The 144179-nt window shown below is 38.0% G+C and overlaps 3 protein-coding genes and 1 pseudogene across 5 annotated transcripts; 3 read left to right on the top strand and 1 right to left on the bottom strand.

Annotated features, from left to right (window-relative positions):
* Positions 1-13852: 13852 nt before the first annotated feature.
* On the top strand, positions 13853-14303 carry LOC100967231 (histone H2A type 1-like; annotated as a pseudogene).
* A 7749-nt stretch (positions 14304-22052) lies between these two features.
* Positions 22053-51594, top strand: SLC17A3 (solute carrier family 17 member 3). Of its 3 annotated transcripts, XM_003804556.6 has the most exons (13): positions 22053-22129; positions 27890-28013; positions 33966-34177; positions 34381-34614; positions 34699-34786; positions 41207-41293; positions 45575-45693; positions 45832-45993; positions 46275-46404; positions 46500-46647; positions 46988-47078; positions 50937-51073; positions 51155-51594. In XM_003804556.6, the coding sequence occupies exons 2-12, from the start codon at positions 27923-27925 to the stop codon at positions 51069-51071; spliced, it is 1497 nt and encodes a 498-aa protein (XP_003804604.1). In that variant the 5' UTR covers positions 22053-22129; positions 27890-27922; the 3' UTR covers positions 51072-51073; positions 51155-51594. The 3 variants fall into 3 exon arrangements, with proteins under 3 accessions (XP_003804604.1, XP_057158430.1, XP_054969220.1); XM_057302447.2 differs by lacking the exon at positions 34381-34614; XM_055113245.1 differs by lacking the exons at positions 22053-22129; positions 34381-34614; positions 51155-51594 and having other exon boundaries at positions 27848-28013; positions 50937-51071.
* A 14287-nt stretch (positions 51595-65881) lies between these two features.
* Positions 65882-113499, top strand: SLC17A1 (solute carrier family 17 member 1). Its single transcript, XM_014345234.4, has 12 exons — positions 65882-65915; positions 69810-69982; positions 76547-76780; positions 76864-76951; positions 77308-77394; positions 83274-83392; positions 83495-83656; positions 84717-84849; positions 84942-85089; positions 95496-95586; positions 97568-97704; positions 113284-113499. Exons 1-11 carry the CDS (start codon positions 65882-65884, stop codon positions 97700-97702), a joined length of 1404 nt encoding a protein of 467 aa, XP_014200720.2. The 3' UTR covers positions 97703-97704; positions 113284-113499.
* Positions 113500-115309: 1810 nt separating this feature from the next.
* Positions 115310-134557, bottom strand: SLC17A4 (solute carrier family 17 member 4). The gene is made up of 11 exons (XM_055113244.3): positions 134431-134557; positions 127308-127513; positions 126193-126426; positions 126022-126109; positions 125481-125567; positions 123101-123219; positions 122820-122981; positions 119739-119871; positions 119507-119654; positions 118470-118560; positions 115310-117432 (listed from the first exon to the last, which is right to left on the bottom strand). Exons 1-11 carry the CDS (start codon positions 134519-134521, stop codon positions 117298-117300), a joined length of 1494 nt encoding a protein of 497 aa, XP_054969219.1. The 5' UTR covers positions 134522-134557; the 3' UTR covers positions 115310-117297.
* Positions 134558-144179: the final 9622 nt, after the last annotated feature.

Below are 144179 nucleotides of genomic sequence, written 5' to 3'. Positions count from 1 at the left end.
CAACATAATTGAAGTTAAGCATGGTTCAGATTAAAGAGTAAGCTCATGAGTTTGTTAAACCATTACTTGCGAATGCAGGAAATGAACAAGACATGCAGTCTATGTATTCCAGTTGGTTGTTGGTTTGATAAGCAATTCACAGGCAGCAGATCAACAGGCAGGAAAATATAATGGTTAATATGACTGCAACACTTATTTTGGAAACTTAGATGGCTCTTTGAAAATCTTCTTTTCCAACTAAAATTACTGATATTCATATTATTCAAAAATGACAACCTCTGTGCCATCTGAGATTTGTTGATTCAGCATTTCTAAAAATAGTTCTTAGAATAAAATAGAGTACTTAGCTTGACACAGCTATTGACAGTGCCCGGATAGCCTACTTAAATGTATGCTTTCAGAACACTGCTAAACACCTTGCTTTCAACACCCCATTCACTTTCAACACCTCATTCCTCACCCATGACCCCACCTGCTCTCATTTCTGCAAGAAAACAATAGAAATTAGAGCAGTTGGGGTCATGAGTGAGGATATCACTCACTTCTAATGATCATTTAGTTGTTAGGGGTTAAAAATGCCTCTACTATTGCCCTAGAGATGTCCTCCAAATCACTGACACCTACTCTACAAGCTTTGAGCCTGGTGCTTTAGATTTTTTGTCAATAGACAGTGTGAATATATCAAGACTGCCACTAGACAAAGGAAGTTCTAAAATGCTATCAGTTTTGTCCATGGATTTCAACAATCCATGGGCAAAAATGTGATACAATACGTGACTTAGAATCAATTAAATATTGGTATTTTAGGACATCCTCTTAAGTGCATGCCAGAATTTCACACAAATTGCACTACAGGGGAGAAACATGCCTGTTCATGGATATTTCAAATAAACAAATAAAAAAAAAACCTTTGAGACATTTTTATGATTTAGACTGTGTATTATCTTTGCAGTCATATCAAACTAAAGTTCTTGAAGCTGAATTTCTCAGAGAACAGGTGGAAGTCATTGATGAGAAAAACATATTATTAATATTATTTCTCCATTCTTTGACCACAGAATAAGTTGAGGAAGATGATAGAATAAAGGAAGTAGAAGTGGGCCTATAGACAAGTCAGTTTTGTAAGAATAAAAGGAAAATAAGGTTCAAATCTAAAGAATCGATGGAGAAACTAGTATACATATTTATTAAATCAATGCATATAAGAGAAGCAAAGAGATTAAATGATTGAGCAATCATTTGATAATGTGAGCTTTTTAAAAGACTAAATGAAAGAAATACCACCTTTTTCTGTTGAGAATAAATCACAAGTGTGTTAAATGTGAGATTATTAACATAAATAAAATGTATAAAATACGTGCAGCAGAGAAAGTTTTTAGAAACTTTTCTGACAATGTTACCCAATAAGAAATATAGTATTATCATGCAACTCAGGACATACTCAGAAACACAAACACATATAAATAAAATAGAATACTTACAAAACAGTTCCCTTTATTTCAGAGTGAAATACACTCTGAAATTTTTAATTTTATTGAATAAGGCCTTGATTTATCCTATTATATATCTCATTTAAAAAACATATTGTTCATATCAATTCAAATTGATTTCACTAGTGAGACATAATTAGTGCTTTGGAAAACTCTTGTTTTATGGTCTTAGAGCCCTCCAAGTTACCAAAGGTTCCTACAAGCTTGGCCAATGGGAGAACTCTACCTCCATCAGCTGGGACGATATGTTCAAGAATTAGGGAAGTGACCAGAGTTAAGCCAATAAAAGTCCTTCAGGAGATTCTCTGATCTGGAGGCTGAACCCAAATACCTCTTCTTCTCTTATAGTAAAGATATAAGGATGACACTCCAGACTGCCAGGCAAAGGGCTTTTCTCTCTTAGAAAAGACTAACTGAAGGAACGTGATGGGCAAGAAAACAGCAGAAATTAGAGCCGTTTGGGGTCATGAGTGAGGAAAGAGTAGAGAAAGAAAAAGGAAAGGAGAGAGAATGAGAGGGAGAAAAAGAAGGGGAAAAAAGAAGGGAGAGGAAGGAAAGGGGGAGGAAGAGAATGAGATTAAAATCTTGAATTCTAGACCATGAGATGTCTGGAGCTGTTCTTGCTACATCCATTGTTCTTTCTGTTTGGTGAGCTCCCTAACCCAGTTGCTTTCTTTCCTGAAGTTGGTTCAATGTGGCTTTCTGCCTGAGGCATCATATATGCCTGACATATGTAAGACACAACCTTTAACTTGATACAATGAAAACCCCAATCCCAGCATGATAGCCAATAAAATAAACTTGGCCCTTCGTCCTGACCCATCATCACTCTTCACTTTATGAAGACGTGAACCTTGTTCTTAATCTTAGTTTGTCATCAGAAAACATATGAAGAATAAGGGCTAGGTAAAGAGGAAGCTTGAAATCCAGTAAAAGAATGGATTTTTGGCTGGGCGCGGTGGCTCGTGCCTGTAATTCCAACACTTTGGGAGGCCGAGGCGGGCGGATCACCTGAGGTCAGGAGTTCGAGACCAGCCTGACCAACATGGAGAAACCCCGTCTCTACTAAAAACAGAAACTTAACCAGGTGTGGTGGCCCTTGCCTGTAATCCCAGCTACTCGGGAGGCTGAGGCAGGAGAATCGCTTGAACCCGGGAGGCGGAGGTTGCGGTGAACTGAGATCGGGCCATTGCACTCCAGCCTGGGCAAAAAGAGTGAAACTCTGTCTCAAAAAATAAATAAATAAAATTTTAAAAAAAGAATGGATTTTTGCTCTTTGTCCAAAAAACAAAAACAATTAAAAACAAGCTTATGGTTGCTTTAGTTTGAATGATGGTGTTCCCTTCAAAATTCACGTTAAACTTAATCCTTATGGTGGTGGTATTGAGAAGTGGGACGTTTTGGGAAATGATTAGGTAATGAGGGCTCCACCCACATAAATAGGATTAGGTGTCCTTACCAAAGGGTTTGAGGGAGTGAGTTTGGCCCTCTTGCCCTTCCACGTAAGGACAGTGTTTTTTCCCTTTGGAGAATGCAGCAACAAAGCACTATCTTGGAAGCAGAGACCTGGCCTTCACCAGACACCAATCCTGCCAGCACATTCATCTTGGACTTCCAGCCTCCAGAACTGTGATAAATAAATTTCTTTTATTCATAAATTATACAGTCTGTGATATTTTGTTATAGCAACATGAAAAGGACTAAGACAATGGTTAAAAATAGGCATGGCTAGTCTTACTGAAGAGGAGATTGGAGGCACATCAAAGCATTCCTGACTTCATCTTCATAGGCCCACTTCTCCTATATTTGCCTTTGCTGCTATGAATCTATTTGAGGGCAGAAAGATGGCTTCTTTCCCTTCAAGTCTTTTTTATTATTATCTTATAATTTTTCTAAAATTGGTCATGACTGCTACTTCCAAGGTCATCCTACACAATAGAAATAGAGGTAACTGACTATTATATTTCCTATCCTGAATTACATTCAGCTACATTGTCAAGTCAAAACCAACTCTTATCACACAATGTCCATCATGTATCAGCCTACTTTAAAAAACATCATGCCAACAACTCAAGAGAATAAAACATATTTTTTTCTAGTTACATGTGCCAATCTAATGTCCTTCTTTATTTGACATTACAGTTAAAATTTCCTCAATGAATCTCTTTTCCCCCTTGTCACTCTGCATAAAGCCAGGATGCACAAAAGGCCATAGCTGCAGTGGCAGGTAAACTAGAAAACATATGTTTATTGGGACTGGGAGACAAGATAGGTTTTCTCTGTTAGCCCATGTTGAGAGTGCATAAATACCAGTTTGTACTTGCTTTGTTTTAGGATTCAAATGTACAATATGTACATGACCTGGAAAGCCATGAAATGAACACAAAAATAGTTAGTTTGGTGATACTTAGCAGAAACAAACAGAAATCATCTCAAAAGTGTTAATCGCTAAATTCCTAGCCATTAGAGCACCCTCAAATAAATTTCCATTTACTATGTTCTCACCATCAGAAATTATAAAGCAAATGTGGAAACAATCTACCATGAGTTAAGGAAATTCAAATAGCCATCCTCATATTTTCAGATAAGTGAACACAAGAAGAAATAATAGAAATGATGACTATAATAGCAAAAAGAGTGAATAGGAATAGACCAAACAGTTATGCATGAGATATGTAAAGAAACTAGATAATTACTGTCACTGAAGAAAACCAAGACCTTAACATGTGAGTTAAGTAGTAAATTAGAATAGCTGAACTCATGAACTGGAAACACTGGTTTAGACAGCTCAAAAGTAAGGCAGTGATATAATGATGACAACAAGGATCGAAGCTCGCTCTACTTTTTGATCCACCAATGATTTGTACACAGATATTTTCTTCCCCTCTCTTGAGGAAGGATTATATTTCCCTTCTTCATTAATATCAAAATTGTTTATGTGGTTTAATTTGACTACTGTAATTTGAGCCAAAATGATGTGTCATTTCCAGTCAAAAACTTTTTCAATGCTCTCTCTTTTCTGTCATGAGATTTATTATGTTCTAGATGGAAGCTGTCCTATCAATCCAGTGCTATTGTGAAGATGATGTGGAACAGAGCAACAGCTGTCCATTGCATATGGAGAATGAAGGAGGTTCTTGTAAGCTATTGAGATTTGGGGGATTATTTGCTACTGCAGCATAACCTACCCTGTTCTGACTGGTTTAAAAAAAATTAGTACTGGAAGTCAAATGCTACCACAAGAGAAACAAACAAATGAACAAACAAAAGTCCAAAATGCGTGTAGTGTTGGTTTCAGGACTTACCAGGAGGCAAAGGAAAAAAAATTTTGGAGGCTAGAAGCATAACCTTTGAAATACATTAAACTTTTGCCTAAAGCAACTTGGAAAGCTGATAATACATCTAATGAGCTTCTTGCTTTGGGTGAAGTGGTTGAGATATTGGCTGTTAGTAGTGTGCCTTTGTTACTATTGGTTGCATTTGACAACGTTCTCCAAAAATATAGGAAGACCAAAAATAATTGGCCAGTTTCAGAATAGCTAGACTTTTAGGTTTGGAAGAAAAAAACTTCATCTCAATTGAGAAATGACTTAAGAAACAAAAAACTTGTTAAAAGTCATTCTCATGACAAGAACTAAAGTCAAAACAATGAGGGAACCATGCTCAACCATGTTCATGTTTGTTGTTCAAACCTCTGAATTAAGATAGTATCTAGTAAATACTTTTGATTCAATAAAATGGCTCAGAAAAATGAGACAAAGAACATGGCTTTCCCATGGGAATCTGATAGGCTTGAAGTGCCCAAAATTAAGTCGAGAGAAAGATTTGAAGAGAGAAGAGCACATCTTCAAATTAATTGGGAAGGGAGGGGTGGCAAGTAAAGTTAGCATGCAAAGTTGGTTGTAAGCAAGGCAATGTAAAGGGCCTTGAGAGTTGTACAAATCAGTCTGGACTAAAGGAGACCATAACTTCAGGACTCAAAAAATATATTGGTTTACCCTGGTATACCAATTTTTAAATTTTATTTATTTTCAGTTTTTTTGGCAGAAGATGGACAGTGAAAGATGCTCAGTTCCTAAGGAGGGGCATATCCAATGTCCTCTTCAAATGTGGCCAAAAGGAATAATGGAAAAGAAAAGATTCCCCAGAAGGTGGAGCCAAAGGCCATGGAAAACAACGAGCTGTTCTGAGGGTGAAGAACTATGGACTAAGCAATGAATCAGTCAGTACACATCCAGTGTAGAAAAACATTACAATATCTGCCCTGGATGATTTCATAATTTCCTCCAACAAGTGAGTATTTTCTGTTCCTATTTTTGTAGCTATCCTATTCCTGTTCCACTGTTGTACATGCGGTTGTGCGGTAGAGTAGAGGTGGGGCAGACTTGTCATTTTATTGGTTTCAGAACAAAAGGACCCAAATCCAGACTTATGCAGAGATTATCATGAGATCCTGCACTTCAGTGCTGATGCTGTGACTGGATAAGACTTTTGGGTTTTCTTTCTTGGAGTGGGAGAGGGGCACCCATTGAATATATTTTGTGTGTGGAAAGGAGCATGAACTGAATATTTGTGATCAGAAGTTTGGATTGTGATGAATTGTATTTTTAATTACAAATATCTCTGCCCTTCCTTCTGGGATGGTGATACTTTCCTAGGCAATTGGCATCAGGCATATCTATATGACTTACTTTGGTCAATAAAATGTGAATAGAAGTCACATGAGTCACATCCACAATAAACTTTTACCATCAGTTCATGGCTCACCAAATTATTTATTTTCTCTCCATAATGCAACCACCCATCTTCCACATAGAATCCACCTTACTGACCTAGATCTTGACAGGAAGATGACATGGAGAAGGGCTACAGCCAGTCTCAATGAATGTAGTGTGAACAAGATATACACTTTTATTTTTGTAAGCTACTGAGATTTTCAGTTTATCTGTCACCTCTAGGCTAATACACCTATGCCAAGTCTTTTGACTTCCCTCCTCATTTTTTTGTTTCATAATCATTGGGTGCATATCCAGAGTTCACATCAACTCTCAAATCAGAAAATCCTTATGTGTTCCTGGCCAGAAATGTGCATCAAGACCACATTAGTCGCAAGGAGGCTTGAAAACTGAGTTTTTTGCTTTTAGAGCTCTTTTTAAAGTACATACAGGTGAATAAAGAAGTAGGGATCTTAAAATGGAGTTTGGCCCAGACAACAAAGAAGTGAAACATGCCATATTACCCTTGAAAACTAATTGGCTGTTACTTGTCTGCATCCAGTTTGTGCCCCATCCTCACTGAAATACAGTTCATACTGCATTATCTTCACTGCCCCCATGATTTTTTCATGGAGCAATGACAGGAGAATTATTTTAGTTTTTTGTTAAGGCAGTACTCCACCTCTGGTACCAACTTCTGAATGAGTCAGAGTAAGCTAGACTTTACAGTGTTAACAAGTAAACTGTACAAAATCTCAGTGGTTTAAGAAAGCAAATGTTTATTTCCTACTGGCATCACCATCTAATGCAGGCTGTTCAGTGGAGGCACACAAGGTGATTTCAAAGGATGATGGGAATGAGCAGTCCAGTAGCTCAGGAAAAGAAAAATGGGTTTGTCAACATATAAGACTGTCTTTTCCACAAGAGGTAAAAGACACATAACAGTGCCTGCCACGTTATTTAACAGCTTTGCTCCTCAGTTTCCTCATCTGTCATGTGGGATGATAATTGCTCTGGCCTCAGAGGATTGTTGGGAGAGTTAATAAATGAGTTAACATATGTAAAGCACTCTTAACAGGGTGTTCACCATATTAAATGCTATATGTTTTATATTATTGATTTCTTTCTTTGCTATTAACAATGTAGCAATGAATATTCTTGCATATACTTCAGCCCACACCAGTGCAAGTGTAACTACAGGTGAAAATCTCTTGGTTGAATTTGCGGGTCAAAAGTATCTGTGTTTAAATATTAATGGACACTTCTAAATTGCTCTTCACAGACGGCTGCAACAAATTACACATCTATCAATAATTTATTTCATTGCTCATTTCCTTATGTTCTAACAGTGTGTTATAAAACTTTTAGATTTCTGAAATCCAAATGGTGAAAATATTTTCTTTTACTATACATTAACTTAAGTGTCTTTCTGTGAGCTGTAAAATTTTTCAGTCTTTGTCTATATGTCTTTATTTTACTCTCATCCTATAGTTGTAGTTTAGCAGTGCCTAGAATTCTAGATTGAAAAATGTTTTGCCACAGCATTTTCAGGATATTTTTCCATTATTATGGCTTCTATTGTTGCTAATGATAAAAACTATAAATGGAATTCATGACACAAATTAAAGGAGAAAAGAACCATATGCATCTACTAGTTGCTAAATGGGTAGATGCTAATATTTTATACTTATTTTTAATTAAAGCCTGTTGGTAACATGGCAGAAATATATATCAAAGAAAAGTGTGTATTATATCTGAGAAATTCAAGTCTACTATTATCACTATTTTAAATCATCACTTCAGACTATTATATAATGTATTTAGAGAAGAGGTTTAATTACTGAAACAAACAGAGTAAAATAATCATATGATTTGTGGAGGACAGTGGCTCTTCTATGGCACCCTGGCAACTTTGCAGATCTGCACATAGGCCACACAGGCAAGACTCAGTTGCACTCTGATCCATTATGGTAGAATGCCCTGTGATCCTCCCAGAATCCCCTGTATGGCAGAATTCCCTGTAATATATCATATTATAATTATAATTATATTATATTTATATGTGAAGAGGCAGTTTTGTGAGGAATTGTCACAAGGCCACTTATCATCAGCCTCCCCAACTAGATGGAAGTTACTTATATTGTGGGAAGCTGCTGTGAGGTAGTTTCTCATCTATCACTTCTCTGGTTCCAGTGAGGCATAGGACTTTCTACATCTGCCCTTTGGGTAGATGCAGGCTATAAAATTGCATGGCTGTAGTGTGGAGTTGGCTCCTCAATGACAGAACAGCCCACCTCTTGAGTCATGTGTCATTTGGCCCTTCCAGTTTCATGTCTTCTTTTGGAACTAGGCAAACAGGGATGTAACATCATGTTGATTTTGTTTTTGCTATTTGCAAAAAAACTGTTTTTGCTATTATGCAAAACAGTTTTGCATAAACTGTGCTACGGACTGAATGTTTGTTCTCTCCTAATTCAGATATTGAAACCTCAACCTCAATTGTGATAGAATTAGGAGGTGAGGCTTTTGGGAGGTAAATAGGCCATGATAATGGAGAGCTCATGAATGGGATTAGCATCCTTATAAAACAAGAGAGAGCTTGCTTTCTCTCTCTTTTTCTGTTCTCTGCCATGTGGGGATACAGGGAGAAGAGGGCCATTTGCAAGTCAGGAGGTGGGTCCTCAGCAGACAGTGGATCTCCTGGTGCCTTGATCTTGGATTTCTCAGCCTCTGGAACTGTGAGAAATAAATTTCTATTTTTTAAGCCTATAGTAATTTTTCATGGCAGCCCAAACTGATCAAGACAAACTGTCTAACATTTGGATTCATTGTCTCCTTCCTGGCTAAATATGTAAAAATGTGGCAAGCTAGCCTAGCAGCTGCCCCTGTGCTGCTGCTTAGAAACTACTTACCTGCTTGACAGATTACTGTCTACCTGGAAAATCCTAGAGGAAAACCTGGAAAACTGAAATGATAAAATTTAGCAAAGCAGCCAAATACAGTATTATAACACAAATATCAATAGCATTCATTCATAGAAAAGCAGTTAAAAATATAATGTAACAGTCTTGCATTATATTTATACACAGATATGTTAATAAGCAAGAAAAATAACTTAAAATAAGCTCCATGAAATGTGTAAAGCCCCATGAAGAACACCATAAAGCTTTAAAGAAGTACAAAAAGAGTTTTCATACCTCAAAGCATCTAGCTTCTTAAATGGCAAATCACAAGTCTATACAAATGTCTGTCATCTATATTAATCTAAAAATTCAATGCAATTCTGATAGAACTGTCTTCAGAAGTTGAAAAAAAAACATTTGTACAGTTCAATTGGAATCAAAGATGATTCCAATACTTTCAAAGGGCAGTTCCCCTACTGTGGCCAAAAATATGTTAAAACTAAGACACAAGATGATGGCAATTGAAACCAGAAAAAAAAATAAATCCAACAATTATACAACATGTGTCTAACCTCAATAATTAGATAAATTAATTCAGGCTATTCACATTAAAAGCAATGGGGCTGATAAGGTTTGGCTGTGTCCCCACCCAAATCTCACCTTGAATTGTAATAATCCCCATGTGTCAAAGGTGGGGCCAGGTGGAGATTATTGAATCATGGGGACAGTTTCCCCCATACTGTTTTCATGGCAGTGAAGAAGTGCCATGAGATTTGATGTTTTTGTAAGTGGGAATTCCCCTGCACAAGCTCTCTTTTGCCTGCTGCCATGTAAGACATGCCTTTGCTTCTCGTTTGCCTCCTGCCTGCCATGACTGTGAGGCCCCCCCAGCCATGCTGACTCCATGAATTATTAACACCACCAATAAATTATTAGCTAAAACACATTAACTAGAACTAACTAGAACTCTAATTTTAAAAACCAAGGTAGTTCTGAAACTCTCTTTGTGAAACACTGTGAGTCCGTTAAACATCCTTCCTTTATAAATTACCCAGTCTCAGGTATGTCTTTATTAACAGCATGAGAACAGACTAATACAGGGGCCTTCACTAAATCATGTGGTGAACTGAGACCATTTTTGGCCACATAGTATGTTTTTTGAAACACAAACATACAAGCATGTGCGATCCCTCATTAGGAAAAATCATAAACAAAATAGACCTACTTTTTAATATTTAAGGTAGAAAGGAGAAAAGTTTTACTAAGTCAATTATATAGGATCCTGAACAATTCACAAAGAGGTAATACAAAGGGCTATCCATCAGAAATATGAATACATTAAGAGGTAGCTATTAACAGAAAATGTTGATGGCTGTGAACAGAGCCTTTGTCTTATGTTCTTTGAATCCTCAACAGCAGCTTATTTGGATAGAATTGGTGTAGTTAATAATGGCCTTGATGTCCTCAGATATAGCATGCCTAATCAATTCCCTGGGTAGGAGCAGGTGCACAGATCATTAGCTCTCTCTGGAGGCGATAGTGCAGTATCTGTTACAATGGGCCTAGAGAGAGTCTTGTCCTACTGTGTGCTTGACGATATCCTTGATAAAATAGTTCTCAAAACATGTTGCCTTGTATGAAATGCCCATGTTGGAGCACACTTGTTTCAAGACCTTGTTAAAGCAGATGGAGTAGTTCTCTGTAGGGCATCTCTCATGCTAATCTTCTGAGTTTTGGTAAAAGTTTCTTTGAGTTGTTTTTGGAGATGGCAAACCAATGTTCTTAAAGTCAATTATGGCAATAGCAAACTGCTTAAAGGAAGACCCAGGCATAGTAGATTCAGCCTCACACTACTTAGAGATAAAAAGACTGGCAGCCAGTACCAAGTAGGAATTATTTATAGTTGTCATATTCAAAGAAAGCATAGGGACAACCCAATCTCTCAGTGGACGAAAACTAAATAATGCATGTAAATGAGCTGATCAAATTCCACTCTGATTTAATAGTGTTCATATTTGGCATGAACCACTCAGAAAGCAACACCAGACAGCCTAGTACCAGAGTGTGGCCTGTACCAAGAGTACTTTGAAAAGATTCTTCCTACAGCGCCTAAATTTTGTAGGTTTCAGCTTCAACTACTTGAGAGAAACTAACCTTCTCAACCTAAGTCTATGAGAAATGACACTGGTCAAGTTTGGGTCATAAATCCAGCCACCTACAATCAACTGCTGTCAGAAGCTGCATTTTTGAGTGAACCCTAGCTTGAGCAGGAATTATCTGACCTGGAAAAGAAAAGTGATCCTGGAAAACATGGCACTTAGATTTAGGGACCAGTGTCTCCAGGACTGATTCAAAATCTTAGTAAATTGGAAAAATTATTTTAAAAATTATGGAGAAGGAGTTGGACTAGCAAATTAGGAAACAGATTAAACTAAGATACCATAAGAGGTTGAGAACATTATGAAGATGATATTTAAACTTCAAACAGAGCACAAAATGATATTTAAAGACTTTAATGAAAAAGCAAAGGAACAGAGGCTGTCACTTCATAAGTGGTACATTAGAGCACATGCACACAGTACTCTATAATCTTAAAAACAAACCACTAAAGAAAGCAAACCACATAAGAAAACATGTTAAAGTTGAGAGAAATTTAAAATTTCTCCCCCACCTCCTGCTGTGTTAATGTACTACTTGATTGGGTGATTCACAATCCATGAATTATTAATTACTAGCACAACCAATAGATTATTAGCAAAAACATTAACTAGAACTCTAATTTTAAAAACCAAGGTAGTTCTGAAACTGTCTTTGGTATATGATGTTCAAGTCTGATAAAAGGAACTCACTGGCAGCTAGTGTACTTGGTATTGGCCAATAGTGTTCTTGGCCAGCACCCCAGGCAGTAGGAAGCATTTGGCCTTTTGAACTGCCTGGAGGTATGGTCAATCATCTGTTACAACGGGCCAGATGGGAGGCCTTACCAGTGATCCACTCAAGGTTGCCATTGCAAAAGGAATTTATGATTCACATGGCCTTGGGTCAGATGCCAGTGTATCTGTTTCAACATCCTACAAGATTACTAGTTGTTCACTTAGAGTCTCTGAGCAGCAGAACTTCTATTTCTCTCGTCTTTCTTGATCTTAACCCTGGCATCCTGTTGGAAAATATTCTGATGCAATGGAGCTTCCAAGTTTGCTATAAGGAGGCAGGCCACCTATGGAACAGAAAATCTCACAGGCCAAATAAAGATGATAGATATGCATGGTTGGTTAAATAAATTTAAAATCCACTGCAAGAAGCAAGGGAAAAAGATAGCATAATTTTACATACTTAGAATAGGGAGCAAGCAAGATGGTAGGACCATAGTGCTGACCTGGGAGTACAGAATGTGCCAACATCCTGTCTTTCTCTGCCACATTAACTTTCCCAGCTAATGGTATGATTACAAGGACTAGCACTGAGATTCCAGCAAGGGAGCCCACAGACAGGAAGTGCCGTAGGAGAGGATAATGACACACACTTTCTCTATGAGAAAGACATGCTAAACAGCCATGGGTTTTATTTATTTCTTTTTTTAAATTGACAAATAAATCTTGTATATATATATATATTTATGTTGTACAACATGATGTTTTGATATATGTATACACTGTAGAACAGCTAAATCAAGATAATTATCCATTACCTCACATACGTTTCTTTTTGTAGTGAGAACGTTTAAAATCTACTCTCATAGCAATTTTCAAGTACACAATACATTGTATTAATTACAGTCACCATGTTTTACAATAGATCTCCTGAACTGAACTTACTCCTCCTGTCTAACTAAAATTTTGTGTGCTTTGACCAACATTTCCCCAACCCGTAACGTTTGGTAACCTCTGTTCTCCTCTCTGCTTCTATAAGTTTGATATACTTAGATTCCATATACAAGTGAGATGATGTAGTGTTTGCATTTCTGTGCCTGTTTTTTTTGTTTTGTTTTGTTTTGTTTTTTGCTTACCCTAATGTTCCTTGGGTTCACCCATGTTTTCACAAACAGCATGACTTCCTTATTGTTAAAGGCTGAATAGTAGTGTGTTTCTTGAACAGAGAACACATGGTGACAGAATGGGTGTCCCCAGTAGGTGGCTGAATCAAGGCCTTGAAAATACTGGGTGCTTGTATAACTTTCAGTGTACCCTGGATATCTAGTGTTAGCTGTATATTTAGTATATCATAAGTATCTTGTGCCCAGGTGTCTTGTTTATTTCAGGCCTCATGAATATAGTTATCTCTTTGTCCTCCCATTTCTTAACCTATGTATGATATACTTATTAATTTCCATGAATACGTAACACATGACTTTCATACATCCACTTCCCATTCATTTTATTGCCCTCTATAGAGGAAATAAATATTCTCAAATTATACAAAAAATGCATATTACATATGGCTTTCTTGGAGCCCTTTCTAGAGATTGTAGAACGCTTCAAAACTTTAGGCATATCAAAATCTGTTTCTAGCTTCCTTGAAAAGAGAAAAAGTGTCTACAGGTGACAAGGAAAATCCTGCAGATACTTGTATTCAAAGGAAGTCTGAAAAAGTCTGATTGGATAAAAAATAACGGAAAAAGACATGTAAAAGTATCTTCAGTTCTGCTTTGCTTGGATGAGGCACCTTCCAGAGAAGTTAGCCGTTAAGGGGTGTGTGTGTGTGTGTGTGTGTGTGTGTGTGTGTGTGTGTAAGGGATATAGTCCTTATGACCTCTGCTTTTGGTTTGGCATTAGAGGGCGCTACTTCGCAGGAGACATCTGGTTGTGGGAAGCAGGGTGGCGAGGCTGGCGCTGAAGTCCCAGACTTGGTCTTCCCTGGCCGGGCTCCAGCGCCGTCTGCTCCGCAAAGGCATCTATGCCGAGCGTTTCGGGGCCAGAGCGCAGGTGTACCTGGCGGCCGTGCTGGAGCACCTGACCGCCGAGATCCTGGAGCTGGCTGGCAACCCGGCCCGCGACAAGAAGACCCGCATCATCCTGGGCCACCTGTAGCTGGCCATTCGCAACGGCGAGGAGCTTAACAAGCTGCTGGGCGAAGTCACCATCGCGCAGGGCGGTGTCCTGCCCAACATTCAGGGCGTGCTTCTGCCCCAGAAGACCAAGAGCCACCACAAGGCCAAGGGCAAGTCCCCAGATAATAAAGCCCAGCAGAGCAGATGACCTACTTTTCGAGGGGAAAGAAAAAGTAAAACCAAAAGCCAGCCACGAGTTCAAGTAAAAGCATAGGCAGATAATGCCCAAGAGTATTTCAATAAAGTCTCTCCATTCCTTTCATTCATTACCCTGATACTCTCCACTTTGTTTTCTTTACCAATATTATGTCACATTGGTTTCCTGAAAGCTGAGTTTAGCACTGGATTTCAATGCAAGCTGTATTAGGTTGGTGCAAAAGTAATCGCGGTTTTTGCCATTATTTTAACGCGTGTGTGTGTGTGTGTGTGTGTGTGTAAGGGATATAGTCTTTATGACCTCTGCTTTTGGTTTGGCATTAGAGGGCACTACTTTGCATGGGACATCTGGTTGTGGGAAGCCATTACTTTTAATGGCAAAAACCGCGATTACTTTTGCATTAACCTAATAATTTTGTGAAAGAGATTTTTATGTGGTATCCAGAAAAGCACTTATAAAACAGTTTTGTTCATGTGGGCTGTTTTATTTGCCATCAAGTTATAATGAATTTGTCAACTGATGATTAATTTCTTCAAGCCTAAGGGACATGCTTTAGTGCTTTTTATTTGGCATGTTTAAGATTGTATTTAGCCTTTAGATATTTTACTATAGGGAGGTATGTATGTGCCAACTGGTTGAAGGTTTCACTCTGTGGGCTGTCAGCTTTCCCAAGAGGTCTCATTCCAGGGTGGTCAGCCAGGCTGATGTAAAAGAGGGTTACAGGCCAAAGGACCCTCCTGTAATGGCCTCTATCAGCCACATTTCTGCCAAAGCTGGACTCTGCAGAGTCCAGATCTGGAGAGTTCAGTAAGGTCTGTAACCTGTAGTTTTATGGAGGATACCCTAGGCTTCATTTCTAGATAAGCTTGTGTCCAAAGCATTGGTTTAGATTGATTCCCTTTTGCCTGATACTGACTCTAAGGGTAACAAAATCCTGTCTCTGGAATGGTGTTGCATCTGCTAGGAATGAACATTTGGTGCAATCTGATGGTTAGATGATTTCATAAATATCTGTACATATGGCAGATGTTAGTCTAAAATTTACTTTTATTAAACCTAACTTTAGATCACCTTAAGTTTCTTTGATGGCTACCATTGTCTAACAACTAGAAGCTTACGTCAGTTCCCAGACTGGACTGTGGAATAGAGTTCAACCTAGAGTAAAGAAAGAAGCATGCGTACAAAACACAACCTTTGACTTTGGAGTCCAGAGGAGAAATAGATGTAGCTGCCCCATAAACCCACAGGGTAATGAAAAGTGAAGCAATTACATGGTTGAACAATTATCTTCTAGGCCATCCTTTTTGAAAGTCCAACCAAAAGCATTATGTCTGGGAATCAGAGGCATTATCAATAGAAATAAAATACATAAAACGTGCAGTAAAGAGAAGAATTTTAACCCTTTTGGAGTATGACTGACCTAGAGTAAAAAATATACATTTTTAAAGTGTGCTGCAATACTAATATATAGGCTTATTATGTAAACATACGTGTTGCAGCATCGAAAGTTTCACAAAATAATCCTGACTCTTACTAAGTGGGATGCACTATGATCTGTTCCATTCTATTTGGGCCTCATCCATCTTGTTTAAAAAACCATAGTGGCTAAATTGATAAGAGGTGCTAAATTGATAAGAGTAATGACCTGTAGGTTGAAAATCATTGGGATGATGGGAGTGACCAATCAGACAACTTGGCACTGCACCCACAAGGCTGCAGCAATTGGTTCAAATGGTAATAAAGTACTCTGGCCTGGGCCAATAAGAGCCTCTCCTAGGTTTTGAACACAGCTGCTTTTTCTTCGCTTTCATGGATGTGATGAATGAGACTCCAAAACTGCCAACAGACTTGTCTGTTGCCTCTTGGAGTAGATTTAAGAGAAGGGAGAAGGTGCAAAAGAACAGCTGAAATAAGAGTTCCAAAGGTCTTCATTTATTTTGGGGCAGAGATTTAATTCCAGTCTCTGGTCCCTGGAACTGTGCTTGTTACAGCTGCTCATTCTTATATTCTGTGACCTACCTAAGTCTCCATATTTTCTTTTTCTCTTTCTTTCTCTTCCAAAGCCATTTCAGTTGGACTTCTATCACTTGTAAGCACAGGTGTCTGACAAATAGAAGCCACAACTGAGTACAATAAAAACTAAACTTTACAATACAAAGGCCAATAAATAGGTTTGGCCCTTAATCCTCTCTTGTAACAACATTGACATGATCTTGCTCCTCATCCTGGTTTAGCACCAAGAGAAAAATAAGAGTCTGAGTGGGAGAGGGAGGAATCAAAAGGAACTGAGCCAAATTAAGAGCTTTTGGTGTAAATGTTGGAAGCTGAGAAAAGCCATGTCAAGCCGCAGCAAACTCCCCTTCATAAAGGAGGCAGAGGGAAAAAATAAAATAAAAAAGAGGAGAATAAGAGAGAAATTACCCTTTTCATTTTTCTCCAAGCTAAGACTTGCAATCTAGCTACACTTTAAGTGATTGATGTGGTCACTAGGGGCTAAGAAATAAAAATGTTTCAGATAAGAACATGGAGCTCCCAGATTCAAAATGCCAGCACCTCATACACCCATCCCGGCAGCACAACCAACATTCACCCTCATCTGCTAAGACAAGTTCTCAGAATCAGAAAGTTCATTAACCTGAACTTCAGTAGTAAATAACATTTAAGTTTTGGAAATGTATTCTTCTATTTGGCAATTCAACACCATCACTTGTAACAAAAACCAATAGACAAGTACAACTCAACATCCTCAAGACAGAGCACCAAAATTAACAGAAAAACTAGAACCCCTCTCCAAACTAGAAGAATGTTAGTATAAATATTTAACATAAATAAATGAATAATATCAGAAATATATGCTGACATACTTAAAACAAAAATTAGATGTGTGAAAAAGAAGGTTTTCTTAGAAATGACAAATATCCTTAGAATTAGGGAAGAAGGAAAGAAATAAGAAAGGAAGGGAAAGAGGAAGGAAAGAATAAGAAAAAAATGAAGCAGGGAAGAAGGAAGGAAAGGAGAGAAGGAGGGAAGGAGGGAGGAAGGAAGAAGGAAAGAAGGAAGGAAGGAAGGGAAGGAAGGTAGGCAGGTGATCTCAGGAATTTGGAAGAAAATTGATACAGGTGAAATTCACAGTAATGCCAAGATACAAAAGGAAGAATAATGAGAGGGAAATTTTATAGGAAACTGATGTTGAAAGTTGGTTTCAATGTTTGCCTAACAGATGAAATAGTCTGGAGGGTAAGAGAATGGACACAACAGTCAGACTTTCTGGGTGGTTGGATTCCTGACTCCATAGCTTACTAGCAAGTTACTTAACCTCTCTGTAAACTGGCATAATAATAGTACCTACCATAGAAGTTTGCTATGAGAAGTAAAAGTGTTATTGTATGTAAAGTGCTTAGAATAGTGCTCAGCACATATTTAGTGTTAAATAGGCCTTATTATAAGGAGTCTCTGAAAAGGGGGTGAGGGGCAGAGTAGAAGAATGATTACAAAGAAAGAGATAACCACCGTCTTTATTTGAGGATATATTTAGTAAATTAAATTATATGGAAAATTATTTTGGAATATTGGTTGGAATGGCATATGGATTAGTCTGGAGAGACGAGATTTTTACATTTTTCAATGTTCCTGTTCATAAAAATGTTATGTCTCTTTATTTAGTTTGACTTCAATACCTTACAATAAAGCTTTACAATTTTCTGCATAACGATCTTCTACATCTTTTATTAGATTTATTCCTAGGTTTTATATCCTTTTGTGGCTGTTACATTCTTTTATTGCCATTGTGAATTGTATCTCTTTTTATAATATCTTTTTTTTTGTTTTGGGCTGGTAATTAAAATGCAGTCGGTCTTTGAATATCACTTTTCCATCTGTCAAATTTGCCAAACTCACATTAGTTAAGTAATTTATGTACAGATTTTTTTTGTTTTCTTATGTAGACAATCATATCATCTGTTAATAATCATAGTTTTACTTGTTTTCTAATTGCTTCACATTTCTTTCTTGTGTTATTGTGCTAGTTAGGCCTTCCAGTGAATAGATGTAGCAAACACCTCTTTTATGTATCTGATTGTAACAGGAAGATTCACCTTCGGAATGTTTGTTGTAGGTTTTACAGATGCTGTTTATTAAATACATGGAATTTTATTTTATTCATTGTTTGTAGGGAATCCTTTCCCTTTACATTTCTTTTTGGAATGCATACAGTAACAATATTTTTTGACTGATGGCTGACTGCCTCCAACTTTTTAATTAAATTATATTTGATTATTTTGAATGAATTTGATTTTTAATTGCTTTATTTCAATCATGAATATTAATCATGACATCTCAGAGGTGGTCATAGAAATAATAATGATAATGATAATTATGACACATGACCTTCATTGATTGATTTTCTGTTATATGCAAAGTATGGTGGATGGTTTCATTTTGTTTCATGATTTATTCCTAATTTTTTTCAATGATCTCCAAGTGACACTCAACAAAGTAAAATACATTTACTCTAAGTCCCAGGTAGTAGGTGAAGTTGTCTTGATATGAATTCAGCATGGTATAATTTTGTAACTTGTGCTGGTTAAAGAATGCAACACTTTCTCACTTGATAATTATGACATCTTTTATGCACTACAGATATCAATTTTGTTTACTATTCTATCTGAAAGCATATAACACCTCAGCCCATAAGCACTCCTGATTTTTTTTTGTGTATTCTCCTAGAGATTATACTTGTCACAATTGTTCTTTCTTCTTTTCCATAGCCATTGTCCTCAATATATGATTTTGCAGTTTTAGCTGGGCATTCCTGGTAAAATAGTTGCTGAAAGAAATGGCATCGAAACTGGAAAGTAGACTAGAAAGCAGACATGTGTAAGGAAAAAAGTAAGACATGTTTTCAGTATGGCAATCTAGGACATAAGTTAATGCATTGTGTAGATAACAAAAAATGCACCATTTTGCTCAGCTGATAGAAGACAAAATAATAGAGATGGAGTGTTCCACTAGTGTTCTAGATGGACTGCCAAGCCCATGACCAGATGATGTCAGCCTGATAACTACAGTGACCAGATTGACCCCATTTGTCATAGAGATGGTAAGGCAAAACAGGAGTCTGACTTGAACTTGGAGAAAAAAGGATTTGCCAGAACCATGAAGATGTAAGGTTCTGAGCAGATATAACATCACATATGGGTTCATTGTTTAGACCAGAGTGTGTGTGAAAAACCAGCCAAGCTCCAGTGAATGACCACTGCCATTTAGTCAAGTCTTCTGTTTTAAGACTTAGGCTCATTCAGTGTGTTTGCTTGACAGCTACCCCTGATTCATCAGAATCCCTGCTGGACATCGTGAGCTTTGAGGGAGGGTCTGACTCTTAAAGGGGCTTCCTCTCCCTGGACCCATCCTGGGCTTCCTCTAGGAAGACTAGAGACAGGTTTCCTATGATCACAACAGGATTGTGCACTGGAGTCCTCTGAAATGTAACCCAGAATCAGAGCCTGCATCCTGCTGAGCTGTCATGTGACTGATTATTAACAACAATGTTCACAGTCTTATGAAACAAGTCTGAAGATAGCTTTTTTTTTTTTTTTTTGGTTGTTGTTTTGTTTTAGAGAGAGTCTTGCTGTGTCATCTAGGCTGGAGTTCACTGGCATGATCATAGCTCACTGTAACCTTGAACTCCTAGGCTCAAGGAATCCTCCTCATCAGCCTCCTGAGTAGTTAGGACTACAAATGCGTCCTCCATCTCCAGCCAATTTTCTAAAAAAAATTTGTAGAGAGGAGGTCTCACTGTTGCCCATGCTTGTCTCAAACTCCTGGCCTCAAGTAATCCTCTGGCCTTGGCCACCCAAAGCACTGGGATTACAGGCGTGAAGCACCACGCCTGGCTAAAGATAACTGTTAAAGGAGAAATGTGTACTCTATCTTTTCTGATGATCCCCATGGCTAAAACAAAGCAGTTTAAAAATAAATCTTATTCAAAAGGGAAATGTAAAATTCTTTTTAAAAAAGAGATGGATATTACAACCTAAGTCAAGGAAATATCTCAATTCATATTCAAGTGTTTAATCATAGAGGTGAAGAAAAGCTGAATTGTTATTCTTTCTACACAGAGATAATTTGGGTCTATTTCTACCAAGTCAAACCAAGTAGCATGTAAAGAACTCAGGAGCACTTTAAATAAAGTTAAACATTAAATTGCAAAACCAAGTAATATTTTCTGACTTGGATAATTCAGGGTCAGAAACATTTCCTGTGATATGTGAATCCCAAAGTTGATCATTATTTATCCCAGGGTCCAGAGTCCTTCAGAAATGACTCAGGGAAAAATCTTTTACCTAGAAAGGTGAAATTGACACTACCCCCACACGATAATGGGCTTAAATTTTCCATACTTAAATTCTTAAAGTGCAGATGGAAGAAATCTGTTTTTTTCTTTTATGTTATAAAGAATATAATAAAACTTACCTGAAAGCATTGTGAGGATGACATGTAATAAATGCGCAGTAAATGGTAGCTCTGACTCCCCAGGACCCGGGTTCCTCCTTCTGAATTCTTGATCTGTGATATATCCTGCCAAGCTCCCACTTCTCAGCCAGGGTGTTGAGAGGTAGTTTACTCACTCTCCTCTCACAATACAGTCCAAATAGGTATAAAAAGTCAAACTTAGAATCTAAAGGAGATCTCCTCAGGGCCATAAAGTAAGAAGGGATTTAAAGTCACAGTGATGAGTATGAGCTAAGGCCAGGAAAGCCATTAAAGCACAGAACAAGGTGTAAATTTCCATGGCTGACTCTAATGCTCATATAAAGAAAGGAGTCTGGATTATGAACCCAAGGCATTCAGAGAGCTGGAAATAAACTACAGAAAGCTAGGAGTCTGAAGGCTTTGCCTCATCTATGAGACAAGGACAAGCAGAACTATACACATTCTTGGAAAGCAGTGACAGTGCTTTTGACTTCCTGGGTGTTAGCGCAAGAGTTAACCACAAGAAATTGAAAGAGTTTGGCCTTCACTGTGCACATGTAGGTATGCCAAATTTATGCCACTTATTTTCCAAAGTGGTTATAGAATGACCCATAAATGCTACATGATAGCATGTGTGCAAATTAGAAATAATACAAAGCATTATTACATATAGTTTGTGAATACTCATATAAATAGTAAGAATAGAAAAAAAATGGAGAAATCATATTATATTTATGTCAGGCTTGTTTTGTTTGGTTTGGTTTGGTTTGCTGAGAAAAGGACAAGGACCCAGGGAAAGAGAAAGCAACAGAGTGAATGAAGTTCAAGTTTACCCATAATATTACAATTCACATATTTCAAAGAAGAAAAAAATTAACAAAATTTCAATTAAGGGGGGAAAATCAAAAGTAGCAAAGGAAAAAACACAAAAATACTGAACTCCTTAATTATAATTTATCTCTTTTTAACCTTTTCAAAAAAGACTAAAGACATTGAAGGCACCACAAAGCAAAGCAAAATAGCTATATGCAAGTGTCTGAACCAGAGGACACCTATGAGGTCCCGAGGAGACACTCACAAGGGGAAGGTGGAGAAGCTTACATCAGCCAAAAAGCAGAAAGAACTGCAGAGGGGATTGGGCTGGATTTCCAAATGCTTCTTCAAAGCCTATTTGGCAAGAAGCCCTTCTGAGTCAACTTTGTAGTTTCATGACTTTTATTAATGATTAGCAACTTAAGCCCTAGGGTGGCAAAGAATCCTCATCTCTCTGCTCCAAAAAGTCCAAGGGAGCAAGCTTGGAGGAAACGCTGGGTTCAACTTGAAGCCCTTCCACAGACATTAAGTCGGTAAGTCACTTCTCTTGGTATTGAGATGAAGACCTCCAAAACTCTTTTCTGTATAGCAATGGACAATTTTTATATACTCCCCAACCCCAAGTTTCCTCATATGATAAAAATGAAAAATGTAAAAATCCATATTAACAAGACTGACAAAAGTGAGGGAGAAGTGGCAGGAAGCTGAAGCTTTGTATCTGATCATCCATATGCTTTGAAACTAGCTAGTGGAGACAGTAGCAGCTATGGAAGATAATTCCAAGAAATAGGCACTCTTGTGAGGTGTTTAAAAGCAAAATTTTGCAGGTCAAACTGGCTTCTGAACAAATATCATCTCTTTCATTTACCAACTGGGTGACCTGGAGGAAGAGGGTCAGTAATATCTCCATCTGGGATTGATGTAGACTGGCTGGTGCAGTAATTTATAAGAGTGGCAATAATAATTATTTCTATTATACCAATGACTAGGGTGGCTCTGGTCCAAGAAAGCATCTGGAGAAATGCTGCATCAAGATCCGGTGAGTTGGTGTGAAATTTAACCAAACTAAAATGGCTAGGGATAGAAGAGGAAATGGAGAGATGAGGCAATGGGACAGTCACCAGAGTCAGCAGAAGATGGTAGGTGGGCTGAGGGCAGTGGGAAGGAGGGAATCAGGGAGTCCTCAAGGCCAGAATGGAGAGGGTACAACTTTTTGTGGCAGCTGCAACTTCACAGATGTGTGGGAAGATGCTGTTAGAACACTCCCTGCCTTTAAACTAACCATCTCTACTGAAAGCTGATCCTCAATGTGGTTCTCTATGAACACTGCTTTGGACCAGAAACTTCTCAGAGTGCAATATATAGTTTCTGACCCAGATAACCAGCATAGTTTTTTAGTGGACAATAAAGAGAGCTGTTAAAACAAAAGGGATTTACTTGAGTAAAGCCAAGGTGTAGACAGGCTATAAGACTGATTGGAAGGGCACATTTAAGAGAAGATAATGAGAGTGCATTTTCTATGTTGTGCTACTTGAGCCTGTTCTTGGCTCACCTGTGGGTGCCTTGGGATTTCCCTCTAGATTACTTCTCTTTCCTCTAGTTATAGCCCCAGGGTGTGGGAAGGGTCAGCAGAGCTTGAATCCAGCTTTTTAAGTCAGTGAAATGTTTTGAGGTTACCATGGCAGTAGGTGTCTGTCATGGTGAGGTGGGTAGACCAGACCTGCTGGCAGGAGAAGATGTGACATCCTGGTTCTCTTAGAGATAGGGTGTTGGTACAAGCTGTGTGCAGGTGGTAGACTGTCATGTGAAACCTTAGATAGCTTTAAAAAGTATTAATATTTTCAAAAGTCAGGAGACAAATGGGAAGATCGGTATGGAATCAGGGGACGTTGACCTGTCTGTGGAGACTGGAGATGATACTGATGAATAGAGGCAGTGGCAATGCAGATGCAAGGCTGGGTATGAAGGATGTCATCTCAGCAAGAGTACCAATGCTTTGCAGAAGAGGTCACATCATTGCAAAGGAAATCAGTGGGAAGTGAAGTCTGACTCATGTTTCAGGGTTTTCATGCCTGAAAAGCATTCATTATATATATAAATATATATATGTATAAAAAATATATATGTATAAAATATACATATATATAGTAATGAATGTAGTATGCATACTACATATCTATTTCTATATGTTTATGTAAGTGTGTGTCTTTGTGTCTTTGTGGATATAGATATGTAGTGTGTATACATACAAACACACCCACACACACAGACACACACACTTAGATGAACATTGTTTGATAAATTTCTTAAGCCCAAGAAGTCCATAAAACAATAAATTAAGCCCAAATTTGTAGCCTTTGCCTTTTTTTTTTTTTTTTTTTTTGGTGTTAAAGCTCGTATTATGGCCAATTCCAAGCTACCATCATGACATTACTGAATTCAGAGTTGGGGAGAGATGTGCAATAGCACATCTTTATACAGTATTCCCACCATATAGATACAAGAGATGTAAAAAGCCTCAAGAGTGAAGCTTACAGTAAAACACCATGAAATAATTATGAAGTCATAAAGTTAAAATAATACCTTTTAAAAATATAATTAATTGAACTCTAAATTCATATCATTTAATGGATAATGGCTATGTTCAACAACTAGCTTGAAAAATTTCTAAAAACATTAATAATGAGCTCTTTTGGCCCCAAGTGAGTTGGTTCCAGTACATCATTGCCCTACTGTGCACTATTCTTTCTGAGAATAGTTTTAATTCCCTGCCTTAATTCAGGTTCTTCCATGCCTTTATCTATTTACATAATTTTTCCCTCTGATATAACTTACCATACTTGGATATGTCTGTTTGGTTGTTTCATTTCTCTTTTTAGGATCTTCATTTAACCTTAGAAACAAAAAGCCAACCATCCTTCCCATCAAGAAGTTATTGAATTTCTTGGATTGAGACAACAGTCAGATGCCACGTAGCCCTCATCTAAGTTATCTAAGGAAGGGGAAACTAAGAACTTGTTCCAACATCAATAATTCAGAGAACCCAGAGTCTTTTTTTATTTTTTAATTTTTTTATTACACTTTAAGTTTTAGGGTACATGTGCACAATGTGCAGGTTTGTTACATATGTATACATGTGCCATGTTGGTGTGCTGCACCCATTAACTCGTCATTTAACATTAAGTATATCTCCTAATGCTATCCCTCCCCTGCCCCCACCCCACAACAGGCCCTGGTGTGTGATGTTCCCCTTCCTGTGTCCATGTGTTCTCATTGTTCAATTCCCACCAATGAGTGAGAACATGCGGTGTTTGGTTTTTGGTCCTTGCGATATTTTGCTGAGAATGATGGTTTCCAGCTTCATCCATGTCCCTACAAAGGACATGAACTCATCATTTTTTATGGCTGCATATAGTATTCCATGGTGTATGTGTGCCACATTTTCTTAATCCAGTCTGTCATTATTGGACATTTGGGTTGGTTCCAAGTCTTTGCTATTGTGAATAGTGCCGCAATAAACATACGTGTGCATGTGTCTTTATAGAAGCATGTTTTATAATCCTTTGGGTATATCCCCAGTAACGGGATGGCTGGGTCAAATGGTATTTCTAGTTCTAGATCCCTGAGGAATTGCCACACTGACTTCCACAATGGTTGAACTAGTTTACAGTCCCACCAACAGTGTAAAAGTGGAGAACCCAGAGTCTTAAGCCACCATTCTTGGCTGCTAACATGGGGTGTATTCAAACATGTGGACATCATTTCTGAACTCAGACCCAATTGTTAAGAGACAACATTTTGATCTTCAAGTTTTACCTTCATTTTCCCTTCTGGATTACATCTATGGTATCAGTTTTTCATGCTATGTGTCAGTTGAAAGCAGCTTCACAAACACAACTACCTGTTACTAAAATAAGAGGGTATAACTTTAACCAAACAGATCCTGTTTATGACAGAAATACAGTTCATTTCAGGCAGTCATGAGTCCATGTTGTAGGGGCCTCCACCAACTATCAGGTTCTCACTAAGCACTTCTTCCTTGCCAGTGGTTGATGATGCAGCACCCAGTCTTTCTGTCATATAACCAAGTTCAAGAATGCAGAGGCTGATGTGCTGTGAAGAGGCCATAGATCTGGGCAACTCCCATTGCTGCTTAATTCAGGATAATCTTGGAGTGGCTTCAGAATGGAAACCTGACATTTTAGAATGTTCCAATCCAAGCAGAGCCCCTAGTAGGGGGTATAAAGTCTCACAGCAATAGAGTCACATTAAATTCACCTCATAAAGGAGCAGGGGAGTGAGAATAAGTATCATTCAAGGGAGAAAAATTGCTAATGGAAACATCATATTCTTGTTTAGCATTGCCATGTAGCACAAAACAATGCAGGTTGACCCAGCTTTGTCATTTGGTAAAATATCTCCCAGGCAATCTTTGAATATAGAACCAGGGCAATTTCCCTAGAAACAGAAGACCTATTTTTAAAATGTCCTGGCCACACCATGGAATTAGAATGCCCAATGCCAAGATCTGAAGAGACATTAATACTACACTTATCATACGATCCAGGTATTCCACTTCTAAGTGTTTATCTGAGAGAAATGAAAGCACATGTCTATACAAAGACCTGTACATTAATGTTCACAGCAGCTTTATTTGTAATGTCAAAAAACTGCAAACAATGCAGTTTTTCATCAAAAGGTAAATAAATGGATAAACAAATTGTGATATAGCCATGGGGTGGAATATTACTCAGTAATTAGAAGGAATGAACTATTAATATGTACAACAACATGGATGGATTTTAGAATAATTATACTGAGTGAAATAAACCAGGAGAAAAGTGAGTACATACTTTGTAATTCCTGATATGGTTTGGATGTGTCCCCACCCAGATCTCATCTTGAATTGTGGTCCACATAATACCCAAGTGTCAAAGGTGGGGCCAGGTGGAGATAATTGAATCATGGGGGCAGTTTCCCCCATACTGTTCTCATGGTAGTGAAGAAGTCTTATGAGTTCTGATAGTTTTATAAATGGGAGTTCCCCTGCACAAGCTCTCTTGCTTGCTGCCATGTAAGATGTATCTTTGCTCCTTCTTTGCCTTTTGCCATGAGTGTGAGGCCTCCGCAGCCGTGTGAAACTGTGAGTCCATTAAACCTCTTTTTCTTTATAAATTACCCAGCCTTGGGTATGTCCTTATGTCACTCCTGTCTTGGTGAAAACATACCTCTGAGTAATAAAACTTTTATTATAAAGAGATACTAAGAAGTTATTCCTTAGTTTGCAACAATGATATCAGGGCAGTTGTGGTTAAGTACTAGTGCTTAGACGTTTAAGAGGATTTAATTTATTAAGCTAACAAGTTTGGTTTATTACTGGTAGAAGCAGTTATATATTTTGAGACTTTTTCTTTAAGAGAATCATAAATTTAATAATATGAGCACTAAACATAGCACAAATATTACAATTCTACACATAGTAACACATAAAAATCTCCTTGGGCATTGAAGATCCTAGTATTGTAATGTAGTAATGGTTCTTTTTAGTTCTCTTATACGCAAAAAGGTCACAACCTCCATGTTAGTTATTTCTAGAACTCTACAGACACATCATCAATCTATGGACAATAATAATATGAGATTTGAATGTTATCTTCTCACTATGCAAATTTGGTCCCCAATTATGAGTGACACACATATCAGCGATACCTACAGTGAGTCAAATGAGGAAGCAGTATGGGAGTTGTCAGGGGTAGTAGAAGCCAGGTTCTCAGGTGCAGGTAGAGGATTCCAGAGGAGCATAGCTCTGAGGTGACCCACTGCTATGGTAGCTCCAGTGATGATGACAATCAACTGTATTATACAGCTTTTACTTATTGGGTGTCTGGCAGTGTTCTAGGCATGTGCAATCTGTTTAAGCCAACAGCAACTTTTTGATGAAGATGTTATTGTTATTAACAACAGATGAGGAAACTGAAACACACAAATGTGCTCCTAGTGGCACTTGGCACAGTAAATCATGAACCTGAGTTTGAACTTGGGAATGCCTAACTCCAAAGCCATTGCTCATAAACTGGCACACCGAGAGCACTCTAGATCCTAATAAATAAACAATTCCAAACCTTAGGTGCAGTATGCTTGTTGTGTTGAGCCAAGAGGGGATAATGAGCCTCCCTGTCTCCAACCAGATGGAATGGGCCACCTTTTTTTTCCTTGGTGCCCTTGTTTAAATATTTCAACGGGGAGTCCCTTTCTCTCAACTGATGCATGTGAATTACATATCTCCCTGATAGGTGAAAACCATTCACTAGGAGAGGAGAAACACAATGGCCACCAAGACAGAGTTGAGTCCCACAGCAAGGGAGAGCAAGAACGCACAAGATGTGCAAGTGGATGAGACACTGATCCCCAGGAAAGGTAAATTTGACCTCAACTGCTTGGTTTTAGGATTTTACAGTGAATTCTTTTTGTCAACGTATTACTATAAAAATGAATTTGTGATTTTTAAGTTCTTTAATTCTTTTTACAAATCCAGTGAAATTAACATATTTTGCAAATATGAAGGAAATAAAAATTACTAAAAAGAAGTGTTTTATTTTTGACAGTTATCTTTCAATCTGTATCTATCCAATCTTTACATTCTTGATAATTGCTACTGAATTGTCTACACATAGTATTGTGTGTCCTGCTTGTGATTTCATGTAATATTTTAAACGTAACTGTATTGCTTAATTTAAAAAAGTAAAAAAAAACTAATTATAGATACTTCAAAAAACAAGAAATAAAAAGATTGTCATAAGCTTAATTCAATGACTATAATTTAATTTTATTGCCTTTTTTTGTATGCATATTTTGAATAGTTCTATAGTTTATGTATTGTGTTGTATATTTTCTAACTTGACAGCATATAGTTTTCTATATTGCTTTATTAGATTCACAAAGTGTGAATATCTTTGTGAATCTTATAAAGCAATATGGATTCTTAAAGGATACACATTATATTCCAACATATCCAATAGATGAAGTATTTCTTAGCTGAAAAATCTTCTTGTGACTGGATATTTAATTTGTAGGGTTTTCTTTTGTTACTCGGCTATTAGATCTATATATGAACTATATATGTTACTTAGGTTATTAGATGTTTATGAACTATGTATGTAAGTTATGATATATGATGATAAATGAATATTATTTAACATGACACTAGTCCACATTGGAATTATTTCTTCAGGGTTTATTCCTAAGAAATGAAAATTGTGAGGCAAAGAGTTTACGTATTTCATTTCCTTTGTTCACTACAGAGACGTTAGTTTTTAATCCAAACAAAAATAAAAACACAGGGAGGATTTTGAGCAGAAGAGGAGGTGATTTTATTTATGGTATGGTGAGAATACTCCAACTGCTGTATTGAGAATAGATTAGAAGCAAGGAACCAAGCTGAAGGTTACTGCAGAAATTCAGGCAGGAGATATTGGTAACTAGAACCACATGGAATTAGCTCTTAGCCAAAAAATAACAGTGGCCCTTGTGAGAAGTTGGTGGATTCTATACACATTTTGAATATGAAGACCATAGTACATTCCAGATCAAGGATTGCAAAGTGTTTGGAAGAATGAGATTTCTATCAACTGAGCTGGGAAAGACTCTGGGTAGAAGTTTTGAGGTGGTAGGGCTCAAGAGTTTGGTTTTGGACCTATTCAGTTTGATCTGTTAATCAGTTGATCAATTGAGTTTTAGTGGAACAAAAATAATGATGTATCAATGGTGTCTTCAGTTTGACAAAATGCAGTATTATTGTATTATATCTATGCTTTATTTTAATTTAAAACATGCTATTGCACCAATAGTATTTTCCACTTATGTAACCAATTATCTTAGCAGTACTAATTACATGATCTAGTTTTCTTCCATTAATTGCCACACCATTTACACACTGCATGATTCTTTTGGATGTTTTTCTATTGTTCCTTAGATTTTTCTGAGTATTCTTATTCTTCAATACAATAATGTCTTAACATTTTAGTCTCATGATAAATTTTGTAATGCAAATATTTTTCAATACTTACCTCCCAAAATTCTTGTATAGTCATTCAACTAGGCTTTATTATTTTTTGCCAACTGTACTCATTTTCTATTTCTGCATGCATATTACCATAAACATAGTAGTCTGAAGCAACATACATTTATTATCTTACAGTTTCTGTGGCTCAGAGCTCCAGGCACAGTTTGGCTTAACTGGTTCTTCTTCTCTGGGTCTCACAAGGCTACAATTGATTGGTTGATTAAGTTGCATTCTCATCTGCAGTATAGACTAGGGAAGAGCCCACTTCCAGGCTTATTCAGGTTGTTGGAAAAATTCATTTTCTTATAGCTGTATGACTGAGGGCTCTGGCTGTTTGCTAGATTTTGGCTGAAGGCCATTCTCAGGTCTTAGAGGATGTTTGTGGTTCCTTATCATGTTAGGTTCTCCAACTTCCTGCTTACTTCATCAAGCCCACATGAAGAGTGTTTATCTTTAGTCTGCTAAGATGGAGTCTTATATAACATAATGTAATCATGGGAGTGACGTCCCATCACCTTTGCCATATTCTGTTGGATACAAGCAAGTGAAAGGTCCTGGCCCCATACAAGGGAAGGGAATTAGATAAAAGTGAGGATACCATGAGGTGGTAATCACTGGCGCCACCTTAAGGTCTGTCTGTCACATCAAATTAAGAAATAAGCTTCCTGGATTCTGAGTACAGTAGTACTGAATTCATTAATATAACCTCTCACATTCAAAAACCTATGATTTCATGGTGTCAGTGCCCTCTTCCAGTAGTTAAATAGAATACCCTCAGGTGCTTCTTAATTTACACTTTCTCACATGCATACAGACCCACACATTCTTGTATAGCTAGGGGTGATCACAAAAAATTTAACAGACAGCACATCACTGGCACCAATCTATTAGAGTAGGCACAACTGGTATAGTTCATTCAGAATGAACACAGGACACAAATAACTTTTAAGGACACAAATAGTGGCCTGTAGGAAACACTTAACATCTGGCAAGCACCAGACTAAGCCTTTTAAATACACTCTCTAGTTAATCTTTCAACATTCTCATGAGGCAAATGTTCAACCTCCTCATTTGTAAGCCATTAGTCTCTTGGTTTGCTGATACCCTTTTTGGTAGCTTTTGACACCTGGGATCCCAAGGGAACTTGGGAAAATCAGAGGCCACAAGAACTCACAAATTATTAGTTGACTTGATTGATAGAGGAAGTCACCACCAGTGCTGAATCAGATTGAAAAAAAACCCTTACAAAGATACTATGTTTCAGTTAATTCACTACAAAGACTTGTACTTCATCAATAGAAGATAGCATAGCCATAAGGGGAATCCTCCTTTATTAATCTCAAGGCACCTTTTTATCCCACATCACAGAGCCACATAAACCCTACAGCTGGGTGCACGTGGATTGTATTAATCACAGAAGTATTCTCATGGAATCATCTTGGACAAAACAGAAGCCACCATATATATGTGCTACAGTAGTTAAGAGCATAGACACGTGAGCTACATTGTGAGCTGGTCTCTCTGTGCCTGTGTTTCTTCATCTGTAAAATAGTAGTAATAGCTGCCTCATAGTGTTATTGTGAGGATTTGACATCATGTTACATGACCTATCATGGACATTTGAAGTACCTACTGACTTCCTCTTCCCTGAAACTCTTGTCCCCTTGGCTTCCAGGACACCGCACTCTCCTGGTTTTCTTCTTATCCCACCACCCATTCCTTTTCACTTTCCTTTGTTTGTTCCTCCCCCATCTATTCAACCTCCAAACACTGGAGAGCCCCAGAGTTAGTCTTTGGTTCTCTTCTCTATTTATTTCAATTTCCCAAGTTTTATGGCTTTAAGTATCTTCTGTAGGTTATTAACTCCCAATGTTATGCCTCAACTCCTACTTCTCTTCTAAACTTAAGAACTGTATATCCAACATGCTCAACATCTTCTCTTTGGTGCCTAAGAGGCATCTCTGTTTTAACAAGTTCAGTAGTAAGCTCTTGACCACCCTACCTTACAAACCTGCTCCTTCCAAAGAACTTTCTTCCTAGGAAAGCAGAACTTCATTCTTCTTGTTGTTTAGAACAAGAACCTCTCAAACTCCCCTTCTCCTTGCCTTCCACCCACCTGTAAAACTGAAACTCTTATTTGGTGTTTTTTCCACGCTGGGATTTATCTGTGGTCTGACCACATCTTAGCTACTGCCATGACCCTAATCCAAGATAGCTTCACTTCTCTTCTGAATTATTGCAATAGCTTCCTAACTGCACTTCCTCCCTATCGTTTTGTTCTCATTTCTGCAGCCAAAGAGATCCTTTCAAAATGTAAGTCATATCATGTCCCCCTTCTGCTGAAAACCCTCCAGTGGCCCCCATCCCACTCAAAGTAAAAGCCAAAGTACCTGCAATGGCCCACATGTCTTGAACAATTCAGGCCCCATGATCTAGCTTTCCTGACGTCTCTTCTTGTACCCCTGGCTCACTCCATTCTGTCATAGTCCCCTCTTTTTGATTCTTTGAACATACCAGGCACTCTCCAACCAGCTCCAGGGGTGTTCCCTCTACTTGGTATGTTCTTTCCCCAGAGGTCAGCATGACCACCTCTCTGGTATGTCATTGGGACTTCCTCCTTTCTTGCTTTATTTTCTCTACAGCATTTATCACCTTCTAATACATTATTTGATTTACTGTTTGTGTTTCATATTTTGTGCTTCTCTCTGGAATGTGAGGTCCCCAAACACAGGGCTATTTGTGTGCTATGTTTGCTGCTACACTTCTAGGGCCCAATATTGGAGGTGATTGATGAGTGTTTTGTTCGATGATTGATTGAAGATGTCAAATCTGGACTGGAGGACGTGGCCTAGAAGAGTGGTCAGTCCAGCTCCCTGCTATTTCTCCTGCATTGAATAGATTTATCCACCCAAGCATAGGGTGAACTGGACAATCCCAGGCTTGCTCTGCTAAAGTAGCTACATGGTAGGAGAGTAGACAGCTTCCAGGCAGTCTGGAGAAGATACAGAGCTACACATGCTCAATTTATTTACCCTATCTCATTGATTGAAATCCCTTTTCTTCCCACGCAGAAAAAAGTGAAAGGGTACACATGCTCCATTTACTTACCCAATCTCATTGATCTAAGTCCCTTTTCTTCCCACACAGAAAAAAGTGAAAGGGTTGGAGAGAGTTCCAAAGAGCTGCTCTGCCTGAAGTCCTTGTGTAATAAATCTGAGCCCAGATAAATACAGCTTCTTGGCTCATACATTTTATATTTTATTTGCTCTTCAAATTAGACTGTTAGCTGTGTTCTGCCAGGATACCTTCTACTCACTTAATATAATGTTGCAAGACTTTTTAAGAAGTTGAGTAGAGACCTAACCTTTGAAACTTTTATACCATTCAATCTCATCTGATTTTTTTCCCAGATTTTAACTTCTGAAGAGTTCTTTAATTTCAACCACAAATGCCGATTTCCCTATGTTTTACTACATTTTTTGGACAATTTAGCCAGGATCTGGAAAAGGGAGAATGAGATTTCTACGTTTTAGTTGCCATCTTTCCTGGCTGTACAAATACAGATTATTTGAATGCTGTGCTCATTTCTTTTTCCACTATTTTTCACTTGATTTTTTCATAGTTTGTGGGTGTCAATTTCTCTAATGAGAGAATCTTCATTGGAGTTTAATCTCAAAATTTAAATGAAAGTATATCTTCAATACTTGAAGATGTGAATGGAATACACCTATACCAATGGACAACTCTCTTCAAAGTGTAACTTACATTTCATTTACATACATAAAATTTATACATATTATACATAATATATAGTGCATTATATATAACAATACATGTCACATATAAATTATATGCTATACATGTATATATAGTTATACATACAAAGTATATGTGATATATTATAAATTATATGTAGCTATTTAAATATGTGCACATATTCATATGTATATATTTTCTTTTCATATATATGTGTTACATATACACACACACACATATGTATATGCATTTACTTGTGAGTAATTTCATCAACTGTAGAACACAGTGACCTAGGAATGGTAGATACAAAATTCTAGGATGAACAGAATCCCCGAGATCAAGTTAGGCTCTACAAAGCTGTGGTATAAAACGTCCTTTAGCTCAACTCAGTGATCTCCTTTTGTATCTTCCTTTCATAAAGCCAACAGAAGTGTCATTTAAGTAATGATTTAAATCGTTAAGTGATCAGGTACTTTTTAAATCATATCTTGTGAAAAACTAATGTTAGCTCAATTTTAAAAAACACTAATATGATGTCATAATATTTCCAGTTCCAAGTTTATGTTCTGCTCGCTATGGAATAGCTCTCGTCTTACATTTCTGCAATTTCACAACGATAGCACAAAATGTCATCATGAACATCACCATGGTAGCCATGGTCAACAGCACAAGCCCTCAATCCCAGCTCAATGACTCCTCTGAAGGGCTGCCTGTTGACTCATTTGGTGGCCTAAGTAAAGCCCCAAAGAGTCTTCCTGCAAAGGTAAGCAACATAAGATATAAATTTGTGCTTTTCTTTTTGCTGTTTGTTTGCTTGGATATTTATTTTTCTAGAGTATGTATGTTTAAAAACTTTAATGGAGAAAATAGTGATTTGAAAGCAAGCAAAAGGTCTAAAGAAGCTTTCTAGGGTATGTAAGAACCTTTTTGTGTAAGGTTTACTACAGCATTCTCTGTTTCTCTAAGGCTCCTGTGTATGACTGGTCTCCTCAAATCCAAGGCATCATCTTTGGTGCTGTTGGCTATGGTGGCATACTGACAATGGCTCCCAGTGGATACCTGGCTGGAAGAGTAGGAACAAAGCGAGTGGTTGGCATTTCTTTGTTTGCAACTTCATTTCTCACTCTATGCATCCCTCCGGCCGCTGACTTTGGAATAGTCTTGCTCATTGTAACTCGAATAGTCCAGGGCCTAAGCCAGGTACCCAATATTTTCTAAATCTGAGTTGGATATGAATTTCTACATGGCACCACACATTAAGAACTCTAATCATTTTAATTTCAGTCCTCAATACTTGGGGGTCAGTTTGCAATTTGGGAAAAGTGGGGCCCTCCACAAGAACGAAGCAGACTCTGCAGCATTGCTTTATCAGGTAAGGACATGTAATCCAAATGGGTACACTACAATCCAACATTCTCCCACTGGGTTCCTTGACAACTTTTCATTGCGTAGTTCCTCATCATCTGCTCAATGTCAGTGAAGCATTTTTAAATTAAAAAGACTGGTCCTTTGTCTATGACATGACTTTCAGTTATTTTCCCTAGGATGTCATTTGTGGCATGACTTTGCCTTTACTATGACTTGGAGCATTTAAAAAGTATTTTTATGTGTTCAAATTGATCATTTTCATGGCATCTGGATTTTGAGTCATAGATGGAAAGGTTATAAAAAAAACTCCACCCATGCTTTTTTTTCTTCAGTTTATATGGTTTTATCTTTATATATTAATTCCTGACATTTGGGAGTTTACTATTATTCAGTGGAAGGTCAAGATTCAACTTAATCTTCTTTGGAGTTGCTCTCAATTGTCCTGAGAACTTCTTGTTGACAATGATCTGCCTGGATACTGTGCTCTGAATGAATATTCTGGAGGAAGAAGTCTAAGTTATACTGGGGAAGTGTGGAAAATGGACAGTGTATGGTTAAGAAACAGGAGACTGCTAAAGTGGGTGCTGGGTGAGAAACAAAAGGGTAACTCTCCAGGTAATTTATGAGTACCAAGAAGCCAGGGACCCTTCAAGTCCAAAAAATAAGCTACACACACACCCTGACTGACAGCACACTCTAAAGCCCTCACAATTCTGGAGGATTAGTCTCTGCCATTTAGAACTTGGAATCAGAAAATTCACTTTGTTTATCACACTGAGGGATTATCTCAGAATACAGCACAAGAAAATCAGGAGATGGAAAGCATGAAAGAAAAGTTAAAAGACTTGGACTGAAGACAGTGACCTTATGGAAAGTAGCAACTCCCTTTCCTCTCACTTCTGAGTATATAGAGACTGAACAACCAGAATAGGTCAAATGACAGTATCTAGACGAATCTCAGTAGCCTACAAAGGGTGCAGGTTCCAGAAGTTTTCTCATCTTTGGTGTTGAAGGGCTGTTTCAGAGGCTCCAGGCAGGTGATCCTTTCTGGCCTCCAAACCTAGTTTAGAGAGCATAGAGTCCATGATTGTCTGAAGACAACCAACAGAAATCCACTGGAGAATCCCATCGGCAGGTGGAGTGAGCTGAACCTGCCTGCTTTCCTCAGTAGATCTTATAGAAATTGCCATTTCTGATGATCCTGGGGCTCCTCTGCAGACTGTACTGGTGGATGGAATTGCTCAGCTCATAAGGTTGGCATAGGACTACCCCAGAAGGCACCTGCCTTTAGTGGAAGGGCTTAAGCATTACCAGCCTCTAGGACACGGTGTACTGTATCTTCTAAGGGAGCCTAGAAAGGTGCACCTATTGTAGATAGGAAACTTTGCAGCCTCTTAAGGAGCTTAGTAACTTAAGGGACTGAGCAGACCAAACAGAACTGGTAGTTCATATTTAAGGCAGGTTTAATAGTTGATAAGAAAAATTAACCCAAACACCTTTAATCTAAAAATAATGCAATATCATACAGCAGTGAAAATGAAGAAACTGTAGCTGCATGAAACAACATAGATTAATCTTAGAAACACAAATGTTGTATGAATAAAGCACATCTATCATGGAGGAAAATGCCTTGATACTTTGGTAGCCTAAGGTACACTACCAGACAAGCTATCCCAGAGGTCATAGAACAGATAGGCTCACAGACCACATTAGGTGCTGTAATTGCACAGTTACAGTAAATTTAAAACACAGGGTAAAAAGTAAGGGGGAGGAGTGGAAATGGGGTATGTTAACCCATGTGAGATAGAGTACAAGCAGGTAGAAGGATCGCATGACCTGAATCAAGTGTGCAGAATGTTCAAGTGTTCAAACATCCTTTCTCTGTCTTTCTGCTGCACCAGCCTTACCACTGATGGTGTGGTTCTGAGAACCAGAGTTGAGGTTCAAACAGGGGTGTCCAGAGGAAAGGCATCAGGGCCAATGACATGCACTTGCTGTATGGGAAAAACACAAGGATGAGTGCTGCTGGCCACAGCTCCATTCCCTAAAGAACTAACTAACTGCCATGGCTTTGTGTTTCTTGAGCACATGGAGACAGAATGGGTATCTCCAGTGGATACTGAATTAGGCCCAGACAAATATTGAGTCAGCAGTGCTGTGTTGTTAAACAGGCTTTTTAGGGGGGAAAATAAGCTCATTTATAGTATTTATCAGTTTCTGTGCTCTAAACACTCCCACCATAGCTGATTTCAAGATTCAGTCAAGTCACTGAACCCGGAGTTGGGAAGAGATGGCCACATTTGAATTTCACAAGCTTCAGTGCTTCCCTGATTGAGTGCCTCTAAACCTCCATGAATGTTCAGAGACTCATGTTTAAAATCATTGCCTGACTAATATTATTTGTCTCTTAGTCTTCATATCCTTTTATATCTATGTTCAAAGATAAACATGGTATTCTTAGTAAATTACTTATCTTTAATTTACATAGTTTATGAATCTCATCTATCCATATCTCTCAAATTACTGACTTTGTTATAATCAATACCCAACACATCTTATGATATTTGACTAATGTCTTATAAGGTGAACTTATTTATTTTCTAAGGTAGAAATGAATATTCTCATATAATACAGCAAACACATTACAGTGTCTTAGAAAAGGACATCCAGGATGATACAACTTTAATGAAGCCCAAAACATAAAAACAAAACAAATACACTTTAGATATGAACATATATATGATACAGCTCACACACAGGTTGATACATGTGATATCAACCTATGATAGATGTGAATGCATGTATATGTATTTGTGTGTGTGTATTTGAGCATTAAATAAGCCAATGTAAATCAACTATTAGCCATGAACTGTTAGGCATCTGAATGGAGATTGGCTTATAATTTGGAATTTGGTAGCGACATGAGAAAAAACAGGACATACCGAAAATTCCTCAGTATTTCAATAGAAATGGTATTTAAAGCCCTGGTCCTGGACAAGACCACCTAGAGAAAGAACATAGATGGAGAAGAGGAGAAAATCAAGGGAATAGCTGTGAGGACTTCCAGCATTCAGGACTTAGACAGAAGAGAATGACAGGCCAGCAAATGTTCTGAGAAGCTTCCCATGAGGCAGTGGGAAAACAAGGTAGGTGTGTGTGACAGATGCCTCAAGACAACAGTCAGTCAGAGGCCAACTGTACCACACGCTGCTGGGGTTGAGCAAGTGGCCACAAGTCCAGCAGGGTGGAAGTCACAAAACACCTTAACAAGAACCGTGTCAGTGTTTTGAGAGTGAAAATGGAGGTGTGTTGGGAGTTGGCTGAGGAAAGAACAAGAAGAAAGAGAATGGAGGCAGTTAGCACAGCCTTTTGGGAAGTTTTGCCTTGAAGAGAGGCAGAGAAATGTCAAAGTGCATGAAGGGGGTTCTGAAGGGTTTGTTTTGTTTTGTTTTGTTTTGTTTTGTTTTGTTTTTATCATGAGCCACAGGAAGCTATATTTGCAGCTACTCAGGTGGTTGAGTCATGAGAATCACTTGAACCCAGGAGGCAAAGGTTGCAGTGAGCCGAGATCATGCCACTGCACTCCAGCCTGGGTAACAGAATGAGACTCCATCCCCTCCAAAAAAAGTTCACGAATAACATATGTTTGTGTACTCAGAAATTATGGGAAACATTCAAGAGTTGAGGAGGGAAGTGAGGATGCAGAGAGAGAATACATACTCTTAGGAGTCCAAACCTGGGATAGATTGGAGGAGATGGGGTCCAGAGGACAAGAAGGGACCTGGCTTTGGATGGATGCAATGCAGGAACCTGTCCCCCATTATAGTCAAAGCAAAGGCAGAAAGTTCAAGGAAAAGATGCAAATTTGGTGGACTTAGTGGTAGAAAAAGATGCTGTTTTCCATCTCCATGTATCTGTGGCCTGGGGTCAGGCAGTCTCATTTCCAACACTACCTTCCCCTGTTATTAACAATGTGACCTTTGGCAAGTTATTTAATTTTTCTCTCTATTTACTCCATTATAAATCTGACTACTAGGGCTTAAATGAGGCAACACAAGTAAATAAGTGACTTTTTTTTCTTTTTTTTTTTTTATGTTATGTGGTGGGAAAAGATCTTCTAAACAAAAGAGTAAATGTAGAGGTCATTATAGAGGAGAATGAGAGATCTGGCTCCGTAAAAACTTACAGCTGAATTACAAAACACAACATTAAAAAAATTAAAGATGGGAGGATAATTGCAGCCAGCATACAGACAAAGGATCATTCACAATACATAAAGATTCTGTAAATTAAGGCAAAATTAAACAAGCAAAAGAAACAAAGATAAAAAGATTATGAACAGACAGTTCACAGAAGAAATAAAAAATAATAGTTAAAGATAGAAAAACATGTGCAACTTTACTATGAAAAAGGAAATTAAAATGGGATACTCTTTATTATTTACTCTACTTTTTTTTTTTTTGAGATAAGGTCTCCCTTCGCCACCCAGGCTACAGTGCAGTGGCATGATCTCAGCTCACTGCAGCCTTGAACTCCTAGGCTCTAGTGATGCTCCTGCCTCAGATTCCTGAATAGCTGAAACTACAGTCAGGCACCACCATGTCTGGATAATTTTTTACTTTTTGTTTTTTGTAGACACAGGATATTACTCATTGCCCAGGCTGGACTTGAATTCCTGGCCTCAACTGATCTTCCCACCTCGGCCTCCCAAAGTGCTGGGATTACAGGCATCAGCCACCACCTCTAGCTCTCTTTTTCACTTTTTCATTAATATTGGAAAGGTAATTTTTTTTTTTTTTTTTTTTTTTGAGACAGAGTCTCACTCTGTCGCCCAGGCTGGAGTGCAGTGGCGCAATCTCGGCTCACTGCAACCTCTGCCTCCTGGGTTCAAGCAATTCTCCTGAGTCAGCCTCCACAGTAGCTGGGATTACAGGCGCCCCCGACAAAGCCCAGCTAATTTTTTGTATTTTTAATAGAGGCAGGATTTCACCATGTTGGCCAGGCTGGTCTCGAACTCCTAACCTCGTGATTCGCCTGCCTCGGCCTTCCAAAGTGCTGGGATTACAAGCGTGAGCCACTGCGCCCGGCCAGAAAGGCAACTTTTAAAAACTTTGAGGGGCTGGGCATGGTGGTTTATGCCTGTGATCCAGTGCTTTGGGAGGCCAAGATGGAAGGATCACTTGAGGCCAGGAGTTCAAGGCCAGCCTGGGCAACACAGCAAGATTCCCATCTCTATAAAGAATTTTTTTAAGTTAGCCAAGTGTGGTGGCATGCACCTGTCATTCCATTTCTTCGGAGGTTGAGGTGGAAGGATTGCTTGAGCCTAGGAGTTTGAGATTACAGTAAACTGTGATTGCACCATTGTAATAAATCTCCAGCCTGAGTGACAGAGCAAGACTCTGTCTCAAACAACAACAAAAGAAACAACAACAAGAAAAAACCTTTGAGGATATTAAATGCTGTCAAAGAGATGAGAAAAAAAACCCCAATATTTTTGGCAATTTAATTTGGTACTACACACTTCTAGTAAGGTACTTTGTCAGTATTTACCAAAATTTAAAATGCACGTAGCCTTTGATCTAGACTTTGACCTAGCAAGTCCACTTCTGCTATTCTATTGTGCAGAAATAAATTATGTCTATGTTCAGAGTAACTGCGTAGACTCTAGAATGACATAAAAACGCTTACAAGACTAATTGTTGAATAAAAAGTGAAGTCACAAAACAATAGAAACATTATGATCCTGTTTACTTAAAAATGATAATACCTATACACATATATAGTATTTGATGGCTTAATATTAATGTTCATCTGGAAAATAAAAAACACAATCACCTAGAAATGCTTGAAAAAGTAATAAAAAGGGAACATGCCCTACCATATTAGAACATTCTGAAAAGCTATAAAAGTTAAAATATTTATTAGCACATTTATAGAAAAATCTAGCTTTCTGTCTACATATTACGTAATGCATTTACCAAGAGGATGACTATGTGTAGATATATATTATTTATGTGTGCAGAAAAGAAAAGGTATGCAATTATATATTGTATAACACATTGTTACTAATGGTTAATTTTAGAGAGACAAGTGAGAATGGCTAGGAAGGCACATGAGGGGAACTGTGGCTCCTTGTAGTAGTTTACTTTTACAATAAGCATATATAACTTGTGTAATTAAAAGAACATGAGAGGAAGTATGACAGTCATCTGCTATGTTATAGGGAACTACCAGAAAAATGTGCTCTCAGGAGAACATATGAAATTATATGTTCTTAAATCATAAATTTGAAGTTTGTGCATTCTAATATTCTCGTCTCCTTATGGTTTAAAGCTACTGTTCTATAATATGTCATCTATCAATCTGTATGTTTTTGCCAGGTAGAAGTCTAGAGTCCCACAGCTTACTTTCTCTCTCTTTGCAGGAATGTTACTGGGATGCTTTACTGCCATCCTCATAGGTGGCTTCATTAGTGAAACCCTTGGGTGGCCCTTTGTCTTCTATATCTTTGGTAAGCTACTATCTCCCAGTTCCCAGAGTTTCATATGCAGAAAGATTCTCCTCAGTAAGTATATTTTGTGTATAGTTTTCCAAAGGAAATGAGTCAAGACAGATAAATCCTAGAAAACCAAATATCTTAATCTAAGGGAATAATTAGTCAATGCCATAAAAAAATTTGGAAGTTCTCCTGCCTATTATAAAGTGCTATTAACCCACCACATTGTGTTATTATCACAGGGTAATCAGTCATACTCTGCTGCCATTGAAGGCAGTAGGGGATAGGCTTGCAGGTCAGTGGTAAGACACGGAAGGAAGAAATCCAGAGAGGTAGGTGCTGCTGTGGGTTTTGTCTCAGAGTAAGCACAGGAGCAAGGCATCCTGAGTAGCACAGGAGCAAGGCATCCTGAGTAAGGCTCAAGTTTCTTAGAGAGGAGAAAACAGGAAACACCAAGGGGATGAATTTTGCCAATCTCCGCATTTCTCCCAAAGCCTTCCATTTAGTTATTAGAAATCGAGAAAGAACTGCTCCCTCCATAACTTCCACTTTAGCAGCTTTTACATTCTACTTTCAAACCTTTCATTAGTTTGCATTCATTTGTTTATACATTTAACTCCCCTTCTGGACAGTGAGCTCTTTGAGGGCAGAGATAGAGTCCTGTTGGTTCTTGGGACTGTACAGAGTCCAGGGAACAAAGATGTTAGTTACCATGGAAACATTAATCAAGAGAAAACTGGGGGGATATATTAATATCAGATAAGAATGGCTTCAGAACAAGTAATATTACCAATTCACAAGAAGATATAACAATCTGAAATGTATATGCACCTAATGACAGAACTTCAAAATACATGAAGCAAAAACTGATAGAAGAGTAAGGAGAAATCAACAAATCCACAATTAAAGATGGAGGCCTCAATATTCTTCTCTTAATAATCAATAGAATAAGAACACAGATTAAGTACATTTTATTCAACAACAGTAGAGTACTTATTTTCAAGTGTGCTTCAAACATTCACCAGGATAGACAATTTATGGCCTACAAAAATAAGATGGAACAAATTTAAATGAGTTCAAAATAATAGAAAATATGTTCTTTGAACATAATAAAATTAAACTAGAAATGAGTGACAGAAAAGCCTCTGGAAATACCCTAAATATTTAAAAACTTAGCAACATACTTCCAATGAGTTAAAGAAAAAGACACGAGGGAAAGTTTTTAATCAAATTGAATGAAAATGAAAATCAATATATCAAATTTTGTAGCATGTAATTAAAACAATGCTTAGAGAGAAACTTTTAACATTAAATGCTTATATTAGGCAAGATGGTTCTCAAATTAATGATCTAAGCTTATGCCTTAAAATACCTAGAAAAAGATGATTTAAGTAAACCTAAATCAAACTGAAGGAAGAAAATAACAAAAATACATGCAGAAGGCCGGGTGCGGTGGCTCACGCCTGTAATCCCAGCACTTTGGGAGGCCAAGGTGGGCGGATCAGGAGATCGAGACCATCCTGGCTAACACGGTGAAACCCCTTCTCTACTAAAAATACAAAAAAATTAGCCAGGCGTGGTGGCGGGCACCTGTAGTCCCAGCTACTCGGGAGGCTGAGGCGGGAGAATGGCGTGAACCCGGGAGGCGGAGCTTGCAGTGAGCCGAGATCGCACCACTGCACTCCAGCCTGGGCCACAGAGAGAGACTCCGTCTCCAAAAAAAAAAAAAAAAAAAAAAAAAAAAAAAAAAAAAAAAAAAAAAAATACATGCAGAAATTAATGGATTTAAACCAAAAAAGAGATTTTGTTCAATCTACAATTGGTTATTTGAAAAGATCAATAGCATTGACAAATCTTTAGCCAGATGGAGAGAGAGAGAGAGAGAAAGAGAGATAAACAGAGAGAGAGAGAGAAAGGAAAGAAAAATAACCAATATCAAGAATGAAAAAGAGGACTTTTTCATTCATTCATGTAGGCAGGGGAAAATCATTGGTGAAGGCTGAGGACGGTGCCTACACTCACAGAAAATCAGAGATAGTACTCATTTTCATAAGACAGACTGAAAAATTCATAATTCATGGGTCACTGGATGGAATACTCATAAATGTTGTTCCTCAGTAGTGAGAAATTATTAGTCTTACAGGGAGTACTGCTGTGGATCTCTCTAACAAATGGTGATGGCCACACCTAAAAGGGGCAAACTATTTCCACATAATTTAATCATATCCCAAAACAAAGCTTAATAAGATTTACAGGAATACAAAACTATCTGGCACCCAGCTGGATATAATTCATAATGTCTGGCTCCAACCATAGATTACCAGACATGAAGAAAAGGAGAAAAATACAACTTATAATGAAGAGAATAATAAATTGATCAAAACTAACCCAGAGCTGACAGAGATTTTAGAATTAGTAAACAAGGGCATTGAAATAGTTACTATAGCTACATTATAGCATAAGTCTGTATGTTCAGAAAGTTAAGTGGAGACATAGTAAATATAAAGAAGACCCAAAAAACTTATAGAGATGAAAAGTACAGTATCTGAGATGAAAAATGCACCAAATGGAGTTAATGACAGATTAGATACAATAAAATAAAAGATTAATGAACTTAAAAACAACAATAGAAATCATCCAAAACGCACCACACAGAGAAAATTATAATATTAAAATGAGAACATCAGTAAGTTGTGGAGTGCCCAAAACAGAAAAGTAGGATGGGAGAACAAAAACAACATTTTTCAAAAATATTTGAAGAAACAATGGCCAAAAATTTTACAAATTGGATGAAAACTATAAATTCACAGATCCAAAAAAGTCAATGAACCTCAAGGCCAAGAAACATGAAGAAAACTACATCAAGTTACATTCTAATCAAATGGCTCAAAACCAGAAGTAAAGAGAAAATCTTAAAGTAGCCAAAGCTAAAAGATGTGTTATAGAGAGAGGAACAAAGATAATGCTGAATGCAGCATTCCTTCCTGTTAGAAGCAGTGCAAGAGAGAAGGCAGTGGAACAACATCTTTAAAGTAGTGCAAAAAAACAAACCGAAACAGAAACAGAAACCAAAACCTGTCAAACTGGAATTCTAGACCCAGTGAAAAAAAAAAGTTTCAAAAACAAATGCAAAATAGAGATGTTTTCAGATGTAGAAAAGCTGAAATAATTAGAAATGTCAATTAAAGACAACAGTACGATTTTCAATAGCATAAAAAATATTCAACATAGGGATAAACCTGCCAAAAGATATGTGAGGGCTGTGCACTGAAAACTAAATTTTTATGGAAATGCAAAGATTTTAGAATAGCCAAACACCTTTGAAAATAAATTACAAAGTTGTAGGACTAACACTACCTGATGTCAAGACATATTATAAAGTTATAGTCTTTAAGACAGAGTGGTATTGACATAAAGATTGGCAAATAGATCAATGAAACAAAATAGAATCATAGACTCATGATTCTATTTACTTCATATAAAGTAAACTGAACTGATATTTTAGAAAGGTTCAATAGATAAAGGATAGTCTCTTTAACAGAAGGTGCTCAAAAATTGGATATCCACATGCAAAAAAATGAACTTCCATCCATACCTTGGATCATATATAAAAACTAAACCAAAATGAATCCCAGACCTAAATATAAAACCTGAAATTATTATCCTTCTAGAAGAAAACATAGGCAATAATCTTTCTTATTTACACAAAGATTTCCTAAATATGACACCAAAAGCATAATTCATAAAATTAATTGATAAATTGGATTTCATCAAAGTTAGAAATATATCCTCATCAAAAGGCATTGTTAGGATAATAAAAAGACATGCTGATCCCAGGAGAAAATAATTGCAAAACACATGTGTAATAAGGACTTTTATTCAGAATGTGTAAATAATTCTCAAAACTCAATAATAAAAAACCAAAAAAAAAATTGGGCAAAGACACTTCATCAAAAAAAGATAGAGGGAAAATAGGCACATGAAAAGATGCTCAACTCATCCTTAGTTATTTAAGAAATACAAATAAAAACCATAAGATATCTCCACACACCTATCAGAATGGCTAATATTAAAAATATTGAGATATCAAGTGTGGTGCCACTTCTAGGCTCTGTAATTTCCACACACACAAATAAACAGGAAATGTAAAATGGGTGAATTGTTTCAGAAATGGAAAAGGGATATAATGAACATGAGCTTTTCCTAGAACTTATACCAGAAAATATCCCAACATAAAAGAAGTTCACCCAAAAAGCAGAAAACAGCCCATTTACCAAATTTACCCTGTGCTTACAGGAGGTGTTGGCTGTGTCTGCTGCCTTCTCTGGTTTGTTGTGATTTATGATGACCCCGTTTCCTATCCATGGATAAGCACCTCAGAAAAAGAATACATCATATCCTCCTTGAAACAACAGGTACATATAAAGACACCAACACTTTTCTGAGACCTTGTATCTGGATTTTCTTGAGGCCTTAAATCTGGATTTTTAAGGGTGACTAAGTGTGTGAGCATCTGTCGGATTTACCGTTATGACCAGTAAATTTGTTTTCAGGTCAGGTCTTCTAAGCAGCCTCTTCCCATCAAAGCTATGCTCAGATCTCTACCCATTTGGTCCATATGTTTAGGCTGTTTCAGCCATCAATGGTTAGTTAGCACAATGATTGTATACATACCAACTTACATCAGCTCTGTGTACCATGTTAACATCAGAGACGTGAGTATGTTTCCTTCCCTTCCTTTCTCCTGCTTGCATGGCTGACCAATTACTCTGCCCTCACTAATCATTCCATCTGAGAAATGTATTTCTTATTACCAAAAATAATCTAATATTTAATACTCATGCCAGTAGCTTTTCTGGGGTATGATTTAAGAGGTTACTGATTTTCCTAAGAAAGTATGATTTCAGAATGTCATTATTATTAGTAGTAATTTATCAACAAAAGTTGTGGTCTCACTGCCTTTATTATGGCAATTTACTCAATCTTTTCTCTTTAGAATGGACTTCTATCTGCCCTTCCTTTTATTGTTGCCTGGGTCATAGGCATGGTGGGAGGCTATCTGGCAGATTTCCTTCTAACCAAAAAGTTTAGACTCATCACTGTGAGGAAAATTGCCACAATTTTAGGTAAGAACAGAGCTTGAGGGTCAGATAATTCGCGTAGCATACAACAGCCAAAGAATGCATCTCACTGTTTAATTTGTTTCTTCTTCATTTCCTAGGAAGTCTCCCCTCTTCAGCACTCATTGTGTCTCTGCCTTACCTCAATTCCGGCTATATCACAGCAACTGCCTTGCTGACGCTCTCGTGCGGATTAAGCACATTGTGTCAGTCAGGGATTTATATCAATGTCTTAGATATTGCTCCAAGGTAGGACTCTGATCTCCACTATCAGTTTCACATTTTCTTTAAAAGATTTAGCTTTCAGCTTTCTGGGATCCCCGAACTTAGGAAATGAATAAACCATAGGGGAAGAACCACAGATAGACCTGTGGCCATTTTTTTCAGGTATGTTGAGGAAGGGGTATTGATTTGTCCTCATCCCTCTCATTGAATATACATAGTGCAAGTCCTTTTTGATATAATTGTCTAATTATAATTATATATAATTGTGAAATATAATTGAGTTATAGATTCATACATGGATCAGGGCTGAAGGATACTGTCAAACATCTCTGGATCTAGACCAGAACATTCCTGTCACCCACAGGTATTCCAGTTTTCTCATGGGAGCATCAAGAGGATTTTCGAGCATAGCACCTGTCATTGTACCCACTGTCAGCGGATTTCTTCTTAGTCAGGTACAATTTTTTTGTCATGAAGGACTCCAAAAATGCTCTGCTAAATCCACTTATAAAGGTGATAGCATGTATTCAAAGACTGAAAAATAAAGTTAAATTTTGGATAATTTGTCATTAAGATGAACCTGGTAAAGAAAAATATAGAATCATTTCTTTGGTGACCTAAAGCCTGGTTCATTCTCAAGCAAAGAACTAAATAGTGATTGCTATCTTTGAAACTGAAACCACACAGCTGCATAGGTGTCTTGGGATAATAATTCCATGCATAAATGCCAACCTGCTATGTTTTGGGCAATACTTTGAATTTGTATCCAGCATCTACAAGGAACTTAAGTTTACAAAAAACAAATGAACCCTTTAAAGAGTTTGCAAAGAACGTGACCAGATTCTTTTCAAAAGAAGACATATACGTTCTTCTTTTGAGAATTGTCTTCTCATGTCCTTAGCCCACTTTTTGATGGGACTGTTTATTTTTGTCTTGCTAATTTATTTGAGTTTGTTGTAGGTTCTGGATATTAGTCCTTTCTCAGATGTATAGATTGTGAAAATTTTCTCCCAGTCTGTGGGCTGTCTGTTTATTCTGCTAACTGTTTCTTTTGCTGTGCAAAAGCTCTTTAGTTTAATTAAGTCCCAGCTATTTTTGTTTTTATTGCATTTGCTTTTGGGTTCTTGGTCATGAAATCCTTGCCTAAGCCGGTGTCTAGAAGGGTTTTTCTGATGTTATCTTCTAGAATTGTTATAGTTTCAGGTCTTAGATTTAAGTCCTTGATCTATCTTGAGTTGATTTTTGTATAAGGTGAGAGATGAGAATCCAGTTTCATTCTCCTACATGTGGCTTGCCAATTATCCCAGCACTATTTGTTGAATAGGGTGTCCTTTCCCCACTAAATGTCCAAAACACATGTGAAAAAATGCTCAGCATCACTAATGATCAGGGAAATGCAAATCAAAACCACAATGCGATATTACCTTACTCCTGCAAGGTTGGCCATTGTTGTTGGCCTGGATGACTATTGGTAGGAATGTAAACTAGTACAACCAGCATGAAAAACAGTGTGGATATTCCTTAAAGAACTAAAAGTAGAACTACTGTTTGATCCAGCCATCCCACTACTGGGTTTCTACCCAGAGAAAAGAAGTCATTATACGAAAAAGATAATTGCACATACATGTTTATGGCAGCACAATTCACAATTGCAAAAATGTGCAACCAACCCAAATGCCCATTAATCAATGAGTGGATAAAGAAACTGTGGTATACATATATATGATGGAATACCACTCAGCCATAAAAAGGAATGAATCAATGGCATTCACAGCAATCTGGATGGGATTGGAGACTATTATTCTAAGTGAAGTAACTCAGGAATGGAAAACCAAACATCATACATTCTCACTCACAAGTGGGAGCTAAACTATGATGATGCAAAGGCATAAGAGTGACACAGTGGACTTTGAGGACTCAGGGGGAAGGTGTGGGAAGGGGGTAAGGGTTAAAAGACTACAAATCCAGTTCAGTGTATTCTGATTGGGTGATGGGTGCACCAAAATCCCACATATCACCACTAAAGAACTTACTCATGTAACCAAATATCACCTGTTCCCCAAAAACCTATGGAAATAAAAAAATTAAAAAATAATAATAAAATAAAATAAAAAATTTTTAAAAGAAGACATATATGCAGCCAACAAAGGTATGAAAAAAGCTAAATATCACTGATCATTAGAGAAATGCAAATCAAAACCACAATGAGATCATCTCACAGAAGTCAGAATGTCTATTATTAAAAAGTCAAAAAATAACAAATGCTGGAGAGGTTACAGAGAAAAGGGAACTATTATACACTGTTGGTGGGAGTGTAAATTAGTTCAACCATTGTGGAAAGCAGTGTGGTGATTCCTCAAAGAGCTAAAAACAGATCTTACATTCTACGCAGCAATTCCATTACTGGGTATATACCCAAAAGAATGTAAATTATTCTACCATCAAGACACATGAACACTTACGTTCTCTGCAGCACTATTCACAATGGAAAAGACATGGAATCAACCCAAATGCCCATCAATGACAGATTGGATAAAGAAATATGGTACATATACACCATGAAATACTATGCAGAATGAGATCATATCTTTTGTAGGAAAATGGATGGTGCTGGAGGCCATTATCCTAGCAAACTAACGCAGGAACAGAAAACCAAATACCACATGTTCTCACTTATAAGTAGAAGACAAAGGATGAGCGTTCATGGACACAAGGAGGGGAACAACAGACACTGGATCTTACTTGAGAGTGAAGGGTGGGAGGAGGGAAAGAGTCAGAAAAAAAAACTATTGGGGACTAGGCTTAGTACCTGGGTGATGAAATATCTGTACAACAAACCCCCATTACATGAGTTTACCTATATACCACAACTGCACATGTGCCTCTAAGCCTAAAAGTTTTTTTTTAGAAAATAATATTTCCGGCCAGGTGCGGTGGGCTCACACTTGTAAACCCAGCACTTTGGGAGGCCGAGGCAGGCAATCACGAGGTCAGGAGATCAAGACCATCCTGGCCAACATGGTGAAACCCTGTCTCTACTAAAAATACAAAACAATTAGCCAGATGTGGTGGTGCACACCTGTAGTCTCAGCTACTCGGGAGGCTGAGGCAGGAGAATTGCTTGAACCCAGGAGGCGGAGGCTGCAGTGAGCCGAGATCGCGCCACTGCACTCCAGCCTGGGCGACAAAGTGAGACTCAGTCTCAAAAAAAAAAAAAAAGAAAAGAAAAGAATATTTCCATCACCCAGATGGTTCTTTTGTGCTCCTTTCCATTCAGTACCCCTCCTGGTTGTAACTATTACCTTGACTTCTGTTTTCATAGATTATATTTTCCCATTCTTGCCTTTCACAGAAATGGAATCATATAGTACCTACCCTAGCTTATTTCATCCATCATGTTTTTGAGATTCATCCATTGGATGTTATAATAGCTTGTTCTTTTCTATTGCTGTGTAGTGTCTCATTGTGTGGCTAATCACAAATTATCTATTGTACTTTTATGGACATTTGAGTTGTTTGGCTATTATCAATAAGGCTGCTATGAACATTGTTTTCTTTTCACTAGAATAACAGTGTTTTGGTTTCATTGCATTCATTATGGTTGTTTTTTATTAAAGGCAAGGAATTCTGGTTATCTATTTCAAATAGTAATAAAATAGTTCCTTTTAAAATTTAATTGATTTAAAAAAACAAAATTTCTAGAAAATTGTAAATAATTATACATTAAAAATTTTCATTTGCATAATCATGCCAAAAAGGGGATAATGAAAGCAAACATTAAGTGTGTGATGTATGCATAGGTATTTCACATGCTGTAAACTCATTTAACTATTGATTCTCACATCAGTTGTGAAAATTGAATTTTATTATTTTCATTCCCTAACAAGCTGAAAATCTGTTAGCATAAGTCTTTCCACAATAAGGATGAACAATCAGAATTCTTCAAACTTAAACATGTATAGCTCAAAAGCCCATAATCTTTTCACAATTCCAGCACAACATAAGAAGAATCTTGAAAGGATTCTCAGCATAGCTTATATAGTCGAGATTCATGCAAAAGAGAAAATGTATGGCACTTGGATAAATAGTGACAAATGCATTTATGTAGATTAATCACAAAGTTCCCCAAATACCCTTTATTAAGAACACTGAATGTATTTTGAAATCCTTTGCATTTAACTATCAAGCCACTTTCAGGAAATGAATTTCTACAAGGAAACCCACCAGTGAATGTTGTCATCTGAACTATTAATATAATGTTTCATAGAAAAATATGAAAGGGGTAATATATACTTGGGGTTTTGTGTCTCCAGGACCCTGAGTTTGGGTGGAGGAATGTCTTCTTCTTGCTCTTTGCCGTTAACCTGTTAGGACTACTCTTCTACCTCATATTTGGAGAAGCAGATGTCCAAGAATGGGCTAAAGAGAGAAAACTCACTCGTTTATGAAGGTAAAGGATAGTGATTTTATGCATGGTTATAGCCATAGAAGCAGCTGAAGTTTTAAATTCTATATCATTTTCCTTTCTTAGTTATCCCACCTTGGATGGAAAAGTCATTAGGCACCGTATCGCATAAAATAGAAGGCTTCCGTGATGAAAATACCAGTGAAAAGATTTTTTTTCCTATGGCTCTTTTCAATTATGAGATCAGTTCATTATTTTATTCAGACTTTTTTTGAGAGAAATGTAAGATGAATAAAAATTCAAATAAAATGATAACTAAGAATGCAGTTGTCATCTTCATAGAATTAACAATGGATTAAGAGGGCTTGCTGTGTGGGACCCAGTATGTTAGATTCCATTACTGGATACAAGAAACAATGTTTTAAAACCTTTAATCCGGGTTGACAACCTCACTAGGGCAATGATTTTTCCTGTTTGTGAAAATTAATATTACTTTCTATTTATTGGGTTGGGTATTGTCCATGTGTTCTTCCCTGTATGTCCTCCATTTATTTCCATCCTGCTCAGGCTCCAAGAGGCTGACCCATATGGATTGCATCCTGTACTCCCTTGTCCATTGGCTTCTGCTAGATTTTTAAGGGAGATAGGTAGAGTCAGGTGGTGTTTATCTCTGACAGTCTCTCTTTTAGGGTGTGCAGATGGCTGAGCATTCTACAGTTCACAGCTCCTGGAAGGCAGCCCTTTCCATATGTTCTCATAACTTCTCTCTTCCTTGTCCCTTCAGCCTTTTTTATTTGCCTTTATTTGGCAAGCTGTGGGGTTCTCCAGAATCCCTTGTGGTTTCCCTACCACCTGCCTAATCCTGTGTAAATTGTCATTTTCAACAATGCTCACAAATTACCCATTGTAAGTCTGTCATTTTTCTTCTTCTGGGATCCAAATAGTTCAGTGGTTCAATTACTTATAAAGCTCAAATATGAATGAATTTGTATTTTTGTAAAATGATAATTTGTAGGTGTTGGTGAGTTTGGGACTATGGTCTGGATTGACCCCTGTTCTAATTTCTACCATGTAGAATAAAGATTAGAGGCATTGAGCCATTTCATATAGAGGCAATGTGATAGACAATAGTTCTAAGTGAAAAATCAAGGCAAGGATTTAGAGGGCCAAGCTTGAATAAACACAACAATTACTGAGATCTTGTTATGTTCCAGAATCTGGAATCTTGGGACACTGGAGTAAAGGAGGCACAGTCATTCTCCATCCTAACGTGGAGGACAGACACAATAATTGATAGCACTACACTGTTTTAGGTACAATAGCAGAGAAACCTGTAGGGCATCATGAAAGACCAGATGAGGAGTGCCGATTCCAAGTGATGGTAAAATCTTACCAAGTGGTAAGATATTTTACACTTGGTAAAAGGAGCCCAACTTGCACAAAAGAATAAAAGTAAGAAGCAGGATGGATTCTGAAGGGAATCACTTGCCTGCATAATCAGTTAGGAAAGGAGAGAAGGTGGATTTAGGGAAGTGGGAGTGGCCAGAGTAAGGAGGTCTTGTTTGCTGTGTTAGGGAGTTCAAGGTATAACCTACAAGCAGTATGATAGGAATCATATCAATACTGACAAGGGCAGATTTTCTCTCTAGATAGAACACTCTGACCTAATTTGAGAATCAAGAAGACTAGTTAAATGACCATCTGTGCAGCGGCCTACACAGCAGTAGTGAGGACTGAACTCACCTCAGCAGTGGTGAGGGCAGAAAAAGCTGAGATGAAGACAAGAAGAGAGACATGAAAAATGTTTATAAGATAGAACTGGAAGATCATGGTTTTTGACTAGATGGATGCAGGAGAAGAAAAGTGTCAAGGAGTCCTGGGTCTCTAATGTGAGAGACTGAATAGAGAGTGGTCTGAACAACTAAGCCAGGGAATGTAGCAAGATGAGCCCTTTTCAGTGGGGAAGATCATGATTTGACTTTGGGACATGTTGAGTTAATGGTAATAGTGGGATAATCATGTGGACATGTGTATTAGCTTCCTGGGGCTGCTCTAACAAAGTGCCACCAACTAAGTTGCTCAAACAAAGTAATTTATTGTCTTACGGCTCTGGAAGTCCAAAATCGAGGTGTTGGCAGGGTTGGTTCCTTTTAAAGGCTATAAGGAAGAATCTGTTCTATGCCTTTTTTATTCTTTTAGCTTCTAGTAGTCTCAGGCAATTTTGGGCTTGTAGATGGCCTTCTCCCTGAGTCCTCACATCATCTCTTCTCTGTACACATCTGTCTCTGTGTCCAAATGTTCTGTTTTTATAAGGACATCAGTCATATCGCATCAGGGTCTACTCTAATGACATCATCTTAACTTGATCATCTGCAAAGACCCTATTTTCAAATACAATCACATTCACAGATACTGAGTATTAGGACTTCAACATCTTTTGGGGGAACATAATTCAAGCCATAGCAGCAAGCTCAGTAAGGGGCCAGATCACTAATCTGAAACTTACAGAAACTATAAGAGTGAAATGGAGAAAAAGATAAAGGAGAAAAATGCAAATGTTCAGTACCGCAGACCTGAGTTTAGACCAAATGCCTCAACAAGAGCCTGTGGATGGAAAACCACAAGCCAAGACAGAATGCCAACATCTAAGAAGGGCCAAAAAAAGAAATGCCCACACATAACAGAGATGAAAGAGTCAGGTGTGTAAGTGTGAGAAATAACAGGAGAGTACAACTCTCATTGAAGACTCATGGGCATGGCCTTTTAAGAAAGACTGCTGATGAGCAATAACAAGTGTAGTGAAGAAGTTCAAGTAGATGAGGTCAGAAAAGGAACTTAGCCTCCTTGTGATGAGGAATTCTTGGTAGCTTTTTCAGGGTACATTTAGCAGAGAGATGAGTGTACAGGTCAGTTCGCAGTTTGTTGGTAAGTGAAAGGGAATGAGAGGGTAGAGAAAGTAAGAGAAATCTTTTCACAAAATTTGATAAAGGGAGATGGGCATATAGCAGAGAGGGATATTTCATTAGTTGGTATTTCACCATCAGAGTGTAGAATCCTGAAGGAAGGAGGGCACTTGAGGGTCAGCCATCAAGGTCTGACTCAACATCGTGAGAAAGTTCTCCTCTCGAAGTGTGGGTCTCACCTCCTTGTTGTTCTAACAAAGGGCAAGGGACACTTCCCCTTCTGCTCTTCATATGTGCTCACCTTCATCACATTTCAAATTCTGCATTTTGGGTTGTTTGTCCAGAAGTGACCAGTTTCTTCTATTAAAGATCCAGTTACCTGGCCTCCCTGCTTGAGCACACATATGACCGGAGATGCACCAACTTAGGATGGATTTCTGCTTGGTATTCTTTTCTGTACTCTTGCTTTTATCCATACACTCCAATCTCCCTTCCCATGATCTCATGTTCAGAAATTCATTTCTAGGCATATACAAAGCCTCTAGTACCACGTCTTTCATCTAGTCATTTTTAGTGTGAGTTTTTAAATAGGTATAATCCACATGATACTGAGAGTGAACTGTTTAAAGGTAAAATTAGTGAGCTATTTTATTAAGACAGGAAATTTTTAGGTGATATTCAAAGACAATGACATGCATTGTGAAACCTTTGTTTCCCCAGGCAATACCAACCTTGGACAGGGATGGGGTAATGATTCACATTTATGGGGGGAAAATTATCTTTGTGTGACTCCAGTCACAGTTTGCTTCTATCAAATCTTCAGTCTCCAATGAAGTTTAAATATTCCTGGGAATCCTAATGAAGGACTGTTTTTATGAGTTTTGTGTTATCATTGTAATGTCAAGATTGTGTGTCAAGTCAATATGAAGTTTAAAACCATTTCCAATATGTTCACTTGATTTACTCTTTTCCATTATTTGGATATCCCATTACACAGGCACAGTGGATGATTTCAGTATTCCAAGAAGCTGTTTCTATACCAAAGTAGCTAGCAATAATGTAACAATTCCCCTTATCAACCCAAACCACATAAATGTATCCCAAATTTTAGTCCAATGAAATGCATTCCCACTGCAGCCTTCCCTTCACCGTATCAAAAAATGCCAAGAGCAACTCCATAGTACTATGGTACCCAATAGGATGGAGATAGTAACTTTAAACAATTGTGGTTAAAATGGCTTACTTCTAGAAATTTTCAAAAATATGGGACTATATGAACATGTCACTAGTGCTCTCTTCCCCACCAGGACTTTGGAAATGGTCCATGCAAATGAAAGATCTTTAACCTTGTCAATGAGCTGAAACTCGTGATGTTCCAAGGCTGAGCCATGCTTCTTTGAGCCCTCAGTGTCAGTACTTAATGAATATCTGGTGAACGAAATTGAAACATTGGCATCTTCCAAATATCTCACTCCAATTCACTGCCTGAGTTTCCAAGCAGAACTGCTTTGTCTGCAACGTCTTGGAGAGGTTTTTGGTAAAGCCAATCCTTTAGTTCTGACCCACCAGCCACTCTCTTCCATGAGATTCTAGAGTCTGAACCTACACTCACTTTTACTCTTCCATTAATTGCGTCTCTTTTCTATTTACCTAACCATTGTTACCAGATCGCTAATACTGACATTGTGTGCCTGCCTCCATTATTCCTTTGGGTAAGTTTCTTAGGGATTTTCCTCATTCCCAGGGACTCTCTAGTCACTAATGAAGAAGTTCCTAGTGACTCCAACTCTACTAGACTTCTCCATACACCGGGCATGTATCGATGTTATTGAATATTAGCAATGAAAACAGTTTAGATTCAGTCTGAGACAATGCCCACATTAACTACATGTTGAGTATATGCGCAGAAGTGCAGAAATAAATCAATCTAGAGGTTCTTTCCCATCAAAATTTAAAAATAGTTGCATTCAGTCATTATAGCACACACTCAATACTCCACCAATATCCCCTCAGTTCCCTTTACCATTTTGCTGCATGCCAGCTCCTGATGAGTTTTCATTCCCAACACCTGGAACCTGTTTTTTTCTGTTAGAGGGCTCCCTCAGGCTGCAGGAGCCAGTTTTGCCTGCCAACCTGGATGTGCCTGGGAATTTGTGTCTGCCTGGGAACAGCTCTTACTCAAAGCATCACTATACAGATATAAATGCTCCATCTCCCTTTGCTTCTGCTTGGCAAGCGAGGTCCACACTATCTCCCAAATCCCCTAAGAATTGAACTGGACCTTACTTTATATCCTTTCCAGATCTACTTATGCTCTCCTCAGTCAGGTTTCCCTGGAAATACATCGTAATAAATCATTTTTACAGGAATCCTCATCTCAGGGTCTGCTTCTAAAGAATCTGACCTAAGCCAGTTGTTTCCACAAGAAGACCTAGGATGCAGATTCTTATAATAACTTCCAGAGTTATATCACTGACAAGCCAGGTGGCCCAGGGACCCCCCCTTGATGTTTGTAAAAGCATTGGTGATAACCCGGGCCTGCTGTAGCATTACAATTGCTGACTCTGTCCTGTTGTGCATTGGAATGAAAGATGGGATACAGGTGTAAGGGAAGGCACTGGCTTGGTCAATAACTCTAGCATTTGAGAAATGTGTGGAAATGGCAATTAGAACAACTTTGAAGTTGGCTGTTTGATGGTGGTCATGATCACCGATGTACTCAAGATGGCCAATTACATCAGAGAATGGTGTGAAAGTCAGGAAATTTCCCTGGCAGCATTTAAAGATATCCTGATCTCCAATAGCAGAGGGCAGACATGTTCTGAAGATCAGACTCAGGATTTGATTGTCAGAGTAGCAGAAAACACAAAGACAAACACTCGACTTTACGCTAAAGTCAAGTCCTGGGAAGTCTCGTGCTAAAGTCAAGGCCTGAAATTTACCCTCAAACTTATTGGTATCCTTATCCCAGTACCCCATGCTGCGGGATGGCAGCATCCCGTTTCCTGAAGATTCCCATGCAGAAAACACAGCTGATACAGATGCCTTGCAAGACAATACTTGCTTATTCAAATTCTATCCTCATGTTCTCTATTACCTTAACAAATAGTAAACCTGAATACTTGACAAATAGCTAGGTCAGGGCTTAGGATGGTCCAAATAGTGTAGTGCTGGCCCTGCTAAAGTGGAAGGGACAAGGAGAGCATGCCTAGAATATGGGACCAGAGTGTTGGGGGCAGAAGGTAAGTCCAGATAAGGGAGATCTTGTTAATATGAGGGCACACTGCTGTGACTCAGGATTTAATATCATTGAAGTTTACATGAAAATGCTCAAAAACAGTTCACTCTTGCTGAATTAGTAATTCAGATGCAATACCACAGCCCAGGTGGAATAGCAGACAGTAATGCCATTTGTAAAGATGTAGAAGATGCTAGAGTAATGATCTCTATTGTATTCCCATTCAACTCACCAATGTGGCCCCAGAATAAATAGATTGTGGCAGATGGTGGAGGACCACCACAGATGGGATCCAGTGGTAGCCTTAATTGCATATGGTGTGCCAGATGGAACACATCAACAGAGGCTTTGTCACTTCCTATACAGGTATTAGCATGGCGAGTGTGTTCTTTGGAAGAGCCATGGGAAAGGAGGATTATAAGTAGTTTGCATTGACTTGGGATAGACAACAGTACTTCTTTCACAGTTTTGTCAAGGAATGTGTTAACTTGCCAGCCTCTTTCACAACACAATCTGAAAGGATCTGATTATCTGCAACATCACATTGTTTCACTATAAGCATGCAGTTATGTTAACTAGAGTTGAATAGCAAGAAGGAACAAGGACTCTGGATGCCATGTAAAAATATATACACTCCCAAGGGAGGGGAGAGAAAGCCTACAAAGTGTCAGGGACTAGCCACATAAGTGAAGTTTTCAGGGATCCAGTGGTCTCAAATATGCCAGAATATCATCTCCAAGGTAAAGAACAAGTTATATCTTGAAACTCCTACCACTAAGAAAGAATCACAAAACTTGGCAAAAAAAAAAAAAGGTGTAAACCTCATCAAGTTTTAGAGGGAATATATATCACACATCTAATAAGACAGTACGCTAACACTTACTTGCCCCAGCCTGAAAGTCCATCCTCAAAACACTCTTCCCTGTCCTTACAACCAGGGGACTGGGTTTGTATTGCAGACTCCTCTGCCCCTCTCCAACCTAAGTGGTTGGGCCCTCACCAGGTTATCCTAGCTACTCCCACAGAGGCAAAGCTAACATCTTTTCCACACTGGACACACCATTCCAAACTAAAAAGAGCACCAGATCCACATTCAGCAATTTCCTCACCCCCAAAATATTCTTCCTCCCTCACAGGACCAACCTCACTGCACTTAAAAATTCCTGAAGTTGCCAATCCAGAAGGCCCTAGTCCATAACACTCTCCACTTCCAATTGTAAATCTTTTATCTCATATCTTGTTTCAGATATTTCCTGGTATTCCCTCCCCAGGTCCCTGAATAGTCAACTCCAATTTCTCACATTAATCCAGGAGCTATGGCTGCAGGGCCTTCCAAATATTCACTCCTTCTCAAATCTCCTTTTTCTCCTTTTGTCTTCTTTGTCTGTGGGGTACTCTAAGTGCCCCCCACCCCACCCAACCTCTGGCAGTCAGGCCCCCGTCGTCAACCTCACACATTGCCTCTTAAATCAGTCACACACCCGTCTTTCTTCCAACTGTTAAATTTGTTAGTCCACACAAATCCAGAAGTTCACTGCCCTTTCTGTTAATCTAACTACATAACCCTGGTCCAGAATAAACCTGCATCTTACCTACTCAGCCAATCCACTCCTGAAATCTGTTTATAATCTTTCTCAGCTAAACACCTTTCCCTCCAATCTATCAAATCCACTCACATCATCACACACAGGGTCGTCACCATGCTTCACCTCATAACCTCTAAACTAAACATGTTACAAGCCCGATTCCATAAAACACCTCTTACCAATCCCTCCCCTCTGTGCTGGCCCAGCTTTTCATGTATCCAACCCAAGGATACCCCCTGGAAAAAAAATGCAAACACAATTCCCTCAACTGCAATCTATATCCTTCTGCCCCATCAGGGCCACAATGGCTGTTAGTTAACAAAAACCCATTTCTCTCTCTCTCTCCAAAACCAAACAGCCTTCACCTCCTCCCACACCAACATTCCCTATCAGACCCTCACAGGGGCTTCCCTTGCTAATAGCTATTCAACCTGGAGAAACAAAATGTCGGAACAAAAAGTTTGTCCAGGATTCAACCCCCGTCTTCTCATAGCTTGCTACATTCACTTACAACTTTTGCCTCTCAATCCCCGGTCTTTTCTTTCTGTATGGCACAAACTCTTATCTTTGCTTGCCGGCAATTTGGTCCAGAATGTACACCCTGGTTTCAATCTTCAAACATTAGCATTTTGCTAAACAACCAGACCATCCAGGTTCCTTTGGTAGCTTCTGTTTCATCTTCCTCCACACGCACTAAGCGGGCTCTACATCTTATTCCTCTGGTAACAGGATTAAGCATGTCAGATGCACTTGGCACTGGAATAGCAAGTATATCAACCTCAACCTCCCTATATTGAAAAAATCTCTACAGTCCTCTATAATACCTTAGAGGACATGCATGCTTCCATTGCAAGCCTCCCAAGGCAGATAAACTCTCTTGTGGGAGTCATTCTCCAAAACCAAAGGGTCCTAGACCTGCTAATCACTGAAAATGGGGGCACATGTGTATATCTCCAAGAAGAATGCTTTTTAATGTTTATGAATCTGGGATTGTTCGCGAAGAAGCCCATGGGCTCCGTAACAGGGATGCAGAAATCCAACATCAAGTCACTAACTCTTGGTAGCACGGGTCATCCCTCCTAAAGTATACGCCTTGGGTAACCGCTTTCTTAGGATCCCTAACCTTCCTCCTCCAAATACTAACAATTGGCCCATGTGTACTCACCTGCATATCCTGCTTTATCTCCCGAAGGCTGAACTCCCTTGTCCAGGCAACCACCCAGAAACCCATTGACGCCATCCTTCTCCTCTGCCAAGTTTGGTATCAGCAGCTCCAGGAAAACAACTCTGAAGTTGGACACCCACTAATTCAAAACCCCAACCCTGATAACAGAGCCCCTGTTCAGCACGAAGCAACCAGATAGTCAACAACACCCCTTTCCCTTTTATATTAAAGTAGAAGGCAAGAATGTTAGTCCAAACTACACCACTTTGTAAGCCTCCCCCACCGCCATTTCTCAGACCTTGGTCAAAGTGAAACATTCCATGGGGGTTTGGGCCATAAGAAACAGCCTGCCTCTTATCATATTCTGCTGGGAGAAAGTGCGAAAGTGCAAAGAACACCACATTCAGCCGGAAAAAGGGCTAGAACGGCCTCATCCTGGGAACACGTAATCAACATTTTCCCAGGCATTAGGCCGTGCCCCCGCCAGACCCCTCCTGCCCAGACCTATAAATTGCCCCAGTCTTTAAGCAGCGGTGGGCCCTGGCATTAAGCTGGTCTCCCACATCTGTAGGTCTAATGCTGGACATAAAGCCAGCATTTGCTGTTAAGCCAGGCTCTCTCTCTCTCTCTCTCTCTCTCTGTGTGTGTGTGTGTGTCTGTGTATGTCTTTCTTTAACCCATGCCTCCCCTTCAAAACCTGATACCCTGTAGCCAACCACTGATGGATACTGGCATATAAATACTCTAACTTCTGTACCTTTGGTTAGGATGAATCTGAGGTACAGACTACACTGTTCCCACTGCTCTCTTGTAGCATTAGTCCAAAATTACCTTCCTCCAGACTTGGCTTGTTTTCGTACCCTTGTTTGGTCTCCTTTCTTTCCCTGCCCACTTCCCAACCTCCTTACTATTTTTGTTGTTGGTTTGTTTTCCTGAAAATACCATTACATCACTTTAACATTAATCTTCATCTCACGATCTGTTTCTGGGGAAGGCAGCAGTTGATTTTGGCAATACTATTAGTATTATTTTCATGTTAATATAGGCATGCTATAATAAAGCAAAAAAGTATATTCATTGGGAACAAAGGTATTCAACAAAAGAGAAATATGTAAGACTATAAAATCAAAGGAATTTTGAGAATAGCCCTAATCCTAAATTTGAATTAGAAATATAAGGAAAAAATTATAATTTCTTTTCAAAAAAATATTCTTTTCAAGTTCTTCCACTGAAAACATCTAAAAGCAGTGAGAGCCAGGAACAATGAGCACTTAGTGTTCAGAGTGTGGTTTCTAAACATTATTTCCTGCTGAAAGGAGCCAGCACTTCCTAAGAAAGCCCAGATCTGAGAATAGAAAAAAAGAAAAAAAAGAAAATATATAAGAGGAAGCTGGAAAGTTTTTTGTGTGTTGGAAGACAAGAAAGCTATTCAAGACCACAAGAGTCATATCATAATGACATGGAAATCAGCTTGAAGGGACTCCCACTGACCAAAGAAGGAACAATTGGAGCATCGAAAAGGAATAAGAACTGCAATAGACTGTAAAACATCAAATAAAATCCATGAGGTCATAATAGTACTTGGTCATTTTTGCTAAGACACTAACTTATTTTAGAACTTTATCAAGTAACTATGGTAACTTTCCTATGAAATCTGTATTTCCAGCTTACCAAATGTTTGATAAGGTAAATTTCCTTTTTTATAAAAAAAAAATCTAGCTCATAAATGAAGGAGACATGATAGAATTAGAAAATCACTATTTTATAACTTTTTTTTTTTTTTTCGAGACGGAGTCTCGCTCTGTCACCCAAGCTGGAGTGCAATGGCGCAATCTCTGCTCACTGCAAGCTCCGCCTCCCGGGTTCATGCCATTCTCCTGCCTCAGCCTCCCGAGTAGCTGGGACTACAGGCGCCTGCCACCGTGCCCGGCTAATTTTTTGTATTATTAGTAGAGACGGGGTTTCACCGTGTTAGCCAGGATGATCTCGATCTCCTGACCTTGTGATGCACCCGCCTCGGCCTCCCAAAGTGCTGGGATTACAGGCATGAGCCACCGCGCCCGGCCCATTTTATAACTTCTAATCAAATGATGGATCTAGGCAACATTTACTAACTGTAGCTAAAAGCCATAGGTGAAAGGTTGGTGAAAACTTTATTAATAAGTCAGGCTAAGAATATCTGAAACTACTGATTAATCTTACCACCACTAAAAGTGAGACAACCTGCTATTCTGTGCCTCCCAACACGGAGCGATAGTACCCTGTATCATCCCATATCCCTGTGAATTGTTTTTGTGCTGAATCTAACCAAGCCTCTGTATATACCTCACAGTTTGCAGGATGTAAGGAAATACAAAAATATATCAAATGATCCTAAAAGGGAGCTATTCGCCAAACCAATTAGGAGAGACACTCTGCAAGGGATCCTGTTTTATTGTTGTTGTTTTTAAGTAATGGCAAATGTAAACTGGGAGAGGGGATTATTATAAAATGAGAGACATGACAGCCTTAACAATTAAGCACCATTATGTGGATCCTATTCAAATCCTCACTTAAATCAAGCAAATATAAAGGACACAATTTCGAAGCAATTGGGAAAATTGTCATAAAGGTTGGATATTAGGTGATGTTAAGGGATTATTGTTTATTTACTAGATGTGCTGATACCATGTTAGTTATATCTTTTAAAGTCCTAATGAATTAGATAGCCATGCTGAATGTTTTATAGAAGAAATGACATAATGTCTGAGATTTGCTTTAAAATGCTACAAAAAACAACCATTGAATGTTGTTGATAACATTCAAATGGCCAAATGAAAACTCAAATGGCCAAATATTGATAATTATTGAAGTGGGTGAATATGTACAAAGTTATCTTAAACTGATCTACTTTTTTGTATGCTTAAAAATTTCCATAATAAAATGATAAATTTAAAAATTTAATACATAAAACACAGAATCCAAAAGAAACAATTTCAAAGAATCTCACAGAGCAGCAGAAAGCTTTGGGGCCAGCAAACAGAAAGATGGTTCTCCTTCAGGTAATCAGTATCCAGAACTGGGATACTGATGGCAGATGGGAGTGTTATTATTTAACACATGGACTTTGAACAACTGCTGACCTAGGGGTTTCAATCACTAAAAGGGCTCCTCTTTCAGAAAATGCCAGAAATTGCCCAGCATGAAACAGAACAGACAGTACAAACATTCTGCAACACACAGAAGAGGACCAGCAGAATCTGGACTTTTGAAAAAGAAAAAATCTAACTGAATAACAACATCAAAGTCTCCTGGGCAAAGGGGTTAAAGATTTACAACATTTCTTTAGAGGAAAAAATAACTGGTTGAATTTACAGAGCATCTGCTATGTGCCAAACATTTAATGAGCACTTTAAAAGCATGATAAAAAATTTAAAAAAACTTGTTAAGCATGAAATAAATTACCTATAATGCAAAATCACTGATTTTAGTGCTTGGATATTTTTAAGTAATTAGTAGATTACCTTCAAAGAGTTCTAAGTTAAAAGTATTAGGGGCCAGGCACGACGGCTCACGCCTGTCATTCCAACACTTGGGAGGCCAAGGCACGAGGATTGCTTGTGGCAGGAAGTTTGATATCAACCTGGGCAACACAGCAAGACCCTGTCTCTACCAATTAGCTGGGTACAGTGTTGCATACCTGTAATCCCAGCTACTTGGGGCTGAAGTGGAAGGATCCCTTGAGCTCAGGAGTTCAAGTCTGCACTGAGCTATAATTGCACCATAGCACTCCAGCCTGGGTGACAGTGTGAGATCCTGTCTCTCTATGTTTTTTTTTTAATGTTTCTGGATATTGCTATAACCAAGTGGATGAACCAGAACCTACAGTAATTGCAGGAAGAGCCATGAGAGAAGCCACACCTTCCAGAGGACGTGCCTCAATAAAATGTACCTCTTTCTGAGTATGCTGAATGTCAAACAGATGTACTGTTTAGAGAGGAGTGTGGAGGAGACAGGGTGAGGGAAGGAGGGAAAGCAAGGAAGGAGGGAGAAGGAAGAAGGGAAAGGGAAGAAAGAAAGAAAAAAGGAAGAAAAGGAGGAAGAAAGGAAGGAAGGGAATTAAGAGTAAAAATTTAATATGGCATTTATGGGGCATTTAGAAAGCCACAACATTCCTGTGAGAACAGCATTGTATACTCAGAGCCATCCTTAATAGAGAAATCTTGAGAGCACTTATGGCAGGCAAGCTCTACCTCCTGGGCAGGGAGAGAGACTAAGGGTGTCTGCTTATTATGCCATGAAATTACTGGCAGATTCCCAGTTTCTGGTCCACTGGATGATTCTGACCCACACACCTTCCCTGAAGCTTTAAGGAAAAGGTAACAGTAACGTTAAAAATTAAGCTTTTAACTTCGACACAGTGATGTCAAAAGATTTGGTGAATGATTTATGGGGCTAAACTTGGTAATCCTAGAAAGTCAATATTGTGTAAAGTTGAGAGAAAGGTCTTCACAACGGAAGAAGAAATCACTTTTTTGTCCCGAATCAGGTTAGTCTCACTCTTATACGGGGCTCATTAAATGAAATGAGCAATCAGTTGATCCCCCAGAGGGCCGTAAGGGGGCATTCCCTGGCAAAGATATTATTGAAAGTACTTAGCAATAGGGGAAAATGTGGGGAGGGGTAGAATATGCCCTATCTTCTGAGGCTTTTCACAAGAGAAAAAAGAACATATTTTTAGCAATCAGTGTGAGGTTCACAGGGACACAAGGAAAGAGAAGTATGTGTGACGCTTGTATAGCTGTGGTGTGCTGTGTCTGTAATGTGTGTGGCACACTGTGTACGCCTGGTGCATCTGTGCCCATCATTTATGTGTGTGTGTGGTTATGTGTGTGGTGTTTGTAGTTTGTACTTCCTTTTTGAGGATGCAGTATTGTAACGTATTTATATGTTTGGTTTGCTATGTGTCTAGAGTGTATATGTGGAGAACACAAGGGGAGTTTGTACCATGTGTTTATGTTGTATGTATGTATGTGGTGCATACGTATGGGTGGTTTGTGTGTGCATTTGGTGTGTATGTATATATGTATTGAAATAAACAGCAGCCCCAGAAGAGGTTCCAATGTGTGATAATGATGGTTGACAAATTGCTTATTCAAAAATACTTTGCAAATCCAATCTCAGGACTTTGGTATCTTTGGGGCACTAGGTATCATATAATCTGATATGGTAAAATCCTGAGGTCTAACCTGACCAGCACATATCGGTGCTGAATTCTGATGGTAAGGGGTTGCCTGATAGGAGACTGCTCCATTCTGATTCTCCACTGAGCTTCCTGCCATAAAGCTTTGCAGCAGTGGCTGCTCTATCCACGGAAACTGAAGATACGGACAGGGGCATGTGGACGTGTAATAAATGATTAGCCTCTGCTTGAGTTGATCTTATCAATAAGCAGATAGTATCTTCCAGCTCTATTTAGATACAGGGGGAAAAAAGGAATTTGTTTTACCTTTGCTTACTCCTTTTCTGACATTCTTCCTTTCTTTTCGTACTGCCGAGTTTCTGACCTATAGCAATCTCCTTCTGCCTGAAAGGCTTCTTTTAGTGTTCCTTACAGGGCAGGTCTACTGGCAATGAATTCTTTCCATTTCTCACTTTGGAGGAATATTATCACAGATTTAGAATTCTGGATTGGCAGGGTTATTTGTTTGTTCTCTGTAGTTTTCAGGTCTTCCATATATTTTTAATCAACCAAAACAATCACAAAAGTAAAATAAATATCAAGGGAAGCACATAATGGAGGTGAATGGGCACTGCTGTGATGGAGCAAGTTATCCTTGGAAGCGGTTTTAAATCAGAGAGGAGTACTGGGTAGTGTTTGGTCAGTTGCCTCTCTACATTATGCTGACATCAACGTGTTTTGCACTCACAGTGGGTGGAGGCAAAACCCTTCAGCAAGAAGAGAAACAACTTCAGCCGGGTATGCAAATGGATAACCGGTTGCCTCCCAAAAAAGGTAGCACTTTATTCTGTTCCATTAAACAGGCTTTCTCTTTCTTAAATATTACATCACAGATTCCATGTGGAAGAATATTTTTGTAATATACATATGGGGTCTTAAAAATGTTCAGAAAAAAAGGTAGAAGAAACCAGTCCTACTATGGTTTTCCACCAGAAAAGCCCTAAATAAAAAGATTCTACATACTCTGGTGGCTTACACTTTATTTTCATTTTTGCACACTTGTCAGTTTATCATTTAGTGGAAAATATCAGAAAAAAACTGGGCTATTTTGATTCCATCTCCAAGAGAAAGAGAGATAGATCTGTAAGTGGAAGTAAGGCAGGATGAATGTTCTTGAGTCCCTGCGTTCTTGGACATCAACAGCTGAATGTGTACTGAATATTTTTTGAGAGAAGCTGTTTATTTTAGGAAGGGTAGTGTAATGACAATAAAGGATTACTGCTATTGGCTTAGCGTTGTGTCAATGTCATAGGGGACAAAATCCCAGAAAAGGAGATGAGCGATAGATTGTATACTTTTTCAACTTATGAAAAAGTTACTGTATATTAAATTATGTATTTCTTCTTGTATCAACTTTGATACTTAATTATTTTGATTGTTTAAGTTGTCCATTTAATCTGCATTCAAAGTTTATATATATATATATTTTTTTCTATATATTATTCATTTCTGCCCTTATGCATTTAATTCCTTTTAGACTCTTTGGGTTTGTTCCTTTGCTCAGTTTCCAAGTGTTTAAATTCTTTCTTTTTTGATAAATATATTTACAGATGCACATTTTACTCTGTCCATGAGTTTGATATGCGGTATTCTTACTACTCAATCCCAAACACTTTAGAATTCCCCCTGTGGTCTTCTTTTTAACTTAAAACTTGTTTAGACATAATTCATGGACTTCCTGGAGCAATGTGGAGGAGAGAAATGAGTAAAACTCAAAAGCATACCCCTAAATGACTAAGACAATGAGCCCTTCTCTGACATGATGACAATGACTTCCCTTTTACCATGTAGAGACTCCTGCAGGTGTGTTTACAAAGTTTCTGATAGCTTTCTAGATCCATTCACTTCCCTAAGATACTGAGTTTAGGCTGCAAATCAAAGGAAGGGCTGGCTGATGATTAAATTTCTCAGGGGTATTCTTTTACCCCCTTCTATTCAGCTCTTAAGTTCATATGGCACAAAATTTCTTGGCAGTCCACTGACAAGATAAGGGGGCAATGTGTTCATCCTCCATTGAACCATGTAAATCTTTGACATCCAAGCATTTTAGGAGAGGGTCTCCTACTATACACTATTGCATTGCTAGGACCTTGGTATTTGATTCCTGTTGTCCCCATATCATGGAAGGCCAAAAATCCCAAGATCAAAAGTCCACAGTGAAACATCTGACTTCAAGGCCCAATTTATGTTTTGAGGCCCCCATCTTCACTAAGCCCTTGGCCTGACTATTTCATCTTTCCTCTTAGATCACCCATGCTTTTAAAAAAATGGTTTATTTTAAGCATATTTTATCTAATATTCTTATCTTTTAACAACGGAAGCTCAGTTGGCCAGAAAACTAGCCAACTATTTGTTGGGTACTAATGCTTTTCTTCATTTAACAGTTTATCTAAAGAGTATTCCACAATTTTTGGCAGAGATTTTCCTTAGCATTTTTATAGCTGCAAATGACTTTGGTATGGATGGATATATTATAATTTATTTAAATGGTCACTGATTTATAAACATCTAATTTGTTTACAGTCTTTTGCTAGTTCAAACGATTCTATAAGAATGCTGCAAAATGATATAAAATTCAATTCAGTAAGATGATGTAAAATATTTATACATCTAATAAAATAGCTTCCAACATATAAAGCAAAATAGTCTTATGAAAATTATAAAGATACCAAATCCTAAATAAAATATTAACAGAACAAAACAAATCTAAGAATTTATAAAAACATTAAAAAAGCAACCACCAACACTAAGTCAGGTTTATTCTTAAAATAAAAGAGTAACTTAATGTTAGAAAATGTATATATGTCACTCCACACAAATTAATTGAAAGAGGAAAACTGTATGATTATCTCAATAGATATAAAAAATCTATTTATTTATGATATTAATATTTATTTGCAATAAAAAATTCTTAGTTAACTATGAATGTGCAGTAGACAGAATTCCAAGATGGCACCCAAGCTCCCTGGCCCCTGTTTTATTCTTGGGTGGAACAATGAACACAGAGGATACAGCTCAAAGCCCAGAGGGTGGAGCCAAGAGCCACAAGAATTATCTCCAGACCTCATGAAAAATCCAACATTGGCCTGGCTGAACTTCAGAACCTTTATGGATCGATGACTCCTTTTCTCCTCTATTTTTCCCACCTTGGAACTGGAATGTCTATAGCTTTATCCTACACCTGTTCCACCATTACGTGGTAAAAGTGTTAGGGGCATATAACTTGTCTCTTTAGTTTCACAAGCCCACAGATAGAAATTGTGCCCTAGGAGGGATTAATCATAGGCGCCTCTTCCACACCTGATTTAGATGATGAGATTTTGGACTTTGTGCTATGAGATTTTGATGAGGTTTTGAACTTGAGCTGATAATGTAATAAGATGAAGAATTTGGGAAGCTTGAAATGGGTGAATATGTTTTGCACGTGAAATGAACATGAGTCTTTAAGGGCCAGATGGTGGACTGTAGTAGGCAGAATTCTAAGTTTTCTCTCAAGATTTCCAGCCCCTGGTGTATACACACTTTCTCCCAGTTATTTAAGCAAACATTAAGCTAGGTGCTGCTTCAAGGGGTTTTGCAGATGTATTATGGTCCCAAATCAGTTAATCTTAAATAGCGAAATTATGTAGTTAGGAGAGATCTAATCACATGAGCCCTTTAAATCTGGTTGTACAGGTCAGAGGCAGAGTAGCTAGATTCAAAGTGTGAGAGGGATTCAACATAAAGTAGGTTCCCATTGCTGATTTTGGAGATGGAGGGGGCCATATAGATTAACTTTGCCTGTTTTTGAACTTCATAAAACTAGATTCCTATAGTATATACTGTCTGGTGTCTAGCTTCTTTAACTGAACATGTTTTTGTTGAAATTCATCCAGATTTATCCAAATTGTTGTGTATAAGTAGTTCTTTCCTTTTATTTCTGAGTAATATGCATTGTATTAACATACCATGATATGTCCATTCTTTCCAAACATTCTGCTATTTTGAATAAATCTACTATAAACATTTCTGTACGTGTTGTTTTGTAGACATATACCTATATTTCTCTTGAAAAAAATGCCATTTGTTGAAAAACACTTTACTTTCCTCCAATGGATTGCATTAGTACATTTATTTTTAAAAAGTTAACCATATATGTGTATCTGTTTCTGGACTCCCTACTTTCTTCCATCAATGAACTTGTTTGGCTGTACACCAACTGATTACTCTAGCTTATATCAATAAGTAATTACATTTTTTTAAAATGCCATTTTTTTCTCTGCATTGGGCATATATAAGTCTTTCAACCAGAGTATTTTTAAAATGTTGGAAAAGGAATAGTTTTCTTGACAGAAAATGTCTTTGTTGTAATTAGGGGGACTTATGTCCAAGAGTAACACAGGGTATTTATAAAGGGTCTTTTAAAAAATAGACTTGAGCCAAAGAACTTGAAAGATTGGCTTGATTTTCTTGGAACTTCTAGCTGGAATTACAATTTTAAGGAGAATATGGTATTATTATATCAGTCTCACATCTTCTTATTATATAATAATTATCAAAGGTCATTAAGTACAATAAAATTTTAAATTAATATCTAGGGCTCCAAATTTCTGAATGTCCCTCCTATAGTTAAAGTATGTTTTTATCTCAGCTGTGTCAACAATTGCGACTTTCTGTTTTACTTTGTAGTTCCAGGTTTCTGTTCCTTTCGCTATGGATTGTCTTTCCTTGTGCACTGTTGTAATGTTATAATAACAGCACAGCGTGCGTGCCTGAACCTCACAATGGTAGTCATGGTGAATAGCACAGATCCACATGGTTTGCCCAACACCTCCACAAAGAAGCTCCTGGATAATATAAAGGTACATCAATAATTTTCCCCACAGTCAAATGTTTAAAAGCCTGTCTTGCTAACTAATTTGTGTAGATATGGAATTGTACTGATATGATACTATATTTGAAAAAGAAGCTCAAGTCTTCATCTACCTTGCCAGGAGTGACCTAAATAAAATGTCCCATGATTAAAGTATGCCTCAATATTTCTGAAGGGCTTGTTGTGTAAATCCTTCTATGTGAGAGAGAATAAAACCCAAGAGTTAGGGCTTCTTTACAATCAAGAAATTTGGACAAGAGAAAAAAAAGGGAAAGCATTTTAAATTAGGAGTGGAAGGTGAAGACACATTACATTTTTTAAGTTTTTGACATGCAGGATATTTAAATGTTTCATTAATTTCATCTCTGGAAGATAATCAGTTGTTATCTACCAGAAGATGTAGATGCAGGAAAAAATAAAAACAAGATAGGTAATGTCAGTAAAGAGATGGAAACTATAAAAAGAATGAAAAAGCAATACTAGAAATCAAGGAAACTATAACAAAGAATGCTTTTGAGGGGCTCATCAGTAGACTCCACACTACTGAGGAAATAATTAGTGAACATGAACATGGGTCAATAGAAACTCCCAAAGTTGAAATGCAAAGAGAAAGAGAATTTTAAAAAATTAACAGATCTTTCCCAAATTGTAGACAGTATCAAATGGTGTAACATGTGCATGACCAGAATGACAGAGAGAATAGGAAACAAGAAATATTTTTTTCAAAAATTGGCTGAGAACTTTCCATAATTAATGACAAACATCAAACCACAGATCCAAGAAGCTCAGAGAACACCAAACAAGATAAATAGCAAAAACAAAAACAAAGAAAAGCCACCTAGGCATACCATATTTAAATTGCAGAAAACCAAGACAAAAAGAACATTTCAATAAAACCAGAGGAAGAAAATACCTACAGAGGAACAAGTATAAGAATTACAGCAGACTTCTTATCAGAAACCATGCAAATAAGGAGAGAAAAGTGAACTTTTTAAGGTGTTGAAAGAAAGAAAACCCCTGCCAACCTAGAATTCTGTATTCAATAAAATTATTGACAAAATTGAAAGACTGTAAAATTTCAAGCTGTAGCTATAACTTGAGAAAGCCTTTATTGTCTTTCAATTTTTGTCCTTCAATTTTCCCTTCATATATACGAATTTACTGCCAGCAGGCTTACCACAAAAGAAAAGTTAAAAGATGGTAGATTTTAATCCAACTATATTGATAATCACTTTAAATGTGAATGTTCTAAACACACCAGTTAAAAGACAGAAATTGTTAGAACTGATAACAAATAAAGATCCTCAAATATTCTATCTACAAGAAATCCTGTTAAAATATAAAGACTCGGATAAGTTAGAAGTAAAGGGATGAAGAAAGATGTAAACTATGCAACCATGAAAACACAAATCAAAAGAAAACTGAAGTAGCTATATTAATTTTAGACAAAGCAGAGTTTATAGCAATGAAGATAACCAGAGATAAAGAGGGCATTACCCAATGATAAAAAGAGTGAATTCTCCAAAAACAAATGATTCTAAACATGTGTATCCCTAACAACAGAGCAGCAAAATATAGGGGGCAAAAACTGTGAGAACTGAAAGGAAGAATAGAAAAATACATACTTGGTAACTGTTTTCTATTTGTTAAATCTGTTCTTTGTTAATTTTTTTTTTCATTCACATTTTGCCTTCTCTGGGTTTAACTGAGCATTTTATATGACTGAATTTTATCTCCTCTCTTGATATATCATTTATACCTGAAAAAAACTATTTTAATAGCTTCCATAGGTTTTATAATATACATTTGTAATAATACAAATCTACCTCCAAATAACACTATACTATTTCATGTATCATGAAGGCATCTCGTAACAGAATATTTCCAATTCCTCTCTCCCATCTCTGTGACTACTGTTATTCATTTTATGTATCTATATGTTATAAATACTCAAAACATTCCTTCAACAAAAAGTTATCTTTTAGATCAATTCAAAATAAAATATTTTCCACTTTCATTTATTCTTTTTTAAATTTTTTGTTTATTTATTTATTTTTTAATGGCATGAAGGGCATGATAGTTTATTTTTAAAAACTGTACCACACTGATCATAATGACCAGCATACACATGATAATGGCATTTATTCTTTTCTAATGGTCTTACTTCTTAAATGTAGATCCACATTTTTTAGCTATATCACTTTTCTTCTGCCTGAAGAACTTCTCTTAACATTTTTCTGTGGGTTGTGCTTTTGTTGTTGCATATAAGAAATCTTTGCATAACCCAAGATCAAAAAAAATTTTCTGTGTTTTAGAAGTTTTATAATTTTTCATTTTACTGTTAAATCTATGATTCATTTTGAATTACTTTTTGTACATGTTGCATTAAATATCTTTTTTTACATATGGATATACAATTTTTTTCAGCCCAATTTGTTGAGAAAACTTTTCTTTCTCCACTGAATTGCCTCTAAATGTTCATTGAAAATTAGTAGTTGGAGGTGTAACACTACCTACTGCTAATTTTAAGACTTACACAGAGTTATAGTAATAAAGACAGTGTAGAATTAGTGTAAAGACAGAAAATAGATCAATGAAATATAATAGAGAGACTGACACACATATGAACAACTGATTTTTCAAGATATGCAAAAGAGCAAACATAAAACTGAACTTCATCAGAATTTAAAATACTGTTAAGATAATGAAAAAACAAGCCAGTGACAGGGGCACATATTTGCTAATCATATCTTATAAAGAACTTCTATCAACACTCAATTAAAAAACACAACCCAATACAAAAAATGGAAAAAAAGATGTGAACAGCTATTTCATCAAAGGAGATACACAGAGGAAAAATACTCACATGAAAAGATGCTGTATATCATTTGACATTGGAGACAAACATCAACTACAAAGATAAATTACTGCACACTGATTCGAATGGCTAAAATTGTAATGATTGCAAATATAAAGTGTGTGCAGGAATGTGGAGGAACTAGAATTCTCCTACAGTCCTGGTGAGAATGCAATGTGGTACAACCACTTTGGAATACACTTTGTCATTTCATAAAAAAATTAAGCATATGCCTACCATATGAGACAGCCATTCCACTGCTAGTTATTTACTGAAGAGAAATAAAAGCATATGTCCATTCAGAGACTTGTACATAAATGTTCTATAAACATTTTTGTCTAGCTTTATTTCTGATAGCCAAAAAACTGGAAATAACCTAAATGTCCATCAGTAGGTGAATGATTGAACAAACTATGGCACATCCATAAAATGGAGTACTACTTAGCAGTATAATGGAATGAACTACTGACACAAAGAACAACATAGATAAAACTGAAGATAATTATGCCAAGTGAAATAAGCTAGACAATAAAAAAGAGTACATACCATAGGATTCCCTTAATATAAAACTTCTAGAAAATGAAAACTAAGTTACAGCGACAGGCAGCAGATCAGTGGTGGGGGAGGGCAGGAGGGAGGAATTACAAAAAAAATAGGAGGAAGTTTTTGGAGATAAAGAATATGTTCACTGTCTTAATTGTGGTGATAGCGTCACAAATATATATATAGATACAGTTTATTGTGTCAATTATCTATTTTACATAAAATCTATTCTGTATGAAATCTATTTTGTATAAAATCTATTTTATATAAAGTGTTTTGAATTATATTCTTAAATATTTATGATATTCCAGTGCTTTGGTTTAAATACTGAGAACCTCATATTCTAGAGAAATGGCTACTCACGGGAGTTGTATTTTAGAGCCTTCACTGTGGCTCTAAAAGAGGAGGGAGCTCTTGAGCTATAGAGCTTGAAAGATTTCTCTAGCACATGCATCAGCCCACCACCCCATGAAACCTTTTGCCATCCCATGAAATTTCCTGTCACAATTCAGTTTACTGCTACATAAGGTACTACATTTAAAAATGAAGAAATGGAATACATAATTATTCTAAATAGAAAAACACACCAGAAAATTATTCCACAAAGCAGATCTAAATTGTAGTCTAACATTACAAAATAACCTAAAAATTAGTAAAGCAATTATAGCTATGGAAGGAACACCATAGTGCAGTACCTACAATAACTCAAAGTAGATATGGCCAGACCACAAGAGGCTTTGCTTGGAGAGCAGATGAATGAAAAAAGGAAATTGACAGGAAAGGAATATGAAAAAGTCAGAACAAACATTTTAGAAAAAAAGACGAAATAACAAGAAAAACACGGAAGAACAGACACACACAGATATTTTACCACAGTAAGAAACACTGATTATAGAAAAGAAGATGACAAAGAAGGTAGATGAGGAATATTCTGTAGGCAGTCTTCCCTCTTCCATCAAAGTCAAGGAGATTGTGTCATTATTCTTTTTTAAGTGTACCAACCTGACAGTTAGAAATTCTACCATAATTTTAAAGTATATATTCTTTTATTACTAATGGGATTACACATTTGTATATTTCTGTGACCTATGTTTATTGATCATTTCCATTTTGTTCTCTTATAAATTATCTATTGATACCTGGATACATTTTCCTTACTGAGGTATTATATATTTCTTATTCATTTATATGACCCATACAAATGAGTATATATATTTATTTCTAAGATTTACTTAGAGTCATTTATACATTTATATGTGGAGTACTTTGTTCAATGGCAACTAGTTAATGCACTGTATAGAAAAATATAAACTGAGGATTTATCTTTCTGGTGTGAGTAGTTTCAGTATGAGCTCAGGGGATTTAAACCAATTCTGGTGAACTTTTTTTATTTTCTACATTCTGCTGTGGAGAGTGATGGCTTTAAGCCATAAGAAAAACTATCCAAGATTTTGAGTGATGTGTTCACATGCACAGGGAGAGTTGAACAAATGCCTGCTGGCCCACCTGATATGGGTAAGGGTGAGTATTGACTTCCTTGGTGCTTCCTGTGATTAAAAACAAGAAAAACAAAACAAAACAAAACCTGGCTGAGCATTCTGCTTCATCTTCTGTGTAGCCTCCTTCCCCTCAGTGGAAAAGATCTGGAACTTCCCTGGCACCCAGGCTACTATACGGATGTGCCTCACTGGTTATTATTTGGTATTCTCAGAGAGTCACTCCTACCAGATTTTTCCATGGAAGTCCTTTTCCATCCAAGAGAAATATTACACTCTAGAGGCCACAGCTATAGGGTGACAGTGACTTGAAAAGGGGAGAAAAAAGAGGAATGGAGGGATAATAGTGATGACAACAAACATATGGATTCCTACCTATTTTATTTAATATTCAACCAAAAATAACATCCAGCACATTCACTGTTTATTCAGGAAACTCTTCGTTATTTAATATGTTCCTCCTAATTATGCAAGTAACAGAGAAAGTTTAGAAAATGCCACTATCTTAGACACTTCCAAATAAACTTTATCCTGTCCTCCTCTACTACCATTAAGATTTCTTCCTGTTAAGTGGGTCCAAAAACTTGTGCAACCTCGTCCCTCATAGTCTCAACAATAAATTCAATATTAGGATTTTCTTTTATCATTCTTTTTTTTTTTTTTTTTTTTTTTTTTGAGATGGAATCTCACTCTGTCGCCCAGACTGGAGTGCAGTGGCGCGATCTTGGTCACTGCAAGCTCCACCTCCCAGGTTCACGCCATTCTCCTGCCTCAGCCTCCCGAGTAGCTGGGACTACAGGTGCCTGCAACCACGCCCGGCTAATTTTTTGTATTTTTAGTAGAGATGGGGTTTTCTAGTAGAGACGGGGTTTCACTGTGTTAGCCAGGATGGTCTCGATCTCCTGACCTCGTGATCTGCCCGCCTCGGCCTCCCGAAGTGCTGGGATTACAGGCGTGAGCCACCGCGCCCGGCCATCATTCTTTAATAATGTAAAAAGAAACAATAGAAGGCCCTCTAACCTAGGAATGGACTAACAAATACATTTCTGGAAAAAATATGCCACATCAGAACCAAGTGAAGGAAGAGAAATGGCCTTTTTCTTTTTATTGTTCTGTGCAGTTGTTTTCACAGTTCAGTCTGAGAATTCTTCATGGTTTTATCTTCTCTCTTTCATGACTTTGCTCTCTGGGAGCAATATGTATATGGGGAAAAGTGATTTTGCGAATGAGCTTAAATTAATGGAGGAGTTAGAGAAAGCAAACAGGGAAGAGGAAATTCACAACTGCAGTATGAGTAGTACTATGAAGTACAGGAAATTAACTATTTAAATGTATGTATGCTACACAGGAGGAGTTTACATGCAGTTTAGCAACATTCAAGAAACAAGCATTAAATGTCTATGCTGTGAAAGGTACTGGAGGGAGGTACAGATGGTGTCCTTGGCTGTGAGGACTTTACATTACTCCAATGATAAAATGTAAATATGTACAGAAAATGGTGTGATCGAAGAATAAAGAAGGTCCTGTGATAAAGAATACTAGTAAGAGGGGAGCTGCTTTCCATGAGGTGAGCCAGAACAGTTTCCCTGAATCCCTAAATGTCACAGTAAATTTCTGATATGCAGAGTGATTCGACATGTCCCCCCTTGTCTTTTAGAACCCTGTGTATAATTGGAGCCCAGATATCCAGGGAATCATCTTGAGTTCCACCTCCTATGGTGTCATCATCATCCAAGTTCCTGTTGGATACTTCTCTGGAATATATTCTACAAAGAAAATGATTGGCTTTGCATTATGCCTCAGCTCTGTGTTAAGCCTGCTCATCCCACCAGCAGCTGGAATTGGAGTAGCTTGGGTCATTGTATGTCGAGCAGTTCAGGGAGCAGCCCAGGTATTAAAATAATGCTAAAACTGAACAGAGTTTAAATTCACAGGAAGTATTAGAGATTAAATGTCAAACCTTTCTCATTTCAGGGGATAGTTGCAACAGCCCAGTTTGAAATATATGTCAAATGGGCTCCTCCCCTGGAACGAGGCCGACTTACTTCTATGAGTACATCAGGTAAAGAATTAAAGCCTAGAAGGTTTGAATCCTATCTTCATCTCATTGTATTACATTCTTCCCTAGAGCCATAAGAAATGTGTGTTTTGAATGGTCAAGGGCTTTGGAAATCATCTGTTTCAGCATTCTTGCTATGAAGATGAGAGAATTGTATAGAATGGAGAAGAGGCATCCTTATCTCAAACAACAGAGAAAAAGAGAGAAAAGAAAATATTTTTATTATTTTCTTCTGATGTTTGTGTTATGATACACAAATTTATTTCACAGGAAATTGTTCATTGCTACAGTGAGGCTACATTATCTCTGCTTTCAGATGCCTGCATTAATTAGGGGTGTTCTTTTTACCTACTGATTAGGGTTTTTGCTGGGACCCTTTATTGTCCTACTTGTGACTGGAGTTATCTGTGAATCTCTGGGCTGGCCCATGGTCTTCTATATTTTTGGTGAGTCTCTTTCTGTAAAATCCTAGTTATTATTCAGAATCTAAAAAAATTTAAACATTAAAACCCAATATAATGTAATAATTCATATAAAGTTAATATTAAAAATCATGAACTCCACTGAGTGAAAGAGAGAAGTCAATACACATTAAGTTCCTATCACAAGCAAGGTATTATGCTTAGGACTATACATGTATTTTTGTACATAACTTTTATAATTCTATAATGTAGGCGATATAGATGCATATGCTTTTATATGAAACTCTCCAGGAAAAGGATGATCAGAGTAAATAAGTTTACAGATTTCAGAAATATGTTACTTTTTATACTTAACATTCAAAGCATGATGTGGAGCACTACCACATAATCAAACACATTAATTTATACAGTAAAAAATGAAATCTGTGCAAACTAGAACACACAAAAAAACTATAAAGAAATAAGGTTTACAAATAAGTGATAAAATCACTTTCGGCTCTCTGATCTTGGTTTCAGGTTTGTGAATAAGAAAATGTGGATAGGTTCTATTATGCCCATTTGATACGTGAGGAAACTTCAAAAGGCTTAGGTAACTTGATCAAAGTCATATACTTAAGGCAAAATTGGAAGAATTTATTTACAAAGTGATCACTTAAAAAGGTAGGTATGAGATGCGGTGAAATTCTAGGAATAGTCCAGTTACCTGGGGCTAGCGATACAGGAGCTCGGAACATCTAGCATCCCCAGGTCCAAAGGCATCAAGGAAGGAAGTAGTTATCAGAATCCATTAGGAGAGCCCTATAGAGCAGGATGCCTTCAAAGAACTCATGATTTTTCATAAAAGGACACATAGATTGAGGCAATCATAAGACAGAGCTAACCAGGGTTTGAAAAGACACCTTGATCTCACTCAATTCTCTCCCTCTCATCTCTGCCGGGAATTTCTGTTGGCCAAATCCAGGTGGAAGCAGAGGACATGGGGGCCTACTGATGTTCATTCACATCAGCCATCTGTAGCCAAAGTAAGGTGAAGAAGGATGAGGAGTACATCTAGGGGGACAAACAGAAGACATCCAATACATACAGTGAGCAGATGGCAGAGGCATAATCTGAAAACATGTCTTCCATCCTCAAAATTCCATTGCTGTTAATGACTGTGTTAGTCTTCAGTAGTAGATAATGGTCAGCATAGTGATGGAACTTATGTTTCAGCCCCTTATCAGGAAAGGGGCTGAAAAAACTGAGAATGTCTAGCCTGAAGAAGAGAAAACTTGAGAGAACATACCTTGTAGGACTTTATATAAATAAAATGCAGACCTGTTTTGAATTACAAAACTAACCCAAATATACAGAAATTACGGGGGAGCAGGGGAGCAGGGGTGAGGTTTCAGCTCCGTATAAGGAAAACTTTTGAATAACTAATGCTGCCCAACATTGTTGATCAAGGGTTGAATGACATCTTATATTTATGTTGTATTTCTATGATAAGATCATGTACAGCAATGTATGCCACTTACAGTTATCATGGGTGGCTTCATGAAACTCAAACGAAGGTGTTACACAACTACACATTGTACTATGATAATAGCTTTACTGTGAAGTCCCTCACATGTTTTTTCCTTATCACTAAGAATTGAGGAAAAGGGATTAGATGACAGCTGTTTAGGAATTTAGGTATCTGCCTCCCACAACCTTTTTACTATAAATTACATGATGTCCACGTATGTCAAATGACCTGTTCGTTAGTGGCAGAGGGAAAACTAAAACCAAGATTGTTTTAAAATTCCATTGGAATATTCTTGCCAATAAAGTTGAACAAATCTGAATAGATACTGTTTTAAAGAATACGACAATAACTGTATTTAAGCAGCTGGTAATTGCTGGAGATTACCAAATAGAGTAAATTGAGTCACAGACTTATATTTGCACTTAAAATGGCCTGGCCAGCTGGGCACAGTGGCTCACGCCTGTAATCCCAGCACTTTGGGTTGCTGAGGTGGGTGGATAACCTAAAGTCAGGAGTTCGGGACCAGCCTGGCCAACATGGTGAAACCCCATCTCTACTAAAAATACAAAAAATTAGCTGGGCGTGGTGGCAGGCACCTGTAATCCCAGCTACTTGGGAGGCTGAGGCAGGAGAATCACTTGAATCCGGGAGGCAGAGTTTGCAGTGAGCCAAGATCGTGCCATTGCACTCCAGCCTAGGCAACAAGAGTGAAACTCCGTCTCAAAAAAAAAAAAAAAAAAAAAAAAAAAATGGCCTGGCCATCCTGCTATATTTGTCTCCTAAAGACTATTTCAAACTTCTTAACTCTTCTCAAATCTCTAAAATGATTCCCTTTCCCTGTCTTCTGTCTCAAGTAACCTCCCTTTGACCATTGAAATCATTGCATAATCTGTCTGTACCCATTGCCTACATTTCCTAGCATCTCACACTCTCCTTAACTCACATCTGACTAGTGTATGTGGCATCAAACACAGCTATTGCCAAGATCACTTATGGCTTCTGTCACCGCTGCCCTGAGGCCCAGGCCAGAGGGCGCTTGCCCTAGATTCCACACTGTGGATAGCCCATTCTAGCCCCTCTCTAGCTAGGCTGTCTTCATAGGGCAGGTGCCAAGACAGTAGGCTCAGTAGAGCCCATGGCTCTGCTTCTAATCATCATGCCTGGAATGTCTTGCTTAAATAGAACCAAGGCTATTGGTTATATTGGAAAAGACCAGCAGGGCTCTTCCCAACATCCATTGAACTGGGGAGTGACCAAGGGAGGTAGGAGGCACTATTTGCATAAGATATGAATGGTGCACAATGGGGAAGGCAAGAGTTTCCACATATATCCATTCAAAGTACCTAGTGAGGTGGGAATGGGTCTGGGTAGGAATAGGTCAAGCTTCAGTCTAGTCGCCAGAGATTTGTGTTCAGAATTCTAAATTTAAACATGACTCTTCAGGTCATTTTTTTCCCTTTGGCTTCTTTCAAAATTGTCTTTGATTTACTGAAGTTGAATATTATATTGTAACCGAAAATCAAGTTAGTTGCTTACCACATGTAGTGTCCAATTAACAAGAGTGGGGTCTGGTACAAGAAAAGTGGATTTATTCCAAAGCTAGCTTGGGGAAGGGACACAAAATTTCTTGCTTTTAACTGTGCCGTTTCACCTTTGGAGCTGAAGTGGCAAAAAAAAAAAAAAAAAAAGTAAGCATTTTCATATGGTAGGGGAGGAAATGAGCAAGGGCAGGGGTCCCCTTGCTACCGGGCAGTTATCTACTGCGCAGTTGAGGTAGCACTTACATGGACAGAAGTAGATTGAAAAAGTGACCAAAAAGGGCATGTTTTCAATATGCTCTCCAGGTGGAAGAAAGCTCCAAGACCACTCCTGGAGAGTGGAAGTTCCGAGGCCACGCCCTAGAGATGAAAGTTCCCTGGCAATTTGGTCTGCAAATTGACTGTCAGCTCTGGAGGAGAGCTGTGTCTTGAAGCATGTAGTTAGGAGAATTTTTCCTATAGCGAATGTCTGGTGAGGGGAGGAGGTGAAACATTGTATTTGCATTTCTGAAGGGCTAAGTTGGAAATGAGGAGCAAGAGGAAAAGGGGAAAGGGGAAAAGAAGAGAAAGCTTTAAAAAATAGTAATTCATCTCAGAAAACAAAAAATAGTAATTCATTCCCATTTTCTTAAAAAACTGGGGTCATTTGGTTACAACATGTCAGGTTGTAACTTTTTTTTAAATTTATTCTTGGCATTCTCTGGGCTTCCTATATCTGTGGTTTGAGGTTTATTATTAATTTTAAGAAATTCTCAGTAATTATTGCTTTAAATATTTTTTCTAATTTTTTTCTTTCCCCTCCCTCCCTCCCTCCCTCCCTTCATTCCTCCCTCCCTTGCTACCTCCCTCCCTTCCTTGCTTTTTCTTTCTTTCTTCCTTTCTTTCTCTTTTTTCTTTTTTTTCTCTTTCTCTCTTTCTCTATTTCTTTCTTTCTTCCTTCCAGCATGTTTCTTTACATGTATATCACACCTTGTGATATTTTTTATTACATGTATATTACAGCTTTTATAATTGTCCTACAGTTCTTAGATATTTCATTCTTTTTGTGTGTGTGTGTGTGTGTGTGTGTGTGTGTGTGTGTGTGACAGAGTCTTGCTTTTGTCGGCCAGCCTGGAGTGCAATGGCAGTATCTCAGCTCACTGCAACCTCAGCCTCCTGGATTTAAGCGATTCTCCTGCCTCAACCCCCTGAGTAGCTGGGATTACAGGGGCACATCACTACGCCCGGCTAATTTTTTTGTATTTTTAGAAGAGACGGGGCTTCACCATGTTGACCAGGCTGGTCGTGAACTCCTGACCTCACGTGATCCGCCCCCCTCGGCCTTCCAAAGTGCTGGGATTACAGGCGTGAGCCACCGTGGCCAGCCCATTCTGTCTTTTTAGTTCTTTTTTCTGTCTTTGCAATTCAGTTTTAGAAATTTCTATAGCCATTTTATCAAGCTCACTGATTTTTTCTTGGTCATGTTTAGTCTACTGATGCATCAAAGGCATTCTTTATTTCTATTATAGTATTTTTATTTCCAGCACCCCAGCCTCCCCATCTAGGGGTGTAGTTTCTCCCTGGACAATATAATTCATGCTTATGGGTAAACTACCACTCACTAACATTTGTGTCCCACAAATAATTTGATCTTTCTGAGTCTCAGTTTGCTCATTTTGAAAAAGAGATAATAAACAGTATCATATGAATTTTTGGGAAATTGATTGAATAAAATAATTTTTTTCTTTTTTGTCCACTACAAAGTCAACTCCATAAAGGCAGGGACTTTTGTCTGTTTTATTCACTGCTGTATCCCCAGTACTTAAAATAGGTGCATGGTAAATAATCGGCACTTAATCAATATTTGTTAAATGAATGCAAGTCTTCTGGAAGACTGACTGATGAGCACTATATACTTTCTGTCCCAGCAGAGAATTCCTCACAGTCAAATTATTAATATAAAAAACTCATAGAAACAATTTGTCAAACTCTTATAGAACTCCAATAATCCCTGAAGCCTGGGCTGTATCTCAGGAACATAGCTGAGGCTAAGCTGTCAAAACTGGGTGATAATAGCAAAGACATGGAGTCAAACTAAATGCCCATCAATGATAGACTGGATAAACAAAATATGGTACATATACACCATTGAATACTATGCAGCCATAAAAAGAAGGAGATTGTGTCCTTTGCAGGGAAATGGATGGAGCTGGGGGCCATTCTCCTTAGCAAACTAACACAGTAACAGAAAACTAAATACCGCATGTTCTCATTTGTAAGTGGGAGCTAAATGATGAGAACACGTGAACACATAGAGGGGAACAACACACACTGAGGGGAACACCTTCTACCACTGGGTAGAGGGTGGGAAGAGGGAGAGGATCAGGAAAAATAACTAATGGATACTAGGCTTAATACCTGGGTGATGAAATAATCTGTACAATAAACCCATATGACACAAGTTTACCTATATAAATAACCTGCACGTGTATCCCTGAACTTAAACATTAAAAACAAAACAAAACAAAACAACTGGGCAATTGTCAAGCCCTGTGCAGGCTCAGCTGTGCCATCCTTTTATGGTGGAACACATGAGGAATTTGAAAAGATGAGGGCCTCAGGGCAGGGAGGTCCAGCTGTCAGGAGTGGAGGGAGCAGAGGATAGGAAATCAGGAAAGGGCATAGGCCTTACCCCATTTCTAGTAGGGAGGGGTCCCTGTGGATAAAAGGAGGACTGAAAAACACAAGTCTTGTTGAAAAGTTTCAAAAAAGAAAGAGGAGGTCCAGTTTCTCAGACTGATACATTGAAAAATGCCAGTTTGGGAAAGAGATCCACTACAAACAGAGACTTCCAATTCTAACTTATCCTGCTTTGATAGGTGCTTGTGGCTGTGCCGTATGTCTTCCCTGGTTCGTTCTGTTTTATGATGACCCCAAGGACCACCCATGTATAAGCATCAGTGAAAAGGAATACATCACATCCTCCCTGGTCCAGCAGGTAGAACACGGTTCTCCATATTGGCATCTCCCAGATTCTACTCCAAACTAAACATGTTCCAGTTTGTTCTAATGTGCTAATTATTAATGAATTTCTCTCCAGGTCAGTTCAAGTAGACAATCTCTGCCTATCAAGGCTATGCTTAAGTCGCTTCCAGTCTGGGCTATTTCCATTGGTTGTTTTACGTTTTTCTGGTCACATAACATCATGACACTATACACTCCAATGTTTATCAACTCCATGCTTCATGTTAATATAAAAGAGGTAAGTATACTATTTGTTCTTTTTTTTAACTTCACGAAAGACTCTGTGTACATTTGTCTGTCTCTAACGACCCTAGTCGCAGCTCTTGCCAGCTCCTCACACTATCTGGCTACTGCTCTTCACCTGGAAACTAACTGTTTCTGCTCTTTCTATGAACATTGCCCAAAACAGAAGGCATTGATGTAGACATAAGTGTCTGGCACTCCAGCAACAGCACACATGCATCTATATTTCCGCACGTTCCCCATCTCCCATTGACTGTGTGACTCGCTTTGTATATTACTTAAGGCTCAACACCACCATTCCCTGCAGGGACTGGGGGCCTCCTATGAAAGTCACTTAGCCAGGCCCTGTCACTCTGCCAAGCTTTTACCAATCCTCTCCAAAGTAAGGCAATGAGTCTGGGCTATGAAGCCAAGACTCAAGTCTTACTTTGGAAGGACTGGCATACCCATTGCTCATCTGGCTTGGAGAATCACTGATACGGGCAAACTCCTATTGTTCAATACCATAATAACCAGACAAGACAAGACTCCTTTAGAAATGGAGTCTGTCTGGGCTTACCACTTTGCCGCATTCTGTAATGAGCTTCCAGTAAACCAGCCTAGGGGCTGGCATACCAGTAAGGTCTTATAAACTCTCTCTGACTCAATTTTATACTTCATGAAACCCTGAAGTTGCTGCAAGGACTGGTAGCAGCTGGTCCAGTGTAAGCACCATACGCATGTCTGTAATTGTCATCTTTATCCTATCATTTTCCCCAGGGCCAGTATTTCCTATTCCCAATGTAGTCTTCCTCCTCTATTATCCAGTGCTTTTACGTTTCATGATACTGAAATTGGAAGATTTGACAGATTATGACAAATATTACTGACCTCAAAGCTATTTTTCTCTTTCTTTTGGGTAATGTGGTCCCAGCAGTATTTCTGTTGTTGTATGTTGATGGTTTCCTATATGAAAGTACACATTTTAGATAATAAATTTTAGCATAGGTATTACTCTGTGTGTCAGTACTGCTTTACCCATCAAACTCACTCCAAGAATAATGTTTCCTCTTCAGAATGGGTTCTTGTCTTCCCTTCCCTATTTGTTTGCCTGGATCTGTGGTAACCTAGCAGGTCAGTTATCAGACTTCTTCCTGACCAGGAATATTCTCAGCGTAATTGCTGTCCGGAAACTCTTCACAGCAGCAGGTAAGCAACAGCCAGAACATTTAAGCACCAGGGAGATACTTCTCCCCTATCTTTAGGATGCACCTGACTATGTTGTCTGAATCACTCCCCAGGATTTCTCCTTCCTGCAATCTTTGGTGTCTGCCTGCCTTACCTGAGTTCCAGCTTCTACAGCATTGTCATTTTCCTAATACTTGCTGGTGCAACAGGCAGCTTTTGCTTGGGTGGAGTGTTTATAAATGGCTTGGATATTGCTCCCAGGTAGGATTTGTTTATGCGCTTTTTTTTTAACCTTTAACAAATAAATATTGTATATATTTATTGTGTACAACATGATGATTTAAAATATGGATACTTTGTGGAATGGCTAAAATCGAGCAAAGTAACATAAGCATTACCTCACACACTTAGCATTTTTGTGTGTGTGGGAACACAAAATTTACTCTTAGGAATTTTCAAGAATATAATACATTGTTTTATACTATAGTCACTGTGTTATACAATAGATATCTTAAGCTTATTCCTCATATATAAATAAAATTTGGTAACTTTTGGCTAACATCTCACTCCCAGTGCCTAGTAATCACTATTCTACTCTAATTCTAAGTCCAATTTTGTAAGACTCCACATGTAAGTGAGATCATGCAGTGTTTGTCTTTCTGTGTCTGACTTATTTCACTTAATGTCCTCCAGGTTCATTCAAGTTGTCACAAATGACTTGATTTCCTTCATTTTTAGGCTCAATAGTATCCCATTGTGTATATATACCACATGTTTGTTATGCCATTCATCTGCTGATGGACACTTAGGTTGATCCTATGTCTTGGCTATTGTGAATAATGCTGCAATGAACATGGTAGTGCAGATATCTCTTTTGACATTCTCACTTCATTTCCTTTGGATAGACACCCAGGAGTGGAATTGCTGGATCATATAGTGGTTATACTTTTAATTTTTTGAGGAACATCCATACTGTTTTCCGTAACAGCTGTACTAATTTACATTCCCACCAATGGTATGCAGAAGTTCCCCTTTTTTCCACATCCCCATCAACACTTACCTTTTGTATTTTTGATAACAGACACTCTAACAGGTGTAGGGGGATATCTCATTGTGGTTTTAATTTGAATTTCCCTGATGATTAGTGGTGTTGGGCATTGTTTTCATATACCTGTTGATAGTATATCTTTTTTTGAGAAATGTCTATTCAGGTCCTTTGCCCATTTTTTAATTGGGTTGTTTTCTTGTTATTGAGTTTGAGTTCCTTGTATTCTTTGGATATTAACCACTTATTATATGTATAGTCTACAGATATTTTCTCCTATTCTTCAGGTTGTCTCTTCAGTCTGTTGATTGTTTCTTTTCCTGTGCAGAAGCTGTTTAGTTTGATATAATCCCATTTGTCTGTCTTTGCTTTCATTGCGTGTGCTTTTGTGATCCTAACCAAAAAAATCATTGCCCAGGTCAAAGTCATAGAGCTTGTCCCCTGTTTTCTTCTAGTAGTTTTACAGTTTCAGGTCTTATGTTTAAGTCTTTAATCCATTTTGAGTTGATTTTTATATATGGCACGCGATGAGTCTAATTCCATTCTTCTGCATGTGGATACCCAGTTGTTCCAACAGCATTTATTGAAGACACCATCCTTCCCTCATGTTGTGTTCTTGGCACCTCTGTCAAAAATCAATTCACCCTAAATGTTGGATTTATTTCTGGACTCTCTATTCTGCTCCATTGGTCTATGTATCTATCTTCATTCTAGTATCATGTTATTTTTATTATTAAAACTTTGAAGTATATTTTGAAGTCAGATAGTGTGCTGCCTCCAGTTTTGTTATTTTGGTTTAAGATTACTTTGGTTATTTGGGACCTTTTGTACTTCCATAGAAATTGTAAGATTGTTTTTCTATTTCTGCGAAACATGTCATGGGAATTTTGATAAGGATTGCATTGAATCTTTAGATTGCTTTGGATCGTACAGACATTTTAACAACATTAATTCTTCCTATCCATAAGCACAGGATATCTTTACATTTGTTTGTGTCTTCTTCAATATCTTCCACCAACATTTTAGTTTTCATTGTGGTCTTTCACCTATTCAGTTAAATTTATTTTAAGAATTTTTTTCTTGTAACTATTATATATGGGATTGTTTCATTGATTTTGTGTGTGTGTGTGGATAGTTCACTGTAACTAGGGAGAGTTTTTAAAAATCTTTTTCTTTCTTAAATCCAAGCTCTCAAAAGCGTTGCAAAAATTGCTTGCTTTTGTATAAATTTAAGGCATGCAAATACAGTTTTGTTAAGTGGATATATTATGTAGTAGTGAAGTTTGGGTTTTTAGGGTAACCATTACCTGAATAATGTACATCATACCTATTAAGTAATTTTTTAACCCTCACCCTCCTCCCACTCTTCCAAGTCTCTAATGTCTGTTATTCTACACTCTGTCCATGTGTATACATTATTTAGTTCTTACTTTATAACTGAGAACTTGCAGTATTTGGTTTTCTGTTTCTGAGTTGTTTCACTTAAGACAAGGGCCTTTATTTCCATCCATGTTGCTGAAAAAGACATGATTTCATTCTTTTTTGTGGCAGAGTAGTATTCCATTGTGCATATGAACCTCATTTTCCTCATCCAATCATCTGTTGATGGACACTTAGGCTGATGTCTTTGCTACTGTGAATAGTGATGCAATAAACACATGAGTGCAGATATCTTTTTGATACAATAATATCTTTTCCTTTGAGTAGACACCCAGTAACAGAATTGCAGGATCTAATGGTAGTTCTATTTGTAGTTCTTTGAGAAATCTCCATACTGTTTTCCATAGAGGTTGTACTAATTTACATTTCCACTAACAGTGTATAAGCATTGCTTTTTCTGTGCAACCTCATCAACATCTGTTGTTTTTTGACTTTAATAATAATCATTCTGACTGGTACAAGATGTTATCTCATCGTGGTTTTAATTTGCACTACTCTGAGGATTAGTGATGTTGAAAGTTTTTTCATATGCTTATTGTCCATTTGTATGTCTTCTTTTGAAAATGTCTATTTATGTCTTTTTTCCACTTTTTTAATGTGGTTATCTATATTTTGTTGTTGTTAAGTTGGAGTTCCTTGTTAACTCTGATTTTTTTTAAAAAAAAATTCTTCTTTTTTCAACAGCTTTTGGAATACAAGTGGTTTTTAGTTACATGGATGAATTGACAGTGGTGATGTCTAAGATTTTAGTGCATCCATCAGGGGAATAGTGTACATTGTACCCAATATGTGGTTTTTTTTTATCCCTTGCCCGTCCTCCCATTTTCTCCCCTCTCAGTCTCCATAGTTCATTATATCACTCTGTATGCCTTTGTATACCCATAGCTTAGCTCCCACTTATAAGTGAAAAACATATGGCATTTGGTGGCAAACATATGAAAAAATGCTCCACATCACTAATAATCAGGGAAACGCATATCATAAGCACAATGTGATACCACCTTACTCCTGCAAGAATGGCCATAATTAAAAAACAAAATAATAATAGATGTTGGCATGGGTGTGGTGAAAAGGGAACACCTTTACACTGCTGGTGGGAATGTAAACGAGTACAACCACTATGGAAGACATTGTGGAGATTCCTTAAAGAACTAGAAGTAGAATACCATTTGACCCAGCAATCCCACTACTGGGTATCTACCCAGAGGAAAAGAAGTCATTATATGAAAAAGACACTTGCACATGCATGTTTATAGCAGCACAATTCGCAATTGCAAAAATATGGAACCAGCCTAAATGCCCATCAAACAGTAAGTAGATAAAGAAAATGTGGTGATATATATATTATGGAATACTACTCAGCCATAAAAAGAAACAAAATAATGCCATTCACAGTAACCTGGATGAAGTTGGAGACCACTATTCTAAGCAAAGTAACTTGTAACTCAGGAATGGAAAATCGAACATTCTATGTTCTCACTTATAACTGGGAAGCTAAACAATGAGGACATAGGTATAAAAATAACATAATGGACTCTACGGACTCAGGGAAAAGGGTGGGAGGGGAGTGAGGGTTAAAATACTACACATTGGGTGCAATGTGCACTGCTCAGATGATGGGTGCACCAAAATCTCAAATATCCTCACTAAAGAATGTATCCCTGTAACCAAATACCACCTGTTCCCCCAAAATTATTGAAATAATAATTTTAAAAAGCATACGGCATTTGGTTTTCCATTCCTGAGTTACTTCACTTAGAATAATGGTCTCCTGCTTCATCCAAGTTACTGCAAAAGACGTTATTTCATTCTTTTTAATGGCTGAGTGGTATTCAATTGTGTATATATACCACATTTTCTTTATACACGCATCAGTTGATGGGCACTGAGGTTGGTTCCATATCTTTGCAACTGTGAATTGTGCTGCAGTAAATATACATGTGCAGGTGTTTTGTCTGTTTGTTTTTACAATGATTTATTTTCCTTTGGGTAGATACCCAGTAGTGGAATTTCTGGATCGAATGGTAGATCTACTTTCAATTCTTTTGGAAATCTCCATACTGTTTTCCATAGAAGTTGTAGTAATTTACATTCCCATCAGCAGTGTATTAAGCAATCTCTTTTTACCACATCCACATCAATGTCTATTGTTTTTAAACTTTTTAATAATGGCCATTCTTCCAGGAGTAAGGTAGTATCTCACTATGGTTTTAATTTGCATTTCACTGATGATTAGTAATATTGAGCATTTTTTCTTATGTTTATTGGCCATTTGTATATTTTCTTTTTTGATAAATGTCTATTCATGCCAATTGCCCACTTTTTGATGAGATTATGTTTTTCCTGCTGATTTGTTTGAGTTCCTTGTAGATTGTGGATATTAGTTCTTTGTCAATGCATAGTTTGCAATTCTTTTCACCCATTCTGTGGGTTATCTGTTTACTCTGATAATTATTTCTTTTGCTGTACAGGATCTTTTTAGTTTAATTAGGTCCCATTAATTTATTTTTGTTTCTTTTGCATTTGTTTTTGGGGTCTTAATCATGAATTCTTTGCCTAGGCCAATGTCCAGAAGAGTTTTTCCTAGGTTTTGACTTCCTCTTTTCCAGTTTGAATGCTCTTTATTTCCTTATTTTGCCTAATTGCTCTGGCTAGGAATTCCAGTAAAATGTTAACCAGAAGTGGTGAAAGTGGGCATCCTTGTCTTGTTCCAGTTGTCAGGAGGAATGCTTTCAACTTTTCCCTATTTCGTATGATGTTGGTTGTGTTTGCTATATGTGACTTTTATTATTTTGAGGTAAGTCCCTTCTATGCTTAATTTGTTAAGGATATTTATTACAAAGGATGCTGGATTTTATCAAATGCATTTTCTGTATCTGTTGAAATGATCGTATGGGTTTTATTTTTAACTCTTTATGTTATATATCACATTTATTGACTTGCATATGTTAAACCATGCTTGCATCCCTAGGATGATACCCACTTAATCATGGTGTATTATTCTATCTATTTGATGCACTGCTGGATTTGGTTAGCTAGAATTTTGTGGAGGATTTTTCATCTATGTTCATCAGGGATATTGATCTATACTTCTCTTTTTCTGTTATAGCCTTTTCTGATTTTGGTATCAGGGTGATACTGGCTTCATAGAATGAGTTAAGGAGGATTCCCTCTTCCTCAATCTTTTGGAATAGTTTCAGTAGGATTGGCACCAATTCTTTGATTGTCTGGTAGAATTTAGCTGTGAATCTGTCTGGCCCTGGGCTTTGTTGTTGTTGTTGTTGGCAATTTTTTAAAATTACTGATTTAATCTCACTGCTTGTTATTACTCTGTTCAGGGTTTCTATTTTTTCCTAATTTAATCTAGAAGGGTTGTATGTTTCCAGGAATTTGTCCATTTCCTCTAGCTTTTCTAGTTTATGTGCATAGAGGTGTTCATAGTAGTCTCTAATGGTCTTTTGTATTTCTGTGGTATTAGTTACAATGTCTCCAATTTCATTTCTAATTGTGTTTTATTTGAATCTTCTCTCCTCTTTTTTTGGTTAATCTAGCTAATCATCTAATTTATCTCTTCAAAGAGCCAGGCTTTTGTTTCATTGATCTTTTGTACTGTGATTCTTTCAATTTCATCTAGTTCTACTCTGATCTTTGTTATTTCCTTTCTTCTTCTAGTTTTGGGTTTAGTTTGTTCTTTTTTTCCTCTACTTCCTTGAGGTGTGACATTAGGTTGTCAATTTGTGATCTTTCAGACTTTTTGATATAGACACTTAGTACTATAAACTTTCCTCTTAGCATTGCTTTTGCTGTATCCCAGATGTTTTGGTAACTTGTGTCACTATTTATTTCAATCTTGATTTCATTGTTAACCCAAAACCCATTCTGGAGCAGATTAATTTCCATGTATTTGGATAGTTTTCATGGTTCCTTTTGTAGTTTATTTCTAGTTTTATTCCATTGTGGTCTGAGAAGATACTTGATATAATTTTTAAATATAAGATACTTGATCAATTTTAAAAAATTTGTTGAGACTTTTTTGTGGCCTATCATATGGTGTATCTTGGATAATGTTTCATGTGCTGATAAGAGGACCGTATATTCTGCAGTTCTTGGGTAGAATGTTCTGTAAATATGTTATATCCATTTGTTCTAAAGTGTAGTTTAAATTTATTGTTTCTTTGTTGACTTTCTGTCTGGATGATCTGTCTACTGCTGTCAGTGGAGTGTTGAAGCCTTCCACTGTTATTGTGTTGCTGTCTATCTCATTTCTTAGGTCTAGTAGTAAATATGTAAATAAATCTTGGAGCTCCAATGTTAGGTCCACATAAATTTAGTATTGTAATATCTTCTTGTTTGATTGATGTTTTAATCATAATATAATGACCTCCTTTGTCTTTTTTTACTGTTGTGGCTTTCAACTCTGTTTTATGATATAAGAATAGCTACTCCTGCTCACTTTTGGTTTCCATTTGTGTGTAAGATATTTTTCTACCCTTTTACCTTGAGTTTATATGAATCCTTATGAGTTAGGTGGGTCTCTTTAAGACAGCAAATATTTGTTTTGTGATTTTTTAATTAATTCTGCCATTTTGTATCTTTTAAGTGGAGCATTTAGACCATTCACTTTCCATGTGAATATTGAGATGTCAGGTACTATTCCAGTCATCATGTTACCTACTTTGTTTTCTTCATTGTGTTATTGTTTTATAGGCCTTGTGGGGTTTATGCTGTAAAGAGATTCTATTCTGGTGCAGATCAGCTTTTGTTTCAGAATTTAGAACTCCTTTTAGCATTTCTTGTAGGGATAGTCTGCTAGAGACAAATTCCCTCATCATTTGTTTCTGAAAATGACTTTATTTCTCCTTCATTTATGAAACTTAAGTTTCACTGGATACAAAATTCTTGGCTGACAGTTGTTTTCTGTTTAAGGAAGCTTAGATAAGACCTCAATCCCTTCTGGCTTGTAAGGTTTCTGCTGAGAATTCTGGATAGTTAAGCTACATTGTTGTTCATAGTCACCAGGCCAAAAGTTCTGAAGAAATATCTATATAAGTCAGATATAATCATTAATTAATGATATGTTAATCATTAATGATATTAATCATTAACGATATATTCAGATGTATGCATCTGTCATATATGTATGTGAAAAGTATATCCTTATGATTAGAAGCACAGATTCTAGAGTTAGACAGTTGAATTTCAATATCAGCACAGCCATTTATATCAAACAAATTATTTACCTTCTCTGTGATGATTTTTTTCACACATAAAATGGATTAATAAGAGAATGTTTACTCATAGAGTTATTAAGATAATTGAATAAGTTAATGTAGGTCAAGTATATAGAATAGTACCTGGCATACTCTGGCAAGCACTGTGTAAGGGTTAGGTGCTCCATAATTATTGCTATTATGTCCATATTCATATATTATTAATTCTCATAACAACCTACCAGTTAATCATATTTACCTTACAACTAAAGAAACTGAGGTTCCGATACTTAATTTTGAGCTCAAAATCTCACCACTGGCCTGAAATTTTACCTAGGATTTTAATCCAGACCTGTTTGGCAAAAAACTTTTGCTCTTTTCAAGATGTTATTTTCAAGATATTATACCTCCTCTAGAGATATGATAAGTGTGACTAACAGAAGTAGCTCTGTCATTTTCAACTCTCAGGGAACACTGTTCACATTGTACCTTGTGGGGTTAGTACTCTCTGGAGAACATAAATCCAATATGAACAGAATTTTCTGAAGTTTTGTAGAGCAGTGGCCTTGGGGTAGACAGGCAAAATCAACCAAGAATAACTCACTTTCTTACAATTTTATAAAGAAGCTTGCCCACTAGATCTACACAAACTCAGTGCTAGAGAAATGAGGACATGTATTTATTTGATTTATTCAGTTCAAGACCTATCTTAAAAATGCCTGCAGGGCCGGGCGTGGTGGCTCACGCCTGTAATCCCAGCACTTTGGGAGGTTGAGGCAGGCGGATCATGAGGTCAGACCATCCTGGCTAACACAGTGAAACCCCGTCTCTACTAAAAATACAAAAAATTAGCTGGGCATGGTGGTGGGCGCCTGTAGTCCCAGCTACTCGGAAGGCTGAGGCAGGAGAATGGCGTGAACCTGGGAGGTGGAGCTTGCAGTGAGCCGAGATGGGGCCACTGCACTCCAGCCTGGGCGACAGAGCAAGACTGCGTCTCAAAAAAAAACAAAAAACAAAAAAAAAGAAGAAGATAGTCGTTAAAACGTCATAAATAAATAATAAATAATAGGATAAATACAAAGAAAATCACACCTAAACCTATCTAGTGAAACTGCTAAAATTGAATGGGAGGAGGTGACAGAAAGAGAAAGAGAGACTGAGAGAGAACAAAATCTTTAAAACAGCCACCTAGAAAAGACTCATTACTTCCAAAAAAGCAATAATAGAATTGACATCTGCCTTCTTAACAGAAACAATGAAAGCCAGAGCCAATCAATTGATATCTCTAAAATGCAAAAAGGAAAATTACTGTTAACCTAGAAGTCTATATCCAGCAAAAACTTTCCTTGAAGAACTAAGTTAAAATAACATTTCGAGGCAAACTGAGAGAATTCAGCAGTCATAGACCTCCAATGAAAGGATTACTAAATGAGAATTCTTCAGGCAGAAATGAAATAATTACAGATAAATAATCACAGAATAATAATTTCATATAAATAATCACAGAAATATAGGAACAAAAGAAGAGAAACGGAGAGGAAAAATATTAGGGCAAATCTAATATAATTGAATTTGTAAAATGAAAACAATAATACCCTATATGATATAGAATATATGTAAATTAAAATGCACTGATAATTTAATAATCATATTTCTACCAGTTGTACAGAAGATATGGTACCTATGGCCTACAATATTTTTAGGAACTCATGAAAATCTTTTCCAAATTGGAAGATAAAAAACAAACTCGTAGGTGGAAGAAAATGATTTAATGTATAATGTTAATGTATTTGCCTTTATGCCAGAGCAGTCATAAAATATAATTTTTAATATTTTTATGGGGGAAGAGGTTCATGAAAGCAAAAGTGGAAAGGGCTCACAAAAGTCATGAGTGGTCCCAATTCCCACCTAAACTCCAGGGGTTCTATTGCTGAAATGAAAAACAGAACAACAAATAGTGGGGACAATTAATAGTTTCCATTCCAAGCTCTACCTGTGGATGTTCATAACCATAAATGTACTTCTTCATCCATTACAACACACTCCCTAGATCGTCAAAAAGAGACAACTCTAATCCTACCCAGTGACTGCATATAGCTTAACATTCAAGGACTCTAGGTCTTGATGTGACTCCTCTATGAACAGGGACCCACAAATTAATAAACAAAACAGGCACCTCCTCCCATACTCAACATGTAAAGGCAGAGTAGGAATGGGAAAGACTAGGGAAATAAGAAGATCAGAAAAAAAAGAAACAAGAAACTCTGCCTCTCATAAAAGGGAGGACTTGAACACACTGAACTTTAATGATGAAATCTACAGGGCAGGAAAAACAGACTCCCAGCCCTGGACTGAACTCATTTCTTGATTAGACACTGATTCTGCTCTCCGAACAGCACCACCTTGCTCTTCATGGCTGATGGGTTTGACCCCTTTATCTATCGTTCGCTGCAGCTTCACTGCGTTTGTAGCTAATTTTCTGCTGGAATTGGTTTGAGCTTCCAGGATTGGCCAATTATAGTTGCTTGTAAACTAGGCTTCTGATTTCCTTGCCTGAGTATTGGAAGCAATTTTGGAGGTCAGTAGCTCTGGACCTATGGGAGTAAACCAGGTGAACAAAGCCCTTCAATTTTTTATTAACCCCAAACCAGTTCCCATTACCAAAACATATCACCTTCTGAATTTCTCAATGGAACTTACATATTTTCTAATTCTACTGGGTTTCACTCTAAATATATTCCCATTTTATTAATATCATCATATTCTTTACTGCTAATGCCAACCTTTCTGACTCTGTGGTGACACTAGAAAGTTGCCTATATTCATATACTTTTTCTAACATCTTAATGGAATTTGAGAAGTAGGAACTTGCAAAATGAGCATTTATCTCTCTTAAATTTCATTTGATTAGGTTTGCATTTCCTGCAGTATTTGTACTACTTTACATTTGTGTATTACTCTTTTATGCATAGATATTTTGGATTTATTAAAGCATGTTCAACTTTAACTGGAATGATAGGAGGACTAATTGCTTCCACTTTGACTGGATTGATCCTTAAGCAGGTAAGAAACATACAGATGTGTAGTTATTTTTCCAATATTAATTGTATAGAGAAAGATTACGCATATGAAAAATTGCAGAGAAGATGCCAGAAGGAGATGACTTATGAGTTTTTGCATCATATGAAAATAAATTTGGTCAAATCAGGCATCTCTCCAAATCTACAAATAATGCAATTTCTATCTCATTATTTGTCAATTAGATATGTTGAGAACTCTTTAGTAATTGCCCATTGGTACAGAAGTGGACTTCTGTTATTTTTGATAATGAATATGTGGATTGATCAACACAGGTATTTGACTGGCTGAGTGGTAATATAAGTAACAAGATACAGTTTTCTCAAAAAAAGAATGAAAAATCACAAGTAAATAAAGTTAAAGACTGACCTAAGTCTGACTATGAAGGCAGACTTCTGTTTTTGCACGTGTCATGGACAAAGTTACCTGAAATCTTCCTTTTAAGGACACTGAAAATGCCCTATCAAATTTTAACAGTTATTTTAAATGCATGCCTCATCTGCAAAAAAAGTAAAGCCAAAGAACATTTCAGAGATTAAAAATGAAAGAATAGCCTGATTCCAGAGAGGTAAATGACCATTGAAGACACTGGCTGCCTTGGGTCTTTGCCTATCCTGGGTAATCTATGTCTTCAGTTATAATGAACAAGCAGAAGATAAGAGATAACATCCTAAAGCCACTCAAATAAGAAGAGTCAGAATGGAAATGCTGGCATAAATCTGTACTCACAAAGGACTACACCTTCATACCACTAGCACCATGTGGATCACATATAAACTTTATTTGTAGGAACACTTACAACCAAAGGAATGGTAGTGTGTAGATAATTCCTCCAAATGCTCCTTATCCCAAAGTTGGGACAGGGAGAGATGGTCTGCATCCACCATGGCCACATTTCCCATAAAGAGGAGTCTTCCACCACCACAATCTCTGTATTTATGGTTTCAGAAAAGAAGAAAACATCACTAGAACCACAGAAGCTCCCTGGTCAGAGAAATGGCCTCATTAGAAATGGGAAGCACCAGGTGGCCATGGTCTGTTTCCTCCCTCTGAGCATAGTGCCTTTATTCTTCCATTGAGTTCACTCAGGTGTGCAGAGCTGACTTCCAAAAGTTGTTAGCGGAGCTAATTTCTCTGCAAACAACCAAGATGTGGAAGGAAATGTGGCTCCAGAACTGTCCAAAATTGTCTCTGCCTATAAGTTAACTTAGACAGTTCTCATCTGCCCCTTCCTCAGCTTTGAAAGGAGAGAAAAACTGAATACTCTTCTGAGCATTTGAAATTTGAGTAAATCAAATATTTGGTGACCAGAAGTCAAGCCTGGGAAGTCAATTATTGCAGCTGCAATAACTTTTCTGGTTCTCCTCTGATAGCTATTTCAACTCGAGCATACATCTGAAGAACAATGTTTAATGAGTAATACAGTTAACTTTTATAAACCAGCAGAAGAAAACTCATTCTCTTCAAAACGAATCCAAAACTTAAAAAAAAAAAAAAAGGATTGCTATGGAAAATATGAAATAATATGGGAGTAATAAATCTTAACAAAATAATAGTTACAATAGATGAAAGTATGTTAAATTTGCCAATTAAAATATGAAGACACTCTTTATCTATATAAGCTTACAGGATACAATAATATGTCAGCTACATAAGATACCTTGAAAAGATGCAGAAAACTTCAAAATAATAGATCAGATTTAAAAAATCAGTTAATTATGAACTATAAGAAACTAGTAAACTTAATATCTGATGAAAATAGAATTTTAAACAACATGTATATAGTAGAAAGATAAAAGTGATTATTTTATAAAGTAAAATGATGACGTTTTCGGCTATGTATAAGTGTGTTTTTCCATATTTGTTACGTGACTTGAGTCTACATTTTTAATATTACATTTTAAACATTACAAAACAAAAAAACAAGAGCAATAATTTACAATTACTTTGAATTTTAATTCCTTAGGATCCGGAATCCGCCTGGTTTAAAACCTTCATCCTGATGGCAGCCATTAATGTGACTGGCCTAATTTTCTACCTTATAGTTGCTAAAGCAGAAATTCAGGACTGGGCTAAAGAAAAACAACACACACGTCTCTGAAGGTGAGAAGTGATCAGATTAAGGACAATTTTTGAAACTGGGAATGCAGGAGACAGAGGAGATAAGGATGACTCCTCAGATGAGGAGGAATAAGGGGTGCAGGTTTGGAGAAGAGGAGACCATGTTAAGCCTGAGAATATTAGACATCCTGAAATGGCTGTGGGACTCTGTGGGGATGCTAAGGCTGGAGATATAAATTTGGGAGGCTGGGCCTCTTTAACATCAAAAGATGAGGATGAAAAAGAGAAGTTTGCAAAAAAGACTGGGAAGGGCCTTCAACGAAGTAGGAAGAACAGTTGTAAAATGGAGACTCGAAGTGAAAAAGGTTGGGAGCAAGGACCTTTGAAAAGTGCTATAATATCAAGACATTACATTATATAAGGTCTAAGAATTTACAATGGTTTAGGCAAGAGAAACTTTAAAGGTAACCCTGACTAAAATGATTTTCAAATGAATGATGGAGACAAAGAGTTCTTTAAGGTGTGTTCAAGGTATAATACTGTGCTTTGCTTATGTAAACTCTATCAGTGGTAAATGAATTGGAGGAGAAATGTCTCTTTGTAGAATAATTTTGGCTAATACATAAATAAGAATTGAAAGATGCAGAATGTCCTTATTTTGCAACCCTCAATAAATTAAGAGATCCAGGTGTTGAATATCAATGATCATTAGTGTCACAAAAAGAGAGGCATGAAGACATTGTATACCTTCTGATGAAACAACACACCACCACTAATATCTTGCTAAGAAAATCAAACTGAATCTCATCAAACCTTGGATACAGCTACCGCTTTGGAAGAAGTACAGAAAACAGAGAATATGTTTGACAAAATCCAAGTGTATCATTAGCAAATCTAAACTGTAGGAGATTTTATAGGTCAAAAGGCTCAGGGTCTTTAATAAGTAAATTACTTATAAAGAAAAATAGAGAGGACGAGGCGGGTGGATCATGAGGTCAGGAGTTCAAGACCAGCCTGGCCAAGATGGTGAAACCCCGGCTCTACTAAACATACAAAAATTAGCCAGGCGCGGTGGTGGGCACCTGTAATCCCAGTTATTTAGGAGGCTGAGGCAGGAGAATCTCTTGAACTCAGGAGGCAGAGGTTGCATTGAGCCGAGATCACTGCACTTTAGCCTGGGTGACAGAGCAAGACTCTGTCTCAAAAAAAAAAAAAAACTGGGGTAGAAATGGATGCTCTAGATTAGAAAGAACTTAAAGGACATAACAGATTTTTAAATATTGGCAAAATGAAACACTATAAAGGTATACATGTGGGTGATAAGTCTATAAAGAAATACAGAAAAATAGATTATTATTATAAATGTCAAAGAAGTTGTTACTTTTAGGGGCAGGGAGTGACCATTTGAAGAACTTTGGGAATCCTGGCAATATTCTATTTTTCATGTCCAGGCTAGTGATTACAAACATTTATCCTATAATAATTCATTGAGCCAAATATTTGTGCAATTTTCTGTGTCTCTGTGTTTTATTTTATAGTATGAAAAGAGAAATCAAGAGAGAGAGAATACAGGCTGAGGAAACTGAGACAGCCAGGATAGGCATTCCTATAAAGCAAATTAGAGAAATGGTGTGGTAGCTGTAAAGGGATGTGAAACCAAGGAGGGTTGTGTTTGTTTGTTTTTTGTTTGTTTCAGAAGATACATGCAATAGCATATAAGGTGATGGTATAATTCAATAATGAGGTTCCACAATGTAGGAGATAAGGCACAATGACAGAATTAAAAAGTACTTGACTCATCTGGAAGGGATGAAATTCAAGCACCACAGCCAGGGTTGGCCTTAGGTAGAAACCTAGAGCTTATCCACAGTGGCAGAGAGAAGGCAGTGTTGTATATGTGATGGGTTAGTATATAGGTTGGCATCTCATCTGTGCAATAAGCAATGAGGTTCTCAGTTAAGAGAGAGGGGCTGAGAGACAAGGAAATGAAGAAAATACATATTGGTAAAGAAGGTAAAATTATCATTATGAGCAGATGATATGGTTGTCTACTTAGAAAATCCAAGTGGGTTGACTGGAAAACTATACAAACAATAATGAATTCAGTAAGTTTCCTGGAAAATTTATTAATAAATAAATTTGTCACCTTAAACAAAAATAGCCAGTTAACAAATTTATTGGAAGAAATGATCCAAATGAAGTTTGAAGAAAATTTTTTTTAAAAAATAGGATCTCACTCTGTTGCCCAGGCTGGAGTACAGTGGCACAATCATAACTTACTGCAGTCTCAATCCCCTGGGCTCAAGTAATCCTCGTGCCTCAGCCTCCTGGGTAGCTGGGACTATAGGCATGCAACACTACACCCAGCTAAAGGAGGAAAATTGATAGCGTCACTCAAAAATGCAATTGAGTCGGTATTAAATTGATCTAGTATTGCAAGTACTAAAAATTCCCATAATGGTGTACTCACAAAAATTTGCCAAGATGCAAGCATAACTCAAGATTGTTGATTTAGAAATGGCAAAAATCTGGATATGGAATTAAGCATGTTTGTCAATACAGCCTTAGTTAATACATTTTGTTTAAGTGAATGGACTATAACCAGCAGTTTAAAAATGCAAAAGCTTATCTGAATATTTTAATGTAGAAATATCTGAGATTGTCCTTATAAATAAGCATATAACAGCACTAGAAAATATCCCATAGACATTAGCGAAGGTTTATCCTCTATTTCCAAGGCACAGAGTGGGGCACAGCTATGAGAACAATCACTTTACTTTATTCAGATTCCATAAATCTTATTTGTTTTGTATATATTTGACCTGTTAAATATTGAAAGTTATACCAAAGTTTTCCATTATTATTTCTATACATTTTTCTTTTTATGTCTGCTTTGGCAGTTACTATTGAATACTATATTCTGATGTTACAATTTCAAAAAGACTTTGACAAGTATATCTTAATTTGAAATTTACTTTTGACTTTATAAACTTATGAATCCTTCCCATTCCATAATTTTTACTTTTAATTTACTTTCTGATATTGATATGACAGCCTTAAATTGTGGGTGTGGGTGTGTGCTTATTTTAGATTCCCTGGAATACTTTTGCATTGCCTTTAAATTCCACCTTACTGAGTCATTTTATTTAATGTTTTTCTTGCAGAGGGCATATAGCTGGGTTCAATTATTTCACCCACTTTGAGAGCCGTCTCCTTTATATAGATGACTTCAATCCAACTGCAGTTATTGTCATTAAAAATATACTTCATTTTCCAGCATCTTATTTTCTATTCCCTTAAAAAAAATCCTCCTTATCTTTTTGGTCCTTCTCCTCCTCCTGCCTCCTTGCCTGACTCTAGCAATTCAGATTTGTAGAATATTTTAAATTTTGATTGTGCTTATGCTCTCTAACTCTTCTTTGAAAATGTGTTCATTTTTTCTATTTACATGCTATATTCTTTTTCTGCTTTTTTTCTCCTTCCAAAATATCAAACACATTCAATGTTTCTAATTATTTTTCTTTAGTTCAGGCTAATTCTACGTAAGCCTGTAATTCCCCAAAGATGATGTGGGTAGAATTTCCTCCATTCTCCTTTGTTTACCTGGTTGCCCTTGGCATCTTTCCATCAGGCTGGCAGTGGAGGTTTTAAATTCTCATTTTAGATATTAGGCTAAGTGGCAGAGGGGCTCTGGGAACACCAGTATGGATAGTGCCATAGTGCAGGAGGTATTCTGGGCCTTGCTGTTTGTGTTGCTGTGCTGATGGTTGTTTCTTCAACAACCTGTGTCCTCAGGGCTGTCAGCCATTCAGCAGCACACAGGCATTTTATTCGTGGAATCAGCAGTATTTTACCTGTCACTCTCAAACTGACACACAGCTGCAAAGCGGGTTACCTTACAACTTTGCCTTGTAATTTTAGAAGTTAGAAGAAAATAAGAAAAGGAGAATCATGGCCTTGCATTTCTCCTGTAGCCTAGAAGCCATTGCCAATATGCCTGGCACACCAGGATTGCAAAAGTCCATTGGTTCCCAGATGCCCTGCCTCCTACCCAGCCTCACCCAGGAAGAAGTTGCTTCGCAGCCCTGGAACTGCTGTTTCCACCTCTCTTCCCTCCGAATGTACCGGGTTCATGAGTTTAGTAGACAGCTGTGAGTTGATGTCCAATGTCACCCTTTATTTTGGCCCTCAGTGTTTTGAATTTATTATAGTAAATAGTCCTCGTTGATTTGGGTATGAGGTAGTTCTCTAGGTTTTGTAATGTTCTATTTTTGCTTCTTTAAATTTATTTCAGCGGATCCTAGGGACAATAGCTGAATAAGGGGCATGCATTGTGCTTGTGGTAGTTCCTTTACAGTGGGGCTTCTCAATCTCTTGTGTAATGAACCACAACTCAGAATATAATGCAGAGGATTCTAAAGGAGACTGATTATGTTGAAATAGTTATCAAGATACTAAAAGGTATGTTTATGATAACATGATTTTTATTAATGCTTTAGTCTGAATAAAAGTTCTCTGAAGAGAAATTTATAGGAAAGAGGCTATCCTAGTGAACAGTTTGTGAACTAAGGAGAGGCAGATTTAAGGTGCAGTCTAAAGAGCAAAAGGAGAGTTCACCGTTTATAGAGAAAGTTCCCTCCCAGGTTCCCACTCAGGTCCACTTATGCAAATGCATGATTCAGATTTGCTTAGTTCTGAGAGGTTGACACTTGCTGAATTTCGATTGGTCAACTCAGGCTGCAGTCTATTTGTTGGTTCAGGCACATAAACAGGAACAAGCAGCTATGAACTTCCCAAAGTTAAGAAGGTGTGTGGGTTTTATGGAAACTCAAAGTGCGTGTGTGACCTCCAGTCGCAAATGACTGCTTGGCTCTATTTTGATTTTAAGCCCAGTTAGCCAATCAGCATCCAACTTGAAGGATTTGTTCTTTCATAGTTCACAATTGTAATGTCATAGGAAAATACCTGTGATTTTTATTGATATCTAAGTCCTCAGTACTACCACTGCTATGATGTATTACCTACATTCATAATGGAAGGAAATGTTAAATTTTAGTCAGATGTTAAGGAATAAAGATGTAATTTTTTTCTATGTAAATTCACAGACCCTGGATTAAGAATCCCTGCTATCTAATATTCATTCAGACAGTAAATAAACATATTTAAGCACTTTTGTAGGTGCTGGGATAGAGCAGTGAGCAACATCATCAGGACTTCAGTGCCTAAAAGAGCTTCACATTTTGATAGGGGGAAACAAATAGCTGTATTTAAACAGGATAATTCCAGGCACTGATATACTAAAAAGAACATGAAATAGGGTAACACGATGGAGCATGTTCAAGAGGGCTGTTTTTGCTGGAGGTCAGTGAGTATTCCGAGGATAAAAAATAATGTGCCTCTCTTTCTCATCACTGAAGTCTCAACACAAATGTCACCTACTGGGCAAAATTTGTTCTCACTTGCACCCAGCTCTCACTGTTCTATCCCAGCACCTATAAAAGTGCTTAAATGTATTTCTTTACTGTCTGAATGAATATCAGAAAGCAGGGATTCTTAATCTAGGGTCTGTGAATTTACATACTCTGGGAAAGAGTATTCCAAGCATAAAAAATAACCAAGGAAAGTAATTTGGGATGGGAGTGAGCTCAGTATTCCTAAGAGGGAGAATGAAGGGCAGGGTGGTTCAATCTCATAAGTAAAGAGAGATAAACTGTGTAAGTGGTTAAGGTTAAGTGATTAATGTAGTGCTTCCAGGTCATGGCAAAAGCTTGGTTTGCATCCAATTCTGTCTATAATCAAATCCATTGGATACTTTCGAGAAGAGTGACTTTCCTGATCAATGATTTATAAAGATCATTTTTGCCACCTTCTAGAGGAAGGACTTTAGGAAAACAAGAGTAGAGGCAGGGAGACCAGGACAGATGCTGTTTCAGAGGTTCAAGTGAGAGATGTTGGCAGTGCAGACTAGGATGTAGGCGGGGGAGAGGGTGAGAAGCAGCCAGATTCAGATGAGTTCTGGAGGTACAGCAGGCCAGACAAGGCAGGGAGATTGTGAACTATGCAGAAAGAGAAGAAACAAGGATAGGACCTAGATTTTGGCTTTAGCAACTAAAGAGTGTCTATTACGAGATTGGAAGGCTTGACAAGGAGGAGGATGGGGTAGGATTTTGTCCACATTAAATTGAAACGTTTCAGAGATCAAAAGGAAGGCTCTGGTTTTATAGCAAAGGTTCCTGCTCAGGTCCTCATTCAGTTCCTTTATGCAAATGAAGGATGTTGGGTCAGCATGATCCTGATGGGGATCTTTTGCAGACAGTTGTTAAAACAGGCTAGAACAATTTTAAAGGGAGTCAAATGTATAGCCCAAATATGTGGAAGACTTGTAGACTGGTCTCGAACTCCTAACCTCAAGTGATTCGCCTGCCTTGGCCTACCAAAGTGCTGGGATTACAGGCGTGAGCCACCGTGTGAGGCCCCACCTAGGTTTTTAATCAGGTTCATTTATGTAAATAAAAAATGGAAACACGTTTAGTTGTGATTGGTGAGTGTAGTTGATTTCTCATTGGCTGGCAAAAATGAGTTCTGGTTGGTCAATACAGCTGAACCCTGATTGATTGACTGAGGCTGCTGAGCTCTGATTGGTTGGTTCAGGTGAATGCTGGAAGTCCCAAATATAAAAGGATGCAGATTTTCAGGGAACTGAGAGTATGTGTGTGACTCCTACCTGGTCAGAAAATTGCTTCTTGGCTCTATTTTAAACTTAGGCCCAGTTAGCCACCTGGGATCCATCTTGAAGAATTGGCTTGAAGGATTCACATTTGTTCACTATGTAAATAGATTTTTAACAGTAGATTTAGGTGAATGTGTTTGGGTCTGTAAAGAGAAATGGACTCTACAGCTCTATTCCTTGAAGGCAGAGACAGAGAATGAAGCCACGTAAGTAGTAGGAAATGTTCCCGCCACCTTTGCACCTGCAAATGGACTCGGTCACTTCACAGGCCTATTTCTCCTTCAGACATCGTCACAGCCACATGGGCAATGGGCAGGAAAGAATTTCAGGACTGTGATAGTATTTTAACCTCCTGTAGGCCTTTAAAATTTTCTGTGTTGACCACTTAAAGCATTCAGCAGCTTTGGAGTCATCCAGAAGGTGTGAGCTCACGCAGAGCCAAAAAGGAGAGAAAGAAGAGTGTTTCCTTCTAGACAATTCATAGTCTTTTGTTCATCTGTAGACGTTTATTGCATGGCTTAAGTGAAGATTTGGGTTTATTTTCCTAGTGTTTGAATTTTACCACCATTGTTTTTTAAAAAATAATTTGCGTTTTCCTCTCTGACTTAAAATACCAACTTTTAGTAAAAGGAATCTCTGTATATTTATGTCTATTTCTGGGCTTAATATTTAGTTTTAGTTTAATATCTATTACTAGACCTATTATACAATATATTCAGTGGTCTAAATTTTAATGTTTGTAAATATCAGGCAGGTCAAAAAAACATCATTTTCACTTTTGAAAATATTATTTTCTAGTATCAGCTGTTTATTCTTCCAGGAAAGTTTATAATCAGTGGACCTTATTTAAAAAGACCTGTAGCAGTGTTTTTAGAGTTGCACTGAATTGCAATAAATCCAATGGGGAGAAATTGGTAGTTATAACAGTACTCAATGTCAATATTCAATATCAATAGTACTCAATAATACTGGTATAAGAACATGATAAGACTTCCATTGCTGAACTTGGCTTCAGGTTTTCCTCAGTCAAGTATTAGTTTGCTTCCTGCATTTCCTATGAATTTCTTACAAAACTTAATGTTGTTATCTTATATTTTCTGAATTTGATTTTTATTCATTGTATTTTCAGGAATATTGGAAAGATATCATTTGAATATATTTAATTTTTTAACTGAAAAAACTATTGCTAAGCTATCTTGTTAGTTTCGTTTTGAATAATAGATTCTTGTGTTTTCGGGTAGATGATCCTCATCATTTGCAAATAATAATGGGCTAATATTGGGATTCCTTTATTCTTTATGGCTTTAATTGCACAGCCTCTAGGCATATTCTTAAACAATAAATTGGCTGTTAATTTAAAATAGGCATTTAATTATGTCAATGAATTATCTTTTTGTTCTTTTTTAGATTGAAAATCAAAAACCAAGAATAGAAATTGAGTTTTGTTAAATGTGTTTGTAGCTTCTATTCAGATGATTGCATATTTTTCTTTGTTGTGATTTATTAATAAAATATACTTTTAATATTAAAATCAGACGTCCATTCCTGATATTAAAACTTTTTAGATCAAAGAAAGTTAATATTACAAGGAACTTGGGATTAGTTTGAAGGGGCAATGGAGCATCATATTTAGTTCTGAACTTCTTAGTATCAAAAATAAAATAGAAAATGCAATTAAAAAATAAAATAGAAGCTCTTTGTCTAATAAAAATATATCAACAACATTGCTTTGAGGGAAGAAAAACTTTCCTGGGACTGAATTCTTCGAGTGAATAATGTTGTGGACAGAACATAAATAGGGGTAAGAGCTTCTCCACCGTCTTCCAGACCCATGGATCTGGGCTTCATTAATCTATTGGGGTATTAAATCAGATGTTTACCAAATACCGGGATGGAGTATTGTTAACATTATAACCATTGAGTTGAACAAAGATGACTTAAGGGATGTAATCAAAATGCAATTCTATTTTTTATCTCCTACCTTCCCTATTTGTTTAACTTGAAAAAAATCTCAAGGTACAGGAAAATTTTTAAGAGTAGTACAAAGAGCTTTTTTTCCTTAACCATTTGAGGGTAAGTTGCTAGCATGATGCCCTCACCATCATCTCCACACCACTCACACACTTTAGGGTATCCTACAAACAAGGACATTTTTCTACTTAACCACAAAACAACCGTCAACATCAGGTAACTAATGATGATACATTTCTACCATGTAATTCTGGGACCTCATTCACATTTCATCAGTTGTATCAGTGATATTCTTTTCGGCCAAAAGATTCACTTCAGAATTTCATGTTGCATTTAGTTGCCATGTCTCTTTAGTTTCTTTAACTCTAGAATTGTTCTTAGTCTTTCCTTGATTTTGATGACATGATTAGAGAGTGCAGGCTAGTTATTTTGTAGAAGTTCCCCAGTGTGGGTTTCTTTGATGTTTTCACATGATTAAATTCAGGTTAGGGATACCACAAAGATGTCCCTGTGTTCTTCTCAGGTCATTATACCAGAGTCATATGATGCTGATATGTACCATTTCTGGCTCTTCATTTGATTAAGGTGGGGCCTATCAGGTTTTGCCTCTGCAAAGTTACTCCTTCTCCCATTGAAATCAACAGGTAGTTTGTTAATTTGGAACTATGTAAATATTTACATACTTTGGAACTATGTAAATATTTACATACTTTGGAACTATGTAAATATTTCATCCTACATCAGACTTTCAATTTATTCACTTATTTATTTTAGTAAAGCTCATAATTTTGTTTTATTTAGTGATTTATAATATATTACTATTTTTGTTTACTTTGATGCTCAATTTATCTCAATTTTGGCCAGTTGGAGGTTCTTCATCATTCTTTGAGCACTTTCTTACTTTGTGGCACAAAACAAAATTCCAGAGTCATCTTGAGTTTTTCCCTGACCAAGCCCTGAAATCAGCCCTCACTCTAGTAAGCTCTAGTTCCTCTTAATGTTTGGGAATTGTATTTAGAAACCAAGATCTCAGTGGTAGATGTGTTCATGGCTTCTGGGGCCTCTGCCCTCAGGTTTGCTAGGTAGACAAAGTTAGGGACTATATGTGTATACATACATATCTATCTACCTACCTACTACCTACCTACCTATCTTTCTATTGATATCCATGAATTTACACCAGTACTTCCATCCATTCCAGTCCAATACAAAGTTTCTTCAAGTTTTCTACTTTTCCATATTTTTAACTTTCTTTTCCAGCAGTGAGCTCCTATTAGGCTTAATGTTTGTATTTACTTTGTCAATCCCCTTGTGTGCCACCATCATCCCATTTCCAGACATCCTTCTCATTCTTTTCCCAGGCCTACACCCCTCACTCTGATGCCCCCTTGTGGATGCTCTCCTTTCCTGCCCATGCTCTGATTCCCTGACACAGGCCACACCTCCTGGACCAAGGCAACCTTCCTCATCTCTTGGACACGGACATCTTTGCTAAGTTGCACAACTTTGCCTAGAAGCTTTCCTCAACCCACTTCAGTGGGCGAGGCTGTCACCCAGCTCAGACACCCTCTGCACCTGGTCAGGCTTCAGCATCCTATGCCAGGCTGTCCTCCTGCATGAACACAATCCTCGCCCTGCACAGGCTCTAACACCTCTCACTGGGCCACTGTGGCTCCCCACACCGTGTCCTGCTGGAGCATCCCCAGGTTAGCCATTAAGCAAAATAAGCTTGTGTTTAGGGCACCAAGAAAAGAGGGCACCACAGAGCTTTCCCCCAGCTGTCATGCCCTTAAGTCTTTCACTGGTCATATGATGTTAGTAACATTTTTTGTAATTGTCTTTATTTGCTGTTTAGATTTAATCTAAAATTTTTTCAAATGTGCTCTTTGGCATGGTGAGTGACTAAAGTTTAAAAGTTTGATTTGAAGGTGATATCAGATATAACATTTCTTTCTGTCTCATGCTCTGAGGGTTTTTGCCTCCCTGAAAGCTGGCTGTGTCTGGCTAGCATTTAACTCGTCAGCTGATTTGTTTAAGGAACACTTAAGCTCTTTATTTTAAGAAATGGAAGGGCCAAGGGTGTTACAGAACCACCAGATTCATATTCCCACTACTCAGTAACAAACTAATGCATTCAGCACATAGGTTTTGCAGCAGAGAAAGAATTTAATGAATACAGGGTGACCAAGCAAGAAGACTGGGCGAATCCTCAGAGGGATCTCCATTTCCAGAGGAAACTCCTTTTCCCCCAAGGACTCTTGTGCTGGGATTTTTAAGGGAGTCTTGGAGGGCAAGGGCTAGAAAACTGAGGGTACTGAGTGGTCAGGGTAAGGGGGATGAAGCCATCAGGATGTATTCTTTGGTGAGCCAGCTCACTGTGGGGTCCTGTAGACCAACTGACACAGTAGTTTCACAGATAGGCAGGACCTGAAAGAATAACTCAAATAGAAAACTTAATGTTTCACAATGCTTAAGTTGTTATCTGCAGAGCAGCTAAGGGAAACTGTAATCTTTTGACAAGGTCTACGTGATTTTGAGGCAGTAGGCAACACACAATTATGAGAAAGCAGGAGAGAATAAGCTGACTTCATGACTAGTGCTGGATGTGCTGCAAGCTTGGTTATTTTCATTTCTCCCCCTCCCTTCTTCTCTGATTAATTTTGTAAAGTTTATAGGGATGGTTTCAAGGTGGCAACATGGTTGGTCTGCATTTAGGGCATCATTGTTCTTAATCTGGCCCTGCAGTGAGGCAGCCTACCTTGCTTATTATTTCCCTACCCTATCCCAATAACATTTTTTTTTTTTAAAGTAGAGATGGGGTTTAGCTATGTTTCCCAGGCTGGTCTTGACTCCTGGGCTCAAGTGATGCGTCCACCTTGGCCTCCTAAAGTGCTGGAATTTCAGATGTGAGCCACTGCACCTGGCCTCCAATAACTTTTGAACAAATTCAGAAAATTAACTGAGGATGCAAAGGGTTTACCTTTTCCCTTCAAACCTGCTCAGTGAAGAAAGAATTTTAAATCTAGGTTATCCCACCCCCACTATACCCCACACTCTTATTTATTTATTTATTTATTTATTTATTTATTTCCTTGTTAAGCCCTCTTAGGTAGTAAAAAGTACTGTGGTCACTTTAAATAGCAAGCACACATTCCCAGTTAGATAACTGAAAATATTTGTTTAAATATGGAATTTAGCTAGTCAAATGTCATACACATACAAGACTCCTTCCCTGTGTCTCCAGCTGGGACAAACCTGCAGGCGGACCTTCTCCTTCAGGGAGAGGGGTGTGAGCACTTTCTTCTGTCTGGCTTTTCTCCTCATCCGCTAGGATGCTGACCCCACCTCTGACCCCTCCTGAGGTGTAACCAGGAGAGAAAGGAGGGGAAGCAGGCATGGAAATTTCTGGCTTGTTTGGCCCCATTGTCAGTTGCCCACATGCTCCCTGGGCCAGTAGGTGTTGAAAGCAGACCCTTTTCTTCATGCATAAGAGACTGACAAGGCAGGAAATGCACTTGGTTTTTCCAGCTGCCCATCTCCTTGGCATCACAGATCCACTCCACACAAATCTCCCTTTGTGGATATCCCTTCTCCCTTCTAGGTGGTCCCTTGGGCCTGGCTATCAGTCCTCTGTGACCTGCATCTAATCCATGGGAAACACGCATGTAGCCTCTGGTCCAACAAAATGGAGAGGTCTTGTCCACTTCAAATGCAGTGGTCAGTGTCTTTCTGCCTTTTTCCTCGGGTGGAAAATCAGAGCCCCTCACTCCCAGATTCCTCAGGAAAGCCAACAGCTGACCCATGGGCCCACCCAAACACAGACTAGGCTCTAAGCAACCATTGATATAATTTGTCTATATCGATTTGCCTATTCTGTACATTTCATGTAAATGAAATTACATAATATGTCTGTGACTGACCTGTTTCACTTGACATGTTTTCAAAGTTCACTCATGTCGTAGCACGTAGCAATACTTCCTTCTTTTTTTGTGGCCCAGTAGTATTCGACTGTATGGCTATGCTACATTTTGTTTATACATTAATCCACTGAGGAGCATTTGAGTTGTTTACACCTTTTGGCTGTTGTGAATAGACCACTATGTGCATTTGTGTGTACAAGTTTTTATGTGAAGATATGTTTCAATTTTGTGGGGTATATACCTACAAGTGGAGTTGCTGGTCATGTGGTAATTCTAGGTTTAACGTTTTGAGGGACTGCCAAACTCTTCTCCACAGCATCAGACTATTTTACATTCTCACCAGCAATGTAGAAGAATTCCAATTCTCCATATCCTCATCAACACTTGTTATGTTTCTTTTTTTTTCAGTAGCCATCTCAGTGAATGTGAAGTGGCATCTCATTATGGTTTTGATTTGCTTTTCTCTAATAAGTAATTATGTTGAACATCTTCTCATGTGCTTATTGGCTATTCTTCTATTTTTTTACAGAAATATATATATTCGGTGTGTTTGCCCACATTTTAATTATTTGTCTTTTGATGTTGGGTTATAAGAGTGTATTGGATATTCTAAATGCTAGACTGATAAGAATCAGATATGTGATTTGCAAATTGTTTCTCCCATTTTATAGGTTGTCTTTTTTTACTTTCTTGTTAATGTCCTTTGATGCAAAGTTTGAAGCAAAGTTTTTGATTTTTATGAAGTCTGATTTATCTATTTTTTCTTTTATTGCTTGTGGCTTTGTTGTCATATAGAAGTAATCAATGCCAAGTCAAAGGTCATGAAGATGTACCCCTAAGTTTTCTTCTAAGAGTTGTATTGTTTTAGCTCTTACATTTAGGTCTTTGATTCATTTTGAGATGGTTTTTAAAAACAGTGTGAGGTAATAGTATTTTGTTATAGCAGCCTTAGCTAAGACAGCTTCTTTAATTTCTTTCTACAATATTTTGAAGTTTTCGAATATAAGTTTTGTACTCTTTTTGTTAAACTTATTTATAAGTATTTTATTATTTTTTATGCTACTTGAAATTGAATTGTTTTCTTAGTTTCATTTTTGGATGGCTCATTGCAAGTGTATAGAAATATAATTGACTTTTGTATATTGATCTTGTGTCCTGCAGCTTTGCTAAACTCATTAGTTCTAATATTTTTAGTAGATTTCCTAGGATTTCTGTAAGCAAGATTATATCATTTGTAAGATGTAGTTTTACTTCTGTTTTTCCAATCTAGGTTCCTTTTATTTCTTTCCCTTGCCTAATTGCCCTGTATAGAACCCCTAGTATAATATTGAGCAGAAGTGACTAGAGTAGACATCTTTGTCTTGTTCGTGATCTTAGAGAGAAAACACATATTTTAAAATTCTTACAAAGCCTTTCTTCATCTACACTCTCTTGAGGCTTTAACTTTTATGTAACCTGAACTGTTTCAGAGCCGTATGACTCTAAAAGCCATATGGCTTTTTATGACATCCTGAACAATATCTGTAAGGTATGGTTTGGATGTTTGTCTCATCCAAATCTCATGTTGAAATGTAATTCCTAGTGTTAAAAGTGGGGCGTAGTACGAGGTGTTTAGGTCATGGGGGCAGATGCCTCATGACAGCTTGGTGCTGTCCTTTGGATAATGAGTGAGTTCTCACTCTGAGTTCAGGAGAGAATATGGTTGTATAACAGTGTGTGGTACCTCCCATCTCTCTCTTTATTGCCCCTGCTCTCACCATGTGATGCACTGGCTCCCCTTTCACCTTCTGCCATGATTGGAAGATTCCTGAGACCCTCACCAGAAGCAGATGCTGGCATCATGCTTCTTGTACAGCCTGCAGAACCATGAGCCAAAATAAACCTCTTTTCTTTATAAATTACCCAGACTCAGATATTCCTTTATAGCAACACATATTGTCTCCCTAGGATAAGATGTATCATGATTGCCTATGTGAAGAGAATACATATGTTCAGCTAACATGTGGAAACATCTGCAGCATGTTTAGACAGTTATTAGGCAATGTAAGCAGCTGTTTCCACTGGAAAACCCAGAAAATGTCTATTTGTATGGACGCCATGTTTTAATAAGTAATAAAACTTCAAATAGAAAAAGGAAGAAAAAATTTTCAATACAAAGGAAAGATAGTGTGTGCCTTCCTCATTGTTACTCCAGATAGGCCCCTGGATTGACACCCCAGTTTAGAACCTTGGCCACTCCCCCTTTTCAGGTTTTGGAGAATATGACATCAGAGGAGCTAATCTGGACACCTATTAACCAGGTAAAGCCCAGTTTCAGCCCAACTTGCCAGAGACCACTATCCCAGTTAACACAGATGACAGCAATTGTTCTTTGAAAGGACTAGTGACACTTTTGGGTAGGGTCCAAAAATAAAAAAAGAGTGTGTGGTGGGTGCAGGACCACAAAGGGGGGCTTTATTTTCATTTTCTTAATAACAAGTTGGTTTACAAAGAATGGGAATTTGGTAACAGTACAAAAGGTACGTCTTATTATCGCTGTGGATAAAATATATTCTTATTAGGGAGAGTGGCAATATCAAACTACTTGAGTGTCAAACCCCACTGGTGTGCACTGTGTTTTTTTGCTTTGTTTGGATTTGTTTTGTTTTCAGGATACAACATAGATATAGAGCAACTGATGGATGGTTTCATACCATGTACCTGGACCTAGCAAAATGTTGGAGTTGTTTGGATCTTTTACATAAAGATTTTTGAAAATAGGGAAAAGGAAGGATAATAAACTTGCACAGACAGCCATATTTATTTTTATGTCCAGAGGAGAGAAGTGTAAAAAAATGTTTAGGATCACCTATCACTGAGGCAAGGAAGACAACTTGAGAAAAATATAATACACGAGACCATCTTTTTGAAATGTTGAAAAGCTTTCTTATGTCCTCTGTGTACAAGGACTCACCAATGACATTTGTGTGCACTATTTTTTTCTTTGTTTACAAAACTTAGTGTGAAACAGAGCACTTGCAGAGCCTGGGACAACCTCCTTATTGAAGGGAAGAGGGACCAGCACATGAGGCTGAGGCTGAGGGGCAGTCACCAGCACCAGGAAGAAGATGGTAGGAGGAGTCCTAGGGGCTGGTTTTACCCTCCCACATATCCTGTGTGCATCGTTTTTTAACATGTATTGTTTGTAACATGTAATACATCTGAATTTTAAATGGGGGTGGTGATTTATCTCAGTCTTCCTCTCTGCATCAGTTGCTTTATAAGTGATTGTCAAACCAATAAATACACACAAGATAAAATTTTATTCTAAGGCTTCATGAAAGACTTTTTCCACAATTTTTAACTTTTATTCTTTCTCATTGTAGATGTGTGAGCTAGTGCAAAATTTTAGGAGATTTCCATAATTTAAGGATGGCCCATTTTAGAGGAAACAGCACAAGTCAGCTCCCTCGCTGGTGGGCCCAGGGAGAAATGTAACTCATTTTCAGAAATAACTAAAAGTGACAGATAAGAAAGAAAGAACAGGATCCAGGGAGAGGCTAGGGTTGGCTTGGTGACTGTTGGAGAAATGATACGGAGCAGACCCAGTCTCCAACATCTTAATTCCAGATGAAAAAAGATAATCCATAGGTTTAGATGACTCGATGCTCAGAAAACAAATACAATTAAAGAAAAATCTGGTCCTTTTCCTTCCTATCCATTTCTCCCCTAACTGTGCTCCCACCACTCTGGAGCTGTTCATTCATTGATTCATACTGCGATTCAATAGCATTTACTGGCACTTACTGTATATGATACTGTTGTTCTTTGTGTTAAAGATGCTACAAAATAATGTATGTCATGGTTCCTGAACTTTAAGAGCTTGTCTTCAGACTATGTAGAGGAAACTGTCATAAATGGAGCAGCTGAGGAACAGTGTGGCGATAGCCCTGCCAGGCAACCTGCAGGGCCTCTCTCCTCTGGTCTGACAAGAGCACTTCAGACCTTTTTCTTTCTCCACTTACTGCCTCCCTTCCAAGTAGGAAGAAAGATATAAAAATAAGACCATCCCTGGATCTTGCACTAGCAGATGAAGACACCATCTTGGGCTGTCAGGTGAAAAGGCAGGAGCTGTCCTCACACCATCTCTCATCATTCTCCTAACTGGGCTTCAAGTGACAAAATTCCTCCCTTGTCACAGCCTTCTCAGGAACTTTCCATTAGTGCTTTGTGTTTTTTGCATATGCGACTTTTCTCTGTCAGCTAGCACCTTCTCACAATCTTAAACATGTTTGTTTTCAACTCCTTCTTCGAGCCCATATGCTTTTGCAGCTACTTTCTTGCCTCTTTCCTTCTGCTATGGTTTAGATGTCTGTTCCCTCCAAATCTAATATTGAAATTTGATCCCAATGTTGGGTCCACTTGCAGGAGGTGTTTGTGTCATAAGGGTGAATCCCTAGTGACATTAAAGCTCTTCCTCAGGGGTGAGTGAGATCATTCCTACAAGAGCTGCTTGTTTTAAAAAACCTGGCACCTCCTCTCCCCCTCCCAGCTTCCTGTCTCACCATGTGCTTTCTGTACAGGCCTACACTCCTTCACTTTCCACTATGAGCAGAAGTTGCCTGAGGCCCTCGCCAGATGCAGATGCCCAATCTTGAACTTTCCAGCCATCACAATCACAATCCAAATAAACCTCTTTTTCTTCATAAGTTACCCAGCCTCAGGCATTCCTTTATAGCAACACAAAAGCGACAAAGACACCACCCTTTCATACCCAAACTTCTCAGCAGTGGTCTCCTTTCTGTACTTTCTGCTCACTTCTCATCTGGACGGATCACTGCAAATTTGGCATTGGTAACTACTCACTTTTTTTGGAAACATTCTCTCTTCCCTTCCCTTTCTTAGCACCATATTCTCTTGATTTTCCTTCTATCTTTCAGGCCCTTTCTTTCTCTTTCTTTCTTTTGTTTTTCTTTCCTCTCTTTCTTTCTTTGTTTCTTTCTTTCTCTCTCTCTCTCTTTCTTTCTTTTCTTTCTTTCTTTCTTTCTGCTAATCATCCTCCAGCTGACCATTAAATACTGGAATTCTTTAAGGCTTATTCCCAAGCTTCCTTTTCTTATGCCACTTTCACCCATGGATGTCTCATCCATGCAAAAATTGTAATCACTACCTATATCAAGATGATTTATACGTTTGTAAATGGAGCCCAGGTCTCACAAGAGAAATCCAGAGTCATGTGTCCATTTTCCTTCTTGTTGTCTTCACTTGGATATAATTGCTATCTGTGTTGCTGTCTGTGTTAGAGGCATCCCCATTAATATAATAGCAAACCAAAACTCAGGAGTTACTCTGGACATCTTCCACTCTCTCACTTAGTAATAGGACCTGTCAGGTTTATTCCCTAAATCAAATAATCCACCTAAATCAAATAATCCATTCACCTCTCACCATGTCTATTGCCTCATGCCAGGGGCCATTGTTCTCTCCTGGACTACACTGTAAGCTCCTACTCCAACCTAATCTCTCATGCAGAGTGCCTTTGAAAACCAGGACACTTCCTACTGATTTCAAAATAAAGACCAACGCACTTCACTGGGCCTACATCATCCTGTGTGCTCCTGACCTTAATTCTTCTACAGCCTCCTCACAAATCATACTTCCCTTATTCTCTATACTCTGGCCATAGCTAATTTCTCCCTCCTGCCATGAAACGTTTGCTTATGCTGTTCTTTCTTCCTAAAATATTCTCCTCTCAGTCTCCCACAACAGTTAACTATTATCCTTCAGATCCCAGCTTAGCTGAAACTTTGCAGGGGTGGCCCTTCCTTACACTCAGATTAGTGCACTTATCATCCACTCTCATAACCCATGTAACCACTCATTATTTCTACAGTTGTTATTACATATTCACTTGTGTGATACTTTGATTAAAGTTATCTGCCCTCCCGAGACACTGAACTCCTTAATACTGTGTATGGTTTTGATTTCTGCCATCCCCACAAGGTGTGTGTACATTAATATTCATTTAGTGTTGAAATGGTTTTGCTATCTTATGATCCTCCATGCTGCCCATATAGGGGCTTTAACAAAAGCACTACACACATTTCTCCAGACATTTGGAGTGAGGTTAGGGCAGTGTGTGTCTTACATACATCTTTGGGAGACATTTTAGGTTAATGAGGTGAATGTTGAATGGTTCCACATTGAATTGAATCCTACTGAATGGTGCGTGGGATTCCAACAGTCAGAGGGGCAAACGAAGGCAGATATCATGGGTCACTGTCCAAAAGCAGTGCTACATGAAGAACTGTTGGAGGGGCTAGAAGAGACACTGAGCAATGTCTGTTCACTAACATGTTAAAGATCTGCACAAAGCCAAAAAGCAGATGTGGGGCAGAAGTCAAGATGGCCAGAAAGAAGGTAACTGTCCAAAAGCTAACTCTGGAAGCACAGGTATTCCAGAGGCGGCTCTGATTCCAAAGCTGGCATCCACAGAATGCAAGTTGTCTGAAAGAGTTAAAGTGTACTATCTTGCTCCCATTAGTTGCAGACACGTTCATTCCTCTTATCATGATGGAATCATTATTGTTCTTTCCTCCTTGACATTTTTCACCAACAATGGAAAACACTATGCTTTCTGTTGTTTGGGGCTTTCTTTTGAGGACAGCTCAGAGGATTCATGTTCTGCATGTTGGGCGCAACTCCCTTGTGATTCTCAGTTCTCGGTCCCAAGGTCTGGCTTCCTCTTTTGCTTTGGAAAGAAATTGTCCCCAGCCCCTGATGCTTTTACTAGGATAACAGTGGAAGAGTGGAGAACACAGAAATCTCAACACACCTATGCTTTTAGTAGCTTGCAGTTAAATAACTAGTGTGTTTTCTTCCCCTGTAAAATTTCCAGGCATGGTAAAATCTTTAGCGTTACATAGTCAGGGTCTAGCTAATGGCTTATCAGTCAAGCAGGCATGAAAGAGAAATGTCTGTGAGGGAAAACAATGATGAACTAAGCACCAGGATCTAGCACATCTCTCGGTTTGCTCAGAGGTGGGTGAATGTCTGCTCTTTAGCCCAGTCCTGCACATCTGTTCGGCCAAAGATGAGGTAGAAAACCAGGCCCGATATGTTAACAGCAGCTGAAAGCAAGAAGACATTTCTCCAACCAAACTCTGAATCCTGGAGGCAGAAAATTACAAGTTATTAACGGTCACCCAATTCCTGTCCCTCTTGGTTCAGAAAGGCTTTGGCTCTGTGTCCTCCTGCTCCCTCCCCGACCTCCACTCTGGCTTCCATGGGCTTCCCAGTTGGTCCTAGAATACTCAAGTACATTTCTGCCATGAGTCCAAAGCACTGGGCATTTCCTTGGCTGGAACGCTCCTCCTACAGATACCTATTTGTCTCACACCTTCACTCCCTTTCAGTCCTTGCTTAAGTGTTCTTTTTAAGCAAGTGATTACGGTGAGTCCTTCCTTGATCATTGTAGTTAGAAATTCCACCCCTTGTCCTTTATTCTCCTCTTAGCATTTGCTAAGCATTTGCTATTCTCCTGTTACCATTCAATATGTCATATATTTTACTTTCATAGATTTCTTTCTGTTTCTTTTCTACAATATAGGTTTCACAAGGGAAGGAATTGTGTTTTATTCACTTAAATAGCACGTAGCACATACTACTGTTTAATATTTATTGAATGAATGAATGAATAAGTCATTGAATGACAGGAGAAACAAGAGCAGTTTGAGAATTTCCATTTTAAACAACCATTTCCTGACAGTATGCTAGTGCCTGGGAGGGAACTGAAGCTTCAAGAAAAGAGAAGGGACTTGATTTCATAAAGAATACTCTTTCTTTGTTATTCTTCATTTATTTTTCTGATTTACCAGTGAAAAACCACAGGAAAGTCATTCTTTAACTTTCCTGTGGTTTTTCACCAGTAAGTGAATGGTATATGGCAGTGTTTTTTTCCAGTAAATGAAGTATATGGCAGAAAATAAGAATGCCACATACTTCTTTATTCATGTAAAGTTTATACCAGTAAGATTCTTAGGAAACTTAAGAATCTTAAGTTTCTTTAATTCTTAAGTCATCATGTAAATTAGTTTATTTTTGACTACTTTAAAAGCATCTTCTAGGATACAAGGCCGTGCATATGTGAAAAAACCATGCCTCTATAGGTTTCTTTTATGAATATTCATCAGAACATTTGACCTCACCTGACTGATGAAAAATCCAGCAGCAGTAGGAGAGATGGCTCCAGCTATGTGTGCAAAGACTTGCAATAGTCCTTTGAGAAAGCCAGTGTACCTGAGAGAGAGAGATGGTACTCTATTATAACCAAGTATACCTATGTTTGAAAGTCTCAATACCCGAGAGAGGGAGGCAAATATTCCTGTGCAAACAAAGGGTTAATATCAGCTGGTCTGCTGCAACTCTGTGCTTATCTCTGGAGATGACTGGAATTGTGTAAGCCTTGGTGAAACCTGAATGAAATGTACTGACCAATGATTAGTATAATCCTGTGCTAGGGACTGGTACTCCCAAGGGGGTAACCTCTATTAACTTGTCAACATTGTTTATGCAAGATGGTCAGATTGATGGTCTGCACCTGGTTTGTAAGGTTTTTTGTTGTTGTTGTTGTTGTTGTTTTGGCTTCTGCTGTGGAGTCTGATCTTGTAACTTTTATACGCTCCGTGGGTATAAAAGACCCCTCACCAGATGAGACGTCGGCTCCCCTGTGACAAGGGCATCTCTCACATTTCTTGGTGGTTCATTATCTGAAGATGAAGGATGTCCTGTTGACTGGGACAGCACCCTGGGAGCTATGTTTGGAAGTCTCAGTCAACTGTTTTTACTGTATCAGAGACAGATATTTCTCCTGCAGTCCTGTGTCCTTTGCCTTCATTAAAGATTTTCATGAGCATACCCTATAGAATCTCAAGAATTCTTTCAGTGATTCCACCTTAGGCAAGTGCTGCATTCCTCAACAGAGAGAGGTTTGTGTGAGTCTCCCTCAGTTGACTCTGAGCATGGCCACTGACTCCTCTTGTTCACGCCCAGAAAAACTAAGTTCACAATGGTCCACCAGCTTTGAGTCTCTTCCAGGAATTATTTAGATGTAGGATGTAGAGCTGGTGCTGACATTTCCTGCAACCTGTTGTACCTGCCACATTTTACTTTCACATCAGAGTAGATTTAGGGCTGCTAGACTTGAATTGAGTGTCTGAAAGGATGAGGCAAAAGAGGTCCCTACCGAGGAGCAATATCCAAGAAGTTAACAAGGGCTCCTGATTCACAGAAGCTGCTGATGGCAGAAGACAGCACCAAGAAGGTCATGGTCATGCTGTGGCTGGATCTGACCCAGGGCAGGGACACGAGGATCACGGATGGGAAGAGAACCCCTGGGGTAGGAGGACAAACACAGAGTAAACTGAAGGCTGCTCTGAGCTTCCCACGTTCACCCCTGTGTCCAGTCTCTCCCTTACCAATGGCAGTGAAGAGTTTCCTGATGGTGATGAGTCTGAGGATTTTTCTGGAGAGAAGAAAGTCTGCCAGTAGACCTCCAAGGATAATGCAGATACATCCAACAACAAACGGCAAGGCAGACAGGATCCCACTCTGAGGACCAGAGACTAGGTCAGGTGCATGTGCCCTTACCACCCCCACCATGACACAGACAACCTTGGACAGACTGTCCACATTTGCGGCTTTTCTTTATATACGCATCACTTTTAATACAAATTCCATGTTACTATAATGAGCCAATATATTTTTAGTATGTATATGTTCATAGCTCTGCTTGCCAAAAAAAAAAAAAAAAAAAAAAAAAAAAAAAAGAACAAGGCTCTCTTTATATATAAAAATCACCTGGAAATAAATATTTAAAAGACCAAAACCCAGTACAAAAATAGGCAAAGGATAATAACAGACAATTTAAAAAAGAAAAGAAGAAAAAAAGAAAAATAAGTGGCTCCTAAACATGTTAAAAGGTATCCAACTTTACTCATAATGAAAGAAATACAAAGTAAAACTATGGTGAGATATTATTTTTCATGGATCAAATTGGCAAAAACACCCATTTTTTTTTTTTTTTGGCATGCTCTGTGCTAACACTGTGGAGAATCAGGTTCTCACAAATATTACTGGTGCTCTATTGAGGGCAATTTGACAACAAATATAAAAGTTTATAGTGCATTTACCCTTTGACTCAATAATCTCATATGCAGAAATTTACTCCACAGAGGGTTGCACAAAGGTATGAGAAATGAACAAGGTTTTCACTGCAGCATTGCTCAAAGATGGGAAACAATCCAAATACTGCTCAGCAAGGTTCTCATGTACTGATATGAAGATTTCCATGACATATTAATTGGCAAAAACCTAGTATATAAGCATAGCGGCATATTACAGAGTATACTGTTTTGTATTTTAAAAGTTGGGAAAATAAGAATACACATTCATGTATGCTTGCATTCTCATAAAGAAACAAAGAAAGAATATATATAGGAAATTTAGGCCAGCCATGGTGGCTCATACCTGTAATCCCAGCACTTTGGGAGGCTGTAGTGGGAGGATCACTTGAGCTCAGGAGTTCGAGACCAGCCTAGCCAATATAACAAGACCTCATCTCCACAAAAAATTAGCCAGGCATGGTGGTACACTCCTGTGGTCCCAGCTACTCGGGAGGCTGAGGTAGGAGGATTGCTTGAGCCTGGGAGGTCGAAGCTTTAGTGAGCCATGAGTGAAACACTGCACTCCAGCCTGGGCAACACAGTGAGATGTTGTCTCAAAAGAAAGAAAGAAAAAGAAAAAAGACATAGAAAGAATTATCATTGGAATGGGCTGGGAGGACAGGGCAGATTAGGAACAGTAATGAAAGAAAGATTTTTCAGTCTTTCTTTTTTTTTTTTTTAGACAGAGTTTAGCTCTTGTTGCCCAGGCTGGAGTGCAATGTCATAATCTCGGCTCACTGAAACCTCCGCCTCACCAGCTCAAGCGATTCTCATGCCTCAGCCTCCTAAGTAGCTGGGACTACAGGCAGATGCCACAACGCCTGGCTAATTTTTTGTAGTTTTAGTAGAGACAGGGGGTTCACCATGTTGGCCAGGCTGGTCTCAAACACCTGACCTCAGATGATCCACCTGCCTCATCCTCCCAAGGTGTTGGGATTATAGGCATGAGCCACCACACCTGACCCACTCTATGTTTCAATATAGTTTTTAAAAGTTGAACCTTGTTGTTATCAATTAAACTTCTAAACTAAAATTCTATCGAATATAATGCAATGAAAAGGAGACTCCTCTGTTGTATATAATCCAAACAATGGAAAGGATTCAGCACTCACCTGGTTCAAGTAGTTCATTTTACAGATGAGTAAGCCGAGGCAGTCAAGGTTATGTGACTTTGTGAGAAAATGCCCTGAAGGCAATGAGAATCCAGGTCTCTTGACTTTTTAGCCTGGAAAGCTCTGCTTTCTGGTCACTACTTGTCTTTCCATTCATTTTCCCATTTTCCTCTTCCTCAGCCTTGGCCTCTGAGGGTCAAGCCCACCCAGCCTCACACCAAAGACAAATCATTCCCAACAGCCAGCCTCAGTAAGTCTGTTGCTTAGCACTGGACTCCTGCTTATCTGGTGTCCCAATCCCCTGGATTAAGGTTCTGGTTTAATTTCTGGCCCTCCTCCTCTTTGAAAAGACCCAGAGCCACTCCCTCCTGGGGCTTTCTAATCTCAGTGCCTGCAGCCTGCTTGCATGCAGATGCTGACTACTGCTAAGAAGGTCAGCTCTCTGTTGGCTACTTAGCACATTTTCACCAGAGGAACCCAATCAATACGAGAAGGCTTCTTCCTGAGTACAGAGTGAGAGTACAAGAATAACACTGGCTTTGTGAACTGTCACTAACATGTTATGAAATCTGATAGCCACTTTTAAGACATCCATCCAGCAGGAACTGAAAGGCTCCTGTCAGCCATTCAGAGTATCTGCCTATTTTGTGAAAATTCAGAGAGCTGTACACATATACACACTTTTCTTTCTCTATGTTATACTTGAATAAAAATGATTTTTTAAAACAAACATTACTCCACGAATGTCTATGTAAGTCTTATTTGGGACTTTATGTCCTATTAATGTCTTATTTTCAGCATATGTTGTTTATGTTTCTCTGTCACAATTTTCTCAAAGGCAGAATTTGTTTGGTTAATCTTTATTATTTATGCTGCCAGCAGAGCATCTTGTTTGCAAATTTTGATGGGATTGAGTATAAAATTTTTGCACAGGGCCCTTAAAATATGATAAATATGAATAGTATATGAAAATAGTATAATAAAATATGATAGTATATGAAAATCAAACTAGAACCATATGTATCATCCTCCTGCAGTAAGTAGTGAACCACATTGAGATCAATCAGAATCCAAATTAACTAGATTGCATTTCCTATATGGAGGTCCTGCCTGGTCCTAATCCCCCGATTTTGTGACTATGGGACAGACAGAGGATTATATATGAGCTCTCATTATTTAAGCCTTTAAACAGAAGATCAGAATGAGCTTTCTCTATACTTACATCTCTGAGGTTGGCTTGAAGTACCGAGCTGATATACGTTGGTGTGTACGCCATAATGGTATAAAAAAGCCAGTATTCACAGAAATAAGAGACTAAAATGGCCCAGAGTGGTAAGGATTTGATCATAGCCCTAATGGGAAGAGACCAGCCTGGTGAACAGTCCTGGAAGAAAGCACACATCAATGTCCCCTCCATCAGAAGGCAGCTCTCTCTATCACATTCTTCATCTCTGAGACGTCTAGAGGGACATAGAGAAATGTCAGAGGAGTTCCTCAATGTACCTGCTGAGCCAATGAACATACAATGTATCTCTTCTCACCAGCACTGATAAAGGGATGATTCACAGGATCATCATAAATGAGAGGAAACCAGAGAAGACAACAGGCACAGCCAATTCCTCCTAGGAAAAGGGGATCCAGTTAGCACTGGATGGATTGAAGTACTTCTTTCAGTTTGACTCTAAGATGATTCCTGTGGTTGAGAGAGTGACTGGCCTCAGTACACCACTCTTCCTGGCATCTATCCCTTGCATGGCCCTATCATAGGGGAGGGTACTTCCTCACCACTTGACTTTGGCCTTGGCCATACAACTTGCTTTTGCCAATGGCATGGAGGAGTTTCAAGCCTAGGCATTAAAAAGCATTTTTTTAAACTTATCCTCTTGGGTCTTGCCCACTGCTATTGGAAGACTATGCTCCAGCTCATCCATTGACCAAGGCAGATGACAGACACAGAGAGTGGAGCCACCCAGCTGTCCCACAAAGAACCATGGGAATAAATGATTATTGTTTTAAACCACTGAGTTTTGGGAGGTTTTGAAATGCACTATTATTAAAGCTATAGCACCCTTACAAGTTAGTAGTGTGTTTGCCCCACGTGCTTGAAAATGCCCTCACCATTCACGTACCAGTCAGCATCCCTCCTGCTAGTCCTGCTTTGCAGAGTTCCTTTCATCATTAAACCTTTCCGTATCTATCTCTTATCTTCCTCAAAGCACATAAGAGTGAGCAGCAGTACATTATGTGAAATTAATTACCCAATTTGTAGATATGAAATGAAATGAATCCTCAGCAAAGACATTTTTTCTAATATATACATTATTACAGGGTTGGGAATTTAACATTATCAGTATTGAGTGGAAATATGGCCCATCTTCAAATTCCCTTTTTAGAATCTTAAGAAATCTTATGAGCTCTCTTTGTTTGGCTAGCATGTCATTTACAAATTCCTTCACAAACATCATACAGCAGCCACTATACACCAGGCTTTTTGCTAAATTTTGAGAATATAAAATGGTGAAGACACAATTTTGCCATCGAGGAACTTAATCAAGTGCGGAGGGATAGATATGAAAATTAGCAATGTTGCACATTGGGGTTGGAGGATGTTAATATTTATTCAACAAATATTTAGTGAGTTTCTATTGTGTACATGCTCCTTACTGTTTCTCGAAACCATAAGCACAGTAAGATTTTCTTGTTGTTTGAATAATTTTTGTAACCTGCCCTTTCAAAGTTTTCATGATAAAAACTTTAAAGGTTGATATGCTATGGAATCATTACATATTTTATTTTTGGTGAATATATTCACCTGATTTTACAGAGACCCTTGATCTAACAGGCCTGTCCTCTAATGAACACACTAGTGGGACTATAAGGTATTACCATAAACAATTTAGGGGTGCGATTTTGGAGAATGTTTCAAATATTAAACAAACTAAAGGTAACAGCAGCTAGGCAGATTCCAACCACAGCTCCATGAAGGTAAAACTGTAACGTAGTAAAATACTGCCTTTGGAACTTTCCAAGTGTCTTTGGAAACTTTCTGCAGCATCTCTCTGTGTATTATGTCCACTCCTGAACCTCACATAATCTGCCCTGTCCTGCAGTCTCCACTAGTTGATTCTCTACTCTAATTAGTATTTTACCTATGATTAGGTCACAGTCACACAATTTTCTAGCTATGATATTAGATTGGTGCAAAAGTAATTGTGGTTTTTGCCATAATAATAACTGGAGAAATTTTAAAGAATATATTAAATTAAAAAGCATGACTAAAATGTAATCTGACTAAAATAACATTTTCTTTTTTTTTTCTCTTGAGACAGGGTCTCACTCTGTCACACAGGCTGGAGTGCAGTAGTGTGATCTTGGCTCACTGCACCCTCCACCTCCTGGGTTCAAGCAATTCTCCCACCTCAGCCTCCCGAGTAGCTGGGATTACAGGCATGCACCAGCACACTCGGCTAATTTTTATATTTTTAGTAGAGATGGGGTTTAACCATGTTGGCCAGGCTGGTTTCAAACTCCTGGCCTCATGTGATCCACCTGCCTCAGCCTCCCAAAGTGCTGGGATTACAGGCTTGAGCTACCACGCCTAGCCTAAGGTAGTATTTTCAACATTTTATGAGATAATTTGCTCTGAATTCCTTTAGGTCAAATTTAGAAGCAGTAAGGAATGTTATGATGCCTCTAATGTCATAAGATTATTCTAGCTACACACTCGGGCTGCTGAAACTTAAATGTTAAATGTAGTTGGCTCTGAACACTACCAGCTTTAGCTATGTAAATATCTATATCTATTAGGATTTGGTTAACCATAGATAAATTGCATCACAGAAGTCTCTGTCATAAAAATTGGAGATTTGAAAAGCACACTCACCAAAGATATAGAAGACGTAAGGCCATCCTATGGTCTGGCAGAGGAGACCACCAGCAAGTAGAACAATGAAGGACCCCAGCATTGACCCTGAACAGAAGAGACGAGGATGTTCTGGGTGAAAGGACTCGTCTTGGGGCTCTATGTGCTTTCTACAATGCTGAGTTGCACAGTGAGTGAAGGTATGAGTTTCAAGCCAAACTATCTAGGTTCCTTCACTTGGTAACTATGTGATCTTGGAGAAGTTATTAGTCTATTTGTGTCTGAAATTCCATATGTGTGAAATGGAAGTAATTATATATAGCTGACTTATAAAATTATTTTGAGGATAAGATGAAAATATGTGCAAAACACAAGAATGTTTGGCACATAGTAAGCAATCAGTTCATTCAGTTACAATCAAGTAAGGCAGTATGGGGTAGTGCTTTAAGGAAAGGACTATGAAGACACAGAGATTGATATATAAGATCTTGGTTCTGTTGGCAGGACTTTGCTGAGTTCTCTTGGACAGTGCATGTAAAGTGGGGTTTAGGGTATCAGTTACCTGATCCAGCAATGGTGGTGAGTTGACTCCTTTCCAGTGGGGGAGCCCATTTGACCCAAATTGAATACTGACCAGTTAATACCATAACCTGGGGGGAAAAATTCCATTCTTGGAGATCTGAGGTCATTCTGGAACCTATATTCCACTTATACCTGGAAAACATCTTGGTACCTGGGCTATGCCTTGTACAATCCGGAGGACAATGAGCAAGGCCACTCCCGCATTAGCTGCCAGTGGAATGAAGAGGGTCAGGAATGAGGAAATAAACAAGCCAGCACCAACCACATACTTGGCTCCAAATATTCCAGCCACATAGCCACTGGGGATTGGAGCCAAGAATGAGCCATAGTTGAGGGAGCTGAGGATGATTCCTTGGATTTCAGGACTCCAGTCATATGCAGGGGCCTAGATGACAAAGAGAGTTACTGTTTGTCTTTAGTTGAAGGATTGACAGTTTTCATTGTGAGGACTTGAGAGGCAAAAATTAATTGGCAGTTATCTTTCTTTTTACATTTCTCCAGTTCCTCCAATATACCAGTATCATGTATTTAAAAATCCTAAATATATGCCCAATATACTCTTTCCGCTCACCCTGACACAATTAACCAAAAATTAAAATATAAGAGAGTTCGTAAAGAAACAAAGGCTATAAAGAAGAAAGCATCATAAGCAAGGTAGTAAAAAAAAAAATACGTGGAAGGAAGAAAAAGCAGACAAATCTGTGAAACATATTTTGTAGTGATTTTCATCATTGTAGGGGAAGAATTTATGTCCACTAAATAGTAAAATGTTTCATTTATTCTAACTTAGTCCCTGGTTACACTCATAGACACTAAGTAGGGATGCAATCCCCTTAGATACTTATTATGTTCTTTATTCCTTTCTTTTCTTTCTTTCTTTTTTTTTTTTTTTTTTTTTTAAGACAGAATCTCACTCTGTCACCCAGACCGGAGTGCAGTGGCACGATCTCCGCTCACTGCAACTTCTGCCTCCCCAGTTCAAGAGATTCTTCTGTCTCAGCCTCCAGAGTAGCTGGGATTACAGGTGCCTATGACCATGCCTGGCTGATTTTCATATTTTTAGTAAAGATGCCTCAGCCTCCCAAAGTGCTGGGACTAAAGGTGTGAGCCACCATGCTCGGCCTGATACTTAGGTACTTGTGCCATTCCTGGCACATAGTACATGTTCAGTAAATACTTAGTGGTTAAATGAATCTCACTCTTTTATAACTCTTTAAGTCAAATTATTTGAGTCAAAGAAAGAGTCCAGAGTCTCATTAAACTTACCATTGCTTTAAATTCTTTTAGAGTTTCATTCCAGTAGCCCTGGGAGTCAGTGGAGGGCCGTTCTGTGGAGGCATTGGGCTGGCTAGGTGGGGCTGTGTTGTTCACCATAGCTGGGATGGCAATGCTCAAGTTCATTTGTTGGGTGTAAATTGAAAAATTACAGAGCTGCAAGATGAGGGCCAGCCCATGTCGGACTGAACAAAAACCTGAGAGGAAAAGGGCATGAAAAATCACAATCAGAATGCTTTTCTCCCACTCTCCCTAAGTCTGGAAGAAGGAGAAGATTGGTATCTGTCTGAGATGCAGAAATATAGGGAGAGCAGACATTCCTCTGTAGGTGTGTAGTGGAATTTTGTCCCCCTGGGAGGTAATGGGGGAGGTGGCTCCCTCAGAAGCATTTCTCAGAGACTTGAAGAATGTGTGGAGTTGGTCAGAACAAGCATTAGGGGAGAGCTTTTTAGGCAGGGCTCTGGGATGAGAAGATTAGAATAGGAATGGGAAGAAATGGATTTAGAGAAAGAATTGGCTGGGAGCAGTGACCGATTGGGTATGGACAGTGAGAGAGAGGAAACTGCTGGAGATGACTCCCAAGTTCCCTGCTTGGGCAGCTGGGATAGCTGGAAGTGCCATTTATAACCAGGAAACATGGAAGATTAGCTTGTCTGGGGCTGGGGAGAGATGAAACTTGAAAGATAGGCTATGGTTAGATCATAGAAGTATTTAAACTTCATCTTAATACTATAATCTATGCTTACACAAAATTTGCTAGTGTTCCATAGGAGCTCTGGGGATATCCCTGTGGTTGAGTCCATATACATTAGTTTGACAACAGTGGGAAGAATTCATCCACTATCCCTGTAGAGAAATCCCAGAGGTAATGTAAGATCACAAGGTATGAAGATCCCATTTTCTTGGTTCCTGAAAGGGAGCAAATGCTCTTGGAATGGACAGCATGGTTTCATTTTGTGTAGTAATGCTCTTGCTAAGTTCTAGCTCTTACCTTTGGTTCAACTCTGAGAGCATTTAGTTCCCCATCCCCAACCCAGCCAATGCACCACCCATGAAAATCTACATTGGAATTTTGATCAGTCATATTGATATGACAGATTAAATTAAGAAGGATTGCCACATTTGTAGGATTGTCTTCTAGTCAAGAAGAGATACCTACCCATGTACCAGTATTGGTCTTTTACTCAGTCCGAGGTGGAATTTTATAGTTATCTTCAGTTAAGGCCTTCACAAATTTTGTAAATTACTTTTTATTGTTGTGTAACTGTTCTTTTTCCTATCATATTCATCAGCTTTTCCCCCATTGAGTTTTGATTCAATAAAGAAAGACAAATTATGGACAAATAATGAAAAATATAGTTGATTATGTTTACCGTTTGCAACACATATTTCATTCTCCTGGGTAATTTAATTCACCAGCATTTTCAAAAAAATGGACAAAGCAGGAATGGTAAGAATGGGCACCTCAGCTATATTTGCATTTACTGAGAATGCTTCTCACATTACACCACTAGGTATGCTGCTAGTTGTTGGTGTGACATGTCCTTTAATTATATTAAACTACTCTGTTCCTACTTTTAAATATTTTTATGGGGATACATAAGTTTTATAAAATGTATTTTAATCCTAGAATCAGACACCTGCATTCCAATTCCAGCTTGTGTGGTCTACTTATAGCTGTGTATTCTGGGGCAAGGTACTGAGCTCTCTGTGGCCCCCAAATTTTGCCTGAAAAATGAGATTAATAATAGAGTCTACCTCAAGGCACTGTGATAACAACTGAATAAGTTTATGTAAGTTTATTATAATTATAATAGCCTACCACCTTCGTATTATTGGGATGATCTCTTCTTATTCTTAATAGGCTATTACAAAATTTAAAAACATGATGTATTTTGCTAGCATTTTAGCTGGAATTTTATCTAGTATATATAGTTGAGCTTAAAATGTTGTTTATGTACATATGTATGTGTTATTTTTTGCTATACTAGCTTTGTTCTTTTTTAAAAGTTATAAGCTTCCATCTCAATCTGTGATCTGAAATGTTTTAGGTACATAGCCATTTTTCTTAATAAATTTTTAATTTTAGGACAGTTTTAGATATATAGAATTGTTGAGTTCCTCTATATCTCACACAAAATTTCCTGTTATTAACATCTTATGGTGCATTTGTTGCAATTAATAAACCTGCAGTGATATATTATTAACTACTAAAGTCCACAGTTTATTCAGATCTCTTAGTTTTTAACTAATGTCCTTTTTCTGTTCCAGAATCCCATATAGGGAGCCACATTACACTTAGTTGTCATGTCTCCTTCGGCTCTTCTTTGGTATGACGCTTTCTCAGACTTACCTTGTTTCTAAAATGTATTCTAAATGCTTTGTAGTCTAAAATGTCTAAAGACCTTGATAGTTTTGAAACGCACCAGTCAGGTGTTTTGTGGGGCATCCCTTAATTGAAATTTGTCTGATATTTTTCTCATGATTAGACTGGGATTATGTGTTTTTGAGAGGAAGGCCATGGAGGTAAACTCATTCTCATCACATCATATTAAGGCCACACACTGTCAACAAGACTTCTTACTGTTGAGTTGATCTTGGTGCCCTGGCTTGAGGTAGTGTTTGTCAGGTTGCTCCACTGTAAAATTACTCTCTTTTTTCTTTTTCTCCTTTTAATTTTTTGTATGAATTAATATGTACAAATGTACTCTGGGAGAAGTCACAAGCACCAGTCACACTTAAGGAGCAAGGAGCTAAGCTCCATCTTCAGAAGGTAGAGTGCTATATGAACTATTTGGAACTCTTCTGCACAGGATAAATAGGCATTTTCCTCTCCTTAAAAATCTCATATAATTTTTCTAGTGAAACTACTAGAATATATTTGTTTGTTTCTGTGTTTGTTTTCAAAGGAATAACTTTTTGACAATTTTCTTCACTTCTTAGTTGTTTTTTGACATGTATAATTTTTCTTTACTCATATTTATAAATTAGAAACATAAAAATTTGTAATTCTTAGAAATGATAATTTCTAGAAAATTATAATTAAATTATATTTTAAATATTAAATTTTAATAAGTTAATTATGATTATGTAATTAAAGTTTTTATAATTATAAATTATAATTCCTAGAAAATCATTTACTTATGTACTTTCCCTATAATTAGCATATTATACATTTTCAATGCTTCTGTCTCCTATTTTCTCATAATTGCTTGTATTTAATCTCTCTGCCTGATTAATCTGAGTAGTGGATTGTTTTATTGCCTTGAATAGCATCATTTTTATCAAAGAACCAGCTCTTGTATGTATTTTTAATCCAATTTTTTCATGATTTGAGTTCACATTATTTTCTATAAGTTGTCTATTTCATTTTTCTATGTAATTTCCTTGAAGTTGTAGGCTCAGTGAATTGGATGTTTAATTAACTAGTTTTCATTTTTTATTACACAATCTTTGTTTTCTTCCCTTTCTCAAATCTACCTTCTCCTTGCTGCTACTAATTCCATTTTAACTCTGCAGTGACATTTTTTTCCTCCTTAGTTTCCTTTCTCATCTATATTGGGACTTCTTCCATATTCTTCTGTTGATTTACTTCCTACACTCTATGTTTTATTATTATTGTTATTGTCATTATTGAGAACTTTAAGAAATTGAAGATGAAAATATTCCTCAATTTCCCCGTAATAACGTAAGCACAGCAGTGTGATGTAAAAGCTAACAACAGCTGGTTTAAATCCAGCTGCTACCTCTTTGTGCCTGGATGATTAAGATGTGTTACTTCATCCCTCTGTGCCTGAGCAGGCTCCTACAAAATGGGGATGATGCTAGTAGCACTTTCCCTGAAGGATTGTTGTGAGAATTCAATGAATTAATACATAAAGACTGCTTAGAACAGTGTCTAACACAGGGCATGCACTCATTATGTGACAGCTATATAATGAACTGTTACCTTTCATAAGTGTACCTGTCAATTTCTTTTTTTATCTAACACATGTCTTATCTTATTCTTTCCTTTGTGCAAACATATTTACGTAGGTTCCTTGTAGTCCACCCCTACAGCCTTGGACCATAAAAGCCAGTTGTGTGTGACTTTGTTCTCACATTTTGAAACCCCTGCACAGGGCCACCCATGCTGGTTTGAGGCCCAGCTGTGATGTGGTGGTGTATGTGGGTGGGCTGGTGGCAGGGGTGGGGAGGAGGAGGTAGGGAATTCTTTCACCAATTCAAGGGAAGCTAACTACTGTACCATTTTAATTCTGCAATAACATTGTATAATTTGAGAGAAAGCCTTCCAAATTTCCAAGTTGATTTCTGCAGTTACTCATATTTTCCTCTGCTTTGTAGCACTGGCCCCTGATCCTAAATTGCAGATCAGAAAGGCCAGTGAAGTGTGAGGGGAAAGCTGCAGGATGTGGACCCATGCACGCTTCACCCAGCACATCCCAGCACTGCAGACCCTTGAGGGGCTCATGGGGTCTGTGGTCTGCCCAGCTTCTGGACACTGCCACTCCAAGCTGAGGAGCACAAGCTGAAGCTCCACAGCATCCTCTTTGTTCTTCCTATAACACTGCACCATGCCTCAAGGATGGGAGTTTTATGAGCTCTTGGCTCCTCTCTCAATTTCTTCCAAATTGTATTAAATCTGTCTGCAAGATTTAGAGTTTGTAGTGTGTGGTAGGAATAATTCCTTAGTTTCAATCTAGATGGAAGTACTTTCTCAAAGTGTTGTGCTTGTTTTATTCATTTCCATGGCTTTCAGAAGGGGATGTTGTTGTAAATTGTCCTTCAGATGGCATTCTTCCCCATGGTGGGGGGCAGTATATCTTTCCTGCAGGCATTTGATATGGAGAAAGGATACCGTCCCTGATATTGTTCTCAGTGCCTTTCCCACCCTTCTCTAGTCTCCACAGTAACAGAGGGACAAATATCTGGAAGCTACAATCCTCAGGATTCCATTCAGATTCCACAAATGAGGGCATTCTGGCCCAAGGTGGCAGGCCGAACTCAATGAGAAACCACTATGCTCTGGAGGCAGCTGCAGGTGGATAAGTGAGGATCAGTCATGTTAGACATGGGATTTCTGCCTATGACTTTAGGGTGTCTTCCTGAAAAATACCCACTTTGTGATGCACATTGGCAGTGTCATGTCCTGGATTTTCTGAAAGTAACCAACCTGACTTTTGCTTCCCTAGCCTTCCAATGTCTGTGGAATCTTCCAGTCCCCTATATTAATCTTCTTTCTTCTCAGAAATACCTAGATTTGCTTTTGATTTTGTGATATAACCCTGACTGATACAGAAAGAAGCTCATGGACTTCTGGGGGAAAAGGGGATCAGAAGGTCAAAGTGATGTCTGTCTACAGCCTGGCCCCAGAAATCCCTAACTGAGACTGATAGAGAAAAACTACTGATCTTCAGGCAGAACCTGAAGGCCCAGCTTTTTTCATTCAAGGTTTCTGGGTTATTGGAACAGTTACTTTGCATAAGCAGGTGACCAGATAATGGGGGAGGGGGCATTTCTCCACATCCCATGGAACACCTGGATTCAGCTCACTGAGTGCCTTAGAAACACAGCAAAGATATGAGTGGCCTTTGGAGATGGGGGTACTGGTACCCAGAGAAAGCCCCAGCAGTGCCCTGGGAGTCTAATACAGAAGATCCAGCCATGTCCAGTAAGCATGAGCCAGAGAAGGAGATGAGAATAAAACTGATGTTGGACACCAACTGACAAAGCACTCTGCAAGGTTTATTCCTAAGCATTTGTGAGAAATACTTGGATACACAACAAAATAACTTGGTAAGGCTTGGAGGAGTAGCTGGGGTTCTGCTTTATTAGGTAGGATGAGACTACCAAAACAGGATGAGTGTTAGTAGCATGATGCTGTTTGAAACAACAGGCCAGGGTAAAGTGGGTTACAAAGTTGTTGTCTGATATAGTTATAGCCTGGAGTAGTCACCAGAGGACTGGGTGGCATGGTAGGCCAGATGTTGTAGGAGACTATAGAAGGAACCAGAAAGACCATAGAAGTTCCACTTTAGACAAATTATAAATGAACTTTCCAATGACTGCCCAAAGGTGGGCTGAGGAAGGGACACTATGTGAGTGGTAATAATAAGCTCATAAATGGCAAAATCAGGATTGGAAACTCAAGCATTCTGATTTCTGACCTGTGCTTTTACCCAGTATGCCATACTGCACCTTGGTAAAATTTTACACTTAAGTTCTTCGTATTATTAATTTTGAGGGAGAGACAGAATGATAGGATAAAAGAATTTGGCCAATGGTATAGTCTAGTAGACTCTGAAATCCTTAGAAACAGATGAGACCTTCAGCCGAGACTACTGGAATAGTATTCGTTCTGGGTCAAATGGTGACTAGTTGTAGGATGAGTACTAACATGCACATTTCCTGATTTCTTCTGTGATGGTTGAGATTAGGAGAAATCTCTTTTCTTGAAGATATGCATAATTCTTAACAGACAAACTGGCTAAAATGTTGAGTATTACAAAGCATTCCATCTTGGTTAGGGTTTTGCCTTTTGAAGTCATTATCTTATGAAATGACTATATCCTTAAAAGAATTAATGGATAACATAGTTATAACTCATTAAGCATTTAGGGTAAAATAAGATGTTCTACAGTTTCCCTTAATGCATATTATAAAAAGCATGATGTTGTAATATAGATAAGAGAAAGGGAGAAAGGTGACTTCTATGACATGGTAGAAGCGAAAAGCCCATTTTGGGGTTCGGGGTCAGGTCTGGATTTAACATGAGCAGAGAGATCTAATAGGACATGTCTTGGACTTAGAATCAGACAAGCCAAGGTTGGTTTCTATATTTCCTACTTAGAACCTGTTCTGATTTTTTTCCTTCATCTCTAAATAATGTCATGATACCTGCCTGTCTTATATACCTTCAAAGTTTCTTATGAGAAATGAAATAATTATCAATAACAATGTATAACCATATAGAATTATTGGCAATTGGTGGTAGCAAGGAAAATGATGTGTATCAACAAAAGATGCCACAGATCCTAGTTTTATTTAGTACCACAAGTTACAGTGCCACAGATCCTAGTTTCATTTACTACCAGATTACTGTGCATGATTTTACCTTTCCTGGAGCATTCCTCTTGAGCCACGTTTAAATTGCCATCACTGGAAATGTCCCCCACTGTAGCCTTGACATCTGGTCCGGTAGACATTTTGGTTCTCTCTTCCTAGGGACTGGCATTTACTTACTGAAATAAAAAGAATACAAAAGCAAATACAGGGAGAATCTTATATGATATTACCCCAATTCTTTCTAAGAACTAGGAGCAAATGTTGCTGTATAAGAAAAGTGGTAGATTAGGGTTTATGAAAACTAACTTGTCATCCTGGCTCTATCACTAATCAATTGGTTGGTCTTTGAAAGGTCGCAGTTTACCCTGGGTCTTAGTATTTATATCTCGCAAGTGAGAAATCTGGCCTGGATTGCCTTCATAAATTGTAATATCCTTTCTAGTTCTGTGTTCCCATGTCTCTAAATTGATACTAGTATCAAATGGACATGAAAACTTGACAACCTTATTTGAAATTTCATCTAGGAGATTCCAGTGGATTAAATTACCTGAAAAACTATTATAAACACCTATACATATTACATAAAATATAGCAAACACCCTTTTACGTAGCTGCAAAGACAGTAGGAGATATCTCCACCGAGTTAGATGTCTGTGCTAACTTCAGTGACCATGAGATTGTGTCACAGAGGCATCAATTTCAGTGATGTGGGGGCCTGAGATCTAAGTGCCTGTGGGGATGAAGGATGAAGCCTTAGGCCCATGCCAGGGAGGCGATTATAAGGGAGATTCTAATATAGAGTCAGATGCCTCACAGGGGTTCAAAACTTGGTTACAGAGGCTCTTCCCCTTTCAACAATAACAGTGACAACCCTCTTTGTCCTGAGTTATGGTTTGAAAATAAAGTACTTCACCTGAAAATTGCAAAAGTTCATATCTAGGTTATGGAGAATTGAGGGTTGGAATTCATACTGTCTTCATTGTCTGAGAACTCATCCCCAGCTAAAAAACTGACCAAAGAACCAAGCCCAGTCTGATTCACTCAAAACAGATTACACAGAATTACTGCAGATGAAGCTCTATATATTATGAGCTCAAAATAAAAAATTATAAACACTCAAAGAAGTGATCCATCCAAAACAAGTTTTCAGACTCAATGTGTAGCAAAATTAAACTACTGAGAACTTCCAAAAATAGAATAAACTGACAAAGACATTATGTAAGTATGCTTTAAATAATTGAAGAAATAAAATAGGGACCCTAGAACATAAAAAGATACCAAAAAGAATAGGCAGATTTAAGAAAGATACTACTTGAAATACAAAAAAAATTAGGCATTAAAATTTGAAACTAAGTGACTAGACATAGCTAATGAAAGAATTAGCAAAATCAACGGTAATGAGCTATGTAAATTGTACAGAATAAAGCTCAGTGAGATGATGAAGGATGACAGCAAAGTTAAGAACCTGGAAAATGGAGTGAAAAGGTCCAATGTATGTCGAATAGGACTTCTAGGAGGACAAAATAAAGAGAACTGAGAAAAGGCAATTCTTTAGGAAATAACGAATAGGAATTTTTCAGAAGAGATGAAACCACAAGATTTCTCAGATTCAGGAATCAAAATGAGTCTCAAGCTAGAGAAATGAAATGAAATTTACACCTAAACATATTTAAGGATACTGCAGGACACAAAAAGAACAAAACTTATTTATAATAATAGATACCATAAAAGATCACTTATAGAAGGGGAGAAATTAATTACAGCATTCTATCAGATATGGAGTAGCATTTGTTCAACTTCTTCAAGCTAATAAAAAAATAAAATACAGTAAATTGGTAAAAAGTAGGAAACTATTGGAATAATATATGAATATAGATTAAGAACAAACATGGGAAAATGTGCTTCACTTCGCTATCAAGGACATGGATATTAAAAGAACCAGATCCTATTATTTCTTACCTATCAGTTTTCATAAACATTTTAAAAGACTATGATCACCAAGCTTAGGCAAAAATGTGGGGAAATGAGCTATTGTTTGGGGGAGTCAAGCTGCATCCTCCCACTTGTATTGCTGCTTCATGGTGTGTACCAGAGACTAATAAGCACAGCCACACAGAATAATATGTTTCAGGACATTCCTTAAAGCAATATTTGTAAAAGCAAAAAGTCAGGAGCTAACTAATGATTATTTAATATTTGCATAGTTAAATGCAGATATTCTCTGAACTACTATACAGCTATCAAAGAATTGGATACATATATAAAAGCATATAAAGATTTAAAAGACAGGTAAACAACCAAGTATCTACAGTCTTCAAGAGACTCACCTAACATCTAAGGATTCACATAAACTTAAGGTAAAGAGGTGGGACTAGATATTCCATGCAAATGGACACCAAAAGGGAACAGGAGTAGCTATTCTTTTTTTGTTTGTTTGTGTTTTGTTTTTTGAGATGGAGTCTCACTCTGCCGCCCAGGCTGGAGTGAGGAGTAGCTATTCTTATATCAGACAAAACAAACTTATAAGCAACAGCAGTTGAAAAAGATGAAGAGAGACATTATATAACAACAAAAGGACTACAGGAAAATATCACAATCCTAAATATATATGCACCTAACACTGGAGCTCTTAAGTTTATAAAACAATTACTACTAGACCTAAGAAATGAGATAGACAGCAACATAATAATAGTGGGGGACTTCAGTACTCCACAGACAGCACTAGACAGGTCATCAAGACAGAAAGTCAGCAAAGAAACAATGGACTTAAACTATACCCTAGAACAAATAGACTTAACAGATATTTACAGAACACTCTACCCAACAACTGCAGAATATACATTCTATTCATCAGCACATGGAACATTCTCCAAGACAGACCATATGATAGGCCACAAAACAAGTCTCAACAAATTTAAGGAAATCAAAATTATATCAAGTACTCCCTCAGACCACAGCGGAATAAAATTGGAAATCAACTCCAAAAGGAACTCTCAAAGCTGTGCAAATACATGGAAATTAAATAAGCTGCTCCTAAATGATCATTGGCTCAACAATGAAATCAAGGTGAAAATTTAAAAATTCTTTGAACTGAACGACAACCGTGACATAACCTATCAAAACCTCTGGGATACAGCAAAAGCGGTGCTAAGAGGAAAGTTCATACCATTAAATGCCTACATCAAAAAGTCTGAAAGAGCACAAATAGACAATCTAAGTTTACACCTCAAGGAACTAGAGAAACAAGAACAAACCAAACCCAAACCCAGCAGAAGAAAAGAAATAACCAAGATCAGAGCAAAACTAAGTGGAAATTGAAACAAACAAACAAAAAATACAAAAGATAAATGAAACAAAAAGCTGGTTCTTTGAAAAGATAAATAAAATTGCCAGACCATCAGCGACATTAACCAAGGAAAAAAGAGAGAAGATCCAAATAAGCTCAATTTGAAACAAAACGGGAGATATTACAATTGATACCAGAGAAATACAAAATATCATTCAAGACTACTATAAACACCTTTACGTGTGTAAACTAGAAAATGTAGAGGAGATGGATAAATTCCTGGAAATATAAAACCCTCCTAGATTAAACCAGGAAGAAATAGAAACTCTCTCTGCAAAGGAATGGGGAGGGTAGGAACGGCCATGCAGGCGTTGAACTTTGTCTTTGGTGTTTACATGTGCTACAACAATAATGTAATTTGAATTATTACTGTAATTAAAAATAAATTTCAGGGACACAGGTAGGCTGAGATGAAAAAGGTGAGAATGTTTTTAGAGACAGTTGCTGGTATTCTCTGTCAGGTATTCACTCTCACTCCAGGAAAGAAAGGAGGAGGGCACTGCCCCGTCACTTCAAGTCAAATTATAGGAGCTGCCTGCAAGGGGGTCATTCAGGGAGCTTGACATATGTCCCCTATGTGTGTGTGCATGTGTGTGCGTAAAGGTGAGTGACACATGCCTCAGAATCTAAGGGCATGAGGTGGTGACTCTTGGTCTGAGGCTGCAGAGCACAGCAAAGGTCTACACCACACTGGAGGCTGTGATACGTCCCACGGCAGCAGAGGTGAAGATGCACAGGTGGAGACCAGCAGGTCCCTTGTGAACCAGATACGGATGACTCAGGAAAAATCCAGTTTACAATCTCTTAAATGACAACTGTCTGGAGAAGCCACACGACCCCAAAAGACAGGGCGGACTGCCTGATGCCCAACACCTGAGAAAGGAACCCTAACTGCTGAGTTAGTGAACACATATCACCCCTGACATGGGAGGACTGGTGGATGCCCCCAGTGGGGTACAATAAAGGATTCAGCATTGAACATTCATCCAACCCAGAGACCACCAATGCCAGGTCACAAGAGCTCCAGCTAAGAAAGACACTTCCTGCTTCTTGCTTCTAACTCCCTACCCACCAGCCCTGGAAAGATCAGAAGCCACGGCTAGCAAGAGGGGTGAGAGGAGTTGCTGACAGAGAAAGGGATCAAGAAACCAACCAAATGATCCCTTCCCTCCCCAGGCCCAAACTGGAGCAGCGGGTTGGGGGGCAGGGGAAAGAAGGTATACTTTTAGATCAAGTTTGGAATTTTCTGGTTTTCACTGGACTGGACCTATTAATTAAAAAATGAGATTATTTGAAGACTACAAATAAGCAATAAATCTATTACTACTGACAATGATCAGAGAAGTTACAGCACCAAGCAGATATAAAGTTACAGCACCAAGCAGATGTAAAGGAATAAAATGTAAAGGGATAAGCAGTAGGTGCTGGTGAAATGAAATCATTTTCCATGTGCTCTCTGTGAAGGACTATTCTTATTAATATAAAAGAAAATAGACCTGATCCTTTGGTGCTATTGTGTTTAAAGATAAGTGGAAATGTTATGTAACGTACCACTAAAGCTGGTAAGTAAGCAACTGACAGAGAAGTTGCCTCAATGATGTCATTCAAAACCACAGATGTTAGACCATGGAACCCTCTAGTCTGCACTGGAATTCGAAAACACACTCAAAATTGAATTGAAATCCAAACAAATACTCATTGGCAAATGGAATGGTTCTGGTAATTCTGAAAAGAAACTTGGTAAAATGAGGGGACTGAATAGTCTGCTGGAAAAATAATTTGCTTATCATTTATTTTCACACCTCAGGGCAATTAGTTGAATTGAAAAAATCATATCAGTCACAAGAACCAAAGACATAGCTTTCAGGGCAACATTTTTTTCCACAAGCTATACCCACACAGACTCTTCGAGTGTTCCAATGTCTAAGAGTTCACTGGCCGCAAGTTCATTCATTGATTCAGTAAACATTTATTGAATCAATGAATGCAATGTTGTGCTTTCATAGCTCCATCTCCTGCATGACTGAAGAACTTAGTTCTCATTAAATTGCCCTCTCCTTTTACTTATTATAACCAGAAATCAATTGCCAGTTTTTTCAGTAACGGGCGATAATGGTTTTGCTGGCGTTAATGAGAGCAGTGGGAACAGACAGCCGAGGGTGAAGGGAGGACAGCGCTGTTGTGGGGACAGCGTGATGCAGGCACGGACAGTACACCTGCGAGAAAGTTACATCCCAGGAGGGGCACATATGAAAAGAAAGAAGTAAGAATGCCACATGATATGAAAAAAACAAGAGTAGCATTGACAGCAACTAGGTCATTAGCATCAGGAGAGGAGGGCAAGCACTCTGCCTAGTCTAACCACTTACCTAGTGTGGTTGTGTGAAATGGTTATATTTGAGCTGAAACGGGAACACTGAGAAGGAGACAGCGCTGAGCAAGAACAATTCCAGGCAGAGGAACCAGCAAGTTTGTCACGTTTTTCTAGGCAGAAGGTAGTCCAACATGGTGATGCAGAGTGAATGAGGAGGTTAATGGTAGGAGATGAGATCAAAGGGGTGGGCAGGATGGTCTCGATCTCCCAAAATGGCCAGACCATTTTGGGTCCTATAGGCCTGGTAAGGGGACTGGATCTACTATGACCACTGTGTGGCACATGGGCTGTAAAGGACAAGATTGAGAACCAAGAGACTGAACAAGAAGTTGTTTCTTCACCTGCACAAGTGTTGATGGTGGATGGGCTAGGCTAGCTGTGGTGAAAAAGACCACATTCAGGACCTGTTTTGGAGATATGCCACTAAGACTTGCTAATGAGGTGTATATGGGAATGAGAGAAAGGGAAGACTCATCAGAGACTTCTAGACTTACGGCTTGAGCAAATGAGTGAATAGTGTTGCACTCAAAGAAGTTGGCGAAATGAGCAGGGAGGGCAGCAGGTTCCAGAGGAAAAGCAAGAACTTTATTTTGGACACTTGGGGTTTAGACTCCTGTTAGACCCAGAAGGGAAGATTGACAGGTAAGTTTTGTGTCTGTGAGTCCATAGCTAAGAACAGAAGGGCCTTTGTAGAAATATAAATGTGTGAGTCATCAGCCTTACCTATTTATTTTGAAACCAGGTAAATGAGGAAAAAAACAGCAAAGAAATGGAGCCAGCCATTCTTATATCAATTTCTCATCAGTTTTTCTTGCCAAGACTGCTTGTGTCTGTTCTTTTTGGATTCATATGCACCCTGTTCCTCTGCTAGTTATCAGTTCACTGTAGAATGAGACTTTTCCTTAAGGTGCTGTGCAGAGCTATTAACAGCTCAAATGTCATCTTATGTGGTCTCAGCACTGAACATTTTTCCTCCTTATGAGAAACAGCCCATGGCTCTTATTCACAGTTTGCAAATAAAGTCCTCTGCCCTAAACTCTTCATCATTAACTACTTCCCAAAGCCATATTAGATTTCATTTATTTTGCTTTCCCATAAATTCGCTGGAACCAAACCAGAACCATTTGGTTTTCATTAATTTTTTAGGCATGATGAAAATCTTCCTCTCTGAGAATTCAGTATTGGCATTTATTGTCTCACTGTGGATTTGATCAATGCTTAAAAAAATTAACGTATTTCACAAAAACAATCCAAATATATCATTTAGTTTCTCTCTGTCTCTTCCTCTTTCTTCCTCTGTGTGTGTGTGTGTGTGTGTGTGTGTGTGTGTGTCTGTCTGTCTGTCTCTGTTCAGCTATACTTTTAGAAAATTTCATTCTCTTGAATTAATTCCCTGTAGTTCCAGGGCTCTTAATGCAACATCCCTTCTCACTTACCAGAATTATCTCAGGACACAGGCATTCTCTTCTCCACTCCCACAATCTCTGCCCCTAAACAGCAAATTAAGCTGCTCTCTAACGGAAACAGACCCATTCCCATCATCTCAAAAGCAGAATATTAAGGGTAAAAGTTTGAAAGCTAACTAACCTGAGGGAGGAAGAGTGCAGGATCCTCATTCCTTTCAAATAAATTTTCTAAGCTCTTTGCAATTGTCTAATTCTGGGAGGTAAATAATTACCCAAAACCTTTAGCCCTTATGTTACCAGCTTGGAGAATTTTATTGGCTCAGTGGTTTAATTTTTAACTTTACATTTTATTGTTTGATTGATAAGCAAATCAAGCTCATTAAATCTTCCTCATGCTTCAATCCCAGCTGAGGTCACCTATGTCTTCCCTCATCCTTAATCAGAATCAATGTCCCTTCTTATAAGGATCCTGACACCCCACATGTTTCACTGACAGCACTGTCCCCTTCTGGGGTCTCTCAGAGTTATTATAATCTTCATGGAGATGGGGTATATTTTGCCCCTTTTGAGTCCCTTTTCCACCATCCTGCTGTTTAATAGAACTGAGCTTTCCAAAGAGGAGAGACTTAATACATTTTGGTCGACTTGAGTGATTTTTATGGTTTTCTGATTGTAATTTTTTGCACAAAGGCCATTGAGTTTTCCATGAAAATTAACTCTGTGATTCTCCTCCCTTTTATGGCAAAACATTTCAGAAGACTCATACATATTTGCATTCTGGTCCCCTACCTCTAGTTTTCTCATGAATCCATCAGCAACAAGACAGCCCTTAGCAAAGCCATCACCAGCCTCTCTGCCAGCAAATCCAGTGGTCACATCCCAGGCCCCATCTGTCAGTGCTTGACAGATTCCACCACTCGTTCCTTCTTGATGCCTTATTTCATTTAATTCATTCAGATCTGATTTTCCTCGTGTCTCATTGGTTGTTCCTTGTCAATACGTTTTGCTGAATCCTTATCTTTTCTCTGGTTTCTAATGTTGATATGCCTAAGACTCTGTCCTTGAACTTCCTCCCTATCTAAACTCGCTCCCAAGGAGATCTCAGCCAGTCCCCTTTCCTTTCACACCCAATTCTGACCTCTTCTCTGAGCTTCGACTTCAACTTCATCCATCTCTCCTTGAGTACCCATTAGGTATCTCAGTCTTATGACTGCAAGCAGAACTGAATCTCCCTCCAACCCTACTCCTGGCCCAGGATCCCCCATCTTGGTTAATGGCATTACCATTTCCCTGTTAATCTTGCCAAAAAAAAGTCAGCCTTCATTCTATACTTTCCATCAACATTAATTCCAACAGTATGTTCTATCAGTTCCACCTTCATCTCTTTCCATTATTTTTTATTTTCTCCATTCCTATCACAATCATCTATCACCAGGGTAAATAAAATGATTATTTACCTGGCCCCACTGTTTCCATTCTCTCTCTTTTAATCCACCCCACATAGCAGGCAGAATGTTGGAAATGTACATATGATCATGTTACTTACTGGTATAAAAGTCTTCCAAAGCCTTCCCAGAGAACCTAGGAGAAAAGAGAGCAAATTCACCTTCCTGAAGGTGCTCCAACACCTTACATCACCTTGGACACACCAACCTTACTGACCTCTGCCCTGCTGTTCTTCCCTCACTAAATTCCAACCAGTTCTGCCTCGTCCATGAAGTTCAAGGCCTTTACACTTGCAGTTCCTCCTGTCAGTGATGCCCAATTCCCCAAGATGATTACCAAGTGTTTTACCAATGTTGTTAGAAAAGTAAAACACTTGAAAATAGATTTTCCAAGAAGCCTCTAATATGGTCTTGATTTTGTGTCAGCCTAGGCTAACTTGCGTATTTGTGTCTTAGTTTTAATAAATCTTTTTTAATTTTTAAAAATTAAAAATAGATCAAAGCTTATAGAATAAGGGTATAAAGAAAATGTTTGGGTTTTTTTGTTGTTGTTTTTTTTTTTAAATGGAGTCTCAGACTGTTGCCCAGGCTGGACTGCAGTGGCATGATCTCGGCTCACTGCAAGCTCTGTCTCCCGGGTTCATGCCATTCTCCTGCCTCAGCCTCCCGAGTAGCTGGGACTACAGGCGCCTGCCACCACGCCCAGCTAATTTTTTGTATTTTTAGTAGAGACTTGGTTTCACCATGTTAGCCAGGATGGTCTCGATCTCCTGACCTCGTGATCCGCCCGCCTCGGCCTCGCAAAGTGCTGGGATTACAGGCGTGAGCCACCGCGCCTGGCCTAAAGAAAATATTTTTGTACAGCAGTACAATATGTTTGTGTTTTAAGCTGTGATTACAAGAGTCAAAAAGTTTAAAAACATTTAAAAGTTTATAAAGTCAAAATGAAATAGTAAGCTAGAATTTATTATTGAAGAAATAAAATTTTTTTATAAACTTAGTGTAGCTTAAGTGCACAGTGTTTACAAAGTCTACAGCAGTGTACAGGCATGTCCTGGGCCTTCACATTCACTCACTGCCTCACCCAGAGTAACTTCCAGTCCCACAAGCTCCATTTATGATAAGTCTCCTAGACGTACCATTTTTTATCTTTTTACTGTACCTTTTCTATGTTTAGATATGTTCAGATTCTCAGATATCACTGTTTTAATTGCCTGCAATATTCAG

Source organism: Pan paniscus, chromosome 5, assembly GCF_029289425.2.
Source record: "Pan paniscus chromosome 5, NHGRI_mPanPan1-v2.0_pri, whole genome shotgun sequence".
Taxonomy (NCBI): Eukaryota; Metazoa; Chordata; class Mammalia; order Primates; family Hominidae; genus Pan; species Pan paniscus.
The sequence above is the reverse complement of the archived record's forward strand: the minus strand, read 5'-3'. Positions and strand labels throughout refer to the sequence as shown.

Excerpts from the sequence above, each read along its gene's own strand:
- SLC17A3 (XM_003804556.6), top strand. The coding sequence starts at position 27,923 with ATGGCCACCAAGACAGAGTTGAGTCCCACAGCAAGGGAGAGCAAGAAC. Across the intron at positions 45,994-46,274 it reads ACCATGTTAACATCAGAGAC|AATGGACTTCTATCTGCCCT; the intron begins GTGAGTATGTTT and ends TTTTCTCTTTAG. Across the intron at positions 46,648-46,987 it reads GTCTTAGATATTGCTCCAAG|GTATTCCAGTTTTCTCATGG; the intron begins GTAGGACTCTGA and ends TGTCACCCACAG.
- SLC17A1 (XM_014345234.4), top strand. The coding sequence starts at position 65,882 with ATGCAAATGGATAACCGGTTGCCTCCCAAAAAAG. Across the intron at positions 83,393-83,494 it reads CATCCTCCCTGGTCCAGCAG|GTCAGTTCAAGTAGACAATC; the intron begins GTAGAACACGGT and ends ATTTCTCTCCAG. Across the intron at positions 84,850-84,941 it reads GAAACTCTTCACAGCAGCAG|GATTTCTCCTTCCTGCAATC; the intron begins GTAAGCAACAGC and ends ATCACTCCCCAG.
- SLC17A4 (XM_055113244.3), bottom strand. The coding sequence starts at position 134,521 with ATGTCTACCGGACCAGATGTCAAGGCTACAGTGGGGGACATTTCCAGT. Across the intron at positions 123,220-125,480 it reads TTACGTCTTCTATATCTTTG|GAGGAATTGGCTGTGCCTGT; the intron begins GTGAGTGTGCTT and ends CCCTTTTCCTAG. Across the intron at positions 117,433-118,469 it reads CTGGATTTTTCATCAGTCAG|GATTCAGAGTTTGGTTGGAG; the intron begins GTGAGGTCAAAT and ends TTCTGCCTCCAG.